Raw genomic sequence first — 121896 nt, forward strand, 5'->3', positions numbered from 1 at the left:
TGCATGTAGAACTGTGTATTTTCCCTCCTACCAAACATGTAGGTTGAAGTGAAAAAAATAAAAAAAAATAAGGACAAAACAAAGGTAGATGGTGTTGAATTAAATTAAATATTTTAAAATTTGAAAACCACATGCTAAACAAAGCAAACCATGGTCAACCAAATATTTGACTTGGTCAACGGTCAGGTGGCAAACATCCGCGCACAAGCAAGGGAGCAAATATGGAAAAATTTTCAAAGAAAGCAGGCCAATACAAGTGTCATGCATTTACGCGCAAGAGCAAGCATAGTAAGACCCTCCGAAGAAGGAAGGAAACATGGACGGCCAAGATGCAACAAGCCGCAGGATCAAAAGAGCACAAAAAGATACGTCATCAATCTATGGAGAGTCTGCTTTTTTTGACGCGCCTTAGCCTATATAAAGGGCTCTAGGGATCATTTCAAACACACAAAAAAAAATTTCTTCTCCATATTCCAAGAGCCTATATAAAACGAGCTCAAGGAATCATGGGGAGAAAAAAAAATCTCTTCTCCTCAAAATTTCAATTATTTTTCTGAATTTCTTTTGAGCTATCTGCAAGCGTAAACGTACTCTTCTTTCTTCCCTAGAGGCGCACTGACGGGGAAGACGTGGTTCTGTACTGGATCATCGTATCTCTAGAAGATCTGCACCAGCGGATCCATGCGTGGGGGGCATAAACTTTTCTGGGACAACGCATCAGCGTGCTTCGATCCACAGGCCATCTATTTTCATTTCTTCATTTTATTATTCTATTGTCAAGTTAATTATTTGCTAGTTTATTTTTCTTATTTACTATTTTTGAATATTAGAAACATTTAATTATTGATTTATCAATTATATTTGTGCATTTAGGTTAACAATCTAGAAAAGTTTATGTACTGTTAGCACTAGATTTTAAATTGCAACATTTATTATACATTTTGCCACATATTGCATGCACAATCTTGGTATGATATCACAATTGCCACATATTGCATGCACAATCTTGGTATGATATCACAACTGCCACATATTGCATGCACAATTTCGGTATGATATCACAACTGTCACATATTGCATGCACAATTTCGGTATGATATCACAACTGCCACATATTGCATGCACAATTTCGGTATGATATCACAACTGCCACATATTGCATGCACAATTTCGGTATGATATCACAACTGCCACATATTGCATGCACAATTTCGGTATGATATCACAACTGCCACATATTGCATGCACAATTTCGGTATGATATCACAACTGCCACATATTGCATGCACAATCTTGGTATGATATCACAACTGCCACATATTGCATGCACAATCTTGGTATGATATCACAGCTGCCACATATTTCATGCACAATCTTGGTATGATATCACAGATCAATCTCCAAAAATTATTGAATCTGATTATAATATTCAAAATTAGTATTTGTATCAAATCATATGATTTAGTATATTTTAGCTGTTACATATTTTTGCTAGTTTTACTTTAGTGCTTAATTTTTCAAGCAAAATATTAGATTGCCTAACCTCCAAGAGGTTTATTAATATCTCCATTTAGACTCCTCATGGAGTAATTTTCAGAATCTATTCAAACGAAAATTCAGAAATTGGTTAATTTATAAGAGCTAGCTTAATATTGCACTTAGGATGAAATTAAACGATATCTAGTGAAATTATCTATTGAATAACAGTGTCTAAGAAAAGCTTATCAAAAAGGCCTACATGCCTAAAAAATGCTGGTACTTAAGTGAGCCAAGTGCTGCACCACCAATCTGGAGCTGATCTGGCTGTTATTCTTTAGATTTTTCAACTAGACATCTAAAGTTCAAATTAGATATTAGTACAATAATTTGTCATAAATCTTTTCATTTTCACAGGTGGCAAAATTGTATTAAGCTACAAATCAATCTCTTTCTTCTCTTCTAATCAATGGCTTCGCATATATCTGAAAATCTTAGTGCTAAATCTGAAAAGTTTGATGGTCAAAACTTTAGAAGGTGGTAGAATCAAATGCGGTTCTGACTCGCCATCCTAGGCTTGATTTTAGCCATTAGTGAAAGCACTACTGAAGTCAGTAAGGGGTCTAACCCATCTGCTTCACGACCTGCTACTCACCGCGATCCAAACTCTGCTCCTTCCTCTTTTCAAACTGCTGCTGCTTCCTCCACCTCTTCCACTAGGACTCCAGAAGAAACCAACTACCACCGTCTTCATAGAATCCTAGAAGCCCTTTCTGATAGGTTTCATGATATTTATTATATAGCTAAGAGTGCCAAGGATCTCCGAGATACCCTAGAAAATAAATATGGACTTGATGATGCCAGGGTAAAGAGATTCAAGGTCTCTGACTTTAGCAAGTTTAAATTTGTTGATTCCAAACCAATTAATGATCAAATCCATGAATATGAAACCCTCTACCTGGTCAGACTTTGCCAAGACTTTGAGCCACACCTAAGGAGATCTGTCTCTAACTCAAGTCCTAAATTCTATTAGGATTGAAGAACAACATCGTCTTAGGAAAAAAATCATACTTCTCGTCAATCTAGAAGTAAGGGTCCTGCCACTTCTGGCGCCCAGGCCAACATGGTGACCTATGGAGCTGACTTCTCTGGGATTGCTATCATGTTTGTTTCCTTCATACCTAAAGTTTAGATGACTTTTCTAAATACTGTCACCTTTATCTTATCAAATCTAAAAATGAGGTCTTAAATAAATTCAAATTCTATAAAGCAGAGGCTGAAAACCAACTAGATAAAAATATTAAAATCTTAAAGTCTGATAGAGGAGGTGAATATACCTCATTTGAGCTGACCCAGTTCTGTAAAGAACATGGGATAATTCATGAAGTGACAGCTCTCTATTCACCCCAATCTAATGAAGTAGCTGAAAGAAAGAATCGAACCTCAATGGATATGATTAACTCTATGCTAATTAGTTCAGGTGCACCAGAAAATTCTTGGGGGGAAGCACTAGTAATTGCATCTTATATCTTGAACAAAATTTCATTCAAACATAATGATAAAACTCCATATGAAATCTGGAAATGTAGAAAATCTAACTTAAAATACTTAAAAGTGTGGGGGTGCTTAGCTAAAGTAAAAATTTCAAAAAATAAAAGAAAAAAATTGGACCCAAAACAATAGATGTAATATTTATAAGATATACAATTGAGAGTAATGCTAATAGATTTTTAGTGTTTAACTCTCAAATAAATGAAATTAATAACAACACCATAATGGAAGCAAGAGATGTAATCTACTTTGAAAGTATATTTCCTTTTAAAACAAGGATAAATGATCAAATAAATACCAATAATAATCTAGAGACTAGTTCAAGCAGAACCAGATTTAGAGAAGAAGAAGAAGAAGAAACTGAACCTAAAAGAACTAGAGTTGAACAGAACTTTGAAGAAGACTACTATACATTCTTAATAAAAGACTCTCCTACTTCTTTAAAGAATGCCTTAAAATATTAAAAATATTAAATTATTGATTTATCAATTATATTTGTGCATCTAGGCTAACAGATGGTTCTGTGGGTATTGGAAGAGTTTTTATTTCTGTGGTTGAAGAGAGAGTTCGCAATGTTGTTCTATTCATGAGAGAGAGGGTGGATTGCTTGGAATGGAAGAAGGCTTCAAAGTGGACGGATTTTTTATATTTTCAGCTTGAGATGGAGCATCGTATGCGGGATTGGATACACTTGATCTACCAAGTTTAACTAATATTTTTTTGTGTCTCATTATACGTACCAATGATGATAAAAAAATAGTGCTTTCTTAATAAAACAAATGGAGATAAATTTTATAAATAATAATAATACTAAGTGGGATCCGAGTCTAGTGATAAGAAGAAAGATGAGAAAACATCGTGGTGGGGGCTTTATCTAGAAGTAAAACCAAAATCGGCTAAAAACGGATATTTGATATATTACAAGAACGAATGCACCCAGTAGAATCAGCAAACAATAAGTCATATAGTGCCCTAGGCAATTCCCCCTCTTCTGCCCATAGGGTGTCTCCTGAGTGGCTCGTCATATACGCTGCCACCTAGTTCGCTGCCTCGTTGGTCTTTCGATATACATGTTTAGCCTGAAAGGCTACTGTGTCACGCACCATGTTCCAAATATCTCGAAGTAAGGTGTGTACCCCTCTCCCTCCATTCGGATCCTTTTGGACCTAACTAATGACGGTGGCGGAGGCACCCTCTAAGATGATCGAGGTAGCCCGGAGCGCTCGCCTAGCGTGGTATAATTCGGTTCAGACTGTTCGCAGCTCTACTTTCGATATGAAGGTATCAAATATCTGACAGCCTCCAGCGGCTATCATTCTGGAACTTAAGGCCTCTCGTGACGAGGCCCGACCCTGGGCTTTGCCGACAGCTGCATGTCACCAGCTGGAAACCAAAATGGGCCAAAACATTAGTGTGCCCACCGCATCGGCGTGGAAACGGGACTTGATATGGAAACAAAAATAAAAGGACAGAGCTCTGGCCAAACCTTTTGACTTTTGTGGGTACATATGCAGCTGTCCCTGGAATTACCACCGGCTCTGGCCAGCTAATCGGAAGGGAGGAGATGGAGGAGGACGGGAGGAGGCAGAAGCACATCATCCTAGTGCATGGCGCCTGTCATGGAGCCTGGAGTTGGTACAAGGTGGCGACGCTGCTGAGGTGCGCCGGGCACCAGGTGACGGTGCCCGATCTTGCGGCTTCCGGCATCGACGAGAGGAGGCTGCACGAGGTGCCCACCTTTGCCGACTACTCGCAACCGCTTCTGGACATCATGGCCGCGCTCCCACCTGGGGAGAGGGTGATCCTAGTGGGCCACAGCTTGGGGGGATTGAGCGTGGCCCTGGCCATGGAGAGTTTCCCCGAGAGAATAGCTGCGGCCGTCTTCCTTGCAGCATTCATGCCGGCTCCCGCTTCCCGGCCTTCCCACATCCTAGACGAGGGAACGTACTTTCTTCCCGGGCCTGTTAGAATATTCCTAGGAGAACCGGACCTGTTAACCCACCCAGCGCGGTAATTTTTTAAAGCTTGTTGGTCTATAGAAAGAGAAAAGATCCCATGAGCTGGACAGTGTTAATTAGTTTAATATTGTCGATGCTCAAACAAGTTTCCCAGTCCAGGAATCCAGGAAAATTTTCAATCTAAATCTTAGTGAATCACCCAAACAGATTCTTAATTATATTTCAATATCACACACCCAGCAAGCTTTAATGCACGGGGGCTTTCTACATAAAAATTGGCATAGAGTGGGATCAGCAATGTAGAGACCACACCTAATTAACATTCTGACTTATCTAGGCCTGCCTCCAGAGCAGCTCCGAAGATTAGCGACAGAGGAAAACAGAGGTACGGAACGCATATAAATGTATACTAGACATGTAAGAATATCTAAACTACTTGTAAGTGAATGAAAAATAATAATAAAAAAAAAATGAAAGAAGCGTATGAAGAAAAAGATGAGTATTTTAAAATTTTTAAGTCATCTAAAATTTAAAAAATAAGGCTAGTTTATTTTTTTTATTTTTTTTATTTTTTTTTAAGTTAAAACTCCAACAGCTCTTCCACTAGGCAAACTAGATAGGAAAATCACGTTCTAAGGTTTGAACGTAGAATGTCCTCCCAAGCGACCAAGATAAAAGGAGCATAACCACTGGCCTGTGAAGGTTTGTTGTTTCTTAGCTCTCTATTTCGGACTCTAGCTTTCATGATCTTCAATATATATATATATATATATATATATATATATATATATATATATATATATATATATATATATATATATATATATATATATATATATATATATATATATAATTCAAAGATGGATAAAATATATCATATTTCATTTCTGCCCAACCAAAACAAAGATTGACCTAAGTGCTATCTATCCCTAATAATATTGGAATCTTCTCACTATATAACTGAAGAAAAGTTGCGGAGACTGAAAAAATAATATATGATCATGACGCTAAATTTGATAGCTCGTGTCAATATCACACATTCTCCTCCTCATATTTATCATAACCAAAAGAAAAGGAGTCTATATTGCATGCGTATAAACAAAAAAAGGAAAAAAAGAAATCTTGTTCACAAACTGATATACTTTAGCTGTCTGTTGGTGAAGTTTATCCAGCAGGCCCCGATGTCATATTGGATGGACACTCAGTTCAGTTCAAGCAGGAGCCAAGAGAAAAGCCCCACCTCCATGTTGTTTGGTCCCCAGTTCATGTCACTCAAGCTCTACCAACTCTGCTCCACCGAGGTATCTATGCATTCAAATATGTGTGTTTATAAATATATAAATATACATACATGCATGCATACCTACATGTGCATATATATATATATATATATATATATCTGTGTGTACGTATGTATATTTGTGTATATCTATATATGTATTTATGTATGTGTATGGACATATATATACATAAATATATCTATGTATAATATGTGTATACTTATCTATGTATTTATGTATGTACACACACACACACACACACACACACACACACACACACACACATATATATATATATATGCATACACACACACACACACACACATATATATATATATATATGCACACACGCGTGCGCGCGCACACACACGCACACACACATATATATATATATATATGCATATATACGTGTATATATATAAACTTGGCTACACTCAAGTAGAGATCAGGTCAGGTTTGTACCGGATAATCTAGATTCCACATCGATGATTCATGTTGTTGGATGTAATTTTTTATCATTAAACTACTTAAACACCAAAAATTATATAATTTAAAAATTTCTATTTATGCATCAAGTGATCAAAATATATATACATACATATATATACATATATACATATATATATAATTTAATATTATTTAGATTGTCTAATTTTTTGACCACTTAACGCATAAACTAAAAATTTCTAATCATATAATTTTTGATATATAATTAGTTTAGATATAGTAGATCGCATCCAATGGCTCACATTATTGATATGAAATCATTAATCCGATCTAGATGTAATGGGATCTAAGTGGGGATCCATTTGAGTGCAGCTAAGTTTGTCTCTTTATATATATGCATACACACAAATATGTATGTATGTATTTATGTATGTATGTATGTATGTATATCTATATATGTATGTGTGTATCTATGCATATATATATATATGTGTGTGTGTGTGTGTGTGTGTGTATGCGTATTTGTGTGTGTGTGTGTATGCATATATATGTATATATTTATATTTATATATGTATGTTTTTGTGTGTGTGTGACATGCAATTTGTTCATGGCCAAGTTGTGCATGCATGACTAATGAATATGTATCCATTTTAGGATCTCACGCTGGGCATGACGTTAGTCAGGGTTGGATCATTGTTTCATGAAGATCTATCATCTGCACCACCCTTCTCTAAGGGCCGTTATGGATCGGTTGATGTGGTCTACATCATATGTTGTCAGGATTTAGGAATTACAAAGGATTTTCAGCATTGGATGATCAAGAACAACCCAGTTAAAGAGGTGAAGGTGATTGAGGAAGCAGATCATATGGCAATGCTATCAAGGCCAAAGGAGCTGTGCAAATATCTCTCAGAGGTTATTGATACCTATGCCTGATTTGCCTCGTGTTATCCTGTATCCTACTGTAGTTATAGTTAATATTACCGGATTTCTTCTTGTCGTTGCTACTATAATTCCTTGTAACTCATAGTTTTACCTAATTGTCCAAATATGGCTTCATAACTATCAATTAGCTTATATAGTTTAGTGCTAGAAAATAGTGTACAACAATAATGGCGAAGGGAGAGGATTGGGGTTTCAGGTGGGTGAGGGTGGGTGGGGTAGAATTGTTGGAAGGAAAGAAGTTGAGATGAACTGGGTATCTAGCATATTCGGAAAATTGTCCATGAGATATTTCTTCTTCTCTTTCTTGAAAATAATGAGGTTAACCCAGCCTATTTCATCGAGATGAAAGGCTAATCACAATAGGATGCAATACTAGAAACACTTCTTTGCTTACATGTCCCACCCAAAAAAGGGTTTATGTGAGAAAGGAAATAGCTTCAGTACAAGGTATTATTTTACGAGGAACTCCATAATGTAGTCTTAATATCATCACTACAGAAGGCTTGAAAGTCTAGTAGTGATCTAGCTCCTCCCACATATCACAACGAGCAGTGTACTCTTCTCCTTTTTTTGGTAATATTATACTAAGAGTATGTCTAGATGGTTTGTTCCCTAGATCTTTTTTGACGAAATGAAAAAAAAACCAGTAGCTTTGACCGACCTTCTATTATGTCAGATGGAAGCTATGTCATAAAGTGAAAAAAATAACAAATTCTCCATTTTTCTGGTTCTCACAAGAAGGATCCATTTGAGGAAGGCACCAGCATCTTTTGTTTTTGTTTTTTGATTGGTTGAATAGATCATACACTTTTAGTACGAGTACATTCAACAAAGTTAGAAAATAAGAGATGGCAAAGGGGAGAAGGAATAGTCTTGTAAATGTTCTATAGAGTACTACTAGAATACTGAGCAACATAGGAGGCGACCAGCCAACTACCCTATTTGCCTTCCTATAGACATGAGTTGCTTAGAAGGCAATACAGTCCCTCGTCAATTGTGAATGTTTTGTAGCAATGGATGCCATAAGTCGTCTTGTAATGGCCCTGGATGCACCCGATTACCACAACAAAGTCTCCTTCGAAGTGAATGTAATCTGCTTCCAAGGTGAGTCTCGCAAAGGTAATGCTCTTCCATGCAAACTTAAGTTAATATAATCCGCTTCTAAAATGAGTCTCACAAAGGTAATGCTCTTCCAAGCAGCCTTTAGTTCCACTCTGGAGATAGAGGTATCATAGATACGACTACCTTCTACCTCCATAAGTCTAGAGTTGGGGATCTTGGTCACAAATCCGGCTCTCCTCCTACTTTCATCATTAAATATACTACTATTGAAGTTTATCTTGAGGTAATTGAAGAACGTAGACTTCTGGCATATAAAAATTATCTCGGCTCCATCCCTACTTCCACAGGTATCCTTTGAGAATATTTTTGATATCGACTTGGATTTTTAGTATTAGAAAAAAAAAATGTATAACAAATGGAAGAAAAGGGAAGGGGGAGAATGTTGGAACGTACTCCAGTCTCTTGCGCAAGATACAGATGAAGCGCCAAAGTGGCAGATGCTTAAATGCATGGTAGGGAACCTATGGTGGGACAGTCATTTTCATCTGAAAGATACAATAAAATCTAGAATGGTTTCCTCACAAATCTGTGAGCTTTTGGATCTCATTATATAAACAGATATTGGTTACATGATAAGTATGCAGATCCCGTAACAACCTCTATTAGATAATATTTGTTACCGTAACAACTTCTATCAGATCCCATAGCCTAGCAACAATATCTTCTGGTTTAACTGATTAACAGGTTGGAGTCTTCTGGTTCTGCTGGATGAGCTTTATCCTTTACACGCCCCTGCAAGTTCAACAGTGAAGGAACAACGTTGAGCTTGGATCTTAAGCAGGAAAATCTGGTGGAAACAATCGGCTTGGTAAGAACATCGGCCAGCTGATCTTTGCTTGAAAGGAACCGAACTTCGAGATCACGTCGAGCGACTTTCTCCCGTACAAAGTGAAAATCAATTTCCACATGCTTCATTCGGCCATGAAAGATGGGGTTAGCAGTAACATAAGTTGCTCCAATGTTGTCACACCATAAAACTGGTGAGGAGGGGAGAAAAACACCAAGTTTCTTGAGAAGTGTTTGAAGCCAGGTAATCTTCGCCGTGGTGTGGGCAAGGGCCCTATACTCGGCTTCAGTGCTAGAACGAGCAACAGTGGTCTGCTTCTTAGAGCTCCAAGAGATAAGATTGGGCCCTAAGAAGATAGAGTATCCACTTGTAGATTTTCTATCATCTGAACAACCGGCCTAATCTACATCAGAATAAGCATACAAGGTAAAAATTTTGCTGGGCCAAATGTAAATGCCATAATCAACTGTGTGCTTCAGATATCGGAGAATGCGCTTGACGGCAGTCCAGTGGGCCTCAGTAGGATTATGCATGAACTAACAAGCCTTATTGACAGCGTAGAAAATATCAGGCCTTGTGAGTGATAAATATTGAAGAGCACCGACAGTACTGCGGTAGATGCTAGGATCCGCACAAGAGGGTCCAGTGAATTGAGATAGTGGCTGGCCAGACGCCATGGGAGATGAGATAGGCTTAGCATGAAGCATGTTGGTCTTCTTTAAGAGATTAATAATGTACCTGTGCTGAGTGAGGTGGAGGCCCTAAGAAGTCTGATGGGCCTCAACCCCAAGAAAATAGTGCAGGTCACCAAGATCTTTGACTGCCATATCTGATCCAAGGGACTGGATTAACTGATTAACAGCTTGAAGATTAGAACCCGTGATGATGATGTCGTCAACATAAATGAGGACATATAGTGTAATATCTGAACCTTTGAAAATAAATAGTGACAGATCAGACTTAGAGTTATAAAAGCCCAATTCGACTAAGTTGGAGCTAAATCGTGAGAACCAAGCCCGAGGGGCTTGTTTAACCCCATAGATAGCCTTGTTCAGCTTGCACACATGATTAGAATATTGGGGATGAACAAAGCCAGGGGGTTGCTGCATATAGACCTCTTCTGAAAGAACACCATGGAGAAAAGTGTTTTGAATATCAATTTGTTTAATGTGACAGGCCTAAGAAACAGCAAGTGATAAAACTGTGCGTATTGTAGTATGCTTATCACTGGGCTAAAGGTGTCATCATAGTCCACACCAAGTTGTTGGGTGAAGCCTTTTGCCACAAGACAGGCCTTACTTCGCTGAAATGATCCATCAGAGTTGGTTTTGGATTTATAAACCCATTTAGAGCCCACAATATTCATTGAAGAGTCCAAGTGTTATTACGCAAAAGAGCATCAAACTCGCTGTTCATAGCAGCCTGCCATTCTTCGAATTTAGAAGTCTTCGTAAAACACGTAGGTTCAGGAGGAATAACTGCATTTTCAGCCAAGAGAGCATTGGACAGAGGATATCGCATGGAACCATCAGGATGTAGCCGAGGTTTGGTGATATTGTTTTGGAGTCTTGTGGTCATGGGATGGCTACGGGGAGGTGGGCCTAAGATACTTGGTGGATCTGAAGGTGGTGATGAGGACAAAATAGTATCCAAAGAAGGAGAAGAGAACATAGGGAAGGGCTCTTGTGAAGGGGATGACTGAGGTATTTGACTTGGAGGAACAACTAGGGGAGAGGAGTCACGAGACGGTGAGGAGACATTGATATTAGATGAAGATGACATAGGAAGAGATGGAAGAGGAATAATAGATGATGTTATGAGTGGTGGTGGTGTCTCAGGTGGTTTTGGAATGGTGCTGGGCGAGTGGTATTTGAAAGGAAAATCATGTTCATCAAAGATGACATGTCGAGAGAGGAATTCTCGGCCAGAAGACAAATCAAGGCAACAATAGCCACGGTGATTCACTCCATAAGCAAGAAAGACGCATTGCTTGGAACGGGGTGCTAATTTGTGAGAATTATATGGCCTCAAATATGGCCAGCAGGCACAACCAAAATTCCAAAGCAGATTATAGTTAGGAGATTGGCCAAACAGTTTCTCATAAGGGAAAATATTGCCTAAGACAGGAGTGGGCAATCGGTTTATCAAGTGGCACACTGTAGAAAAAGCTGCATCCCAATAAGAATAAGGGACAGAAGCATGATGCAAGAGAGTCAAGCTGGTCTCAACAAGGTGCCTATGTTTTCTTTCAACAGAACCTTGTTGCTCATGCATGTAAGGACAAGAAATGCAATGTTGAATTCCTTGGGCTGAAAAATAAGAGTGAAGCGAGCGATATTCTCTACCCCATTCAGTTTGAATGGCCTTAATTTTGTTGTTAAACAAACGTTCAACAAACACTTGAAAGTGTTAAAAATAGAAAACACATCAGACTTTCTTGCTATAGAGAAAAATCAAGTGTACCGACTAAAATGATCGACAAAACAAACATAATATCTATGACCAGAAACTGAAAGAGAGGGCGAAGGCCCCCAAACATCGGAAAACAAAAGTTCAAGAGGAGTACGCGACCTATGCTGAGATAATTCAAATGGAAGCTGATGGCTTTTGGCGCATTGACAAGCATCGCAAACAGATGCTAACTCTTTAATATTGGCAACAGGAAGAGCAAATTGATACAGAATTCGTTGAACAACATGAGGAGCTGGATGACCAAGGTGACAATGCCATAAAGAAGGAGATACGCGTTCACCAACGAACACTTGAGGACTGGTAGGGGAGTGCTTGTGCAGGTAGAAAGGGTAGAGACCATCCTTACACAGGCCTTGATGAAGAACTCCTCCCGTGACCTTGTCCTTAACAAGAAAATGAGTGGCATGAAATTCGATAAAGACATTATTTTGGGCAGTAAACTGACTAATAAACAATAGATTTTTCCGAATATCAGGTACATGTAAAAGATTGTTTAGAGTAAAAGAAGAGATAGGAGTGGAAAGAGTAGAAGAACCTATATGTTTAATGGCCAAACCTGAACCATTTCCGACTTGTATCTGATCAGTTCCGCAATATTCCTCTGAATGCAGATTAAGATTGCTGAGGTCAGAGGTCAAGTGATTTGTAGAGCCCGTGTCACAGTACCAGTTGCTATCGGAAGGGCCATCTGGTGCAGCAAGAAAGGCAGAAAATTGATTTTGTTGCTCAGCTTGATAGGTATGGTCAAACCTGTGATAACAGGTCAATGCCGTATAGCCTTATTTATGACAGACTTGGCAAGTTGGACGAAATAGAGATTGTTGAGAGTTTCCACAGCCACGACCTCTTCCCCTTCCATGATTAAATTGCTGAAAAGAGTTTGATGATTGACCACCACGAGCACAAGTGCTAGAACCACCACGACCACGATTGGTAGAACCACCACATACTGCAGCATTAGCCGAAGCACCAGGAATAACAATGTCTCCCGACATTTGTTCAAGCCTCAATTCATGACTCATGAGATGCCCATATAGATCAGAGAAAGACATGGGCTCGACTGGAGTTGTAACAGATGTAACGAAGGAATCATAACTCGAGTCTAGAACTGCAAGCAAGTAGGAGACCATTTTATAGTCTTGGAGTGGCTGTCCAACAGCAGCCAGGGTATCTGCAATAATTTTGACTTTTTGATAAAAATCTGCAACTGAAAGAGTCCCTTTCTTCATGGTAGAGAGTTGATAGCGGAGTTGCATAATCCGCGCCCTTGAGTGAGATGAGAATGCCCCTTCAAGGGCCAACCAGACGTCTCTGGTGGTTCAAAGACCAACAATCTGAGGCATAACACTCTCAGATAAGAAGGAAACCAAGGTACTCAATAGAATTTGATCCTGCGAGTACCAAGCATCATATTCTGGATTAGGGACAGGAGCAGCTGATGTGGAGGAAGAAGGAAGAAAAGGTGGTGGATAGGGTTTGGTCCCATCAACATAGCCAATGAGTTTCTGGCCATTCAGGTACGGGACCACCTGGGCCTGCTAGAGAAGAAAGTTGTCTCTAGTTAATTTGAGGGGAAAAGTATGCTGTCGATTGGTAAGAGTTTGTGTTTGGGAAGGAGGATTATTTGTTGTTGAAGTGGAGGAAGAATTTACTGAGGTTGAAGATGAATCGTGAGAAGCCATGAACGACGTTGGTCTTTTGGCTCTGATACCATGAAAGATACAATAAAATCTAGAATGGTTCTGTCACCAATCTGTAAAGTTTTGGATCTCATTATATAAACAGATATTAGTTGCATGATAAGTATGCAGATCCCGTAACAACTTCTATTAGATAATGTTTGTTACCATAACAACTTCTATCAGATCCCATAGTCTAGCAACAATATTTTTTGGTTTTTTGGTTTAACTGATTAACAGGTTGGAGTCTTTTGGTTATGCTGGATGAGCTTTATCCTTTACATCATCAAAGCCCCGTCATGTCCAAATCGTATTTCAAATGCATGAACGGAGCAAAAGCAATACGACAGTGTGTGCCTGTTTTTGTGATTTGGATGGAGAACACCCGGACCCGAAAACGATAGAAATAAAGGAAATTACGGGGAATGAATGGAAAGAAAGCAAATGAGAACGGAAAAAAAAGCAAAAGAAAAAAAAAAATACCAGGACAGGAACGGCTCTCAACGCCACCTCGTCTTTCTTGCCCATTCCTCGCTGTCCTCCCCCCCCCCCGGGACGCCGTACACACACTTTCAGAAAAGATAAAAAAAACAAATGAAACAGAATGACCATGCTGTCCTCGCCTAGAAAGCAAAATCGAGCAATCAGCAGTGGATTGCGAATGGGCTTTCTTGTTATTATCGTTAAATATATTTCCGGGTCTCGGGTGCAGTGCAGAGGGCGACGGAATCTCCTCAACGTTGAAGGTGTGATTGGCAACGTCAAATCTCTTCGATCATCTAATATTTTGGAGGATGTTATGCCCCTGGCTCTACACAAATTTACGTCACGGACCATAATGGTGGGAGATAAGTCGGGCTTGCCCTTTGGATAAACACAAGCTTAACCGTTGTCCTGGGGAGTAGATATCCTACCCTTTATGTACCAGCTCAGCAATGGACCCAAGCAATAATATGCTACCATCTAAGAGGAGAGAGATCGTCCCCTTTCTTCTCTCTCTTGAGTCTCCAACTTTCATTGAAGTTGGCAACTCTGGTCTCCACCGCCACCACCAAGCCTCTTTCCCATCTGCTTCCATCAAGAGATGCTATCGATAGCCACTAACCATCCAATTAACTCATGACGAGTCTTTTCCTATCCGTCCCTCCCTCCTTCCACTCCCGAATTCCTACCTTGCATTGAAATTAGAAATCTTGGCATCCGCCTCCACCACCGGGCCCCTCCCCCATTCGGTGACACAAGGAGCTGCCACCAATCACCCAATTAACTGGTAAGCCTTTTGCTTCCCTTTCCCTTCTCTTCTCTCTCTCTCTCTCTCTCTGATGCGGGGAGAGGCGAGGTGAAGAAGATGATGTCCCTGTTCCACTGTTGGCTTGAATCACCCAAACAAAGAAGAACAGGGGTTTGGGCTCTTAACAGAGCTTTGCAAAGTTTCTGTTTTTTTTTTTTTTAATTCATGGGAAAACAATGAAGAAGAAGCCGGCGGCCTCTGCTTCTTTACATCCTTTATACTTCACCAATAACCCTAAATCCCTAATCAAACAGACTCTTAATTTGGCTTAACTCAGACCCTAAGTAACAGACCCTAGCTAATCAACCTAACAAGGACCCAATTAGACTCAACTAAACCAGAATTTTTAAAACAATCTTGATTCCGGTTCCGCATCAGTCCCCTCCACTTGAACTCAACTCGTCCTCGAGTTCGCATCTGGATATAAATGCTCTTCGGAATTATGGTATTCATAGATATCGGCGACATTAAAAGTCTTTGAAATTCCCATATCATCTGGTAGGTCCACAACGTAAGCATTGTTATTGATCTTTTTCAAAATTCTGTATGGGCCATACTTTCTTGGCTTCCATTTGCTGTAAGTTCCCACGGGAAATCTTTCTTTGCGCAGGAAAACCATCACCATGTTGCCTTCTTGAAATTCTTTGTGCCTTCGATGCTTATCTGTCGTTGATTTGTATCTAGCATTTGTGTCCTCGAGGCGCTTCTTCACCTCCAACTGTATAGCTTGAACCTCCTCTGCCAAATGTTCTGCAGCCACGCTCTTTCCCAAAATTTTCGGTAGGCGCGCCAGATCCAATGCGTGCTTTGGTGCCTTTGAATAGACAATGGAGAAAGGCGACCTTCCGGTTCCACTATGGACAGCATTGTTGTAGGCAAACTCTGCTTGGGCCAAGGCATAATCCCAATGTTTCGGGGTGCTCCCACAGATACAACGAATCAAATTACCCAGTGTCCTGTTAACCACTTCCGTCTGTCCATCAGTCTGAGGATGCGCAGTGCTGCTGAAATTTAATGAAGTGTCAAACATCCTCCATAGAGTAAGCCAGAAGTGACTCAAAAATTTGGAATCCCGATCTGACGTTATAGATTGTGGTACCCCATGCAAACGAACAATCTCCCGAAAGAACAACCTTGCAATGTGGGATGCATCTGATGTCTTCTTGCAAGGGATGAAATGCGCCATCTTGGAGAACCTGTCCACCACCACGAAGACTGAATCTACACCCCTTTGTGTTCGGGGAAGTCCCAACACAAAATCCATCGACAGATCCTCCCAAATAGCATTTGGCACAGGTAGAGGCATATATAATCCAGTGTTTTGCGACTGTCCCTTCGCTGTTTGGCAAGTATAGCACCTTTGAATAAATTTTCCAACATCTCTTCTCAACTGCGGCCAATGATACCTTTCCGTGAGACTGGCAATGGTCTTGTCCCGACCCATATGCCCACTAAGACCGCCACCATGAAGGTCTCTAATCAGCTTCTCTCGCAATGAGGATCTGGGAATACATAAGGAATTGCCGCGAAATAGATAGCCATCCTGAATGTTGAAGTCTCCAGTTGCTTGATGACTTGTACACTTTGCCCATACATCTTTGAAATCCTCATCTTCTGCATACAACTCTTTCAAATATTCAAACCCCACGACCTCTGCCTGCATGGTAGTCAATAAAGCATTGCGTCGACTCAAAGCATCTGCCACCCGATTCTGCTGCCCGGACCGATGCTTCAACACAAAGGAAAATTTCTGCAAGAAGCTTACCCAACGAACATGCATTCGGTTCAAATTGTTCTGATTATTGATGTACTTCAAGGCTTGATGGTCGCTGTACAGAACAAATTCTTTTTGAATAAGGTAATGCTCCCAATGCTTCAACGCCCGGATGATGGCATAGAACTCTAGCTCGTAGGTTGTCCATTTTTGCCGTGCTTCACTAAGTTTTTCACTGAAGTACTCCACGGGCCGTCCTTCTTGGGTCAAAACAGCCCCTATGCCGACCACAGAAGCATCACACTCCACTTCAAATAGCTTCTCAAAACTCGGTAATGCTAGTACTGGTGCAGAGGTTAGCTTTTCTTTTATCAGTTCAAAACTTGCTTGTTGCTGCTCCTTCCATTGAAATTGGCCCTTCTTCATGCATTCGGTGATGGGAGCGACGATGGTACTGAAGTTCCGAATGAAACGCCGATAGAATGTCGCTAACCCATGAAAGCTGCGGACTTGGCTAACATTTGTAGGAATCGGCCACTCCCGTATTGCCTTTACCTTCTCTTCATCAACCTGTATGCCATCAGCCCCAACAACAAATCCCAGGAACACCAAGCGTTTTGTAACAAAATGACACTTCTTAAGATTAACAAACAACTGATTCTCCCGTAAAGCAAGCAAAACTGCTCTCAAGTGCTCCTTATGCTCAATTTCATTGCGACTATAGATCAAAATATCATCAAAGTAGACGACGACGAACTTTCCAATAAATGATTTTAGTACCTGATTCATTATTCTCATGAAGGTGCTCGGTGCGTTGGATAGGCCAAAAGACATGACCATCCACTCATATAACCCATCCTTCGTCTTGAACGCCGTCTTCCACTCATCACCAGGGCGAATCCGGATTTGATGGTAGCCGCTTCGTAAGTCAATTTTGGAGAAGACCTTGGCTCCTTCTAACATGTCGAGCATATCATTCAAACGGGGTATGGGAAACCGGTATTTTACTGTTATCCTGTTGATCGCACGGCTATCCACACACATACGCCAACTCCCATCCTTCTTCGGCGTCAAAAGTGCAGGCACCGCGCACGGACTCATGCTCTCCCGGATCAGCCCCTTCTTGATCAAATCTTCAACTTGTTGCTGCAGAATTTTGCTCTCCTTGGGACTCATGCGGTAATGAGGCAGATTGGGAAGACTTGCACCAGGCACCAAATCAATATGGTGCTGAATATCTTGCATGGGAGGCAGTCCATTTGGTAACTCTGCAGGAGTGATGTCTTTGAACTCTGTCAACAATTCTTTGAACTCCTCGGGCACCTGCTGCAGGATAGGCATCTCCGTCCCCTTAACAATCAACACCATAACCTCTTCAGCCCCCTTGAGTTCCGCCATGAACTGCGCACCAGAAACTGCAAGGAAAGACTTCCCCTCCACTTGAGAAGTTTTGGGGGTAGGCTTCTCTTTCATGGGCACCAACAGAATTTTCCTACCCTGCCATCGGAACAAGTATGTGTTGTCTCGGCCCCTGAATGTAACATCTGTGTCATGCTGCCATGGACGCCCGAGTAGAACATGACATGCATCCATATCCACCACATCGCATACCACTTCATCCTTGTAGTACCTCCCGATGGACAAGGGCACCCTGCATACATTTTCTACCCTCGTTTCAGCTCCTTTCTTAATCCATCCAATCTTATAAGGAGACGGGTGCTTTTCTGTCTTCAATCCCATCGCACGGACCAACGCGGAGGAAACAATGTTTTCGCTACTGCCGCTGTCAATAATCACGTTGCACACAGTTTTGTTGATAGTGCAGCAAGTTTTGAAGATGCTGTGGCGTTGCGATTCTTCTTCATTCTTCGGGGCAAATAAAATTCGCTGAACTACAAAGGAAGCCAGAACTCCCTGATCTGGCGCCGTCACCTCGACGTCTTCATCGTCGGTCTGCCCCTCTTCATGATCCTCCTCCTCCTGCGGCACTTCTTCTTCATCCTCAGCTTCGACTACGTGGACTGGCCGTCGCTTCGGACACTCGTTAGACCGATGCCCAACCTCCCGACATCTGTAACATTTTATAGGCATGGGTTTCTCGTAGGGGTTGCCACTACCTTTTGGGGCCGCCTGCTGCCTGCTGAAATTTCCGGCTCCTCTCGATGTGGATATCGGTGGTGGTTGACTCGAGGTGGCCGCCCCTTCAACAGTCTTCTGCTTTGCCATGGTGGAGCGCGAGGATGATGCTCTAGTCATGGGCTGAAATTGGTGTGCCTTTCGTGTCGCCTGCGCCTCTAGTTTTAAGGCCAAACTTGTAGCTTCCGTCAGACTCCACACCGGATATAAATCCACCTGATCTCGGATGGCTGGCTTCAACCCACCAATGTACCTTGCCACTTGCTGATTTTCTGTTTCTGACAAGTTGTTGCGGGCATTGAGGCGGTTGAATTCATCAGTGTATTCGGTCACCGTCCGGGGGCCCTGTCGGCAGTTCTGGTACTAATGGTAGAGCGACTGCTCGTAGTCAGGCGGGAGAAAACGGCCACGCAAATGTTGCTTCATCTTGCGCCAGGTGGTGATCTGCATCTTCCCTTGCCGTAGGCGGTTATGTTGCAGTTGATCCCACCATGCAGATGCTCCACCCTTTAATTTATACGCGACCAACTTCACTTTCTTCTGATCTGGGATCTCCATATAATCAAAAAAATTTTCTACTTCGGCCAACCAGTCCAAAAATCCCTCAATGTGGAGATTGCCGTTGAATGCAGGGAGGTCTACTTTCAATCTGAAATCAGGGGAGCCCCTGTCACGAGCGCCACAAGGGAACCTATTTCTCATGGGTTCCATATGTCTTCCTCCTGCATAGGCCCTGTTCATCCGTGGATATGGCTCCTGCACTTCGTCAGCGATTGCATCTTCATCAGGGGGCCAAGCGTCAAAAGCCAAATCTCCACGGTTAAGTCCTCGGTCGAATCCATCACGCCTGCGGCCCATATGACCTTGATTTCCCCAGGGTCGTTGTCCACGGAACTCATTGGCTTCGCTGAAGACGCCGTCCCCAACCTGGATTCGCCGGTGGTCGAACGCCTCCGGCCGATTCCTCCTTGGACGCTGCCCCCCACCGCCGTCGTTAGCCGCTCCTCCGTCGGGAAAGCATCGCTCGAAGGGTCCTCCGGCCCGTTCGCCCCCAACAGAGCCGAAGTCACCTGGATGCAGTCGCGGTCCACCAAACGCCCCGTGGACCGCTTCCTCTTCTTCCTCGTCGGACGTCTCCGGAAGAACCCGTTGCCGACGTCGGTGGGGTGGATCCCGTGCCGGCATCGGTGGACCGTGAGGGAGATCCTCACGGGCTTGCAGTCGCTCCCGGTTGATGTCGACGCGCATGCTTTGAAGGGCTTGTTGGATGTCACGGACGGCTCCTTCCAAGCCGCGGACGGCCGCCCACAACGCCGGCATCCCACGATCATCATCACCGGGAGGAGCACTCGCCGCACCGCCATCTGCCATCGAACCAGGAAAATCCTCGCTCTGCTACCAAATGATGCGGGGAGAGGCGAGGTGAAGAAGATGATGTCCCTGTTCCACTGTTGGCTTGAATCACCCAAACAAAGAAGAACAGGGGTTTGGGCTCTTAACAGAGCTTTGCAAAGTTTCTGTTTTTTTTTTTTTTAATTCATGGGAAAACAATGAAGAAGAAGCCGGCGGCCTCTGCTTCTTTACATCCTTTATACTTCACCAATAACCCTAAATCCCTAATCAAACAGACTCTTAATTTGGCTTAACTCAGACCCTAAGTAACAGACCCTAGCTAATCAACCTAACAAGGACCCAATTAGACTCAACTAAGCCAGAATTTTTAAAACAATCTTGATTCCGGTTCTGCATCACTCTCTATGCTTGCTTTGCCTCCTCCCTCACCCCCTCCTCCAGTGGCGTCGCCATCAACACAACTCCAGTTTAAGGACTAAAAAGAGGAAGGGAATGCTCCCCACTCCTCTTCGTTCTCTTTTGAAATCCTAGCCCACATTCTTTACCTCTTTAGTGTCGCTCCACTCTTAGCTCAATCATAAGCACCACCAATCTACTCCTCTATGCGGAACCCATCAGCATGGATTTGATGGGGGAGACTGGGCATGGTGTATTATAGTTTCTCTTTGGCCTTCGGTAAGAAGTTTGCCATGAAATTCATTGACAAGGCCCTCCTTCCCGACCCCATCGACCACAATCTCGCAGGAGCCCAAGATCCATGAGCTCACCTCCACCATGAACCGCCACATTGTCCAAAATCCATGCCGCCTACAAGGATGCTAACTCCCTTCACCTCATTCTCGATCACTGCCTGGGCCCCAACCTGTTTGCCCGCATCTTCGACCGAGCCCCGCTCCTCCAGTGCGAGGCCTCTGTGGTGATACTCTCGTTGATTATGCCTATCTCCATATGCCATTTGGGGGCGGGGGGGTGTGTGGATTGGTCTTTATCGAATAAGCCAACCTTTGTTCATTTCATGCGCGTGCCTTCATTTCGGAAGTGGGCAGTGAGGAACGGGGTAGTGATCGTTTCTTTTGACCTAGTAATTGCTAAGGTAGCGCATCAAGTGTAGGATATAATTTCTCCTCAATTCCAGCCGGCCACACTCCTCTGCAGAAAGAGAGAAGGATCTCTTTTTCTTCTCATATGGCAGCATATTATTGGTCTGGCATACAACTGAGCTGCTGTACCGACCGTAGAATGGAATTCTTTTTGCTAATCTCTGCTTCATAATAAAATTTTTAGATAAACCAGATTTATAGCTGAGCTGAGGATCAGTCTAATCAGGAACCAGCATGCGTAAATATGCATAGTTGCTTTTTCTTAATAATATGTTTTATGCATGCTAGTTCTCGGTTGGATCGATCCACTTAAACGCCCAGCGTCGGTTTATATTTGGGAGAAATTATTGGTCGGGTCTTCCAAATATAAAGCGACGCTGGGCATTTTAGTAATTTAAAAAGCAGACTATCGCTCACTCATAGCACGCACTCACTCTCTGGTCCCACTTCTCTCGGTAGTGGTAGTAGTACTACTCCTGTCTCCTCTGCTTGCGCGCTCTGTTTCTCTCGCCCTTCTCCAACGCTGCTTCTCTCAATTTTTATTTGGTGTACAAACCCATCTGTCCGTTCATCGACCCTGATCCCTGACAGACTGACACTCACGCACGCGCGAGTGGGCAGAGACGCCTGCTATCCACATAAATCACCGGCCAGAAGAAGAAAAAGAAGGGAAGACAGAAATCGAGGAAGAAAGACCGAGCTTCAGAGAGAGAGAGATGGAGGAGGGCGCCAGGGGGGGAATGGGGATGGAGGCGGAGCTGGTGTCGATACCGGCGACGCCACGGGGGGTGTCGACGCCGGAGACGGTGACGCCGTCGGGGCAGAGGTCGCCGCTGCCGCGGGGTCCGGGGGGAGGCGGCGGGGGCTCCCACTCCCTGTCCAACAAGTCATGGACGCCGACGCCGGCGATGATCTCCCCGCGGTTCCTGAGCCCGTCTGTGGGGACGCCGGTGAAGCGGGTGCTGGTGAACCTGCGGGCGTACCTGGAGGAGGTGGGCCACCTGACGCGGCTCAACCCGCAGGACGCGTGGCTCCCCATCACGGAGTCCCGCAACGGCAACGCCCACTACGCCGCATTCCACAACCTCAACGCCGGTATCGGGTTTCAGGCCCTCGTCCTCCCCGTCGCCTTCGCCTTCCTCGGATGGTATGATCCGCACACCGACGACTCTTCTCTCTCTCTCTCTCTCTCCTCTCCCATCTTTTTACTCTTTCCGTTCGCGCCTGCTGTTGCTTGTCCTTTCTTGTTACTTTGCTTCATGAATAAGTTTAGTGGTCACACATGACCATCCCCGCCTACCGCCGGCGTTTAGTACGATCGGCCGGGTACTCTGATCCGTACGACGGATCGAGTTTTGGTGGTAGATTTTGAGGGGGTAATTTGCAGCAGCGCGGCTGCTGGGAAGTGGCGGACAGGGAGAAGGCGAGTGCGCCCTTGCAATAGGCTTCCCTAAGCATGTTCATGCCAGTGATCGATGGTGATGTTGCGGGGAGGGAACTAAGTTACCGTTCCCGACCGGCCTCTCTGATTTCATTTGATGCGATACAAACAAGGAGCAGCAGGCCTCTTTACCGGAGGATTAGCGGCCGTCGCCTCGTTTATGTTATCTTATTAAACAGGGATAGCGGGATTGGAGGGGATGACTTATTCTTAGCACGCGCTGCTGCCTTTTGTTAGACCTCCCCTTCCCTCCCCTGGCCGCGATCGAGTGGCCGAAGCAGGCGCTTTTGGTGATGGATGTGATGATTGCACCCGGCTTGCTAATGACCGGACCGTGCATTCGGGCTGTTCCGACTGTCAACATCACTGGACAACGTAATAAATAAAGGATAGCAATTCGCTTCGTCCATTTTCTTGAGAGATCGAAAAATAAATAAATAAAGGACGGGTTGGATTTAAAGGGGAGGCGTGAGCTTCCGTCTGCGTGTCAAGTTGACGCATCCTTCCCTCCGTATGCGTAGCTATCCGAAGGGCCAGAGAGATGGGATGGAACAGGGCACATATTCTTAAAAAATAAAATAAAATAATTAAAGTTGTTATTTAAAACGTAATAATGAATGAGAATGCCACCCCCATGGCATGGCACGGCACCATCCCGTTCCAAGAGGGGTTACCAACGTAGAGCGATATTCCTGTTCCTCCAATCTCGTGATATGTCTGCATCATAGGCTTTGCAGACTTTCTGCCTCACTTACGCGGGCACCTCTCTGCCTCTCCGTGGAGGGGACTAGTACTAGTGACCAGTGAATTGCTCGCTTCACCCTCGATTGTCTAACTGCAATTGATTTCTTTTCTCGTCTTCCATTTGCTTCTGCTATTTCAATAATTTTTTAGCTTCTCTTTAACTATAAATTGAGGGTGAGTCGTGGCGCAAGCCAACGTTGCTTTATTGTGGTCTGGAGGTCACAGATTTGAAACATGCAAACCGCAAGACTGTATACATCTGATGCTCTCCAGATCCCTGAATGAATGACGGGGATGCAAACAGCAAGACTGTATACATCTGATGCTCTCCAGATCCCTGAATGAATGACGGAAACTTCATTCATTGGGCTGCCTTGGTTTTATGCTACATGACAGATTCCTGATGGCAGTTATGACCATAAATACTTTGGGAAGGATTTATGCATAAGGTCTTGTAATAATGGTTATCGCGATAACCGCACCTCTTGACCTGTTGTTTCATCTGTCCTTGGATTTCGTCTCCGCATTACTCGTTCCTTTTGATCAAAAGACAAGCCACTGTATATCATAAATACTTGTATGAAGAACAGTAACTCTGATGTACCTGCGTCGCAACATGCTGGTTGCTGATCCGATGAAGAAGCCAATGAAATTTAGTCCATTTGAAGAATGAAATGCCTTCCAACACAAGCGCAGCCTGGATGCCACATTTAAAGCATGACTAGCCTTGCTACATTTGCAGATAAACACATTTTCCACTGGACATTATAAAGAAAAGAAAGGTAGCGCAATATAAATTGTCGTCTAGAATACCATTTCTCTAAAACTTTTTTCCTTGAACTGCAGGAGTTGGGGTATAATATCATTGATTATTGCTTACTTTTGGCAACTTTATACCCTCTGGATACTAGTGAAGCTTCATGAAGCTGTACCTGGCAGGAGGTACAATAGATATGTGGAGCTCGCACAGGCTGCATTTGGTGAGACCACATGTGCCCTTCTTTCGTTTAGTAGGAACTATTTGAATTTGCATTGCTTAATCATGCAAATCTTGAGATTTCAAGGCTTAAGTTGCTTGTACTAGTTAAAGATTGAACATTTGAACTTGCTGTTATCCTACTATAAAGAGACAAACATGGCAAAACTTGAATTCTATGATATCTCTAAACTTAATCTTTGTTATCCTGGTTACACACTCTTTAGTTCTTTATCTCCAGAAATGCATCAATTTAAAGCCAAAATAACCTTCTGAGACGGAAATTCTTCTAACATGCTAGTGCATTTATATTGAGACTATGCGTGTTTTGTATATAGTAGCAGCATAGTCAACATGGATATCATGCATGTGATGGTGAAATTTGTGAAGGATTGGTAGAGAAGATGATCGAGGACATGCAACAACAAGCAAGAGATTATCAGCATGATAATGCACTCAAGTTCTTGAGAAGTTGAAGCAGTGAAGGTGAAGTTGTGGAACAAGTAAACAAGCAAGTTGAAATGGGAATAAAAGAAGCGACATCATGCTACATGGGTGATAATGGAAGAGAAAAAAATGCTGCTTAAGTATTATCAAAGAGTCTTAGTTTATATTCCTAATACGATACATGGTGCACCTACTTACACATCCTTCCACCTAAAATAAACTCGTGCATGACTCAATTCTCAGCTCTGAGGGAGAGTCAGGCCTCCCTTTTTGTTTCACAATTTTATCTTTTGGAAGTAGATAAAAACAATTTTTTGGGAGATGCTGTCTTCAGAAACCTATTTGGAGAGAATGTTATTAGTGTTCTGAAGTTTATTTTCAAGATAATCAAGGATTTTGCATATCTAAATTGTTTATACGCCAACCAAAGCTTTAAGTTCATTTGTACAAGCTAGATGCTATAAACAAATAATGGGACCATTTGGTAGCAAACATACTTTTGTTTCTCTGCCCTAAGAAAGGGAGGATTGTTTCAAATTGACACAATGAAGTGAGGGAGAATTCCATTTTGTGCTCTCTCTCAATTTGCACAATCAAAAAGCAAAATGAATTGGATTAGAGTACTTGAGCTAGAACTCTATTGATAATTCAAACTTGGATTATGCATTTCAAAGCAGCGATGGACCATCTAAAATGGAAACTGCAATCCCCCTCCCTCCACCCCCACACACACATAGAGGCTTCTCTCTAGATAGTAAGAGAGGTAGGGTAGATTTATATTAATGTGATTGGACCAAGTCTGTGATCACCTATTCCTATCAAACAATGACAACTTTAACCCGCTCCTTTTTCATATGTTGCATTTGTTAGCTTTACTTGCAGAGAGGTCCTACCAACAAGTGAAGCAATCTTTGCAAGGAAAAGCTGCATTAATGGTATGTCAACTTAGAAGAATACCTCCATAAAAGTTCCAATAATGAGTGTAGTACATGGTTGTAAAATTGTTGTTTCTCTGTAGAATCAAATTGGACACTCTGTTTAGTTGGAGAAATATGACTCTTTTGCATATGCACGGGGTCTAGAATTGGACTGTACACTAATTGTTAAATTTTTGATAGAAAGATCTAATGATTCAATCAATGATGGACTTTCCAAATTGGTGATCTATATCTTTTATCATGATCCACACTACTAGAAATATTTAGAAGCTATAAATCATATGTTTTGATGGTCTCTATCATTTGCATCAAATGAGTAGCAAAATCGACAGCTTTAATAACATGCTAAGATGTTTTTCTATGATGTAAGCATTAAAAAACTTACTAATTTCCAATTTATACATGCTTTTTTTAAAGTGTATAGATCATAATCAAGAAAGTAAACTTTTTATTAAACGCCATATCATGTATTTTAAGACACTACTACAATTGATATTGTCGACCTTTGCACCCTCTTGATGCATAATTTAGAGATGACCAGAGGGTATAATTTTTGTTTTAAGCTTTCTAGGCACTTTCAGTGGTCTATATCTCTAGGTATTTTTTGGCAATTTTGGGATGCTTTAATCTTTTACCAAATATTTACTATTTAGTGCATTGAGTAGAGAGAGAGAGAGAGAGAGAGAGAGACTGCATTCCATGTAAGTCCAGTTTTGTATTTTTACCTTTGCATTTAAGGTTATTTCCCCATATCAGCAAGGTATTCTGTATTCACTACCCCCTGTATTTTGTGAGTTGTTTCTTCTGTTGTTCGCTTTTTTTATTTTTCTCCCTCTTTTTCCCCTTATTGTTGATTTATAGGTGTCATTGAGTCAGATCAGCTCAAATCAACATCCACTATCATAGCAAAGGGTTACCTAGAATCCAGTCTTATGTACTACTAGGTTAGACATGTTTGACTTGAACACATTGACATATTAGTGGACCAATACCTTACTCATTCAAGACACGGAGAAGTGAAACAGAGAGGAGGAATGGAGAAAGGGATGAGGGAAGGAGATAGGTCTACGACCAAGCAAGGTAATGGTGGCAACTCAAGGTAATAGTCCAAAATTGTGGGGCAATGGTAGGGGCAAGGTCCACCGGCGATTGTATTGTACTATACTTGTAAGGTACTTGTAGCACCATGGAATGGTTCTGTATATGAGTTGAATTGGTCCATACCGGTCTAAACCAAGTGAAATTACTGATACTGTCTGAAATTAGGGTACGTACCATACCATACTGTAACAACTTAGGATCTTATCCAAAATGGCTAGCAAAAAGATATTTTTTGAATTCCTTAGTCCTATATAAGTATCCAAAATTTTTTTGACGAATAACCGATGTGGAATTAAATACATGCTCGCACGGGTCCTCACAGACTCCCTCCATTTAAGCTCTGATATTTTCGTCAGGTTAAGAGTTCAAATTCATTTAAATCTAATCACAAGAACCATGATTAGTCTTTGGTTAGCCTTCATAAACCCGTGTTGTAGTGTCTCCTAGTCCACATAGGCTATGGGCCGAGTTCGCTCTAATACCATTTGTCACAACCTAGGATCTCATCCAAAAAGTCTAGGTGGAAGGTATTATATAGGTTTCTTGATCCTATATAAATATTTAAGATCTACCCAGTGAAGAACCGATGTGGGACTGAACACACGCCCATACGGGTCCTCACATATTTTTCTTGTTTAAACTCTGACATTCTTGTCAAGCTAAAAGTTCAAATCTAATCACAAGCACCACGATCAGCCCGATATATCCGTATTGCAGTGTCTCCTAGTCCACATAGGTTATGAGCTGGGGTCCGCTCTGATACTATTTATGACAACTCAAAACATTATCCAAAAAGACTAACTGGAAGGTATTTTTTGAGTTTATTAGTCCTATATAAGTACCTAAGATCTCTTCGGCGAATAACTGATATAGAACTAAACACACGCCCACACTGGTCCTCATACATACTAACTCATACTATTTCAGACAGTACCATGATAGAAAGTGAGAAAAAAAAATGGTCAGAAACTATCTTGGTACGAGGTGCATACCATACTGTATAGGCCGTATTACACCGAACAGGTAACATATTGGTATGGTACCGATACCTAGATTGCGAACTTTGAGCAGGGGTGTTGGCAGGGTCAAAGATGAAGAACTTAATTATATAACAACCCCCCGGCTTGTCATGCTTGCCTATCCCATACATAATTTGTGAAAATGATTGGTGAATTAAGGGATTCTAGAGCAGGCTGGGTTGATAGGCTAGGTGCATAATTGCTAGCTCTAACTTGAATACAATTAAGTGAATTATGTCCTTGTGTGTATTCTCCAATAATACATCCCGGTTTTGTTTCCATACTAGGGGCAAGGTACTAAACTCTTGTTAGACTTCTATATATATTTTCATATCTTCTTAGTTTAGTGCACCAGTTGATAGTGTTCTAAAAGCATGAAGCGGAGACCAGCAACCTTTCATGCTTCATTGAACATGTTTATGCAGGAAATAAAATCAATATTGATGCATCATGTCTTACATCACATTATGGCAGGATCAGTCACCTGGGCAAACCAACCTTCCTCCAATTTTAAACATGTTTCTGAGGACGTATTTAGGGTCATTTAAACTTTGTTATATTCTAATTCAACATTATTTGTCAGGAAAAGTCATTGTGGTTATAAATTGATTGGCAAGTAGGTCCAATATTGGCAATCTAAATTATTGATTAAACTCATGATGCTGTTACTAATATAATTTAATTCTTGGTTGTCATGTATGGGTGCTAGTTATTAGACTTAACCATGTGTTGGAATTGATATGCAGCAGGCAATGATCTCTGCTTTTGTTCTGAGTGTCATACATCAATTTAGATTGGTTATTCGGCGCAAAGTGCGCTAACTGAAATTTTAATTGGTTACTGTCCTCTCCAAACCAGCATGTGGATCATTTATAGTTACAGCCTGATTCAGTTTTTAAGAAATCACATTTTAAAAAAAAAAATTGAAGAAGTGGGTTAGCATGATGCAGTAATACGTACACCACCTCCAGCATTAATCAATATGTGGATCTCTATGATTATGATGAGCATAAGCAGTTGAGCTATACAGTCGCTGCTTACTCCGCATGCTCATCAAGATCCATAGGTGAGGGAGAGATAGGACCAGCTGCAGGTCAGATATTTTAAAATTTTGTTACCTCCTACCCGATCTCATTGCTGTTACATTGTGAATTATGTCGCCTACGATGTCATAGAGCACATCCAGCTAAACATGACAGTATGCTCATGGAAGATCTGTTTTGGCTCTAATGAACAACATGGTGCATCCATTTATTCTTGTGAAAACAATGAAATTAGTCTAATGATACAAAGTGACAAATAGAGATCCTAAAACATCAAAAATGGATGTTACATGCTATACTAAGTTTTTGTACATCGTTGTCATGGTAAAACACCAAAAATTTATAGATGGAGGCTAATGTTTATGCTTTATACAGCATTTTTTTTTTCGCCTTGTTAACTTGCTGCCATTTACAAAATTATGTTTTTTCTTTTAATTCAGGAGAAAGGTTAGGTGTTTGGCTAGCTTTGTTCCCAACAGTTTATTTATCAGCAGGAACTGCAACAGCATTGATTCTTATCGGAGGGGAAACCATGAAGCTCTTTTTTCAGATAGTTTGCGGGCCCCTTTGTTCATCAAACCCACTTTCAACTGTTGAGTGGTATCTGGTATTTACCTCTTTATGCATTGTTCTTTCTCAGCTCCCAAACCTAAACTCCATTGCTGGACTCTCGCTTATTGGAGCTGTAACGGCAATCACCTATACTAGCATGGCCTGGGTACTCTCAGTCAGCCAAGAAAGGCCCCCTTCTATCTCTTATCAGCCACTCAGATCCCAGTCTTTCACCGCATCAGTTTTCTCAATCTTGAATGCTCTTGGCATAATAGCATTTGCATTCAGAGGACACAATCTGGCATTAGAGATTCAGGTATAAACTCCTGGCTCCAAAAGAATTATCCTACCGAACTTTAGGTTTGGCTGCTGCAATGATATTATGGCCGGATTGGATGAGAATGTCTTCAGTGTTCTTTTATTATTGTTACCATCATCTCTTTTCTTTGGGTCATGTAGTTATTGCTGACCTTGAATTGCAGGCAACAATGCCATCAACTTTTAAACATCCTGCGCATGTTCCCATGTGGAGAGGAGCCAAGGTTGCATATCTTCTAATTGCAATGTGTTTATTTCCTATTGCCATTGGAGGTTTTTGGGCTTATGGGAACCTGGTAAATATTTTAAATCCCATCGCCATGCTTAGAAATTCTGATGGTAACCAGAATCTATTCTCGTATTGTGCTAGTCGTTAGCTATATCATATGTTCAACCGTATGCATGTATATTGATGCTAATGTTTATTCACCTTGCAGATGCCTGCAGGAGGGATGCTGAATGCCCTATACGCTTTTCACAGCCATGATATCGCAAGGGGGCTGTTAGCAACAACATTTCTTTTGGTTGTGTTTAATTGCCTGAGTAGTTTCCAGATATATTCAATGCCAGTGTTTGACAGTTTCGAGGCAGGCTACACCAGCCGAACGAATCGTCCATGCTCAATTTGGGTCCGGTCTGGCTTTCGGGTCTTCTATGGCTTTATCTCATTCTTCATTGGAGTAGCACTTCCTTTCCTTTCTAGCATAGCTGGCCTGTTGGGTGGCCTCACACTTCCTGTCACCTTTGCATACCCTTGCTTCATGTGGGTTCTTATAAAGAAGCCCCAAAGATTCAGCTTCAACTGGTATCTGAATTGGTGCCTAGGCACGATGGGAATAGCTTTCAGCTTAGCCTTCTCTATTGGAGGTGTCTGGAGCATGGTGAACAGTGGGCTCAAACTCAAATTTTTTAAGCCTAACTAGATTCCTTTTGATAGGGATAAGGTTGGGCACTGTTCCATACTCTTGCAGCATTAAATTCCTCAAGTATTACATAGAAATGATTTGCTCCATCATCCCTTTATGTCTCCAAGAATACTGTGTTGTATATGTATTTCTTATGTGATTTGTTGTAATAGATTGTAATTTATGATATCATAACCTGATTGCTTCAGCTATCAAAACTTTTTTTTTTCTTCTTTACATATATTATATGCTGACGGGACATGCGATGTTCAAACTTGAGGCCTTAACTACGAAGGGTGACAGCTTACGTTACCAGTTTGGAGGTTATTCGGATAACTAGATAAAAATCTAGGCAAGTATAATGATGGGGACATCAGAACCCTTCATCCAGATGATCCTGAGCCCCCGAATTAAGTCATACTCGGATTGGGTCCATTTTTTCCCACCTGGGAGGAGTTATTTTTATTTCTGAGCTTGTTTGCATTTAGGGCTTATTTGTGTTATTTGTGAGCTTATTAGGATTTATTTCTGTGTAAGGGGATTTATGCAAATTGTGTATTTAGGCCCTATATATAGGGAACTATTTTCATGATTAGGATTTAATGAATGATTAAGAATTTCTTTTCCCCCACATCTTATTCTTCTTCTTCCTCCTCCTCCCCTTCTCTTCTTCCTGCATCCTTAGAACCTCTTCTTCCTTCTCTCTCTCTTGTTCTTCCTTCTTCTCCTCTTTCCCCCGCACTTGTGCAGCATCATATAAGAGTCTACATTGTTCCAATTTTCATGTTAAAGGATCAAAGTGACGAAGAATGCCTCAAAACTTGAATTGGCCTACGAACAAAATTTATGAAACATGGTACACGGATCTGCATGCTGAGAACTCATTACACCACGGCCACTTCCCAAGCGTTAGTAATAGAATGCGTAGAAATCACAGCACATGAGAATCTATGTTATTCGCTGCATCATTCACCCTTCTTTCTATTCATTTTTTTTTACTCCCAGTTATACCAACTAGTATAATTGGTAAGCTGGTCAAGTAGTTGAAAATCGTTACCAAATGACCTAGACACGCTTATCCGACACTCTAGTCTAATTCTGAAAGAAAAAACCACCAATTCCTGCAAGCCAAAAGCCGTTCTGGATGCCCACAAACAAATAAATAATATAATCAAGCAGACGGTAAGCTCCCCCCATTCACTCCATTTAGTTATACAAAATGGGCCACACAGCAGCCACAATCATCATGACAAGCACCATTATATTATTGGCGGAGAAAGGAGAAAATAAAAAGCTGCAGTTGTCCGGTTCAAGCTTACCATTAGTCTAGGGCATCTTTCCACGAACTCTCAGCCCCCAGCCTCTTAGGGGGGTAAAGGGGCATAAACTTTTAGTCCCATACTGCTTGAGTAATGAAAAGAATTATGCTTATAAGGCGTCTCCATCCTTTTTCCCTCACAAAACGCTTTTTGGACAAAGTCATGAGGGGTAACTCCCGTCCTGAAAAGGCGGAGGAGCCTTTCTAAAGCGGATAATACCTCATGACGGTACGTAACCCCTTTTTATGCTCTAACAGATAGAACGCCCCGGGTACATGGACCTCCCCCCCCCCCGCATAATCCTTCCCACTCGGGGGTAGTGTTAGGGGTGTAAAGGAGGACCACAAACTTTTAGTCCCATACTACTTAAGTAGTGGAAAGGATTGTGCTAATAAGGGGTCTCCATCCTCTTTCCCTCGCGAGGCACCTTTTGGACAAAGTCGTAAGGGGTATCTCCCGTCCTGGAAAGGCGGAGGGGCCTTCCTAAAGCGGACAATACCTTGTGATGGTATGCAACCTCTTTTCCTGCTCTAACATAGCGAAGCCTTGGACTAGGTGTTCTCCATCAGGGGATCATGGGTTCATGGACTCTTCCATTCCTTCCGTCTCCTGCACACCCCAAAATCAGTGTTGTATGGAATTAGTCAACCCTCTTTGAGGATCATTTTCAAGATCAACCAAAAAATCTGGAAGCTCAACTAGAAGATTTGAATGCTGTCAATCAAACAGGTAAGCCTATTCTCCAAGTGATGAATATGTAAGTTTCAGAAGTTTTTTTACATCGGAACAGAAATTTGATACCCAGCCCAATTAGAGAGCTGGCCTAGTCCACTTGACCGCCTAGCTCTCTGCTGTGCATGGCATGAGGAGGGAAGAGGACTCCCAATGAAAATCTTCTTCTTTCCAAATTTATCAGACAAAATCCGACTCTAGACGGGATTCCGGTCGCGACTGATCTCTATTTAGAACTCCTCTAGATCCCTCTTTCACCCCACTAGAGAATCAGCTCCGATCAGAGCTCATCGCCAAAGTTTTTTTTTCGATTTCTTCTCTGAACATTGGCCGCTATTTGCACCCTCATAGTGGTCAATCGTTGTCGAAAACTAGGTATGAACATGACCTCCTTCGACCCCCCTTCTCCATCTTCTGAGGCCTTTAGAGCCTCGATTCCGACTGGTGATCGCTAGATTTTTTGTGAAAAAGGGGATGCTTTGTTTTCCTCTATTTTGGTAGACTAAACCTTTATTTTCCTTTTTCTGGCTGTTGTTTGCTGCCAGTGCTCATCACAGGGGTCTTCCACCGGTCCCTCGCATTGGCTAGAAGCCATGGCCAGAGCTTCGGCCATCGGATGCCTTGATTTCCACCGTTAAGAGGTTGAAACTCCTATTTTTAGGCTAGTTTAATGTCGTCGGCCACTCGTTGCCCCCGGTCATAGGTCCCCAGATTCCTAGGCACCACCCGCAACCACCCTCTCTCTTCCCCTTCCTTAGAGGGAGAAGCTTGTTCTCTCTCTTTTTTGCTCCTTTTTTTTTTGGTAAAAGCAACAATTTATATAGCTCTAACGTGAGTACATCCTGCCAAGTCACAAAAAAGTAAAAGAGTACAAAGGAGAGGGAATGTCTCCTATATATCTCCTTTCTCTCTCAGCTCCTTTCTCTCTTCTCCATTCTTTCTCTATCTTATTTTTTTCTATTTGGACTTTCTCTCTCAGCTCTCTCTAAGATAGTTGGATCCGATAAAGACTCTTCTTGGTGATTTTGGATCGACCTTGGTGAAGGGTCTTAATCTATGGCCGCTAGATAACGTATTAGTCCCCATCTTGGTCCTTGCCGGACATTATTAGATTTGGTTACCCTAGATTCCTGCCCAACTATCTGTACCCTAGTTAAAACATGATCAAACTAAATCACTTTGATCGAGATGACCGATATGTTGGATGCACCTGCTTTGCCAACCTTTTGAGGGTGCTGGAATTTAGAGTTAAATTTTTATAAAAATAATCATGATGAAATTTTGATGAAAATATATTTTTTTGAATATTAGGCTCTAAGACAAATTTTTGGAGTTAATTGAACTTGTCAGTTGATTTCACTCGTAAGGTAAATAATGAAACTGTTTTTTCTAGAGCTAACTGCAAATTATATAATATTTCTGTCGTTGAATTTTAAGTTGTATTATTTGTAACTTATGATTGAAAGCATGGTATTTATTTGTTGAATATATCTTATTATGGAATATTAATTGATGCATGATCCAAGATATTAATTTTATTGATTGATTTTGATATCAGATGTTTTGCATATTTTTTTCGATTTAGAATATGAACTAATTTTATGGAAAGAGAGAGTTGATTCATGATGGTTTTCCAGCCTGACTATGTATTGATACCCTGTCAGTGGGGTTGTGTATTAGTACATCGACAACATGCTAATAGAGATTATGCGCTGCTATATCAATACTCCGACAGTGGATGTTATGCGATGTTATGCGCTAATATATCGATACCCTACTAATAAGGGTTATACGTTGGCACCCTACTAGTGTAAGTTATATATTGGCATATCAATATCATGCTGGTGAGAGTTACATTGGTATATCGATATCTTACTAGTAGAAATTATACGTTGGCACTTTAATTATTACTGAGTTCATATTTTAGCCCAACCACAAAGTATAAATATGGTCATAGTTCATGAATATTGAGATGAACTTAAAATTTTTGAAAAAAATAATAATTTATGAATGAAATTTGAAATGATTGGATAGTGTTTAGATTTAATTTTAAATTGATATACTTTACATGCTTATTTACAATATATTATTAATTATTTTATTGCTTGATTTATCTAGCAAAAATGTTCATTACTTACTGAGCTGTGTAGCTCATTATTTTATATTCTACTATATTTATAGATCCATGAAAATTCATTATAAGAGAGCAACTAAAAACAAAATTTTGACACCTTTATTTAAAAAATATTTTTATTTAAGTGAATGCAAAACTTTAGAATATTGTTTGATTTTGTGAAATATTAAATTTTAATTTAATTTTTTCGATAAAAATTTAAACATTAATTATTTAAATTATTAATTTAAATTTATTCTACTGCTCATTTATAATATCATGTTGAGATTCCTTACATACTTTTGGAAAAAAAAAATTTATAAGTATGTAGCAGTTGTCATGACCCCCGACTCGCGACTTTGGGTTGGGGGCACGACAAGAAATCACTCCACATGTTAGAAACCATGTGTCACAAGCTAGAGATATGATACTTTGCAGAAAAATCACAAAACAACAACAAAATTTAGAGTTGACAGCTCAAACAAGGCTAAGTGGAATTATGCTTGATTCAACAACCGGTATCACAAAATACCAAATCAATTAAATCATGTACAGACCAATATACCATCCAAGCTGGTCCTATTTAAGGATTTGGATAAATTTTCATACAGTTGGCATGGATGTTGAAAGAACTACATATGCCAGGTACTGCAGTGCATCCTGGATCTTGTCTAGTGCACTCATTCGATCAGCATGGAGATGCTCAGAAATTGCATTTGCTTTCTCCTGTATTTTGTTCTGCTGTGGGAGGCTACCATGTGTGTCAGAAGAAACACTCTGAATGGCTGCTAGATACGCTTCAACTATGTCCGAAATACCTAACAAAATGCATATCCTTCAAATTGATGAAGCAATCCCAGATAAATGGAAAGAGGAACAATACAATACCGCATAACTCATTTCTTAGAAGTAGGCAAAGCAACATATTCCTTCCTGAGAACAAGTGGAAAAAAGGGGGAAAGCCTACAGTACCACTTCTTTCAAGGTATAATATGTCTGTTTGAATCATATCTTGAATGAAGTGAGGTTGAAGGTTATGGCCTCATGCAAACATATAAAAGTCCTTGCCGCACATCAAGCAAACGAAATCAAATACTGGAATGCAGTCTGTAAAAATCAAATCCTACATTCAAAAAAGCAGCTATTGTAGGTGTACCAACCATGCAAGATTCCATAAGAGAAGAAGTAACATTTGCCTTCATGCACTAATGCTACCTGCAACCCATTAGGTTCTATTTTATTCCATTATGTTCATATATATCTATTGCAGTCACTTAAATTGGAATCCACAATCTAATGTTAGGCAGTTAGCACCCGGTAATACAACCAGAAACCAGCAGTAGCATACCAGATTGTCTTGTGCTGCTCCTATCTTCCTTTGTAGATTTTCTACAATTACTACACCAGGAAGATACCTTCACCTCTCATTTATTAGAGAAACCAAGAATACACCACCCTCGCGTGAGTGATCTTTTGCCCAGAAAAAAAAGGAGAGAAAGATGAAAGAATAAATTAGTGCTCCTTCATATTAGCCAACATATTCTCAATTTTTATTTGTATATTTTCAGTTCTATGATATTTTAATAGGTTATTTCTTTTATTTAATATTTTTTATTTTCTAATTTGAATTTGAATTTTTCTTTTTCCTGCTTCAATTTTGTATTGTTTTATATTCATAATCATAATCTTGAAGCCCCCAACTATTTGGGATCACATTAATGAATCCTCGTTCCCCAAGTATTCCTCTCAATTTACACTTTTCAGTTTCCATTTTCTATATTTGTATTTAAATCAAATTATTTTTTGTATTTACAATCTCATGTTAGACAGATAGCACCCCATAATACAACCAAGAAGCAGCGGTGGCATACCAGATTGTGTTGCACTGCTCCTATTTTCCTTCCTCTGTAGATTTTCCACAGATACTACACCAGGAAGATACCTTCACCTCTCATTTAATAGAGAAACCGAGAATACACCACCCTTGTGCAAGTGATCTTTTGCCCGAAAAAAAGGAGAGGAAGATGAAAGAATAAATTAGTGCTCCTTCTTTAAATTTGCTAACACATTCTCAATTTTTATTTTATATTTTCGGTTCTATGATATTTTAATAGGTTATTTCTTTTATTTATATTTTTTATTCTCTATCTGAATTTTAAATTTTCCTTTTTCTGCTTCAATTTTGTATTGTTTTATATTCCTAATCATAATCTTCAAGCCCCCAACTATTTGGGATCGCCTTAATAAATCCTCATTCGCCAAGTATTCTTATTTATATTCTCAATTTATACTTTTCAGTTTCCATTTCTTATATTTGTATTTAAATCAAAGTTTTTTTTGTATCTCTAATTTATATATTTGGCATGTTAGTCTAGTATGTTACTCTCCTCCTCATATTTTTAATCACTATATTCAGTATGTTGATCTAGTATGTTACTTTCCTCCTCCTCCTCCTCCTACTTCTATTTTTAATTTATAATATTTGGTATGCTAATCTAATGTGTTACTCTTCTCCTTGTCCTCCTCCTCCTCCTCCTCCTGCTGCTTGTATTTCTAATTTATGCATTCGGTGTGTTAATCTAATATGTTACTCTCCTCCTCCTCCTCCTCCTCCGCCCCTGATGCTGGTACAGCTGCTCCTCCTCTTCTTCAGCCTCTGCATCTTGGACAATTAACATATGTTTGCTTTCATGTTTGGGCTTTTGGTCTTTGAACACTTTATACTTTCTTGCAGTTTAATAATTTTATGTAATTCAGTGGTTCATACTTGTTTGTAGTGCCAAAGTAGTTATTTTCTTGTGGCTGCTTATTGTCCTATTATCTTTGAATTTTTGATATTTGACAGGCCATATACTTTGTATGAGTATAAATCTGAATTCTTATGCTTCTTTTATTTGCATTTGTATTCATAAATTGATAACTCATTGTTAAATGTGTTTAGAATCATTAATTCACTATTATTTATATGTACATTAATATTTTTTTTGCCTCACTTCATCAGGGCATATGCCTTGCATTGCGCCTTGTGCCTAGCCACTAAGAGACCTCGGCACCTTTGTGCAACTTGAGCCTTTGATGACTTTCATTAAACAGCTATTTGATACCCATATCTGGCTCAAGATCCAACTCAAATCTGAGAAGAAAACTTTAAATCCAAATACAAATCAATTAATTTTACTAGGTTTAGACTCTACTCTGGCTTGAAACCAGCTTGCATCTGTTTAGACTCCTAGCTTGCATTAAGCCAAAGTTGGCCCAAAAGCACACCAAAATCAATTTGAGCCTAACCCGACCTGTAGCTTGCTTCCTTCCAGGCCAAGCTCAGCTTGAAGACACCCCAGACCAATTCCATTATTATCCCTATATATTATATGCTCCTTCTGTACTCTACCATTCATGTCCAGAACTACCCTTAAAAGAGAAGATCCCATCAATCTATGCCCTGTGCATTTCTGTATGTTTCTTAATGATGATTTGATTTCCTCCCCTTTTCTTCCTATTTTATGTGTTCCAAATGTGTTGGCTTATTCCAAAACCAATATCTTTTCAACCACAATTTATATCATCCCCTTTACCATTGTCTTATCATATAATAAGCCTACCCCTTCTTCCAGCAATCAAGATAGATTGAATAGGACTACTGTTGTTGTAATGGTAGTAGTAGTTGTTGTTGTTCTTTACATCACACAGTACTATTTTCTTTCTTACTAATTTGAGTTAGAGACCAGATACCTACTTGCTGTTACAACATAATCCCCATTACTTTCTCTCTTCTAATGTTTCTGGTTTTCCTCAAGAACGCTGCTCTTGAAAACCAATAGTCCCAAACCCTGGGCTATTTTATAGCAGTGCTTTGTAAAGCTTATCTTTTTTTAGGTTCAATGGTTTGTGTAAATTCACCACTAAGTAAGTTTCCAAGCAAAAGATCAGTCCCTGAAAGAAAGGTATATTATGAAGAACGTCCATAACTGGAGTACTAGCAGGAGAAAAATATTGCCGATGCCCATAAAGACAAACCCAACCAAGATGTACTAAATAATGTGGTTGAATTCAAAGAAAATGGATGTATGACGCACCTGTAGAAAAACTGTTATAAACTGTTTCCACATCTCCAGACATGGACTGGGCCTTGAATCTGATGATCTTAGCTTTAGAAACAGAATCTTCGGGCCACTCAATTTTCACAGTATCTTCAAATGTTTCTTCACTCTTCAATTTGCTTGCACTAAAGATGACTGACTTTCCAAGGATCAAAAGTTGAGACACAGCAAAGCAACACAGTTCTGAGAGTCTCTGCATTAAAAAGCAATGACTCAGCACATCATACAATAGGAATACAAGACTAAAGAGCTTCCTATCATTACCCACATACATGAACACCCTCTGAGTGAACTGTCTCAAGTCTATCAGAAGTTCGTTGAATTATTTCATTTGCAGCAAGCCCCCCAAGGGCAGATGTGAACCTGCAAAAGTAGTTCCCAGAGGAGAATAATAATAGGAAAAGGAAATTTTTTAACTTTGTTGCAATACAATATAGAAAATTAACCTAATTACAACCACAAAATTTCTTTGCCAGTGAAGCTTGACCAACTTTTAATTTTCACACAAGAAAAAAAATGTTATGCTCATTAAAATCAAAATAAAAACTAAAGTAGATGCCAACAATTTGGTTCACCAAGCATTTCCAAATGTGCTACACCTGAACAAATACAATTATACAAAAGCAGTGGCACTTCAAACAAGACAATTTGCTACCATGTAAACACAAAAGACAATGTCGTAACTAAAATAAAATTATGTAAACTAGGAAACAAATTCTACCACATGTATATGAGACTGCTAATAGGATGACCCCATTGGCCCTTTACATCTTGCCCTTTGGCCTCCAAACATCATATGCCACAATAGGGATCAATTTTTAAAAGCAACCGTCTTAGCCACATAGAAACATGGCTTATTGTTTCCTCTCATGTTTGGGTCTGGAGGACGAAATTGATTTATGAATTAATATTGATAATAGCCAAGTTTGCACTTCCGATAAACTTGCTAAATCTTATTTGATATGTTCTCTCATTGTTTAAAACCTTGTAACTTGTATTCTGTTTCCTATGGGTGCTTGTGGTGTGTGTGCATTGAGTTTTTTTTTTTTGGGTGTGTGTGTGTGTGTGTTTTGATGGGGGGTGTGGTTGGTTAGTTTCTTGGGTACTTGATTAAGCATCTGCCCAGCTCTTAATAGCTAGGCAGCCTTTGATCAAATTTTAAAGCTAGTACGCAAGTCAGGAATGGATGTCCTAGAACTCCTTGACTGTATATAAAACATACGTTCGTAAATATTCAGCTGATAAACTGGGTTGTGAATGTCTCTTCTGGTGCATCAATTTACAATCTTTATATTCCTCAGCCTGGCCTAAATACATCAATTCATTTGGCATGATGGGATGGACTTTCAGACTTAAGATAAACAAATAAATCACTACACCTAATGCATAATTTTTGTGACATCCAATCTTGACAAGCATCTCTAATTGGACAGAACTATATCCAGTCTAGAGAGTTTTTTTTTTTTTTTTTTTGAGAGAGAGAGGAGAGACCAACCTGCACTATGATTACCCAGGTCCTTATTTTTGAAAATGCACCACCCAAGAAGTGAACCCAGAACCTCTGGTCCCCGAACAAAGGGCTGTGACTACTGGGAGAAGTTCTCCAATCTAGAGATTGTTGGCTGACACATAGTATCTGTTTTTGAAATGGTTCCCAATTTCCCATCTTTACTACAATGTCAAATCTGACCTGTTCCAACACTACAACTAGGTAAGATTCACCACAGAAACTATTAGTTGTATGTGTTATGGGGCTTCAAACTATGGATTGTGATTAGTTCATTAACAAATACTTCTTCCTGACAGCAAAGTACCTTCTCTAAAAACAATATAATATGATTTGAATTAGAACTGTAATGAAAAAAATATGCTGCATTGATTCACAACCACTATTTCCACAACTGCAACTATGCACCACTGGCCGCTTATAGAAGAAAACTACCCAAACAGAGAAAAGAATGCCAGACCTTGATGTCAAAAAGAAGTGAAGCAATTAATTCATAGATTCCACTAAGCAAGAAAAAGGGTACAACTTGTTTCTTGCTTACACCTATAAAGCTTCAATTAGCCACCTTAATTATGGTTACTAACTACAAAATGCTTCAAGCATCTCCTTGACAAACTCAAGTTAACTTCTTAAAGTAAAATTGTCAATTTGACAAGCAGTGTATTTTGTACCAAGTTACTCCTTATAAAGCATAAAATATATCAAACTAGGCAGTTTTACGTGCATAGAGGATGAACTGATATGGTTCACCGATTGATTGTTGTGACTGTACCTGATTAGCCATTCTCCACATATAATGGCATCTACATGTCCTGTCAAAATGCATGGGTCATTGATGTAAAGAGTCACCAATAGCACGGACAGGCAAAATTGTAAAACCAGCAATGCACATAAACATAATTGGCCTGGTGCCACTTTGCAGTTTGTATAAGTAGTTCTCCTTGAGGGTTCCCATACAATTATTTATATTTTTAGTGAGGTGAGCAAATGGAAAGCAGATTTGGATGTTTATGCTATTTCCTTTCTACAAGTCTTGATTGATTGACTGGTTAGGCAGGGTGTCACAAGCATTTGGGAGAGAGACACAGTAATAAAAGAATCAGTTTCGCTGTGCTGTTAGTTTTATTAAAACCATGAAAGAGTATCATATGGAGAACTTGTGCTAATAATGAATCGTAGATGATAAATTTTGAGTGTTATGATACTATTACCCTGCAGCCATATCGGCAGCCTTGCTAACACTTGAGTCCCGTAATTTTTTCATCTCAACATCAGTGTCAATATTTACCATCTCAATATTTTTTCCTTTATCTGAATCTACTCCATTTTCTTCAAATTCAGTTCCGAGACTAAAAATTTGCTGGATCTGTCTAAGCTTTCCATCACAAGAGGACTTCTGTTCAGACGACAGTTTTGTCTTTCTCCTGTTAAATAATAATGCATGATGATTTGACAATGCCTCCAGTTCCTGCATCCAAAATGGTTTGACAAAACTCACAACTGCAGATAGTGAAGCATATATCAAAGTTTTTAGAAGAAAGAATAACACCTCAAGCTGATCGGGGCCTCCATATATATAAAAGCATCTGTCAAATGTGACTTCCTCAAATTGTTCATCATCAACTTGTTGACCAGCTGCATCAGAATCCTTCTCAACTTCTAAACCAGTCTCTGAAATGAGCAAATCCATGGTCTCTTTACCAACCTGCTCAAGCACTTTGATTCCCTTCAATGTGAAAGACTTCCCAGTCTGTAATGCAAAAACGTAATCCAAGGCATTAGGCCAAGGGAAAGAAACAAAGCTGGTTTTAGGGGTTCATCAACCAGAAATATACCTCCATTATTGATGGGGCAAGAGTAGTGGCTTTGCCAGGCAGGCCACCTTGCTGAATGGATTCTGCAAGATTTGAAGCAGAATGCTCCAGCCTGGAAAGAATTGGTACCATGCCATGTGAATAGACTGATATAAAGCCAAGAAGTTTGTCTATTCCAGAATAAAGAGACAGTTAAGACCCAAGATAATGAGATAACAAGGAGTAGTAAACTGATCCACTTGATAAAAAGTTATATCTAAAATGGCACATGCACACACACAACCATGAACATGTAAACGATTTAATGACTCAAAATCAATAATGACTATTCAAAATGAACATCCAAACTGTGCTCGAAATCTCAACTAAAATGATGCCTGGAAACCAAAAATCATAGGTTTTGGTAATTTTCAATTTAAGCATTACTTGGGAGTAAAAGTGGATTCAATTGATTGTACTAGCATGCTAAAGTACATGATAGGCTATGTAAGTTGAAAATTGATGAGAGTACAAAAGTACGATCTACATACTACTTAAATTGGTATTATTGCCAACGGATGACAATATTATCACTAATTTAATATTATATTTTTGATTGGGTGCAGGTGATCATAAATCAAAGTTACAATGCGCATTTAGTATAAATTGGGCCTAGACAAATGCATCACTCAGACCACATACGCCCAACCTCGTCATGGTCTGATCGAACCCACCATTCATCAAGCACACTTGCACTCGAGGGATATATGGCAGCCATCCTAAGGCAACGCGCAATGGGACATCCGAGGGCTTAGGTTTATCAAGCCGAGAAGATCCAAAAGGAAGAAAGTGGCCACATCAGCGATCATTTCGTGATCAACGTGTCTCCTCCACGGCGTCCGAGCTTCTTCTCCCACGTGCATCTCCAGCATCCCGCAATCACCTCCGAGCTCAGGATCCCGCGCTTCTCACGCAATCCATCCCGCGGCCAGCTCTTCAGCCATTCCTTTTCCGCGTGTGAGCCAGCGTCCATTCCCATTCTCGCGATCATCCCGGCAGCCGCATCCCATGCTTCCGAACTCATATCAGATCCCGCAGCATCCGTTTCTCCCGTGCCTCCCAGCCGTCCGCGATCAGCTGCCGCGTCTGCGTCCCAGAGCTCCCAATCTTCCTCGCATCCCACGCGTCTCAGCTTCCTTCGGCAACCATCCAGCACATCATCAGCGTTTCAAAGCTTCCGTGATCACCTCCCAAGCATCTGCCTCCTCCACAGCCGTCCGCGAAGCATCCATGATCAACGCCCTCTTCTTCCGCCAGCGTTCACGCGCCTCCCAGCTTCCACCATCTCCGTTCCCGAGCGTGTGACCCCGTATCAGCAGCCCGTGACCAGCTCCCGTGCACAATCACAGCGTCCGCCCGAGCCAGCGATCAGCGCCTCCTCCCAGCAGTCCTCCACCTCTTCCGTGATTTCAGCCCGCGATCAGCCTCCTGCGAGTGATCCATGGCGTCCGGTCCTCCTCTCCCTGCAATTCTGTCTTCACCGCGTACATCTTCTCTCGTAATCCGGCCGCGATCACCGCCCAACCATCTCACCCGTCTCCCAGCGTGCTTCCCAGCATCCCAATCACCTCCCAACTCCAGCCGCCTCTTCCGCCCGTCCAACTTCCGTTTCAACATTTTTCCAGCATCACAGCCGGAACTCGCGTCCGAGCATCCCGCGTCCATTGCTCCCGGATCCACATCCCAGCTCTTCCCGGCAGTCCGCTCCTCCAGCGCATTCCATAGAGGGGGAGAGTTGAGTATAAGAGGAGTCGGCTGAGAAGGGAAAAAGGGGGGGCTGATTCGTGGGAAGAAGAAGAAAACAGGGGAGCTCTTATTCGGGGAAGAAGAAGATAGCCGTTCAGTCGGAGAGGAGAAATGGGGAGGTGACTCTGTTTTCACAAGAGAGAAGGGAAGAAAGAAAGGGAAACAGGGTATGCCCTGTTTCCGAAAAAAAAAAAAAGAGATATAAAAGAGGAGGCTGTTTTTGTAATGGCTTGCTAAATCCCTTGGCAAAGGGTGATGGATGAACCCTTGTCATGTTGCTTTCATCAAGTACACTCTAAACTTTAATTCTAATTGTTTTATATCCATTGGTATGTTTTGGGTTCTTGCATATTTATTTATTAGATAGATCTTGCATGGTTTATATATATTGATGCATGGATTATTTCGATGCTTGATTTGTCGTAGACGTAACCGGCACGATAAATACTTGGAAGTTTAATTCATGTTTTCAGATTGTATACTCCATGATTAGAACTACCCTATCATATTAATCCTTAATCAAGAATCGCCGAGTTTATTTGTTGAAAGTAACATTGTCAAGGAGGATTCCGGATCCCTAGCCTTCTCTATATTCTTGAACGTTGTTTAATCACATATTATTCTCTGCTTTTAATTTCTAAAGATCAACTAAAAATTACATCTAAAAATTATGCTAATAATCCATAGATCGTTCCCTGAGGAATCGACCTCGGACTTCCGAGTTATACTACTTGTGCGATTCTCCTGCACTTGGGAGAACAATTTTATTTTTGCACCAAGTTTTTGGCGCCGTTGCCGGGGAATGGCTGAGTTATTAGTATAATTTTAGATTTAATTTTTACCTTAGTAGTTAGTATTTTTCTTTTGAAAAAAAAAAAATTGCATCTTTACTACTATTTTTAATTCCCTGCACAGTTTGCATCAAACTCTGATATCATAGAAATTAGCCGTCTGATTTGACTCAAATTTGGTCAGCTAGTGCAAGACACATTGTCAGATAATCTGAACGGTCTGATTGACATTCTGACATTTTTAAGACCATCAGATTAATACGAAACCTTGCTGCTTTCTACTTTAAATTTTCTGCATTTATTTTTTTTAGAATCAGAATTTTATCGTTATCATATCTCATTAACCCTTGTTGCTAATTGAAAATTTAAGAAAAAAAAATTTAAGAAAAGATCAAGGGTGATTATTCAAAACTAAAAAAAAAAGAAAAGAAAAAAAACCTAAAATTTCAAATTTCAAATTTCAAATTTCAGAATTCAAATTTCAAACGTCAACTCGTAAAATTTTAAAAAAAATAATGAATTTGCTTGATCACCTATTCAATGAAATTTAATGTCATGCATAAAACATTAAAAAAAAAAATCTCTTGATTGTTGCATATAGTATAAGGCATCAGCATAAAATATTCTAAGGGCTGAACCCATTTAAAAAGATAAGGTCGGGATTTCATCACTCGTCCTTAGCCCAAAAATCACCCCAGTGCATAAATATCCTAAGCTTAACTAAAATCAACTAGACGTTGGCCCCTAAGGACATTCGAGCTCAATAGGACGAAGACCACCGAAAGTTGCACCAATTTCGTTCTGTGGCTTAGTTGATGTCTAGGCAAGCTTTGTCCCTATAAGAGAGACAGTTCATCTGTTCGAGGCAAGTGGGTTTTAAGTGGGACCTTTGCGAACGCATCGTGACCCCTCCACTTACCTGGGAGCTTACCTGGTCAACTCGGTTCATTAGACCGGATTGGAGGCTTAGGCGTCCTCTTCAAACCAGTTAGGAGCTGTCTAGAAATTTAAGAAAAACATTAGAAATTGAGGTGTAATGTTTTGTTGCATGTTTGATTGTGAATAAAATTTTTGTTTTAGGATATCGTTTTAGGGTAACTTTAGTTGGTACTTATATTTATTTTTTATTTTCTTTTATTTTTTTAAAAAAAAGAAAAAGAAAAAAAAAAGAGGGAAATATTTTGCATGCTAAAGTGGAATAGGGACGATACCGGTCGATTAAGTCGTACAACTTTAGATCATCCCTTAGGACATACCCCTGAAATTCCTTCGCAGTATCTCACACCTTGTGAGATGGCTGATTTAAATGAAGATGCGGGGAGTCACCACAATCGAGAACGAGAACCCCATGTTATGACTCTAAGACAATACCTACAACCGGCTAGGACTAGTCAGCCTTCATGCATAATTTTTCCTGATAATGTAGGACATATTGACATCAAACCCGGGGTGATTCAATTGCTGCCTAAGTTCCACGGGTTAGAGTCCGAGAGTCCGTATCTTCATTTAAAGGATTTTGAAGAATTGAGCATTACATTTAGAGGGCCAAACGTCACCGAGGATGTCCTCAAGCTGACATTGTTTCCTTTCTCTCTAAAGGATAAGGCCAAAACATGGCTAAACTCTTTGCGACCTAGATCAATAAGAAATTGGCAAGATATGCAGAGAGAATTTTTAAAGAAGTTCTTCCCCACACAAAGGACTAACTTTTTGAAAAGACATATCAGCAATTTCCAACAAAAAGATAATGAAACATTTTATGAATGTTGGGAAAGATTTAAAGACCTTCTCTCATGCCCTCATCACGGATTCGAAACTTAGAGAACCATTAGCTTCTTTTATGAAGGTTTATCTCCACGGTTGAAACAATTTGTAGAGACCATGTGCAATGGTAGATTTTTAGAAAAACAACCTGATGAGGCATGGGAGTATTTGGATTCCCTTGCTGAGACTGCCCAACTTTGGGATAACGGGGATAGAAGCAACAAGTCTTTGCCTAAGCCTACTAGCTCTGTACATGGAGGCCTTTACAACCTCAGAACTGAGGATGATCTTCACGCTAAAATGGCAGCCCTCACTAGGAAGGTAGAAGAAATTGAGCTTAGGAAGGTTGAGCCTGTCAAGACTATAGAGCTTAGAAACGAGTGTTGTGGTATCTGCGATATGTCGGGTCATACTACTACTGATTGTCCCACCATACCGGCATTCAAAGAAGTCTTGCACGATCAAGCAAATGCTATGAACTCCTACCAAAAGCCTTATAACGATCCATACTCGAATACCTATAACCCTGGTTGGAAGAATCATCCAAATTTTAGGTGGAGAAACGATCATCCTCAACAGTCACACCATTCAGCTCCTCCACCTGCACATCCTACTTATGCACCATCACCTTCTCAAAAGCCAAATATCGAGGATACCTTGCAATCCATACAAACTTTTCTACAAGGTCAAGCTAATATCAATGCTCAAAATACTCGAAATTTTGAAGACATAAGGAACCAATTGTCAATGTTGACTACCGTCCTAAGTACCCAAGAGAAGGGTAAGCTTCCAGCTCAACCCCAACCTAACCCACAAGTGCACGGTAGTAATAATACGGCTCCCTCTAGTTCGCATACAGAACATGCAAAAAACATCATGACTTTGCGTAATGGGAAAGTCATTGATCAAACCGTCCCATTGAGACCGCAAGTCACTTCTAATTCTGATGCCCCCAAAGTTGATGAAAGGGACAAAGAAGAAGTTGAGGTCCCAACTTCTACTAAGAAAGTTGAATGTCCTTTCCCTCCACCTTTTCCACAACGGTTAAAGCCGTGGCAAAAGCTCGAACCTAATTCTGAAATTCTTGAACTTTTTAAACAAGTAAAGATCAACATACCTCTTCTTGATGCAATCAAACAAGTACCCTCATATGCCAAATTTTTGAAGGACTTGTGTACTGTCAAACGCCGATTAAATGTTAAGAAGAAGGCATTTTTAACTGAAAATGTGAGTGCTATTTTGCAGCACAACATTCTCCCTAAATATAAAGATCCAGGTTGCCCAACCATCTCATGCATCATAGGTGACTTTAGGATAGAGCGAGCATTGTTAGATTTAGGGGCGAGTGTGAATTTATTGCCATATTCTGTATATGAGCAACTTGGTTTAGGTGAGTTGAAGCCAACCTCCGTTACTTTGCAATTAGCTGACAGGTCAGTTAAAATTCCAAGGGGGATTATCGAGGATGTATTAGTCCAAGTAGACAAGTTCTACTTTCCTGTCGATTTTATTGTATTGGACACACATCCGGCTTCGAACTCACAGTCTCAGATTCCGGTCATTTTAGGACGTCCATTTCTTGCAACTTCTAATGCATTGATTAATTGTAGGAATGGCGTCATGAAGCTTTCTTTCGGTAATATGACCTTAGAACTGAACATTTTTAATGTGTGCAAACAACCCAATGATTCCGAAGAGACTAAGGAGGTTGATTGGGTTGAAACCATCGCAGAAGATTATTTGTTAGCTAAAGCAATTAACGACCCATTCAATGATAGCTTAATTGATTGGTGTCATAATGGAACCAATGGTAATAATTTGTCAGTCACACCTATTGTGGATAATCTAGATATCAAGATGGTCAATGGGTGGAGACCAAAAGAAGGAGAATTTGAGAGATTGTCGCCTCGAGAGGTGAAAATAGAACCATCCCATGAGCAAGCACCCAAGCTCGAATTGAAACCCTTACCAAAGGAACTTAAGTATGCTTTTCTTGGACCCGAAGATACTTTCCTGTAATCATCTCGTCTGGACTTGATCATAACCAAGAAGGAAAATTAATTGATGTTTTAAAGAATCATAAAGGAGCCTTAGGGTGGTCTATTGCCGATTTGAAGGGAATTAGCCCCTTAATTTGCACGCACCGGATATATTTGGAGGACAATGCCAAAACCACAAGGCAAATGCAACGAAGGTTAAATCCTACAATGAGAGATGTGGTTAAGGCAGAAGTTCTCAAGTTGCTTGACATGGGTATTATTTACCCAATTTCCGACAGCAAGTGGGTAAGCCCTACTCAAGTCGTTCCTAAGAAATCGGGTTTGACGGTAGTAGAAAATGAACAAGGTGAACTAGTTCCAACTCGTGTCCCGACGAGTTGGCGCATGTGTTGACTACCGAAAGCTGAATTTGGTCACACGAAAGGATCACTTTCCTCTACCCTTCTTAGACCAAGTATTGGAGAGGGTTGCAGGGCATGATTTCTATTATTTTCTCGATGGCTATTCGGGATATTATCAAATTGAAATTTCACCGAAAGATCAAGAGAAGACTACCTTCACTTGTCCTTTTGGCACATTTGCTTTCCGACGAATGCCATTCGGGTTGTGTAATGCACCTGCAACATTCCAAAGATGCATGCTCAGCATCTTTGAAGACATGAACGAGAAATTTTTGGAAGTGTTCATGGACGACTTCTCCGTTTTTGGCGACACATTTGATGATTGCCTGTCACATTTACAAGCTGTCTTAGCTCGATGTATGGAAAAGAATTTGATACTGAATTGGAAGAAATGCCACTTCATGGTGCCAAAGGGAATTGTCTTAGGACATATTGTTTCATCGAAGGGCATGGAAGTAGATAGAGCTAAGACTGATTTAATTGCTAAGCTACCTGCACCCAAGACGGTTAGAGATGTTAGATCATTTTTGGGTCACACCGGATTTTATAGGAGATTCATCAAGGACTTTAGTGTTATATCTCGACCATTATGTAATCTCCTATCCCTTGATACACCGTTCAATTGGACTGAAACTTGCCAAGATGCATTCGAGAAGTTAAAGTCTATGCTTAGCACTACACCCATCGTTCGACCACCCGATTGGTCATTACCTTTTGAGATTATGTGCGACGCTAGCGACTATGCAATAGAAGCTGTCTTAGGACAACTCAAGGATAATAAGCCATATGTCATTTACTATGCAAGCAAAATCTTAAACGATGCTCAAATGAATTACACTACCACCAAGAAGGAATTGCTTGCAGTAGTATTTGCCTTAGATAAATTTCGCTCTTATATCCTTGGTGCTCCTATTGTTATCTTCACGGACCATGCGGCACTAAAATATTTGTTGGATAAGAAAGAGGCCAAACCACGCTTAATACGATGGATACTTCTACTCCAAGAATTTGACATCACTATCAAAGATAAAAAAGGAGTAGAGAATGTGGTTGCTGACCATTTATCACGATTAGTTTTTCATGATTCAGTGCCACAGTTTTCCATCAAGGACTCATTCCCTGAAGAGCAGTTGTTTGCACTTTCTAGTATACCATGGTATGCAGATATTATAAATTTTCTTGTTACAAGCCGGATGCCGGAGCATTGGGGGTCGACAGATAGAAAAATTTTCTTGCGCGAAGTAAAGAATTATTACTATGACGAACCCTATTTATTTAAATATTGCAATGATCAAATCTTTAGACGATGCATACCGGATCATGATATACAAAGCGTACTCTTTCTGCCATACTGATGCTTGTGGTGGACACTTTGTCTCTAAGAAAACTGTTGCAAAGGTCTTGCAATGTGGTTTCTATTGGCCTACTATGTTCAAAGATGCCCACGAGTTCTGCAGAACATGTGATCCATGTCAACGTATTGGAAGTCTAACTCGTAGGCAAATGATGCCTCTTCAACCCATTACTATTATCGAAATTTTCGATTGTTGGGGCATCGATTTTATGGGCCCATTCCCACCATCTTTTGGATATGAGTACATTTTAGTCGGTGTCGAATATGTGTCCAAATGGGTAAGAAGCTGTTGCTTGTAAGACCAATGATCACAAACCCGTCCTGAAGTTTTTAAAAGAAAATATTTTTTCACGATTTGGGATGCCTAAGGTCATAATTAGTGATGGTGGAAAACACTTTTGTAATAAGCCTTTTGAGACATTATTAAAAAAGTATGGTGTCACCCACAAAGTTGCTACCCCATATCACCCGCAAACTAGTGGCCAAGTAGAATTAGCCAATAGGGAGATCAAGCGTATTGTAGAGAAAACGGTGAACCCATCACGAAAAGATTGGTCCTTGAAACTATCGGATGCATTATGGGCCTATCGTACTGCATACAAAACCATTCTTGGCATGTCTCCCTACCGGCTAGTCTACGGAAAAGCGTGTCATTTGCCCGTAGAAATAAAACATAAATCGTATTGGGCAATTAGAAAATTGAATTTTGATTTACAAGATGCCGGTCTAGCTAGAAAATTGCAATTGAACGAGCTTAATGAGATTCGCAGAGATGCTTATGACAAAGCTAAAATTTGCAAAGAACGAATGAAAATCTTACATGATAAATCAATTTTAAAAAAATCTTTTGAACCTTTGCAAAAAGTTCTTTTATATGATTCCCGCTTACATCTGTTTCCTGGTAAGTTGCGATCGAGATGGACAGGTCCTTACATTATAAAAACTGTTTTTCCACATGGGGCGGTTGAGATTGAGAATCCACGGGATGGTAGAATTTTTAAGGTAAATGGACACAGACTTAAACCTTTTCTTGAGAATTTTGCAGATGAAGAAGACTCCTTTTTCTTGGGAGAGCCTTCTTATGACTGAACATGAAGGCAAAGGTATGTGTATATTAGTTAGGATTATTTTTCTAGTTTTGTAGATTTTATTTTCTGGATATCAACAGCTTAAGGTATTCCTCTTCTCTCCAATATTATTTTCTCTACTGTCTTTCATTATAATTTTCTTGTATCTATTACATTGAGGACAATGCAATGTTTAAGTTGGGGGGAGGAAAGTATTTTGCAAAAAAAAAAAAAAAAATATTTTTGCATTCTTTTCTAAGCAAATGCACATGTATTTTCATATTGAGTTTGTGCAACTATTAAGGCAAGGAATACATGCGTACTATGACTAATTAGAGACCTATTATTAGATCCCCGCACGTGTATTTAATGATTATAGGAAGGCCTCAGGAGTTCACATTTGTTTAATGCATTTTTATTAAGCCATATCTGTAAAAGAAGTACGAGTATCCTTGTCCGTACTATAAGGTTCTTGATTTGGTTTTCACATAAAGATAGAGGTTGAATACCCCGGCTAGATCATCTAAGTGCCTTATGTTCCGATCTTGGTTGACCTATAGTCACGTTGCAGTCACATTATATGGTTCAGTTTACCTTCTCTATTTTGAAAAAAAAAAATTTAAAATAAATAAATAAATGAGGAGATGACAAGTCTAACCTCGTGGCGTAGTTTGGTTCGAGTAATTAAGCCCGAGGGGTGTTTTCACCTAATGCCTTGAGCCAACTGGATCAAGAGTCATTGGCCGAAAACTCGCTACATGGACCTTGCTAGAGCCTAAGGGGGTTGGACTATTGTAATTACCATATGTCTTTAAAAAAAAAAAAAAAAAAGCATGAATAGGGTTGGTCGGGCTGAACCCAGTGACATGTGGTAATGGCTAGTTTGACTCCATTGTATTGGACCTTTGTGTACTTTGGATATTTAGTTGGGATTGATAGCTCTTTCTTTACATACGAACCATTCTTGACGAATGTAGACAACATGTGATATTCTGAAAATTTGATAGATCAGGTTCTAATAAACTGTAGTAAACACTTGCGAACTTGAGTAGTACACCTAAAATTCAAGCGGTACCATGTTGTGGTGGAGGTATTAGTGCTCTAAGAAAGTCATTCTATTTATGCATACTACACTTTAGTATTCCCCTTGCTTTGATAGTTGCCAAGCTTGAGAAAAATATATATATCACATGTGTATTGACTTAGATTTCATTGTATATCATTTTATGAATGATGTTTGTGGGTAACATCCCTGAAAACCCTCACGAGACAACACTCGTCCATTAGGATAACCTAGGGGTTTAACGGCTTGTTGCACATGCTAAGTGCAATCGTGATTCTCTACGAAATTGGGTACATATTTTAGTTTTATGTCTTTAGCTTTAATAAAAAGGCATAGGTTAAACCACCCCTTTTGCACTCTTATTTTATCATTTGCTCGTTGATTGCTAGAGACTAGCAATAAGCTAGTTGGGGGGTGTGATGAGAGTACAAAAGTACGATCTACATACTACTTAAATTGGTATTATTGCCAACGGATGACAATATTATCACTAATTTAATATTATATTTTTGATTGGGTGCAGGTGATCATAAATCAAAGTTACAATGCGCATTTAGTATAAATTGGGCCTAGACAAATGCATCACTCAGACCACATACGCCCAACCTCGTCATGGTCTGATCGAACCCACCATTCATCAAGCACACTTGCACTCGAGGGATATATGGCAGCCATCCTAAGGCAACGCGCAATGGGACATCCGAGGGCTTAGGTTTATCAAGCCGAGAAGATCCAAAAGGAAGAAAGTGGCCACATCAGCGATCATTCCGTGATCAACGTGTCTCCACGGCGTCCGAGCTTCTTCTCCCACGTGCATCTCCAGCATCCCGCGATCACCTCCGAGCTCAGGATCCCGCGCTTCTCACGCAATCCATCCCGCGGCCAGCTCTTCAGCCATTCCTTTTCCGCATGTGAGCCAGCGTCCATTCCCATTCTCGCGATCATCCCGGCAGCCGCATCCCATGCTTCCGAACTCATATCAGATCCCGCAGCATCCGTTTCTCCCGTGCCTCCCAGCCGTCCGCGATCAGCTGCCGCGTCTGCGTCCCAGAGCTCCCAATCTTCCTCGCATCCCACGCGTCTCAGCTTCCTTCGGCAACCATCCAGCACATCATCAGCGTTTCAAAGCTTCCGTGATCACCTCCCAAGCATCTGCCTCCTCCACAGCCGTCCGCGAAGCATCCATGATCAACGCCCTCTTCTTCCGCCAGCGTTCACGCGCCTCCCAGCTTCCACCATCTCCGTTCCCGAGCGTGTGACCCCGTATCAGCAGCCCGTGACCAGCTCCCGTGCACAATCACAGCGTCCGCCCGAGCCAGCGATCAGCGCCTCCTCCCAGCAGTCCTCCACCTCTTCCGTGATTTCAGCCCGCGATCAGCCTCCTGCGAGTGATCCATGGCGTCCGGTCCTCCTCTCCCTGCAATTCTGTCTTCACCGCATACATCTTCTCTCGTAATCCGGCCGCGATCACCGCCCAACCATCTCACCCGTCTCCCAGCGTGCTTCCCAGCATCCCAATCACCTCCCAACTCCAGCCGCCTCTTCCGCCCGTCCAACTTCCGTTTCAACATTTTTCCAGCATCACAGCCGGAACTCGCGTCCGAGCATCCCGCGTCCATTGCTCCCGGATCCACATCCCAGCTCTTCCCGGCAGCCCGCTCCTCCAGCGCATTCCATAGAGGGGGAGAGTTGAGTATAAGAGGAGTCGGCTGAGAAGGGAAAAAGGGGGGCTGATTCGTGGGAAGAAGAAGAAAACAGGGGAGCTCTTATTCGGGGAAGAAGAAGATAGCCGTTCAGTCGGAGAGGAGAAATGGGGAGGTGACTCTGTTTTCACAAGAGAGAAGGGAAGAAAGAAAGGGAAACAGGGTATGCCCTGTTTCCGAAAAAAAAAAAAAAGAGATATAAAAGAGGAGGCTGTTTTTGTAATGGCTTGCTAAATCCCTTGGCAAAGGGTGATGGATGAACCCTTGTCATGTTGCTTTCATCAAGTACACTCTAAACTTTAATTCTAATTGTTTTATATCCATTGGTATGTTTTGGGTTCTTGCATATTTATTTATTAGATAGATCTTGCATGGTTTATATATATTGATGCATGGATTATTTCGATGCTTGATTTGTCGTAGACGTAACCGGCACGATAAATACTTGGAAGTTTAATTCATGTTTTCAGATTGTATACTCCATGATTAGAACTACCCTATCATATTAATCCTTAATCAATAATCGCCGAGTTTATTTGTTGAAAGTAACATTGTCAAGGAGGATTCCGGATCCCTAGCCTTCTCTATATTCTTGAACGTTGTTTAATCACATATTATTCTCTGCTTTTAATTTCTAAAGATCAACTAAAAATTACATCTAAAAATTATGCTAATAATCCATAGATCGTTCCCTGAGGAATCGACCTCGGACTTCCGAGTTATACTACTTGTGCGATTCTCCTGCACTTGGGAGAACAGTTTTATTTTTGCACCAAGTTTTTGAAGGGAAGTATTTTGCAAAAAAAAAAAAAAATGTTTTTGCATTCTTTTCTAAGCAAATGCACATGTATTTTCATATTGAGTTTGTGCAACTATTAAGGCAAGGAATACATGCGTACTATGACTGATTAGAGACCTATTATTAGATCCCCGCACGTGTATTTAATGATTATAGGAAGGCCTCAGGAGTTCACATTTGTTTAATGCATTTTTATTAAGCCATATCTGTAAAAGAAGTACGAGTATCCTTGTCCGTACTATAAGGTTCTTGATTTGGTTTTCACATAAAGATAGAGGTTGAATACCCCGGCTAGATCATCTAAGTGCCTTATGTTCCGATCTTGGTTGACCTATAGTCACGTTGCAGTCACATTATATGGTTCAGTTTACCTTCTCTATTTTGAAAAAAAAAATTAAAATAAATAAATAAATGAGGAGATGACAAGTCTAACCTCGTGGCGTAGTTTGGTTCGAGTAATTAAGCCCGAGGGGTGTTTTCACCTAATGCCTTGAGCCAACTGGATCAAGAGTCATAGGCCGAAAACTCGCTACATGGACCTTGCTAGAGCCTAAGGGGGTTGGTCGGGCTGAACCCAGTGACATGTGATAATGGCTAGTTTGACTCCATTGTATTGGACCTTTGTGTACTTTGGATATTTAGTTGGGATTGATAGCTCTTTCTTTACATACGAACCATTCTTGACGAATGTAGACAACATGTGATATTCTGAAAATTTGATAGATCAGGTTCTAATAAACTGTAGTAAACACTTGCGAACTTGAGTAGTGCACCTAAAATTCAAGCGGTACCATGTTGTGGTGGAGGTATTAGTGCTCTAAGAAAGTCATTCTATTTATGCATACTACACTTTAGTATTCCCCTTGCTTTGATAGTTGCCAAGCTTGAGAAAAATATATATATCACATGTGTATTGACTTAGATTTCATTGTATATCATTTTATGAATGATGTTTGTGGGTAACATCCCTGAAAACCCTCACGAGACAACACTCGTCCACTAGGATAACCTAGGGGTTTAACGGCTTGTTGCACATGCTAAGTGCAATCGTGATTCTCTACGAAATTGGGTACATATTTTAGTTTTATGTCTTTAGCTTTAATAAAAAGGCATAGGTTAAACCACCCCTTTTGCACTCTTATTTTATTATTTGCTCGTTGATTGCTAGAGACTAGCAATAAGCTAGTTGGGGGGTGTGATGAGAGTACAAAAGTACGATCTACATACTACTTAAATTGGTATTATTGCCAAAAATCAACACTGTCGGTTATTATATGAACATCTCAAAGCAAGCACAGCTCAAAATTCAATAAGCTTCGGTGCTTAGAAAATAGTTAATAGATTTAAAATTAGCACAAATGCCATAATACTGTCCAAAGGACCCCCGTAAAAAATTTCGCAAAGATATTGACATGCATGTCTTTATGATCATGACCTAGATGGTAAGATATAAACCTTCCAGTGACTAAAAACATAGTTAAATAAAGATGTGTAGACAACAAATTACACCAAAATAATTAAATGACACCATAAATTTGGTAAACTTTGGTGGCCGGTGCATGGGCTTTTGCATAACCAAATAAACAAATTCTTAAAAAACGTCATAAGAATTGATGAAAATCAAGGGAAGAAAGCAAGGATGGCGGAACCGGTACCGGTTGCCCGGCAGGATGAGTCGGTATGGGCCCGCACCGTGCCGTGCCGAGCCCGTACCAACACCATAGAAGAGACAAGCGAGAGGGAGAACGAAAGAAGAAAAGAGAGAGAGAGAGCGAGGGAGAAAAGGAGAGGGAGAGGAAGGAAGAGAGAGGTCAGCCGGGGCTAGCCGACGGAGGCCGGGGAGACGCGGAGGCGGGGCTCCGCCTCCGATCCCTTGTTTCATTCGAAATAGGGGCCCAAAGAGGGCTCTTTTTATTTTTGCCTTTCATTTTTGCCTTGTTTCGAACGAAACAGAAGACCGAAGGCGGAGCCCTACCTCCATGTCTCCCCGGCCTCCACCTCCTCTGCACGGAGGCTCCCCGACCTCTGCCGGCCGGCCCCGACCGGCCTCTTCCTTTCTCTCCCTCTCCCTCCCTTCCCCTCTCTCTATCTCTCTCTCTTCCTCTTTTGTCTTCTCCTTCTCCCCCTCCGGCAACGGCGAGAGGCGTCTCGGTTTCAATGGCAGAACCGTCCCAATCTGCCGCCGGTACGGCCAATGATGTTCCGAAAGGGACGGTTCGGACAGTTCCGCAGACCTTGGAAGAAAGTTTCTACATCAAATCATATAGGATAACTAAAAGCAAAAGAATTTGGTAACTGAGAGCAACTAAAAAGATTTCTATATATTCAAACATGTGATACTTTCAAGCAAAGTTATTAAAGGGTCAAGATGCACCACCAAAGAAAAGAGGTGCAAAGTGAGGGCACACACCTTAATGAAGTAAGGTACAACATATCTGACATCATGAATTCATTATATGTATTTGTACTAACTTGTATACGCATAAGCATATTTACATACATACATATTCATATGTTTGAGCATACTAGCAACCAAACACGTTCGATACATATTTAAGGAAACATCATATAAACTTTTAAATTATAGTATGTAAATTATAAAAATGATATTACAATAATTAGATTTTGCTTTACTTGTTTAGTCTCAGAAATTTTTGTTATGATATTCTTCTTATTTGTGGCAGCTGTATACTAATTTTTCTATTTTTCCTTATTGATTTATTCTCAAAAAAATGTAGCAAGAAAATATTAGAGACAAGTTCTAAAGTGTGACCTTTCTACATAATGTAGGGGCCATTGCTTGGTCAATGGTAAAAAGCTTGGGTTGAGAAGTGTAATGGTACAGGTTTGAGTCCTAGGGAAGCCATCTTGTTCAAAAATGCCAAATATTAGGTCTATCCCCAGTTTGCCCCTCCTAGGACTCCGAATTTTTGGGAGCATAACTAGAAATGGCCCTTTTACTCTATACAGAAGTATCCAAAATTTCCATCATGAAGAAATCATAGTTATTGATTGTTATTGACGAAATTTTGGCTATTTAAGCCACCATAAAAGAAAACTACTTAAAATCATCTACTTAAATTTACATCAAGAATCTTCATTATCAAAAAAAAAAAATGTCAAGAAGCTTAAATAAATTTCTGTTCAGAAGCCATTATGATCTTCAGATTTTTAAATTGGATCAGTTATAATGCCCGTGCAATGCACATGGCTGCAAAACATTTTAGACAAGATATTTTTTTAAAAAAAATGCTTAAACTTGGATTAGGTGCTAATATGCATCCTTAAGAAAATTATTTATGATGTATTTTGGTGCGGGCACCAGAATCCAGAAAAGACTCCAATCAATTAACTCAAGATCACTGTGGCTTTGATCGAGTCCTGTAAATAAATTCAATAAGTCAGAAAGCAAGCCTCAATAAGTCAGAAAGCAAGCCAAGTCAGGACATGTTGCATGTTTCTACCACCACCTTTGCACACCCTTGGAGCACCACCTCGGCATCCACATCAACATCAGCTGGCCACCTCACCACCACTCCAACCAATGGAAGCACGCCAACCAGGATGAAGTCAAGCATAAGGAGCCGACCACATCATCTCATCAAAGAAACCAATGCAACCTCATGCCACCTCATCAGAAGAACCAATCACCATGCCACCTCATACAAGTTGACACGTCACCCAAATTCAAAGTCCAAGAGGTCGGCCACAATTTAAATGCAAGAAAATTTCAAATGGGAGCCAACAACTTTTCAAATCCTCCCCCTTAAAGTCGGCCAACTTTCTTTCCTTTTCTCTAGCAACCAAGCCTTCAAATGTGGAGCGCCATTCATTATGTGTTTAAATTTCAAATCATGAGGAAAGTCTATAAATACCTCCTCATGATATCTTGTAATTTCAATTGATGAATGAATAAAAAGTGCTTCTTTCTTCCTTAGCAATCTTGCTTTGTCACCTTGAGAGAAGGTTGGGCGTGAGGCCCTTGTTCCAAGTTGGGCGTGAGGCCCTAAAGCCACTACCACATCCACCGCTGCCCTACCTCCTCTCGCCTCCTTTTTCTTTTGTGATTTCCATTCCCCTCTCACGCCAAAGTTCTAATCCCTATTTCTTTGCAGGTCCTTAAAGTACTCCATGTCATTGGGTCAATTATCCTTCCAAACCAATAGCAAAAGGGCCCTGTTGCAACGGAAGATAAAGCTTGGTCATCCAATCATCAACCTTCGAGAGTGAGATCAAGGATCCTCCTCCAAAAAAATTTCAGAAGTTCAATGTTTGGTAAACCTCAACTCTAGGTCTGATTTATTGAAGGAAGTGTCCTAATCAAGTGGTTTCTCAACCACAACGGTCCATTCTTCTAAGTCCTAAATGAATTAGTACATGCGGGTAACTAGTCTTGAAATTACTATGCTCATGTTAATGTTTTCTTATCCCATATGTGACTGAATTTCCTGCTGCTATTAGGCTAGTTAATCAACATAACTTACTGATAATCCTTATGTTTAAATCCCTCGCATTCATCCCGCATCATTTTTGGTATCAGAGCCAGGTTAATTAGGACACGCACATTGATTATGCTGAAATTCTGCACTTGCTGAAATTTCTGCACTTTCCTGAAATCCATTGATGCCAAAATCCTAGTTTGCATGCCTTATTAAGTTTATGAATTAAATCTGAATATTTCGAATTTTAATTCCGAATTTTAGTTATTAAAGTTGAGATCTGATCTCCACAAATTTAGGATTTGAAGTTAACAATTTCAAAGTTAAATTTGAAATTCTAGGTTTGGGCTCCAAATCTGAAATTTCCAAATCTAAAATTTCCAAATCTGAAATTTCCAATATGACTTTTGCATTCGAATTTCAAAACTTGAAATTTTGAAACATTAGATCTGAAATCCAAATTTGAAATTCAAAATTCGAAATTAAAAGTGGGAACTTAAATTGAAACCAAAAAAAATTTGAGATTCAAAATTTAAATTTGAAATTTAAACTTGAAATTTGAAATTTGAAATTTGAAATTCAAAAGCTGAAAACTAAAATTCAAATCTGAAATTCAAAATTCAAAAGTTTAAATTTGAAATTTGAAATTTGAAATTTTAAATCTCAACTTGTGTGGACATTTAAAATAGTTGCATCCATCATAAATCATATTAAGGGCACTCTAATTGCAACATAAGGGAAGGATTTCATCACCTTTCCTTAGCCCAAAACAACCACCCTCATAAATCTAGAACCTAAGCCTAATTTAAAACTCAACTAGCCAACTTAACTTAGAAACCACAACGAGTCTTTAGGCTAATTGAATTTGGCTAATTCCTTGCTGTCTAGAAAAGTTCCGATCAGGGTCGTGGCTACCATCTTATCTGCCCAGCCCCGTTAAGCGGTTGGTGTCAGCTAAGTATGGTTAATGGCGGTTACACGAACTCTTGGTCCAACTGGCCTGGGCAAGTGGTGAACCAATTTTGATTAGATAAGTCTTTGATTTAGATTTAGCAAACCCTAGCATAGGCTAGTCATTTTGTTTTGTCTTGAGCCTTGTATGACAACTAGATCAGGATCACCCTACAACCCATCACATACACAATCCATTGAAGCCATGGACCCCAATCTTGAGACCATCCTAAGGACTATGACTGAGCAGTTCAAACAATTGAACAATAGGTTTGATCAAGTTGAGGAGAGGCTAGGAACCCTAGAGGAAAATCAACAGACCCACGTGGAACCTGAATTGACACCCCAACCCCATCGCCACCTTTTCACTCCTGAACATAATCAGCGACGACCACATCAGGATCATGTAGACCAGGATGAACGAGCCCTTAGGAGTATCAGACTTGATGCACCCTCCTTCGAAGGAAGTCTAGACCCTAAGGTACACATTGATTGGGAAAATGACATGGATCAATATTTTGAGTGGTATGAAATGTCGGAGGAAAGAAAATTCAAATTTGCCAAGCTTAGGTTGACACGACATGCAAGGTTATACTGGGAAAATATTGAGAGGATCACTAGGCAAAGAGAAGAACTACCTATCAATACATGGAGACAGATGAAAATTAAGCTAAGAGAGAAATACGTCCCATTATCCTACGAACAGAGGTTACTAGATCAATGGCAAAGATTAAATCAAGGAGGGAAAACTGTATCTGAGTACATTGCCAAATTTGATGAGTTCGCTATGAGGTGCAACATAGTCGAGTCAGAAGCCGTAACCCTATCTAGGTTTAGAGCTGGTCTTAAGGAGGACATTCAAAGGGAATTGTTCTTAAGGGAAATTCATGATTTAGACCAAGCCTACCAGATTGCCAGAGACTGCGAACGATTCCAGAGGGGACCCATTTTTCGACGACCTGAACCCAATAGGATTAGCAACCCTGGAAGCAGGCCAAACCCAAGTTCAAACCCATCACACAGACCCAATCCTATCACTCCACAGGCTCGTAGGGACGACAAAGGAAAAGCCCCTGAAGGTAGAAAGGAAAACAATGTCCCTTGTTTTAGGTGTCATAAAATAGGACATTATGCAAGCCAATGCCCCACTAGAGCGTTACACATAGGAGAAGTAGAAGAAGAAGATCCTGAGACCCTAGAGAATTATGGAGAAGAAGTCTACGAAGCAGAGACCAATTTGGTAGATGAATATGAAGAAGAGGAAGAAATCATTGAGACGTCTGAATTTCTAGGAGTTGTGAGATGTATATTGACCCAGGCTAAAGAACAAGAAGATTGGCGTAGGACCAACATCCTACAAACCTTTATCAAAATAGGAGAAAAAGCCTGCAAAATCATCTTAGATAGTGGAAGCTGTGTCAATGCCATATCAACCAACACCATCAAGAGTTTAGGGTTGCCTACCGTACCCCATCCCAATCCCTATAAGGTATCTTGGATAAATTCGACCTCAATACCCATTAAACTTAGATGCCAAGTCCAGATACAATTCCAATCCTATCAGGAGAAGGTATGGTGTGATGTCCTTCCTATGGAAGTAAGTAGCATTATCCTAGGCAGACCATGGCTATACGATCATGATGCTACCCTGTTTGGACGATCAAATTCATGTTCCTTCAATCATAATGGAAAGAAAATTGTAGTTCACCCTACCCCACCTAAGGACAATGTTAAGAGGGGAGCTAGTAGTAGTCTGAAGGAAAAGAAACCTGGATTGAACCTAATCAATGCTAAGGAATTAGAGCAAGAGATCAATGAAGGTTCACCCATTTGGATGTTGGCTGTTAAGGAGACCCTGGACCAAACTCCAGTAGCACACCCTCAAGAAGTGGTTGAAATCTTAGAGGAGTTCAAAGATGTATTTCCTAAAGATCTTCCTGACAACTTACCACCTTTAAGGGACATTCAGCATGCCATAGACCTAGTTCCAGGAGCCACCTTGCCCAATCTACCCCATTATAGGATGAATCCTTCAGAGCACCAAGAATTGCAAAAGCAAGTTGGCGAGTTACTTAGGAAAGGGTTCATTAGGGAGAGTTTAAGTCCTTGTGCAGCACCTGCCCTTCTGACCCCTAAGAAAGATGGCACTTGGAGAATGTGTGTAGATAGTCGTGCCATCAATAAGATTACCGTCAAATACCGTTTTCCTATTCCCCGTCTAGACGACATGTTAGATATGATGGCCGGAGCCACGGTATTTTCCAAAATCGATCTTAAGAGTGGCTATCATCAAGTAAGAATTAGGCCGGGGGATGAATGAAAAACCGCCTTTAAGACTAAGGACGGCTTATTTGAATGGGTAGTGATGCCTTTCGGTTTATCCAACGCACCTAGTACCTCTATGAGGATCATGACCCAAGTTTTAAGGACATTCATTGGAAAGTTTGTAGTGGTCTATTTCGATGACATTCTCATATATAGCAAAACAAAAGATGACCACTTGAATCACCTTAGACAAGTTTGTCAATCACTTAGACAAGATAGCCTCTATGCTAATCGAAAGAAATGTGAATTCATGACACATAGGACTATCTTTTTAGGATTTGTCGTGACCACTGAAGGAGAATCTGCCGATCCCAAAAAAGTCAAATCCATAATTGAGTGGCCAATACCCAAAAACATTCATGACGTTCGTAGCTTTCATGGTCTAGCCACATTCTATAGGAGATTCATTAGAGGATTCAGCACAATTGTCGCCCCCATTACTGATTGCCTTAAGAGAGGAAATTTTGAGTGGACCAAGGCAGCTGAAAAGGCCTTTAGAGAGATTAAGGACAAGATGACACAAGCACCTATATTGAGATTACCCGACTTTTCCAAAGTTTTCGAGGTTGCCTGTGACGCATCAGGAGTCGGGATTGGAGGCGTTCTAAGTCAGGAAAACCACCCAGTAGCATTCTTTAGTGAGAAATTAAACGACGCCAAGCTAAGGTATTCTACCTACGATAGAGAGTTGTATGCAGTGGTCCAAGCCCTAAGGTACTGGAGACACTACCTTCTGCCACTAGAGTTTGTCCTATACTCCGATCATGAAGCCCTACGTTTTCTCAACTCTCAGAAAAAGTTGAACCCTAGACATGCGAAATGGGTAGAGTACATCCAGGCCTATACCTTCGTCCTGAAACATAAGGCTGGAAAAGAAAATCGTGTTGCCGACGCCCTTAGTAGACGATCTATGCTCCTCACTTCTGTTAGTACCGAAGTCATAGGTTTTGAAAGGCTCAAGGAGGAGTATGAACATTGCCCCGACTTTAAGGAAACCTACCAATCAATCCGTCAAGGACCCTCGAGCCAATTTCCCGATTTTACCATTCACGACGGATTCCTCTTCAAAGGAAATAAGTTGTGTATTCCCCGTACCTCCACCCGAGACTTTCTAGTTTGGGAAATCCACGCAGGAGGCCTAGCTGGTCATTTTGGTAGGAACAAAACCATCTTAGAAGTTGAAGACCAATTCTTTTGGCCAGGTCTAAAGAAAAACGTTGCCCAAATAGTAGCCCAATGTCGAACCTGCACCACAGCAAAGCAACAACGACAAAACACCGGTCTATACACTCCCCTACCAGTCCCCGAATGCCCTTGGCAAGATATTAGCATGGACTTTGTGTTAGGATTACCCAAAACCCTGAGAAAACATGATTCAGTATATGTCGTGGTAGACCGATTCTCCAAAATGGCACATTTCATACCTTGTTCCCAGACTTATGATGCCTCAAAAATAGCTTAACCTTTTCTAAATGAAGTGGTTAGGCTACATGGTTTACCCAAGACCATCGTATCAGATAGAGACGTTAAGTTCACTAGCTATTTCTGGAAGACCCTTTGGCATATGCTAGGAACCAAACTCAAATTCTCCACTGCCTACCACCCTCAAACTGATGGTCAGACCGAAGTCGTTAATCAGAGTCTAGGAAACTTATTGAGATGCCTTGTCGGTGACAACCTAGGAAACTGGGATCTCCTATTATCACGCGCTGAATTCGCTTATAACAGCTCAGTCAATAGATCCACAGGAAAGAGTCCCTTTGAGATTGTCCATGGATATAAACCTAGAAAACCTGTAGATCTTATTCCATTACCCTCACATGCACGAGTCTCAGAGACAGCAGAATCATATGCACAACATGTCAGGGATTTACATAAGGAAATCAGTAAGAAAATTAACATGAGTAACAAAGCTTATGCGCAAGCAGCTAATCGTCACAAACGGGCTAAGGAATTCATTGAAGGAGACTATGTAATGATTAGACTAAAACCTGAAAGGTTTCCCCCAGGAACTATGAAAAAATTGCATGCCCGCAGTGCAGGTCCATTTAGGATATTAAAGAAAATTGAACCTAACGCTTATGTGGTTGACTTACCCCTTGATTTTGGTATTAGCTCGACCTTCAACATCTCAGACCTTATAGAGTATAAGGGACCAACATTGATACCTAGTGAGCCTTTTGATCATGTTCCCATTGAGAGTGAACCCACACCTGAGTGCCCTCCAGCCACATTTCCAGAACCGAGAGATAGGGTTGAACATGTCTTGGATGATCAAGCTATCACCACCCGGAACAAAGGGTACCAACGCTATTTGGTTCACTGGGAGGGTCGACCAGAATCTGATGATTCATGGATTACTCGAGAGGACCTACAGAGACTCAACCCAGATCTACTAGAAAAGTACCACAGCCAAACCAACCCCTGTTCGACAGAGTCGAATTCTTCCCACTCCGGGAGAATTGGTGCGGGCACCAGAATCCAGAAAAGACTCCAATCAATTAACTCAAGGTCACTGTGGCTTTGATCGAGTCCTGTAAATAAATTCAATAAGTCAGAAAGCAAGCCTCAATAAGTCAGAAAGCAAGCCAAGTCAGGACATGTTGCATGTTTCTACCACCACCTTTGCACACCCTTGGAGCACCACCTCGGCATCCACATCAACATCAGCTGGCCACCTCACCACCACTCCAACCAATGGAAGCACGCCAACCAGAATGAAGTCAAGCATAAGGAGCCGACCACATCATCTCATCAAAGAAACCAATGCAACCTCATGCCACCTCATCAGAAGAACCAATCACCATGCCACCTCATACAAGTTGACACGTCACCCAAATTCAAAGTCCAAGAGGTCGGCCACAATTTAAATGCAAGAAAATTTCAAATGGGAGCCAACAACTTTTCAAATCCTCCCCCTTAAAGTCGGCCAACTTTCTTTCCTTTTCTCTAGCAACCAAGCCTTCAAATGTGGAGCGCCATTCATTATGTGTTTAAATTTCAAATCATGAGGAAAGTCTATAAATACCTCCTCATGATATCTTGTAATTTCAATTGATGAATGAATAAAAAGTGCTTCTTTCTTCCTTAGCAATCTTCCTTGTCACCTTGAGAGAAGGTTGGGCGTGAGGCCCTTGTTCCAAGTTGGACGTGAGGCCCTAAAGCCACTACCACATCCACCGCTGCCCTACCTCCTCTCGCCTCCTTTTTCTTTTGTGATTTCCATTCCCCTCTCACGCCAAAGTTCTAATCCCTATTTCTTTGCAGGTCCTTAAAGTACTCCATGTCATTAGGTCAATTATCCTTCCAAACCAATAGCAAAAGGGCCCTGTTGCAACGGAAGATGAAGCTTGGTCATCCAATCATCAACCTTCGAGAGTGAGATCAAGGATCCTCCTCCAAAAAAATTTTAGAAGTTCAATGTTTGGTAAACCTCAACTCTAGGTCTGATTTATTGAAGGAAGTGTCCTAATCAAGTGGTTTCTCAACCACAACGGTCCATTCTTCTAAGTTCTAAATGAATTAGTACATGCGGGTAACTAGTCTTGAAATTACTATGCTCATGTTAATGTTTTCTTATCCCATATGTGACTGAATTTCCTGCTGCTATTAGGCTAGTTAATCAACATAACTTACTGATAATTCTTATGTTTAAATCCCTCGCATTCATCCCGCATCATATTTTGCTGTATCACATTCTTAATCTACATAAGTTTTTTAGTTCTTTTATGACCAATAAATTACTATGAATTTGGACTTCGGAAAACATGGGACTCTTGTTTTGCACAGAATTACATAAATCCCAATTTGAGGATAGTTTTCATCTTTAGACCCCTTTTCAGAGTCCTACAACAATAGAATTTCTTTTCATAGAAGTTTAGCATGATTTAAGTCTTTAAGGAAGAAATCTAATTACGGTCATCATGGGAACTAAAAAGTTGGGACAGTAACAACTTTTATAGAGTGTTCAGAAAATCTTACATGCTCAAATCAAATATAAGTCAACCTGCTGACTTGGAATTTTCCACTCCCCCACTTGAACTACCATAGTTCTACTGAAATTCCTCCACTCAATTTTGTTCAATCCCTCCAATCATCTCCTCTCTGTACCTTATGAGTCATCTAGTGTCCCTTCCCATCCAAGGTTCCAGTTTCATCCATATTAAATGAGGGAGACTTCCCCAACTATCTCTCTCCCATGCAGCAATTGACTTTCATCATATATCTAAAAGTTTTGTGGATTTTCTTTGTCTAACAACTGTGTTATTTTTTGTTTCACTGTCCAGAAAATTTCTCATGGTTTATATCTTCTTTGTATTATTTTGTCTGTTTTAATTTTCTGGATTCAAAAAAAAAAAAAAAAATCGAGGTACAATGGGACTGCTCAATGTGTCATGCAATGTTCTTTTATTGGGTATTTCTTTTTGGTTCTGCGAGTTTTGATAGATTTATCTGTGAGATTTTTGCAATCTTTGTCAAAACATACTTTTTCTAGAGAGAAGGATGCTGCTACAATCCATGTAAATGCATTGCAGGGTGGAATTGATTATTAGGTTACTTAATCTTTGTTTTCAAATGAAGAAAAAAACAATTAAAGAATATTTAAATCCCAAGAGTATGATTTGTATTAATATTGTGTTGAGGCCAAACATGAACTCTCTCTCTCTGTGTGTGCGCGCGCGCGCACCATCAGGGCAAATGTAAATAGTTTTACTAATCTAGAAATAAAAGGGTAACACTACAATCAATCAAGCAATAAGAGGTCTTGGTGATAATTTGAGCAGTAAATAGCATATAGGGAGTGTAAGGCATATTGCTGAGAGCCAATTAGCACCTAGGTGGAATTATTCTTACAATGTAATACACTCATAATTGTAGAGTTGACTAGATCTGCAAACTAGTCTTGTGCTACTCAGCAAAATTCTTCTTTAAATTGAATATCAATAACTTGTTTAACTTTGGCTGATATATATTTGTCAGTAAAGTTAGTTTTAGAATATAACATTTGGGTTGTTTTCATCCTCCCTCTTAAACATGCATTTGCATATATATATTTTTACTAGTACCAAAAACGGAGTATAATCTTTTCTTTGTTTTTTGTAGATGATATTTTTTATTTTTCCTTATTTGTTTACACTCACAGCCTTTATGTTATGATCTTTTCCTTATCTCTTTGCAGCCCTTTCAAATATTTAATTTCTTTGTTTATTTTTTCTCACAAAATGATGATGAGAGAAAAACAAAGAGAGCAAATTTTGGTATGATCTCACTAAAAAGTACAGATGTCTGTGATGGTCATGGGCTAGCACAGTATGCATTGTGCATACCATGTTGGTCAAGTTTCCAGCCAATGCCAGGGCTAACAGCTAAAAGAATATTTCCATGCCAGCCATATAGGTTCTGCCATGGGCCCATCGCACGTTGAAATGTCATGCACTGGCCTAGACCAACATGGAGCAATATACACGATATATAGGCATGTGCCCCTTTATCATGCCTTAACTTCAAATGCGACACATGCTTTTTTGGCACTAACTAGCACTACAAGATATTTGAACCCATGGTCTAATAGTGTACACTTTTGAGTACATTCATAAATTGATATTATTTGAACATTTATGGAAGCCATTTTATTACACTTAGGCACTTAGAAGCCATGGCAAGTGTAGGTGGTACTGCTTTCTCTCTGACTATCACTCATCTTTAATTCTAATTCATTTAATTAAATATGTCGAAGAACATAGACGACACAACCTATATTATAATGACTGTGTTTTCCAGATTTGTCTAATATATCAATCAAACAAAGGAGAAAAGGTCGCATACTTGTGAACGAGGTTTGAGCTCCCCTTCCAAGCACTGCCTAGTGCTTGCCAAGCTCCTGAAGCAAAGTTTTCCATTGAACTGTCAAGAACCTTAAGACCCTGCACACCATGAAGACACGGATGTCAAGAATATTTTCCAATACATCAAGGAGAGACAGTCATCAGAAATAGCAGAATGCTGAGAATAACATATACCAAGAAATTCATCAACAGATGCAGAAACTCATGAGCAACATCAATACATTCAGTAACAAGAAAGCACATATCAATCAGGTGAATGAAGGAGATGGATCTCCCCTACATACGACTTGCCTGACCGAAGAAAGAGTCCTCACTGGCTTGCTCCAATTTGTCCAACGCAGAGTTGCGGAGTTCATTGTTCTCGTGCTCCCCAATATCTCCTTCAGCTGGAGAGATCTGCCCACCGTCAGCTGATTCTGAATCAGAGCCAGCAGCAGCTTCCATGTCCGTGATGCCTTTCGCAGCATTCTTTGCAGCTGCAACTGCCTGAATCGGAAGAGGCAACAGCCAACAAAAAGAAAGAGACCCAGGAGATCGGACAATGATCGCAACGAATAAAATTCAAACGGTAAAACCAGAAATCCAATGCAAACTGCTAGCAATTAACATTTAACCACGAAGGGGGATAAAAAGGAGCAGCAAATACGTACATGTCCAGAGATCTCTTCAGCGGCCTTCTGGAGATCCGAGAAGACGGAGAGAGAAGAGATGCCCCACCCTCCCCATCCACCTCTACCTCCACCTCCCTGCGGTTTCTCTTCCTTGCTCGAAGGGCTCTGATTACCCTCCTTCTCCTCCATCAGATCCGGAGGTGTCATCTCTCCTAGATGCTGTTGCTGCTAGGGTTCCGGCCTTCTCTCCCTTTTCCCGAAAGGATTCCCTCGAGACCTTGATCCAGTCTCCCGAGGAGACGATGAAGCTTGCTCCCTGAGTTCGCTACAGATGGAGCTGTCTCCGTGTCCTCCTCCAGCTAGCTGCTACAGCAAGTCGATATCCGTCGTCTCCACCTTGCGGACTCCCATCTTTTCTTTTTCTCCGGCACGACACAGCCCAATCCCGATCACGCTTCGAGACTATTGTTTCTCCTGATACGATAGGATGACAGAATATGGGAGACAAAGAAGAGAAACATGGGGGTACATCCGTACATACAACCAAAGCAGGGGTGTATTTATCAGTTCTGAAAGGGAACGCCCCGAATGGCATGGGATTGAGAAGCCTCGAAACTCATCGATGCGTGGCTCCAGCCACATCCATCCATCAGACGGTCCAAATAATCGTCGGCTGCAGCTCCTTGGCTATCTTTTCGAAATTCCCATTCCCCAAGCGCTCCCCGCCCCCTCCACCTTCTGGCGGCAGCATCTCGCCGTATCCGCTGATCGAGCGGAGGATCAATTTCGCCGTCTTCTCGAATCTCTAATAAATCGAGAAGCTTGTTTCGGACCCTTCCCTTTTGGAGGAGTGCTCTGATGTCTCCACCGTTCGAGCCCGTGCGAGTAGAAGAGCAGCCCGAACGAGAAGAAGGGGAAATGGCAGCAGGAGAAGAGGAGGAGGAGGAGAAAGAACCGGAGAAATCCGGTAGTTGGGGCACAGAGCTCGCGGAAACCACTTCATGGCCGGTGCTCAGATTCGACGTCCCCCCGCGCAGGGTCTACCACTTCTGGCAGCAGTTCCGCACGGGCGCCAGCCCGAGCGACAACTTCCTCAAAGGGGTGAAGTGGTCTCCAGACGGCTCCTGCTTCCTCACCAGCTCAGACGACAACACCCTCCGCTTGTTCTACCTGTAAGACAAGAAACCCCCTCCCACCACGCCACCAATCCAATCCTTCTTCCATCCGTCGCTCCTCCACCCATCCGTCTATTGTGGTGCTTTTTGTTCCTCCTCCTAATCGTTCCCTTTCCATGTCAGACCCGAGGAGGCCTTCAACGATCGTGTGGCCCGCGAGGCAGCTGTAGATGATCAGGGTGCGATACTGCTGTTTATATTATCACTTCCTGCGCCTCTCCGTATTAGCATTTTCCTTTTTTTTTGTGTGCTAGAAGTTGATGTCTTCATTTTAACGACGATGCTTCGTGTAGCAGATTCCTATGCTTCCAGTCTCATGGTGAGCGAGGCAGAGACGGTGTACGACTTCTGTTGGTATCCCTACATGGATGCATCAGGTGAAGATTCCTCTGCATTTGCTTCATTATTGAAGAAATCAACTGCGGTAACTGAAAATTCCATTCTTGTCATCAGTAGATAGATTTCAGTTGATGATGTATGGACTTGCTTACTGTCTTTCCAGATCCAACTACCTGTGTATTTGCAAGCACTACCCGTGACCATCCAATTCATCTTTGGGATGCTATATCTGGTCAGGTGCTTTCCAGCTTCCTTAATAGGATTTTATCTCTTCCTTCCTTTCCATTGATGAATGAATGCATGAAGTTTGTTTTACACTGATGATGACAGCTCCGCTGCACATACCGGGCATATGATGCCATGGATGAAATAACAGCTGCACTTTCCATCTCCTTCAACTCCTCTGGGACCAAGTACTGAGCGTCACCCTCTTCTTTCTTTCTTTCTTACCCTCTCTTGATTATGTCACTCTACTCTTTCAATAAGACTTGGAGACTTTATCTGGTCAACACTCACAAATGCCAAGTATTGCTAATATGTCACAAGAACAACCTTATAACATGAAAGAGTCAACATTCACAAATTTTTCAGATGATTCTTGGAGAAATTTCAGCCACTCTCCATCGGGTAGCAGTTACGAGTGTGTAGACTAAGGGCAAGAAAAGAAGAGATAAAATTACAGAATCTTGAGAGAGAAAGATGTGATTAATGATGACTTTGTATTTGTTGAGTTTAGATGACAATGATAAGAAAATCTTAAAGTTTTATTTAGAAGAGCAAGAGGATCATTGGAAATATAGATCGAGTTAGATGCACTGAAGTTACAACAAAACTATGGTGAGTGATGGTGAGATTAAGAAACATGGAAAGCTTGTTATGGAAATTGTGGATAGTGGACTTTATCGGGAGGAGTTTAATTATAAGAATTATATTTAGTGAGTTGGTGTATGCATCATCGATTAATTCAGTATGATGCAGTTAGGGTAAAGTTTTAGGACCAGATGAAATATCAACTGAGGCATGAATATCATGAGAGACTTAGATAATATGGTTGATTGGCGTTTTTGATGAGATCATGAGATAAGAAGAATACCAAGCGATTGGAGAAGAACTTTGTGAGTGAACAAAAGATATAAAGTTGATGGACATATTGACACCAACTAATATGGAATCAAATTTACTTCAAAGATAGACCTTGTTTTTTTTGGGGGGGAGCACAAGGGTCAAATACATAATCAGCCTTGCAGGGTGGCATCATGCACCTTTTTGTAAGGCGGTTACTTAAGTTACTCCTGATGTTGAGTCTGTGATGGCAACAGCTTGGAACTTGAAGTTGTATTATGTTCATCAGCTGCACCTGGTCCAATTGAACTGTATGTCTTGCCTCACATATGTTAGAGGCAACTATTTGGTGATGTTGTCATAGTTTTTATGAAGTTAGCAAAAAAAATGTTTAGTTTTTTAGTTTCCTCTCTCAACATTTATGTCTCCAAGCAGCATTACATGAATGATATTTATATGAAGTTATGAACCAAACATACAGCATCTTTTTACCTTGCTTTGTTTCAATTTTAGAAACCAAGACCATGTTTAAATCCATCCATAAGTCCTTTTAAATGTTTCCTATGTTGTTCTGTAGGCTCTTTGCTGGATATAATAAAGCTTTAAGAGTGTTTGATGTACATCGCCCTGGTCGAGATTTTGACCAATATTCTTTGCAAAAAGGCAATGATGGCCCCTCAGGTAGTTATTTGCATTTAGATGATATAGTATTGGGTTTTGTGGTTTAGTATAAGTCTGCTTACAGTGTATTGGCATCCTGAACTTTTTAGTATGAATCACCGGATGTCTATTAAATGCAACCTTAATGATCAGACTTCTTGCTGGAATTTGCAAATAAACTGATCAGATATGACTTTCCATACTGTTATTGCATATAATTGATAACATAGATATTTAAGGGCAATGAATTCATGCTATATCTATCTTTTTTATGCAGATGTGCTCATTTGCATAGGACACCACATGCTTATTGTTTTACATTTGATAACACCTGTAGTTGGATACCCATCTGTTATGGATTGTGTACGTATATAAATTTGGTTCATTTAAAAAGTGGACCTTCAAATTTGCTTTTCATCTGATTTATTAGACTCTGCTAGCTTAGTAGTTTCATCGATTAACAATGAACAGACTTTTTTGTCCATTGCATTCCTGTTTTTCTAAACAGGAGTTTCAGCATGATGATTACTGCAATCCTTAAGGTGTTAACTTCTTATCTTCTTTCTCAAGTAATTTTTGCTGAAACAACAACTTTTTTCAAATGTGTTTTCCATAGGTATTGTATCTTCAATTGCCTTTTCTCCCACACATAGTGGGATGTTTGCTATTGGCTCTTACAGCCAGACAACTGCGGTATATGCAGAGGATAATATGGAAGCTTTGTATGTTTTACATGGCCAAGAAGGTGGTGTTACCCAGGTTGGTAAGACTTTCTGCATATTTTATATCTGACAACATGTTGGGTCAAGAATTGGCTGATTAATTTTCACATTTCCAGGTTCTGTTCTCAAAAGATGGAAATTATTTATATACTGGAGGACGAAAGGTAATTTGAAGTGTCGAGCTTTCTCAAGGACCTGTTTACAAAAGAATAATTCTATCATGACTGTTAACCACACTCCATTTATTTAACAGCCACTTTGTGAATCCTTAGTCATTCTAAGCTTGTTTGAATACTTCCACACAACTTACATCTTGCTTTTCTAAAATCTGCTGCTCTACTAATTCATATCATTATCCAATAGTTCAAACCATTCTCCATGGTCCATACCCTATTCTCATGATTTATGTTGCAAATTTACATTCTACATCAATTGGTCTCACTTCCTTCCCTTGTCCTTTGAACGTGCAATCCCAAGGTTCCTACGGTATACATTTTTCAGAGTTTACCTTTCTGATTTGGCATACATCCACATTAACATTTGTATCTTTGCGGTGCTCATTTTAGATATATATCTTCTCTATCTTCCCCAGCGTTTGAGTCCTTTTCATCCATGATTTTGAGGATTGTTCTACTCTTACCTTCGTATTTGCAATATACTACCTATGCTAACGCAAAGCCTTAATGAAACATTTGGTGGACTAAAGCTCCTTAGACAATTTATTTAAGAGCCACATTATTATGCATGGGTACTCCACTCAACTTGTTGGAAGAATGCACATGGAATACAGAAGATTGTTGGGCCTCCTTAAATTTCAAGTTGTTATCTTCGGGCATTGCACTTATCATGGGAAAAGGTAATATAAGCAGTTGTTTGGTCTATCATATGATACCTAACCTTGCTGGTGGGGAGAATGCATTGACTTTTTCTTTTCTGCACCTTTTTTTTTTTGGTTACATTGGCAGTTCACACTAGTCTTGCATGAGCAGTGCCATTTGAGTCACTGGATAAAATGCTACACAAAGGTAGCGGAACAAGTGCAGAGCGGGTCCATAAAATATCACCAGAATGATGGGCAGCATAGGAGGCGACCCAATCAGCTTTCTGCACCCTTCAGGATATAAACAAGTTTTCTGGAGAAGCCAAATCATTGGTAGATTTGTAGCACACGGATTGATGTTAACACCCAATTGTTACCATTATAAGCAAGAAAAGATGTTTCTTGGTCTTATTAATTAAAAAAGATAAATTGTGGACCATGTAATTGAAGTTGAAACCTATTCTCAACTTATTCTTTGACCAGTTTCAAACTATGCCAATTCACTATGATATCACAATATATTGTTTGGGAATTAAACTTGAAAAACTGACAATCAATGCAACTGAAGTGTGGTCATATTGTTTAGCAATGCAATTTTTTTGACTAGATTTAAATTGGTTGATTAATTTTTTATTGTTCTTTTTTTAAAGGAGAAGTTGGGCATATTTTTTTCAGTATTTTTCATGCTCAATCTGAAAGCTATTCATTGTTCTGGGTTTTGAAGCCTTATTTTAGGAAAAGTTATGTGCGTAAGTCCTACATAAGGATTAGGTTTGGCGAAGAAGGGTTTTAAGTCATTACATTTGCGTTTTGAGTTGATGTTGATGGCCTTGTATGTTGGGTTATCTAGGCACATAAGCTTTGCAATTTTAGATAGCCTAAAGTCCTTTTTTTAGAGAGAGAGAGAGAGAGAGAGAGAGAGAGAATGAACGTCTGAAAGTGTTATCTTTGCCTTTCTTTTTTTTCTTTTTTCCTTTAAAGAGAAAGTCCAGAGTTGGGTAGATTTTATTAATTTTGTGTTATTCTCTTTTTTGGGAGCAGGTGGGCAGATTTTTTTCCAGTAATTTTCATGCTCAATCTAAAAGCTATTCGTTGTTCTGGGTTTTGAAGCCTTATTTAGGAAAAGTTAGTGTACATAAGTCCTACTTAAGGAATAGGTTTGGTGAAGAAGGGTTTTAAGTCAATACATTTGTGTTTTGAGTTGATGTTGATGGCCTTCTATGTTGGATTCTCTAGGCAGATAAGTTTTGCAATTTTAGATAGCCTAAAAGTTTTTTTTTCAGAGAGAATGAGAGAGATAGACCAGAGAGAGAGAATGAAAGACTTGAAGTGTTATATTTGCCTCTTTTTTCTTTTCTTTTTTCATCTAAAGAGAAAGTCTAGGGTTGTCTTGGTTAAGTAACGAGTCTTGTCTAGTGAGGCTTGTTATCTCTCTACCTATAAAAGGAAGAGAAAAGGGCTTCATCGATTTGAGGATGACAGAAAGGAATTAATTTCTCTTCTATCTTTTCTTTCTACCTTATTCCATTTCTTCTTCATGCTGAATTTTGTCTTACCCACCTTTATTCTCTAGTCTCTTTATTCGTATTTCTCTTTAAATTTGCAATCAATCCCTGCACATGAATGTCTGCCTATTAGCTTAAACCCACATATTACATACACTGACATATTATTTGCTATAATCTTCGATCAATGGTGCTGCTTCATTTAGACTCTATGCACATCAATATGCTTTAGAATATATTAATTCAATTTTTTCTTCATCATTGCTTCTTTATTGAGCTGAATCCTTAATAAAAAAAGCCTATAAAGCTTTTTTTCATTGTCACCTAATTTTTCTTAGATCTCCTCTTCCTCTGTCTTAGCCACATGTATCTTAGCATTTCTATGAACCCCTGCATTTTAGATGAATTTGATCTTATAAAATATGAAAAACATAGATTTACATCTTCACTTGTGGCACAAAATGTTATGATTGACAATTTTGTGTTGCTTTAGGATCCATATATTTTGTGCTGGGATATTCGTAATACCATTGGGGTTGTTTACAAGTAAGTTTATTATGATCCACCTTTTAATGTTTATTCCTTCTCTCTTATCAGTATTCGTAATACTGTTACTAGTGTGAGTTGAATTTATGTTTTCTATGTTATGCTATGAGCTTGCTAATTTATCAGATAGAGTAGTTGAAGTCATGGCAATCATGCTTCTGCATTTACTTAGTGTAGGAACTACTGTTTTGCTTACTAAATGAAGAAAATAGTTATTGACAAAGAACATCAAAATTTTGTATTAGATACACAGTTAATTGGTCATGTAAAAAATAGAACATCAAAATTTGTAATTTTCTCCCCCTGATTTTTCATTGAAATATTTTGATGCCAATTATAATAAGTGCAATGACATTTAGGCAGGTTTACAAAGAGCATCAACAATTGAACTTCAATTTCAAAGAAAAGATTAGATTCTAGGTTTTAGTTTCTGCTCAATCAAAGAAATTCCAGTTTCAGTTTTGGTAAAGTTATCGGTTTCTGTTCCAGTTTCAGTTGAAAATTGTCAGAGAAATTGCTAACTAAAATTAGAGAAAAGCATAAAATAAAAATAACAAACTATCAAAGAATGCATCAGTCAACATTTTAAATTATCTAATATTTTTTAAGATTTCTTGGGACAATTAATTAAAAAAATATTGAAAAGCATGTTTACATTGTAACATATCATTTTTTTATTATGAGTCTTACATATGGCAATCTATGTGCCCATGAGATTTGAGATTTAGAATAGTGTAACCTATATTTAAAAATTTTAGGTTCCTCTAGTCTATTTAAGAAAGTGCAATTGTTCCAAGCAAGGTTCGTCGTACCGGTACCGGTAAGCGTTCCGGTCGCCTACCGGACTGGCATGGTTCCAGTTCGGACCGGTTTAAACCGGTACCGAACCGGAACACTCTTCCCCGCCGGAGTTGGGGAAGAAGAGAACGAGAGAGCGAGCGGGGGAGGGAGAGAGGAGAGGAGAGGCCGCCCGCGGGGGGGCGGCAGAGGCCGTGGCCACAGCTGCGTCTTCTGTTTTTTTCGAAACAGGGGACGCAGCCGCAGTTTTTTAATTTGAGAATTTTTAAGTGAAGTTGGCAAATCGGTTACCGATTCCACTTAAAAATCTCCAAATTAAAAAAATTAAAAAATTTTAAGTGAAGTCGGCAACCGATTTGCTAACTTCACTTACAAATTTCTAATTTTTTTTCCGCGGCCCCATCCCCTGTTTCGAAAGAAACAGGGGATGCAGCCACGGCCTCGGCCTCCGCCGCGCCCCCGCCCGCCCCCCCACAGGCTCCGCTGCCCCCTCCCCCCTCCCCCGGCCTCTACTGCCCCCCATGGCCCTCCGCAGGTGGCGGAGGCCTCTCCTCCCTCCCTCTCTTCCCCGCTCTCTCTCTCATTCTCTTCGTCTTCCCCGGCTCCGGCTGGGTTCGGCCCGTACCGATTTTCACTACTTCGGCATACCGGTTATAGGCCGGACCAATCCGAACCGGTCGGTTCGGACCGGTTCGTCAAACCATGGTTCCAAGTATTTTCAAAATCCACAAAACTCAAGTATAATATGGATAAAATGCTTCCTACATTCTAAGAAATGAAAAAATGATAAAAAAATTGGGAGGTTTCTTGTGAGGAGCTGTGCGGGCATGTACTTAATTCTACATTGGTATGCATTGGATAGATCTTAGGTACTTATATAGGACCAAAAAACCAAAATAACACCTTTTGGCTAGCCTTTTTGGGCGAGGTCCGGGTTTGTTATAAATGGTATCAGAGCATGCCAGATTATGGTCCATGTAGATAGGGGACACTACATCACAGACCTGTTTAGGCTGACCATGGAATTGTGGTGTTTGTAATTGAATTTGTAATACTTGTAATTTGATTTGAATAGATTTGGACAATTGGACCCTTAGCTTGATGAGGATTCTAGGGCTTAAACAAAAGGAGTATATGAGGATCTGTATAGGCGTGTGTTTAGTCCCACATTAGCTATACACTAGGTAGATCTTGGGTACTTATGCAAGACCAAGGAATCCAAATAACATTGTCTAGCTAGCCATTTTGGGTGAGGCCCTGTGTTGTTTTATTTCGTTAATACATACAATGAATTTTGCCACTTAAATTGGTCATGTATGCTTTCTAATGAGGATTTATAGAGTCCTTAGAAGCAGGTAAATTATTAGGAGAGATTTGTTCAAACAAAGCCTTAAAAATATGTTGCTAAAGTTTTTTTTTTGAGGGTAAGGGTGGCAGATGCCCACTAGATTTTTTAGAAAAAATAAAGAATACAACTATAGATCTCCCTCAACAAGGTTGGGGCAATACGTAGGGAATAGCAAGGATAGTTTCATTCAAAAAATGTTGTACCGCCCTGAACCATCAGGTTTGGAGCGTACTGAGCTGTACCAAGGGTGTATTGGCATGGTTTCGCCACTCGGTTCAAATAATCGGATGAAACAAAAGAGAGGGAGAAGGAGAGAGATGAAAAGGGAGAGGGAGGGAAGGAGAGAGAAAGAGGGAGGGGGGAGAGAGAGGCCGAGAGAGAGAGAGAGAGAGGGGGGCTTTGAAGCCCCTTTCCTCCAGCCGAGTGATAATAGGGGCAAAGCCCTTGTTTCAAAATGAAGCAAGGACTCCGACCCTATCTCTCTTTTTTTGAATTTTTTTGAAGTGAAGTTGGGCTTGTCTTCACTTTTAAAAAAAATCAGAAAAAAGGTTGTGGCTCTGTTTTATTTTGAGATAGGGGCTTCACCCCTATTATCACGCGGTTGGAGGAAATGAGGCTTGAAAGCCCTCTCTCTTCCTCTCTTGTTCTCTCTCTCTCTCCCCCCCCCCCCCTCCCTTCCTCGTTCTCCCTCTCCTTCTCTCTCTCTCTCTCTTTTCAACAAAATAAGGGCTCCACCTCTATTTTTGTGTGGCTGGAGGAGAGGGGGTTCAAAAGCCCTCTGTCTCCCTCTCGGCCTCTCTTCCCCCTCTCTCCCTCTCATCCTCCATCCCCCCTCTCTCTTTTTCTCTCTTTCCTTCTCCTTCTTCCCCTCCCTCACCAGCTATGGCTATATCATCACGGGTCCGAAACGAAACAATACTATATTGTACGGCTGGGCAATTGGTATAGGTCTTGGTACCAGCACAACATACCGTAGTTACATGACTCCATTGATTTAGGATTCTCGCAAACCTTCTCATAGCATCTGAAGTTTTTCTTACTAGAGTATTCTTCATTCAAAAACAAAAAAGTAGGATATGGTACGAGACCATCAACTAGGAGGACTTTCTTGTTTAAAGATACTAGATCATTTCTTTCCCTCTACAAACACCAACAACTAGCGAGCACGAGTTGATTCCAGAGACCTCTGATATCCATAGGAACATGTCTTATTTGCCAATCGGTCCACAAGGATCATAGAGAGGCTGCCATGCCAGTTATGCACCAGCTAACTTTTAGCTCCTTCTAGATGATTTTAGCAAACAGACAGCTGAGAAAGATATGAGTAGCTGTGTCTTCTGGATAACTGCAGAGAGCACACCTTGAACTAACCAACCTTGCTTGGCCATTAACATCCTCAATGTGCAAGTGGTTATTAAAGACTTAACCACATAGAAATCTTTACTTTTCCTGTTGTTGGGACTTTCCATAGACAGGATTACAAGGCACATAAGAACCCACCTTCATTAAGGAACTTGTACAAGGAGTTAACTGAAAAATTCCATCTTCCAAATTGGCTTATCACCCTCACAAACTGGTGCTAGCAAATTAAGAATTTCCGTAAGATCATTCCCACTCCTATTCTTGATCCCAAGTGAAAGGTCTTTGAACCAATATTTTCTAGCATCTCTCCCTTTCCCGCGGCATTCTGCCACAGAAAGTTTCTCCCTCAGACGGAGCTCCCCAAGACCAGGAAGCAAGGATCTCAATGAGACTTCTCAAATTCAGGTGTCTTCCTGGAAGTGGACCAATTCCCCACTGCCTCCTGTGAGTGCCAACCTGCTCAAAACGGAGGCAATGATCTGATAATGTTCCTCCAAATGGGTGATAAGACAGAGATGGATCTTTTGAATCTAGGCCCAGTTTTTTTCTTTCTATAGTGTAACTTCTTAACCAATGGTATCCAGGGAAGCCTTTTCATCAGTGAAGAATTTCCAACACCACTTTCCTAGAGTAGCATATTCAAGTCTTTCAAATTCTTGACTCCAAGACCTCCTTCAATTTGTGCACAGACTCTACTAATCACGGAAGCCTTGAGGTCAAGGTAGTTCCTTTCCAAAGGGAAGCTCTACGAATCTTATCAATCCTTTGTATCACCCAAGCTGGAATTTGTAAGGCAGGCACAAAGCGGATGGGTAGTGCTGAGAGAACAGCATTGAGGAGGGTTGGCGTCCTCCAACGGACAGACAATTTTATCAATTTTATTCTTTCCATCCTGACAGTCTTTGATCAGTTTTATGGATTTTGGCTATTTTGACAAAAATTTTAGGTATAAAATCTTGTTTCTGGGAACTCATGTCCCTTTTATATATGTTTCTTCTGTCCAGATTATGTGTATAAGCATGAAGTTTGTCTGTTAACTGCTGCCAAAGTGTTCAAGCCCCAAATGGCTGAAAGCATTCATCTACATATTGAACTACTTGACATATTAAAGGATAGGTTTGATATCGACGGCTTCCTTTGATAATATCAGAACTATTCCCTCTCTCTTGCAAACAGCAAGAGCAATCATGATTAGGATTTAAAAGGCAATATTAGTTGTCTCTATATCATCCTTGTTATTATTGAAGTTGATGAAAAATGCCTTTTATTGTATCTTTTCGAAAGAGTTGATACCTTTCACATAATACCTGTTCTTCATTTCCTTCTTACTTTATCCTTGAAAAGCTTTTCTCCTTTTCTGGAGAAGTCATACTTTTTCTAGAACAGCATGGTCTTTCATGAAAATGAGCAGGGTTGATTCTGTTGAAACAGCTTTAATTTATGAATCTTCTTTTGGATCCTATTATTAGATTGTACCGATCAGCGGAATATACAAATCAGCGAATATCATTTGATATAGAGCCTTGTGGTAGGCACCTTGGTACAGGAGGGCAGGTATTGTTCTAACTTCATTTGTTAGGAATTTTAACTTGAATAAACAAATCTAGTCAGCTTATGATGTTCCACACTGACAGGATGGCCTAGTTCACATTTATGACCTTCAAACTGGGCAATGGATCGCAGGATTTCAAGCTGCATCTGGTACACTCTGTTTATTAATTCAAGAAATGGCAGAGTATTTCTTCGACCAGTCATTGTTCTTTTTCCTTGTCTTTGCTAACTGATACATGGCTCTTCTCAGATACTGTAAATTGTTTCTCTTTCCATCCATCTCTGCCATTGGCTGCATCATCATCTGGGAACCGGAGATTTGGCATGCCAGACAAATTGGAGGAGAATTTGAGTTTGCATGGTATCAATTGTTTACAACATTTCATGCCACATATATTGAAAATTTATTGTTGAATCTTCATGCTTACAATTCTCATTTCAATTATGTCAGCTTGTTATATTGTGTAGAACCTCAATCATCTGCACAATTATTTTGAAACAATGTATGGTTTATTCTTGAGATGATTTGCTCTATTTGAATACAAGAATAGATATGCTAGGTCTTTCTAGTACATGATATTATTTCTAATCGTGTTTTATACTAATGCCCATTTTTCCATTCTTAAGAGCTGCCAGCTACATTCTTAAGACAAGCAAGGTAACTAAACTTCATTTTATGGATATATGACCTTTTGGGATGTACAAAATGAAAACCTCCAAGACTTCACCATGACAGGTATTTGGTTGGGTTGAGGTATGATTTGGGGTTAGGGCAGGTCTATGGCTCTCAAAGGGGAAAATAAGAGCTATGAGCTTTTGAAAACTGTTAAGAACTTGACAAGTTGTGCTAGGGAGATGTGGGAAGGTTGTTCATGACATGGTATTGGGTGCTTCACTGGCTCCAGTAATTTTTTTCAGAACTTCAGAGTCTGGTGCAGTGTGCAAGTATACATTTTCTTTTATTAACATTTTGGCTAGAAATAATTGGGTTTCAGTTGTCAGAGTGGAAGGCCTTAGATGTGGCATGACATTCTCTGGCCCAGGCTACTATGGGATTATATATGGTTGGTGGATATTTGTTGTAAGTTTGGTTTCAACTTTTGTGTGAAAGTGGCATCTATGGTGATTAATGCATGTCGGTCATTGAACCCAAAGAGAAGGGAGTTGTTGTTGGATGACCATATGGTATCAGAAATTAGTTGGTTAATTTTGCTGCTGGTGGATGATCCAAAGTTTCATGACTTCTTATGAACAAGTGGTGGATTCTAAATGTGTTGAATTATTTTTTGTTTAGATGAAATAGTGGAAAACAAAAGCTTAATGATGTCTCATTGGTGGGCATTTGCTTGGAGCAATAATTTAAGAGATCCAATTAATCTTGATAGTTTTCTTATTTTTGCTGCGCCGGGGGATAAGTTTCATTGACCATTCTTCGGTTATAAATAGGTTTGGTGTTGGGCCACTATAATACTCGTATATTCATATGCCACTCAAAACAGAATCGTGGTTTTGTCTAACTTGATCCTGTTTGAATTTTATGAGTCAAACTCTAATTTTTCAAACAGTGTTACATCATGTCTGGTCATATTTTGTCCAATCCATTTTCCTTGCACTTCACTATTTGGTTTCTATATAAAGTTTAGGCTTTAGATGAATTGGTGTTCATGTTCCATTTTGTGAATTTGGATCAGGATCAACTCTGGGCAACTTTTGGCCTCAGTACTTATCTTTCATCATTAAAGCATACTTCTGAAAATAATTGCCAAGGAATAAGGGTAATGGTCAAAACATTTGATTGCCGACGATAAAAGTTCTCAATGAAGCTAAGAAATTTTTGTATAAAATTTGAAATGTCTTCTTTGAGCTGAGTGCATCCAAGAACTTAGGCCTGACGGTAATGCCATTCTTGTATGGTGAGATGTATTTGAAAGATGGCATCATGCAAATATTTGGCAAACTCTGATAGAGATTGATTAAATCCTTAATGCCCCGTTCCTTGATCATTTGTTCTTGTTAATAGTGAAGTTTTTTGACACCTTTTGCTCCAGAACTGTTAATATTATCAAGCAGGGATTAGTGAGATGCGCTTGGGATGTTGGGATTTTGTCAACTGCATAAGGAGGATGGTGTTTAAACAAGCACAGTTTTTTGCTTTTTCCCTGTTGTTTGTGTTGTTGTTGTGATCAAGATACACAAGCACAGATTCATGAATGGTTGTTGTAATGTGTCGTTTTTCTTCTTGATAAAAGGTTGAGCCTTAAGGGTGTTAGACATGGAGATCCTTTAGTATCATGTTTTTGCGATTTGTGTATCAGAATTTCTGGAGGGAGATACTAAACATGGATAAGCTTTGTACCAAGTCTGTTTATAATGGTTATATCGAGAACCACAAGGGGCATGCTTGCACAGATCTCTAAGGATGCGCATAAAGCTATGTTATGTAAAGAACTACATTTTATAAAATTATTAGTTGAAGCAATATTAAAGAATGCATTGTGGTTAATCAATTTACTATATTATTCTTTTTATTACTCCACAATCTCTTAATTAAATCAATGGCAAGGATTTCTTGTTTTTCTTTCCAACTTCTTCAGTGATACAATTCAACCATGTTCTCTCTATGTTCTGTAGGCAATGAGAACTGTTTCTCTGTGTGGTCCTTCTCTTGTCCTGAGGAGGTGAACAATGCAGCTGCCAATGATGAAGCATTTGATCGCAGAAACATATTGGAACATGCAAACAGAAATGGAGAAAACTTCTGAGCTTCTGGAGTAGCTTCTATTTTGTACATCATGAACGGAAGCCTCCTCTCTTCCAGATGTTGAGTTGGTGCCATATGCATTGTAAACAGTAGCAATCAAGCATTTTGCAGCTACTCCTGGTGATCGCACCTAAGTTGGATTGGAAGATTCTGCATGAGTATATTTTGTATCATCTGCGTGTCATTTTTTTGCATGCAAAGGTGGCTTTGGGGAAGTTTTATAGATTCAGCTCTGGTTTGTGACACAGTAAACCTAATATTGTTAAATCCTCAGGATTGTTGGCTTAGAACTTGTTTAATTCTCCCCTCGTTCAACCTCAGGATTTGTGCTGTCATCTTTTCTGTCTCAGAGAACTCTGTATGTTGTATGAAGTGCTTAAAATCACTTCCAATAAGTATATTGCAATATGCTGAATGCCCCTTCCATGACGTTTTAGCATCTTTTCTTTTCTGTTTGGGGGAACCAGTGTGATGTTGATCAATATTGTTTGATGGTATCTTTTCTTTGGAACATTGGAAGATCAAATTCGTCAATGAGTTATTCAGGAAGTTCTCTGTTCCATTTACTCCAGCACTTGCAACAGCTACTGCCTATTACGACGGGATGTCTTGGCTATCATATTTTCTTGTGTCAGTCAAACTTTACGATCAAATTGTGTACGAATTGATTAGGGATTCGTGTAGCTTATTAAGCCTTCTTTCATCAAGAAAGGAAAGAAAGGAGATATTGGATCGCTCAGAAAATTGGATTTTGTATTTGTTATTTTATGTTTTTTTGAAATTCAAAGAAAAATATTTTAGATTATTTTGCAATAATCTGAGAGGTAAGGATTTTTCTGCCATATTAGAGAATAATCTTGCGGAAAACTCTTGGTGGCATCAATGTAAGGGGTTACCTCCAATGCAACCTTCCCTGTTTTCTTTTCTTCTTTCCTCGCCAATCTTTGAATAAATAAAAATTTTAATTTTTTTTCTTTTAAGAAAATCAATCTTAAGATAATGATTTCTGTTGAAAACAAAATTGCTAAGTAGTAGAAAAATGGAGAATCATAGTCAAATCTCTGCTACCATACTCATCATAAAACATTGGCGCGGATGATGGGACGATTTTTATGTATCATACTTTTTGGACTTATTTGGTTCGTGGAAAAAAATTTTCCTCACTACAATATTTTTTTTGAAAAGATCATTTCTAAAAATAAAATGTCTGGAAATATAGTTTTAGCATGTTTGGTTGATTATGGAAAAGTAGTATATCTAATAGTGACTTATGTTTGGTTGAGCATCTACTTTTTCTAAAATATCTCATACTTTCCTATGAAATATATTTTTTATCTTTAACACAAAAAAGACTTGATGAGGTAAGAGTACTTTTAGAAAAAAAAAAATGACTCTAATTTCTAATCGATAGAAAAGTGGCTTTTCCATGTCTTCTATATATTTTTTTATAAAATATAAAAATTTTATTTTTATAAAAATACTATTTTTTATTTTTTTAAAAAAAACTCCCATCAATAAAAAAATATTTTTTATTTTTTTACCGCATTATTTTTTTTCGGGCGAAGCAAATGAGTAAAGGAACAAAATTATATTATTATGCTCATTTTTTATCGCATCGGACCGACGCGCGGTTACCTCAGTGGGTGGCTGGGGTGTACCGTGTAGTTGCTTTGTTCCCTGGGGAAACGTTTTGAAAGATCGGCAGCAAAGGCGCTTCCCTCTTTCCCTGCTTCCTCTCCTTCCTTGCGTCTTCTTCTCCTTGGGGTAAGGCAAGAGCAATGGTGACCACCAGAAAGAGAGCCGTGACCGCGGAGGTCCCGGCGAGCCCCGCGAAGAGGAGCGGGAGGGAGCCCCGGCGACGGAGCCCCTCCCTTCCTCTTTCTCCTCCACCCCTGGCGGCGGAGGGAGGCTCTGGATACGAGAAGTTCCGGGAGGAAAGGATAAAGGAGAACCTGGAGAGGATGCAGAGGCTGGGAATCCTCCAACTTAAGTCCCAGCTCGACCCGATCGTCCCCAGCGAACCCTCGAAGCGCCCCTACCATCAACGGAAGGTGGCCCAACCCTCCTCCGGCCTCGACAAGCCCCTCGCTCCGACCAGGCGCTCCTCTCGGTACATGAATACCATACCATTCTCTGCTCATGCCCTTCCCATCTCGACCACCCTAAATATGTACGTATTCCGTCTGCCTGCCACTGGTTAGGGGCATGGCAAGAGCTTCTCTCTCGCCGGCGCGGTGGGAAAGCCCTTGTAATTAGGACCACTGGACGGGTTTTGCTTCCAGTATTGTTGTCCCCTCCCTTGTTGCTTCTGATTTCTTCTTTCCTTCCTTTTCCTTTATTTCCTTTTTTTTATATTCCATATTGTCTTCGTCCTTCATTTCTTGGTCTGGGCATCATTCTTTCCAACCCGTACCGTTTCCAGTTGATATGAACGTTTTCTACAGTCTGGTCTCGAATTTTTCACATTCCCTTTTTTTTCTTTTTAAGGACATTCATGAATAACTTCTTCTGGTCTCGGCAACTAGATTAGGAACAGTCATGGCTTCTGGTGATATAGATGATGGTTTAGCTAGTCGCTTGTTCCAGTCTTCTGTTGTACAGAAGTTAGCTCCGATTAGCTTCTTAGCAGGAGATGACGATTTGCTGACGACTTTTCTTTGTAGCTTGCAGCCCCTAATTCTGGTGCCCGCGAAGCTGTTTTGAAAACAGTAGTTGCCTGGTATAAAAATAAAAGTACAATGGTCATTGCTGGTTCCGTGATGATATCTGTACTACTTACTTTTAGCTTACCACGTGCTTTCCTTCTCCCTCGTTTTAATTATTTTTATTCATCTTTGCATTTTTTGTATTTTCTGGCTATGTGGAGGTTGACCAGGATTAGATTTTTTTTTTTTATAGAAAAAAGGGATAAGTTATGAGAAACTGAAGGGCTCTAAATTCATGTACTTCATCGAGGTTGATGATCTTCTGCTTGTCTCTATGCTTTTTGTGTAGTAATGCTGGAGTAGGCTGTCTGCCTTACCTTTGGCTGGATATTATCTTTTGGAACACTGTCTGTGGTTCTTTTCTTGAACATTAATGGAAAACTTTTCTTCCTTCCTTGTTCCTGAAACATTTTAGGTTGCAAAATATAGCTCCAGTTAGCTATGCTGAGATCCACACAAAGAAGGACGAGAATCTAGTGAAAAATATGTCAGTTTTTCTTGAAAGAGGTGCAAATGAAGAGGTTTATGCAGATGAGCATGAGAAACTGTTAGGTACATGTGAGACAACTTGGACTCTCTTTGTAGATGGATATGGCAAGGATGGAAGGCGTATATATGATCAGATTAAGGGGAAGACATGTCATCAGTGCAGGTGAGCTTTTTGCATATGTTAATTATGATTAAATTCCTTTATAGCACTGGAGAGAATCGTCGCAAGTTTAACTTTTACCATTCTTTCCATGATGCGGAATTTATGAGCTAATCGTTGTTAAACATATTTACATTTTAGAATAATTTGTTGTTTTTTCCTTGTTAATTTGTATTTTACTGCTAGCTAACAGAGATATTAGATAATTGAGCTTGCAAAATGATTGTTTAAGTGATAAATTCTAACTGGAAATGCTGATTGAGATTTGCTCAGAATTCACTGTCATTAGTGAGAAGCCACATTAAGAGTAGGACCTCGCACCAAATAAGAAATGTGCCTAGTCTGGTGCATAATCATCTCAGTTGTTGACACCAGAGAATGGAGACGAGAGGAGGTAGTCAACTGAGTTTCCAGATAAGCACTCTCACCCATGTGGAATCCACCATGAAAGGAGGATCTCAAGAGAGAGAATTTTCTCTTTGAATTTAAAATAGCAGTTATCATCATTCATCATAACATGATGCAGCAATTATATAGCTTGGAGTTTCATAGCTAATGGTATTTGTGCTGGCTCTAAAACCAGAGTCTAATCAGCTTATTTTGCCCCCAATATATTTTAGAAATATTCACATTTGGAATGTAAGGAACCACATCTTCATTATCCACCATTAACTAGGAAACAGTGAACAAGATAAATGGCTCCAGGAGATGCTTGGATATTTTATTTTTTTTTACCCAGCCAGACACTTGGGAAACACCTCCTGTGGTATAAATCTTCCCAGCTGGATGACAACTGCAAACTATGGGCTAGGACCGGTTTGTTATGCTTGGCTATATATAAGATGGAGGCAGGTGAGGCAGTCGAGTCTAGTATTGTTTTTGTAGGCGAGTGAGAAGCAAGCGAGAGTGCATAAGTTTATGCACTTATTCCTACTTCGAGCAACAAATTAATATTTAATTTATTAAAAATGGATGTTATTATATTTCATGACTTAATAATATCTGTATGTTTCTATTTTATGACTAGATACATAGTTTGACACTCTGTATCTGTCATTTCTTTCACTTTCTCCTGTGTACCAAAGTACTAAATGTTGCTTTTCTTCATTTGTGTATCACTTTTATGCAGACAAAAAACTCTTGGTTATCGTACACACTGCAGCAAGTGCAAGCTGGTCCAGGGACAGTTTTGTGGAGATTGTCTTTACATGAGGTGCATATTTTTAGTGTTCTAACCATAAGAAGATAGAACTAGTTTTCTACTGGGTACATATGGAAGTGGTTATTTTGTAAAAGCAAGTGACAACCTCCACCAATATTTGTATTATCGCAAATTTCTCTAAGTTGATACAAAAACTCTTTTGCTAACATTATAGTTGATTTCCATCTAAATTTCATTAAAATCTCTGACAGTTCTTGGTTTATTTGAGGTTTGCATCTTATCAAATATATAGATGTTTCTTTGTATCTTGCTTTCTTTTTCTATTTTCTAACAGTATATTTTTGTATTTACTCAAGTAAGACATGATGTTGAACTTTGCTCTGCTTTTTATCAGAATGCTGGTCTTACCCAGAACTTTTCAATTATTGAAACTTGAAGAAGTATTTATTGCAGAATTGCAAATTGGTCCATTGCAGTGACAAGTAATAATGTGCCAAGTGAAAAATCCCCTTTTTGCAAATTGTCACTCTTTTCTTGTCTCATCAAATTACACCTACATAAGCAATATGCATTTTTAATTTTTAAAGGGTTGATTATACAAAATCTACTCAACCATATGTACATTGTCCTAGTCCTTAAAACGGAAAAAGTCTTCACATTTTATTACATTATCTTACCATCAAAGTCTTCTTGAACTCTAACTTTGACCTTCAACAACTACTCAAGAAGACCCTCCTTGTTGGGTTTATCTTTGGTACCATACATAATTTAACTATCTCATAAAATTTTCCTTCATGTTATTGGAAACAATCAAATGCAAGCAAGAAAACAAGTACAAGTGTTATAATTTTTGTAATGATCACAAGACCTTCCAAAAGGTGGATCTCCAATTAACGGATCCTATTTTAATTACATTGACAACACATTTATCGCCCTTTCCTTTCTGGACAATAATTCAAGACAGCATCATATTGTGGTTTCTCTGTGAAATATTTTATCCCTTAAACCCAACTGTATGAGTAAATCCTTCCTTGTTCTCACTAAAATTGCACACATTCTCTTTTTAACTTTCAGCAGTTAGACTGACCAGCAGTTGAAATCAAAAGGAGCTTGCATGTAACCTACAACCAGAGATAATTGTTCCCACAAAGTCTTTTTTCGTAATGAGCAATTTAGATGCTTCCTCAACCAAAACTTTTAGATTTTTTATGTGCCCATTTGTGTTGTACATCTCTCATCATCCAATAAGCTCTTTTTTGAGTTTCCAACATCGATATAAACCATGGGTAGGATCTCAATTTTCACTATTTTTTATAAATGATTGAGCAAGGAAAAGTTCTCATTAGTTCACTTACTTGATATTAAGCCAAAATGGTTTCTAAAATATTTATTTCTCTCATATTTTGTTCTTCTACCATTTTCCATAGCTCTATAATACAATTCGTTACTTTTATTATACAGTAATATATGCAACTTTGTTCTTTTTTACGGTTCTATATATCCGTACTTATAGCTTTCCGTACCGTACGTACCGTACCATACTTGTATGGAACCAGTATGGAGTCTTGTATTATATCGACACTCGATGCGCCTCGCCGCCCCGTACCGTACCACATACCGATATTATAATAGGATGATACTGATATGGGATCTGGTATCGAGACGGCAAACCTTGTCCATACGATTATGTTGAATTGTTGATCTTCGTATCATCTGGCATTCGGCTGCTCTTCAAAATTTAAATTATATACACCAGTTAAGCAAGTGAAAATATTAATTATATTTCATATTTCGACTGTAATATCATCGTTCCAAGGAGTGCTTGTACGTTCCTCTCTTATTTGGTCAATTCTATGAATGGTCCTTTCTTTAATTCCATGGTTCATACTATTTCTTCATTTAACAACATTTTGAAATGTAAAGTTCTCTTCATCTTTTCACCATCTAAACTATTTTTTAATAATATTCAATCTTTTCCATTTCTTGTGCATCCAATGCGACATGTGTACTACATTTTCTCGTTTTAGAGCAGTCTTAAACAATAAATAGCCTCCTCACCCTCTTTGGAGCATAGCATGTAAAGTTCTATGAAGCACATCTTATCATAGTAACTAGCTTTCACACCTCCCTATGGATATTTTTGTTTTTAGGAGCACAAATTTTCAAGCTTTCAATTTCTAGTCTGCACCATTTTCAATTGATTGTCCGATCAACTTCTGCCTTCAATTGCCAACTCTTTTTAGACATGGATGTACCTTGACATGCCAAGCACATTCTTAGTGGTAATCTCAGTGCTATCGGTGCCACTTTCCTTATGATGATCCAAGCTCATATTTAGCTCCATTTTTGATAATTCAAAGTATCCACTCCTCATTTACTTGATCCACTTTCAGGTTCCATTCTTTCTCTCCTACAATTTGTTAAGAATGTAGTCTTTGTTTACCTTTTGGGGTTATCAAGTGATGCTGGGAGCAAGTTGTGAGTACTCAATTTGCTCTTACTACTTCACAACAACATGCTGATTTTAGCTAGTGAAACTCCCTCATTTGCTAATTATAGTTTCTCCATATTGTTCATAATTTCAAGAAGTTTGCAACTTAATGCATCTGATGAAACCTATCGCTCTTAAAATTACTAGATGTTAGCATCAAGGTTTGTTGTACCAGTAGCAGGGATGGTACAGATGTCCAACAATGTGGTGTGCTTCTAGTATGATTCCGTACCAAGCTAGAGCATACCAGAACCAGGTGGAGGGAGAGGGAGAGGGAAGGGAGAGAAAAGGAGAAAGAAAGAAGGAGAGAGGGGGGGCAGAGAGAGAGAGAGAGGACTACCGATAGATAACTGGCATCATCCATCATCGATGTCGGTTTCGTTGTTGGCATCAACAACAGTGGCGGTGAAAAGCTTTAAAAAAAATAACAACAAAGGATCATGAGCAATGGAGAGCTTATGCAAGGTGAGTGGGAATTCTAGAGTGGAATCAGACGGGTGGGGCAAGTTTTAAAGGTTATTAGGCTAGTTCAGCCCTCAAACTGCTTGGAACCAAGCAGTTCCGGACGGTTCAGCCCTATATTAGAAGGTTTGCGCTAGCTTAGTGCATTTACTGAACCGAGAGACCGAATTGCCCCGGTTCAGGCCTGATACTGTTAAGTACCATCTGAACTAGATGGTACAGTATGGTTTGGCATTCCATGGGTAACATGATTGTTTAATTAATGAGATGTCTAATCTATAAGAGCACGTGGGCACTTTTTCTTTTAGGCCCACCAATTGTAGATCTCACTGAACTTCACTAGTTCTTGTCTCCCAGACCCATCTCTGATGGTGTATGTTGAAGCCTTTTTTTTCTGTGCCCACCATATACTTCGAATGGTACTCCATGTGGATGTCCATGTCAATTCGTACATTCTCTCTTCTCAAGAAATCTGTCATCTGTCTAAGCAAGAAAATGAGCTCATTATGCACCATATTGACATGAAGAGATCTGGTTCTTGAAGACCCTGCCAACATATAAGTTGTGTCACAATCTAAGTAGATCCAAATTCAAATTTGTAATACTGAGCTTGCAGTCACTTTCAGAAGTATGAGGTAGGCCTAATTTAGGCTTCAAGTGAGATACTTTCTATGTCAGTGACAGTAAGCCACCATAGTGTTCCACTGTGATTTTATCTCACTTAGTAAAAATAAACCTATTCATATCATCAACCATCATTGCTTATGTTCATAAAAATGCAGATATGGTGAGCATGTCCTGGAAGTTAACAAGAATCCCAAATGGCTATGTCCAGTCTGTCGTGGAATTTGCAACTGCAGCCTCTGCCGAATCAAGAAGGGATGGGCTCCCACTGGCCCTCTCTACAAGAAAGTAAAAGTTGATGTTTCTCTTTCAATATTTCCTAAGGCTTCTAGGGTTCAAAATGAAGGCACTAGCAATTGTCATTCCAATTTTCTATACTGTGTCATGTGATCCAGTTCTATAATCTGATATTTCCAAATATGTTCAAATGCTTTAGCGTGTGAGTTGTCGGCATTACCTTAATTATCATTCCTGATATTTTTTATGCAGGTCTCAGAACTGGGGTTCAAGTCAGTAGCACATTATCTTATTCAAACTCGAAGGTCACAAACAGACTCGTGGGACTCAGAATCTGCCCAGCTAGTGCCTTTGAGAAATTCACCACAATTTGCTGATGCAGAAGACTCACCCCATCTGGAAAAGCCCCTGGATTTACAGGATGGCATGAAGTTGGTGTCCTATGGAAAGAACGGCAATGACTGCAGTGAGAATGGGGGACTGGATAGTTCAGAAATGCATATTGTTAGCAATATTGAAGAGGAAAATGTCATAAAGCTTAGAAGCAAGAGTAAGGAGGCAGAGGACTCAGAATATGCCCAGGAAGAATCTCCAGAAAAGTTAATGCTCCTTACCAATGCAAAAGACTCATCCCATCCCAAAAGGTCCTTGGAGGATGGTGTAAAGTTGGAACCTCATGAACAGAACAGTAATGACTTCAGGGAGAATAGTCAATTGAATGCTTCAGATCTGCGTACTGTAGGCAATATTGCTGTGGAAAGTGTTACGAAGCTTAGAAGCAAGAATAACAAGGCAAAGGAGCCAGCTGCATTTGTGAAAGCAAGCCCTGACTGTATTGCTGGCAGACTAAGGAAGCGCCCTGACAAGCCATGAAGATGTTTTCTTTTCTCATACTTCTTTGACAGGAAAAGGAATGCTTAACTAAATAGCTCATGTTTAAAGTCATTTAATGATGTCTGAAAGCCAGCTCATTTTGTAAAGGGTGTTTGTTTCTCGTAGTTGAAAGAATTTTAGGTTTTGGGGCTTGACTGATGGCCTCATTTTTGGCCATTTTGTTGGTTGAATGCATTTGGATGCAGGGAAAATCACCATTTTGTCGGTTGACTGCATTTTGTGAACTAAGCATGGTTGGTGAAATTACAAAGTTTGGTTTCTATGATCTGATTACTGATTATTTCATTCTTTTGTTGTGCCATCATGGTACTGCAGTTATAGATCTGAACCCTTGGGTTTGCCTCAGCTAATGCTAAGTGGATTCTAGGATGATATTGGTATTTGCAGGTTTTCAACTTTACCCAAGCATCATGAGTGCTTTGTACTCCTCACGCAGGTATAAATCGTAGTTCTTTTTTTGTTTGTTCATTCGTTTTACTGCATTTATAGATCTGCACCCTTGGGTTGCCTCAGTCAATGCTAAGTGGATTCTAGGATGACATCGGTATTTGCAGGTTTTTATCAGCTTTACCCAAGCAACATGAGTGCTTTGTACTCCTTATGCAGGTATTAATCCAAGTTTTGGTTTTTTTTTTTTGTCAGTTCAGTTCAATGTGCTTCATTAAATAGACTGAAACAGCAAGGCTTGTTGATTGTAATCAGGTATATGGTTGTGATATTTTTGGTAACGGAGCAGGTGCTTCTGCCCACCTATTTTTCCATATGTAGTCAGCCAGCAATCCTACCATACTCATAATCTCTGGGAGGCACTACTGATGCATGAAATTGTGCAGGTATGTTTTTTGTCTTCAAGTAACCAGGAAGTGAAGGGTCTTCAAGAGTTCATACTAGGAACAATGGCAGCTCCTGTTTAAATAGGCATTGCATAGCATCTTTAATTGTGTATAAAATCTATAGGTCAAAGAACTTGCTCCAATAAGATATGTTGGAAATGAGATTATACTGGTTAATGATGAAGTTTTAGATGAGATTTACATGAGGAGCTCGATAGTTACTATCGAGCAATCTTATGCTGGGCTTAATACCAATGGAGATGGGCTAGAGCAGTTTATTTGGTGCTCAAGCTTGCTTGACTTAACTTTCCCAGAATCAGATGGCTTGGTTAAATGTTCAATCTGGGCTTGAGCATGATACTAATCATAACTACCATGCTGGGTCCCAAACCACCTTGGCTCAGCTGTATGGCATCCCTCTCCACGTGAACGAGGTGCAGATTTCAAAGCTGCTGGTGGCGTCCCCGCCATATTTCTCAAAAACTAGCAAGCTGGGTTAGAGTCCAAAGTTCAATCAAGTCAAGCTTTCCACGTGAGCAAAAACTAGCCTCATACATACTTTAATTATTTCTATTTTATTTGTTAGGTTGAAAAACACAGCATGTTAATACATTGCCACTATGAAATTTTAAGAGGGTTAGATTTACGAAGCCTTAGAAGTTTTTGTGTTTGGAGCCAAAAACATCAGATCACCTTATCGTGTGCCAGGGCTAGATTTACGAAGCCTTAGAAGTTTTTGTGTTTGGAGCCAAAAACATCAGATCACCTTATCGTGTGCCAGGGCCTTCTGTCCTGATAATTTAACATGAGAATCCAAGTGGCATAATATCACTACCAACTACCAACATTTTAGCTTATCTATATTATTTGCCCACTCGTAAAGCTATAAAATTACCAATTGTCTACAATCGAACCACAAATAGTTCTACACCACTCCCGCATTGGCTGAAATAATTCTGCGAGTTGTATTTAGAATGCTTACCAACTACCAACATTTTAGCTTACCTATATTATTTGTCCACTCTTAAAGCTATAAAATTACCAATTATCTACAAACGAACCACAAATAGTTCTACCCCATTTCCGCATTGGCTGAAATAATTTCTGTGAGTTGTATTTAGAATGCTGATCAGTCCTCCCATCTGTTCATTACTTGTACGCATGCTGAATATAGTCAATTTACAAAGGATAAACCAAGTTAGATTTGCTTACCAATATATATATATATATATATATATATATATATATATATATATGTGTGTGTGTGTGTGTGTGCGGGCGCGCGGGCGCGCGTGCATGTATGTTTATAATTTAATTTGGGATTTATATAAATTAGATCATTTGAAGGGTCACTTTTTTCATTCTCATGGCAAAACTCAGATGGGAAAGTTTACCTGCTTGATCGACCTCACATGTCAAACAAGCTTCATCGTTAGTAATGCAAGATGATTCTATTAAGTATGACAATTTGTAACTAAGCTATACAAAAATACCAAAATTAATGGTTATTATTGGTGTGAATAATTATCAACATGAAAATTTTTGTACCATGCATAAACTTGAACCCAATGAAGACTATTACAATCTTTTATATACTTTTAAAACTTCATAAAAGTATAATATGAAATATTTTAACTTAAATGAGAATGTCAATCAGTATCGTAAAGTTATTAGGGGTTAGATACTTGGTGACTTGTGTTTGAATTCTCCCTTCATCCCAACTTTTGCTGGACTTTCTCATGTCATAACAAGATTCTTCATATTACTTTGGTGATAGGCTTAATGTTTATTACTAAATTATATTTGTTGATTTTACATAATTCTGCTAATGTTATATTGCCAACACCATTCTACATTATTCTCATGGGTGCAAATGTTACCAAATCCAAGAGCTTGTTTAGTACTATTGTTGTTTTTGTGTTTTTATTTCTCTACAAATTAGTGAAATACCGCATGGAGATTGATGGTGAATATAGCATTTACACAAAGTTTTGCCATTCCTTGAAAGTAATAAATTTTTATTGCCAAAAGTTCCAAAGGTTTTATAGACGATTTAAAAGTAGAAGGGTATAATTATACATATTTGTTCAACCTAGTTTGATTTTGTTCTTGGATTCTTCTAAACAAAAATAGAAAAAAGCTATTTCCAAAGGGACACAAGCATTTGTGGAAATTCATTCAGAAGACATGAATTATGTATATTCTGGGCAGAAACCATCTATTGGTAATCTATTCTGGGGATAAGGTACAACGAATAAAACTTCTATGAGGGTGAAGAGGAGGAGAGGAAGGAGGTGGGGTCTCACTAGAACACGAAGAGTGTGAGGATTCGGGAAAAAAACTAGGAGGGAAGTGATGCTGGGGATTGGCTCGCGGCCAGCGACCGGAGGTAATGGGGAGGCATAGCTGGAGCCCTCTTGAGCGCATGGGAGAGAGAGAGATGGATTGGATAGGAAGGAGTGTATTTATCAAATAGATGATCTCCCGGCCGAGCCGCCCCACGGCGCGCCACGTCCCACTAGGACTCCAAAAAAAAAAAAAAAAAAAAAACCATGCATTTAAAACACATCTCGCCCTTCCTCAGCCGTGTTGGAGAGTGAAATAGGTATAATAAGGAGTGTATTTATCAAATGGATGATCTCCCGGCCCGCTCCGCTGCTGCCTTCTAGAATCAAGCTTCGAGGGTTGTCGTTCCGCCTGAAAACGGAAGGTTGCAGATAAACTCAAAAGCACCGGCGGCGGCCGCGGAGCAAACGAATAGATAGTGTATATGCTAGAGCCGAAAGAGATGCGACGATAATGCAAGGCCACCTTCACCACCACCACCTCCAGCAGCAGCTAGCCGCGCTCCTCTCCGCCGCCTCGGACGGCGCCGACTCCTCCGCTGCCCCCGCGCCGGAGGGGCGGCGAGAGAGGGAAGACGATGCCGCCCGAGTCGCGGCCCTCGACTCGCTCCAGCGCGCCATCCTCTACCCGCCCAACGCCCTCCTCCTCTCCCACTCCGCGCCTTTCCTCTCCCAGGGCCTCTCCCAGCTCCTCTCCGACAAGTAAGAAACCCTAAAATTCGCTCTCTTCTTCTCATACCTCTACTACTTGGTGGTATAGATAGATAGATCGATCGATCAATAGATAGATAGATACGAACTGTCATGTATGCATGCGCTATACATATATGTTAATAACCCCTCAAAAATCGAAATCGAATCGAATCGAAATTGAATTCATGACCTCAAAAATCCTCTTGTACTACGGTCCGTTAACGTGACCAGGGAAGAAATATATTTATTTGTGTTCCAGCGTCGACGATTTTCTTGTTGCAGGTCATATGCCGTGAGGCGGGCGGCGGCGGTTGCCTATGGATCCCTGTGCGCCGTCGTGAGCTCCACCCCTCTTCCATCGAATGTGCTCCAGAGCCACGTCCTGACTGGTGGGTTGGCTGATCGGTTTGTCGGTTGGGCTCTGCCCCTTCTGGGGGATATTGGCGTCGCAAGTGGATCTGCACAATTGGCGCTGGAGGGTCTCAGGGAGTTCCTTCACACTGGGGATGCATCCAGCATCGATCGATTCGTCCCGCAGATTCTTAAAGCATGTCAAGAGCTCCTGGAAGATGAGAGGACCTCCCTGAGTTTGCTCCATCAGCTGCTTGGCCTTCTTTCTTTGATCTCTTTGAAATTTGGGCACTGCTTCCAGCCCCATTTTGCAGACATCGTGGACCTGCTTCTTGGATGGGCCTTTGTGCCCGACCTCTCCGAGTCGGATAGGCACATCATCATGGACAGCTTCTTGCAGTTCCAGAAGCACTGGCTGAGCAATTTACAGTTCTCGTTAGGTTTGCTGTCCAAGTTTTTGGGCGACATGGAAGTGCTGATTCAGGACATGAGCCTTGAGACCGTGCAGCAGTTTGCCAGGCTGCTTGCTCTATTCTCCTGCTTCTCGACAGTTTTGCAGGTCATGGCTTCTGGCCTGCTGGAAATGAATCTGCTTGAAATGATCATGGAACACCTTGAGAGTATGGCTCCTAGGCTGTTGAGGTGCATATCAACGTTTGGTGGTAAATCTGGGTGGTCGAAATGGATTGGAGAGTCCTGGAGATGCTTGATTCTTTTGGCAGAAATACTGCAGGACAAGTTCTCCAGCTTCTATGCAATGGCCATTGATATTTTGTTCCAAAGCTTGAGGGGGATTCCATCCTTTCAGATCCAAGTGGTGCTCAAAACTAATCTGCAATTGCTGTCTCTGCAAAAGCTGGGGCTCCTCCCTTCGTCTGTCCAGACTATACTGCAGTTTGAGTCCCCCTTATCCCAGCTGCGTCTGCATCCAAATCACCTTGTGGTTGCAAATTCAGCTGCCACTTACCTCTTCTTTCTTGAGCATGGTTCCGATGGTGTTGTTTCTCAGGCCATTACATGTTTGACTGAAGAGCTGGAGCTGTTGAAAAGGTTGCTTGGAAAAATCCATGGACAATTTGCTGATCTTGGTGGTCTTCAGGAGGAATTCAAGTCAGATTTAGGTTCTGGGAAGGGTTATTCAGAACATGAGTTGCTTTCCTTGATGAAATTTGATTTGAAAGTTCTACGAAGTTCTGTTTCTTTTGGTTCTGCAGAAAGTTTGCCAGAGCAGATTGTCATTGATACAGTTAGATATGAGAGATTGATGAGACTGACGTCTTTTATCTTACAAAAGCTTGACCCCTTCAAGCCCCCTATTCAGGGCTGCCTTGAGTTGCAAACGCATGTTGTTAGGGCATTGCAAAAGTTCAGTGAATTTGAATTCTTAAGTAAGCTCGCAATTTTCAGGACTTCATGGAAGAGGGTGTCTGGTGATTTATCTACTGAAAGTCAAGGATGTATTGAAGCTAAGAATGTCCATCCTGATCTCATTAATGAGTATTTAAGAAAGTACAGTGCATGTATAGCTAGAGCTCTTGATGTTTCTTCACCTTTGGCTGTTAAACTAGAAGCGCTTGTCTGGATCCGTACCTTTGGACAGGTAATGGTAGATGTGGATAAGGATGCAGATCTGGTCAGATCTTTCTGTGAACCCTATGGAAGTGCCAGTCTTGGCAGTGATTTACTCTTTTCAATATTGGATGCAGCATATGACAGGGAGTCAAAAGTGAGGTCTCATGTTGCAACCGTGCTGGAGGCACTTATGCAGGCACATCTTATTGATCCTGGGAACTTCTATTGTGTTTCAAAGGTTATCCTTGACAAGCTAGGTGATCCAGATATATCTATAAAGAATGCATTTCTAAGGGTACTTTCTGTTGTCCTGCCTGTTACAATTTATTCATGTGGTTTGATCGAGGATGAAATTATCTCCTCTAAGCTTGCGCCATCTAGTACAGGCAACCGATATTACTTGAATTGGAAGCACACACTTGCCTTGAAACAGCTACCTAGAAAACTTCAGTCACAGCAACTTGTTTCCATTTTAAGTTATATCTCGCAAAGATGGAAGGTGCCCTTATCTTCTTGGATCCAGCGATTAGCCTTTACTTGCTGTGGCAAAAAGGATGTCTTTTCTGGTCAACAAGAAGTAGTTGGAGATGCTGGTACCAGTGCTGTATGGAAGGATGCCAGAGTAGACGGAGCTGTGCTTGAAAAAATATGTCCAGTGAACATTCTAGCTGCTGTTTGGTGGTCCATACATGAAGCTGCAAGGCATTGCATTGCTCTTCGTCTTCGAACTAACCTTGGTGGTCCCACCCAGACTTTTGCAGCCTTAGAGCGCATGCTTCTGGACATACCAAATGTGTTGTTGCTAGATGCTGAACAAAGCGACAGCAAGTACATAGGCTCATCTAATCTCCACCTGTTACCAATGTGGTTACTGCTTGATTTTGTTGAGGCGCTGAAAAAAAATGTGTATAATGCATATGAAGGTTCTTCTGTGTTACCTGCTTCTCCTCGATCGAGCTCCCTGTTTTTCCGCGCAAACAAGAAAGTCTGTGAGGAGTGGTTTTCTCGAATATGTGAGCCTATGATGAATGCTGGGCTTGCATTGCATTGTCACCATGCTACCCTTCATTATGGTGCATTGCGATTGCAGGAGCTCAGAAACTTGGCAGCATCAGCTTTCAAAGATAAAACTCGTGGGCCAGCAGTTTCTGAAAATCTTCATAATGTTAGAATTAGATTAGCTGAAGATGTCTTGAGGGTCCTGCGATATGCATCCTTGGCCTTGTGCAGGTGTCATGATTCAGAGGCTTTGATTGGCCTTCAGAAGTGGGTCACTATGACATTTTCCTCTTTGTTCCAGGAAGACATCCAGCCGAGCCAAGGTGTAACTGGAAGCTTTGGGCATCTTTCATGGATGACAGGACTTGTCTATCAAGCTCAAGGACAGTATGAGAGGGCTGCTGCACACTTTTCTCATCTACTTCAGTCTGAGGATGCACTTAGTTCCTTGGGTTCCGATGGCATCCAATTTGTTATTGCACGTGTTATTGAGTGTCATACATCCATTTGCAATTGGAAGTCTTTAGAAAATTGGTTCACAGAATTACAGGCACTTCGTGCTATGCATGCAGGGAAAGCTTATTCTGGTGCTTTGACTACAGCTGGTAATGAGCTGAATGCAATTCATGCCTTAGCACGCTTCGATGAAGGAGATTTCCATGCAGCATGGGGCTATCTTGATTTGACACCTAAGAGCAGCTGTGAACTTACTCTTGATCCTAGGGTGGCACTAGATAGGAGTGAACAGATGCTTTTACGGTCAATGCTTCAAAGGGATGGGAGGGCTGATAAGGTGCTGGAGGAGCTCGATAAGGCCAAGTTGATGTTGGATGAACCATTATCTATTCTTCCACTTGAAGGATTGACTGAGGCAGGTGTTTTTGCCACACAGCTTCATTGCATCTTTGCTTTTGAAGATGGCATCAGGTTAAATGGCCAACATGAAACCAAACATTTTTTATCACTGTTAGATTCATTGCATCATGTTCTGCAATCCCCAATCAATAGAGTTCATCAAGATTGTAGTTTGTGGATCAAGGTTTTCAGAGTTTATCGCACCATGCTGCCAACTTCTCCAGTAACTCTGCTTCTCTGTCAGAAATTATTTAGTTTAGCTCGGAAGCAGAGAAATTTCAAGTTGGCTGACCGCATGAACCAATACATTATGGACCACCCTTTGACAAGTTCTGTATTGATGAATATGGAGTTGCTTGATTTGAATTTGCAGTATGAGGGAATCCTACTGAAGTATGCAGAAGGGAAGCATGAAGAGGCCCTCGTTGATCTTTGGTCATTGGTGCGTGATGATATGTTGTCTACAACTGCTAATGCTTCTGCCATTGGTTCTGTTCTGAAGGCCAAGGCATGCTTGAAACTCTCTGCTTGGTTGAGACAAGAGAATACAGATATAAATTTGCACAATATTCTTTTCAAGATATGTGAAGATTTCAATGCATGTAATGCAACTGATAATTTTTCATTTACCAGAGGCAGGCTCTCATTTAGTGATGGTCATGTAACTTCTGATGCAAACTATCGTGCAGTTCTGGAAGAAATAGTTGGTACAGCCACAAAATTATCCTGCCATCTTTGCCCCACTATGGGTAAGACATGGCTTTCTTATGCTTCTTGGTGTTTTAGTCAAGCCAAAGACTCTCATTCTGTACATGGTGCAGTTCTTCAGTCATGCTTGTCTCCTATTCTTAATCCAGAACTCACAACAGACAGATACCAGTTGACGGAAGATGAGAAGTCCAAGGTGGAAGTCATTATCAAAAAGTTTTTTCACATTGATGGAAATGCAAGCAGTGTAGAGGAAGAGCAATTAGTATCCACTTCCCTTCCTGAAAATGAAGCCCTTGTAAATTCATTGGTCCAGCAAGCAGCATATCTAATGCAAGCCACATCTGGAGGACCTGGGTTTGAATCCTGTGATGGTGATTGCCCCTCTGTTGCTCTATCTTCTCAGTTACAGGCGCTTTTTCTCCATACAAATGCTGGACTAAGGAAAAACGACATCTTGTCCTTAGTCAAAGAGCTGATTGACATTTGGTGGTCACTGCGGCAGAGGAGAGTATCACTATTTGGCCATGCTGCACGTGGATATTTTCAATATCTAACACATGCATCTTCCACAGTTTTTGCTGGCTCTCATGATAATGTTATGAAAGAAAAAACCAGAAGCTGCACACTCAGGGCAATGCTGTATGTCCTACATATTATTGTCAATTATGGATTTGAGTTAAAAGAAATGCTTGAACATGGTCTTAGAACAGTTCCGCTATTGCCATGGCAGGTGAGAGATGCTTTAATTTTCATGCAGGGCAGCCTGATTAATGATGATACTGGTTTAAGGTTTTACATCTTGTCATTTTTATTATAGGAAATAACACCCCAACTGTTTGCTCGGTTAAGTTCTCATCCTAAACAAGCAGTCAGAAAGCAATTGGAGGGACTGTTGATGATGCTAGCCAAGCTATCCCCATGCTCTATAGTGTATCCTACACTAGTTGACTTTAATGCTTGTGAAGGAGACCCCTCAGAGGAGCTTCAGCGCTTGTTGGACTGTTTGGTAATGAATCTGTCTTATTCAATTGTAATGTTTTGTGATCTCAAATATGATTTTCACGACTAATGTTAGTTTACTTCAGCATCTTTAGTTAGGTGAGAGTTGTGATCTGACATTCTATTGCCTGATGCAGAGTAAGCTTTACCCTAAATTAATTCAAGATGTTCAGCTTGTCATAAATGAGCTGGGAAGCATAACTGTTCTATGGGAGGAACAATGGCTGAGCACACTTCAGGATCTTCATACAGGTAAATGAGGTCCATTAGCAGTAAGGTTTTTATATTACTAACAACATTTACCACTGGACCTATAGGAGGTCTTCTAAACTGCTTGTATAATTAGTTCATTTGTCATATTTATGTGTTTCTGTTCTGGCATAGATGTTACAACTGGCAAAGATAATGTAGTGTTTTTTTCCTTCTTTTTTTTTTTGGTTATAACAGATTCTGTTTGATGAGATCTTTCTGAATAACTTTTGTTATGTTGGAACTTGGAACTTTTTTTAATAAAGAAAGTCTAGGAACCAAAATAAAATAAAGAAAATGGTCAGACCATAAGTGATATTGGACATATCCATACAATATTTGCATGAAATACAAGCCAAACTGTGATCTAGCTGATTGTTCTTTCCCACCAGAAGCTCATCCTTCTTTCTAAGTTACACATAGGAACAGAAAAATGCCCATAAGATTAGTTGGGGAACGTGTCAATAGTTACGAGTCTTCCTGGATAAGGGTATAGCAAGGATACATTGGCAGGTATGTCATAACTTGGATTTCGGTAACACAAGATGAAGCTTTAAATTATACTAAAAGAATTTTAGAATCTAAAGGAGAAGGTATGACAAATAGAATAGTTGCTTAAAAAGATTTAAGGGTTTATATGAAGTAAGCATCTCTTGTAAAATATGTGCAACACTAAATCCCTCTAGAGCTCAAACTTCCATTTCTCCTACTCGTTGTCCCCATTGCTTGGCCCTTCCTCTAAGGGGTTGTTGTGTAACAAGTGCGTAATGCCCACTAGAACATCCATGGATTTTATCGTCAACTTGATGAATTAATTTTAGGATATAGATGATGTACAACATATCTTTTGTTTTAAATATCAGTTTATTCCGTTTTACAAAAGATCACTTTATTCCTGTAGTTATGGCTTTAATGGTTCTCGCTAGTGCTTAATTCACAAATTTCTATCCAAATATCTTACTTTCTGGAATTCACAAATGGTTACTAAATGCTTCTGAAATTTAGACGTCATAAGACGCATAAATTTGCTGAAAGAGGAAGCTGCACGAATTGCTGCAAATTCCACCCTCAGTAATGCTGAAAAGAACAAGATAAATGGAGCAAAATACTCTGCTATGATGGCTCCAATTATTGTGGCATTAGAGCGTCGTCTCGCCTCAACATCTCGTGAACCAAAAACAGCTCATGAGCTCTGGTTCCATAAGGAGTATGGTGAACAGCTGAAGTCCGCCATCTTAAGTTTTAAAACCCCCCCTGGATCTGCAATGGCGTTGGGAGATGTGTGGCGGCCATTTCATACTATAGCAGCATCTTTGGCAACTCGTCATCGAAAGTCAGTCATATCTTTGAGTGAAGTGGCTCCACAACTGGCATTACTTTCATCTTCTGATGTTCCAATGCCTGGTCTTGAGAAGCAAAACTCGATGCTTGATGCCCCAGGAAATTCTACAGATGACATCCAGGGCCTTGTTACGATCTCTTCCTTCTGCGAACAGTTAACAATTCTATCAACAAAGACAAGACCTAAGAAGCTAGTTTTACGAGGATCGGATGGTCAAAATTATACTTATCTTCTTAAAGGTCGAGAGGATCTACGTCTTGATGCTCGAATCATGCAGATGTTGCAAGCAGTTAATAGTTTCTGTTATTCATGTGCTGATACTCGTAGTCGATCCATTTCAGTTCGTTATTACTCTGTGACTCCAATCAGTGGGCGAGCTGGATTGATCCAGTGGGTAGACAATGTCACTAGTATATATAGTGTCTACAAGTCATGGCAAACCCGTACCCAGATAGCACAGCTTTCTGCAGCTGGAGCTGGCAGTGCGAACAACCCAGTGCCACTTGTTCCTCGTCCAAGTGATATGTTTTATGGAAAAATCATTCCAGCGCTCAAAGAGAAAGGCATAAGAAGAGTGATCTCACGAAGGGATTGGCCTCTTGAGGTTAAAAGAAAGGTCCTTTTGGAGCTTATGAAAGAGACTCCAAGGCAGCTTCTTTGGCAGGAGATGTGGTGTGCTAGTGAAGGATTTAGAGCTTTTACTTCGAAGGCGAAGAGGTATTGAATTTTGTTTTTTGTAATTTCTTTTTAGAAGCAGCTGACTCATGTGGCAAAAAAAATACAATTTTTTCTATGAAGATTGAAAGAACTCGATTTGTTTAATACAAATTATGCTTTGTCATTTGATTCTCATCTTGAGGCAACAGTGAACTAGAATATTCGAAGCTGAACCTGAAATAGACAGGACCATGCTTGTTTCCCTGCTTAATTTGCGAACAATCCTGGGAAGCTATTGACACACATTCAGGCTGAAGTCCCTTATAATAGGGCTGATATGTACACCCACTTTGTTGACTGACTTGTTTTTGGGTAGTGATAACTGTCAGAAGACTATACTTGATGGCATCTGCTGATGTTTTATTCTCTCCTGGCATCAGATTGAATTTGTAGAACTGATACAAACTTGTGCAGTTATAATTCCATAATGTTTTTTCTTAAGTTTTTTGCCTTTTTCCTTCCATTCACAGATATTGTCCTTGTTGCACCAGCTTAACTACTTTTGCATTAACCTCATGCATTGTGTTGAGATTCATCTACCTTCTAAGAGATATCTGTCATTTGCTAACTTAAAGAACACCTTTATTTTCAAGTTCATAATTGTTGTCATTTTGTGGGTTTAGTTCACCCTTGGCATAGTTATTGCACTTCCGTTTACAGCCCTTGTCCTTGTTTTCTTCGTCTGCATGTTGTTTAAGACCAGCTTTACTACTTGTATGTTAGCCTCTTGCATTATATCAAGATTCATTCTAAGCCATGTCTGTCATTTGCTGATTGTTCATTTCTAGTGCATTTCTTCTTGAGATCTCACTCCCTTATCAGATTGTTCGGCAACATTTTGGTAGCTCATATCCTATCAGTTGTGCCTCCATGTGGATGCTCACATGCACTCTTATCTGCTTCTATGTTACCTTCATAAAACTCTCCTCTTTCTTCGATTTACTATATGCTGCATTCTTCATTATTCATTCTTATGGAAGAGCATCAATGGGGATCCACATTGAGTTTGAGAGAGGTATTAAGTATATGTAGTTTGACAGCCTTACTTGTATATATATATAGTACAACATGTAGGCTGTCTTGCATGCTACCAGTGGTTTATTTTTCCTACTATACCAAACAGATATATGTATACGGGGTGTGGTGATCTGTTCAGTTTTCACTTCGGCAAGTATTGGCTACATTTCATACTGCGATATCAGCTTTAGTGTAACCTCTGCTGCTTAAATTTCAATTATATGAGACACATGTAATTTGGTCGGATATGGCCTATTGGTTATTATCGTAGTTACTACAACATTCGTGGGCATTTACAATCAGCTTCTTGATACACAATTTAATTAAATACTGCTGGTTGCACATTTACCATTGTTATTTCTGATTGATGACATGAAAGACCTACAGGCATGTTCCCATTAGTTAGTTCTTTTCACTAGATGATGTTTTTGCCTTGCACAAAAGTAAATACAATGTGGATGGAATCAGGCATTTGCTTTCAAGTATGGGTATGCTATTTTGAGTTAGTAGAAGAATATCTTGTTGATTCCACAACCTAACTTTCATGTTTTCATTCTTCTGGATTTCGGGAATGATTCATCTTTTACAAACTTGGCATTAACCTAAATGATCCATACTTGATTTGCAGGTTCTCTGGTAGTGTAGCAGCCATGAGCATGGTGGGCCATATACTGGGCTTAGGGGATAGACACTTGGATAACATCCTTATGGATTTCTGTAGTGGTGATGTTGTCCATATAGATTACAATGTATGTTTTGACAAAGGGAGGAGGCTAAAGATTCCTGAAATAGTTCCCTTCCGCCTTACTCGGATAATTGAAACTGCTTTAGGTTTGACTGGAACAGAAGGTACCTTCAGGGCTAACTGTGAAGCAGTTATGAGTGTTCTCCAGAAGAATAAAGATATTATCTTAATGTTACTGGAGGTATTTGTCTGGGACCCTTTAGTGGAGTGGACACGTGGAGATAGCCATGATGAAGCAGCAATTGGTGGTGAAGAAAAGAAAGGAATGGAGCTGGCTGTTAGTTTAAGCTTATTTGCCTCAAGAGTTCAGGAAATCCGTGTTCCTTTACAGGTAATTTTTGTCCAAGTATTTAGCTTATTGTGCACATGATCTTCCAGAAACTTTCAGAAAGGAGTTTACACATGCTTAAAGGCTAGTAAACATGTTTTGACAGACCCTATTGTGTGACGAACTCTGAAATTATTTAAAAACCAGCATAGCATCGTATAGGTGTGTTTGTATTCAAGTGTCAATTTGGTGAAAGGAGAAAACAAAATACAGGTACATGTAGGGGGGGAAAATTACTAAATTAGATGCACAATATCTGTTAAACAGAAAGTATCAAAGGACATAAAAATTACAAAGTGTTTATTTGTGGCTAAGCATTGAGTTTCTAGATATCAGTCTTGATTTCAAATATTGCAATGATCTTGACCTGTTTAATGTATTCGTTGAAAGGTATAGGTCATTAAATTCATGATGCTTTCTTTGATTTTGAATAGTGGTCACAAATATAAACCATTTTTTATTTGCTAACTTAATTACACCTAAAGGTACTAGTGTCACCAATAAAAAAAAGGCACTAACAGTAACAGTCTTACCAATAGTGCTGCTGTCAAATTTTTTATTTCTCAGAGAAACTCATAGTATGAGCTCAAATACAAAGGATATTTGCCCCTAGAAAAGGCTTGTATTAATGCCTCCATTCTTAGCTAGCTCCAAAAACTATAAAAGTCCATGTCTAGTGTCGTTGTGGTGGGTTAGACTCATTGTTGGAAGAGTTCACATTTTTACCAATTTTCAAACTTTGTCATTAAAGAGTTCAGCGAGTATCCAAAGTGTCTGAGGCATGGTCTGCCGTACCGGTCCGTACCGGCCGGTACAGGCCGGTACGTACCGGTCCGGCCTAAGATCGGTACAGGCCGGTACGTACCGGTCCGGCCTGAGACCGGTACCGAATCAGCGTGGAATCTGGTACCGGTAGTTTCTTGTTGAAGAACCGGTACGGGACCGGTTCGTGCCGGTCCGGGCCGCCACCAGTACGCCGACCGGTACCGGTACGGCGGACCTTGGTCTGAGGCATATTTGACTCACTAATATATGTTTAACAAGGGTTTTTTCAGCTGGATGTGAGTCCATGTAACACTGGTTTACCATGTATCAAGGACGAAATTTAGGCCGATAGTAGTCTGGATATTGAACAGCAAAAATAGCCTAATAGTTCCAGGCTAACTTTGATTATAAAGTTTTCCGTCTTTTGCAGATAGTAGCATTGTTGTTAATCCGCACTGAACTGCTTCAGTGGTTGGGTCATGGATTTCCGGTTCAACCACACTCCGTTGTGCTTGAACTAGCAAGCATTTTGTATTTCTCGTCCTTCCCTGACCATTCTCCTCTAGAGTTCCTATTCTTGGTGGTGGTCCTCTCACTGGTGGCATCCTCTTCTTCTCTGACAAGACCACCACCCTCCACCTTGATGGCGGTGTCCTCCCAATGTGGTGCCCTTATCAACTTTGGCAGTGTCTTCCTCCAGAAACCTTATAGCAAGATACCTGTATTTGCCCTTCAGCAGCAACTTTGCTTTCTCCTATCAGCCACCGTGTGAGAGGAAGGTGCGGGCCTCTAGTGGTTGGGATTGTTGGTAGGTAAGGTTTCAGTTTTTTTCAATCATTTTTTTTAATGACGGAGTCTCATGGTCCGTGAACGCATCAACCTGGTTGGTTTGAATGGTTTGACTGCTTGGTCTGGTGGACCAGAGGTGGACTGAATGATTTTTCAGAATTAGTGGGTTTTGATGCAACCCAACCCACAAAGGTTTGCAAGTGACTGGTCGAATGGGTAGACCTAGTTAATTATCGGGGTTTTAAAACATTACTTTTTAATGCATTTCTTAGAGCACCCTTAACTGCCCAACTAATGTTCTGATCTTACTTTCATAGTGCCAAATGCAACCAAATCAGTCATTCCGAGTTCAAAGATTAGTATGTTTTTCTTCAGAGCTTCGCAATCTTCTTTGATTTGGTTAGGAATACTAAAATTGGTGTATCAGTTTTGAGAAAGTAATTGCATGTTACTCTTAGCATTCTCTTCTTGTAAAGTCATTCATATGCTTCTCTAATGATTTTAGTCAGCACTGGTTTATATCTGTCCATGATAAAGAACAAGAAAAAAAAAGGACATCAATTTTTCTGGAAGCTGTTAATCTTTACCGCCTTGGGGAGAGGGGGGCAAAGATCGAACATAACAATGACTTTCATGTTTCAGGAGCATCATGATCTTTTAGTTGCTACCTTACCTGCTGCCGAATCTGCCCTCAAGGTACTACAAAAAATGTTTCCATATTCTCTTATGTGATGCATCTAGAAGTTAGGAAGATAAACCAACTAACTTCATGTTTATTGCAAAACTGTGACAGAGGTTCCTGGATGTGCTAAACCAATACGAGGTGATATCTGCCATATTCTATCATGCTGACAAAGAGAGATCAAGCCTTCTACAGCATGAGACATCAGCAAAATCAGTTGTAGCTGAAGCTAAATCTATATTGGAAAAAGCTCGGGCATCATTTGAAGTTCAGGCTCATGAGTTTGCACAAGCAAAAGCTGTGGCAGCTGATAAATCCCAAGATCTTGCTAAGTGGGTGGATCAACATAGAAGGGTGCTTGATGCATTACGGAGTGGTTCAGTTATGGATATGCAGGCATGCATAAAGTTAAGTAGCATGGAAGAGGCCTTATCTCTTACTTCTGCTGTTCTAGTGTCAGGAGTTCCACTAACAATTGTTCCAGAGCCCACGCGAGCACAATGCTATGATTTGGATAGGGAAGTTTCTCATATAGTTGCTGAGTTGGAAAATGGGCTTTCCTTTGCAATGGAAGCACTCCATGATTATGCCTTAGCATTGCAAAAAATTCTCCCATTAAACTACATTACAACCAGCCCAGTGAGTGGTTGGGCACATGTTCTGCAACTTTCTGTAAATAATATTTCATCTGATATTCTCTCCCTTGCAAGAAAGCAGGCTGCTGACGTTATTGCTAAGACCCAGGGGGAATGTGTTGATTTGGTTCAACAGAGGCATCGAGATCTCTTTCATAAAATGGAAAGATATATAATGGAGATAGAGAAAGTTGATGATGAATGTTCAGAATTGATGAACTCTATTGGATCAGATACTGAAGCAAAATCTAAAGAGCGCCTGCTATCTGTTTTCACGAAATATATGCAGTCTGCAGGTTATTCAAGAAATGAAGATGATACTTCTGGTACTCATTCAGTTCAAAAGTATGAAGGAATAAAGGATTTTAAAATGCAGGGAGATCTTGAAGAGAAGAAAGTAAAGATGTTATCTGTTTTAAGCATGGCTGTAAATGAACTATATATGGGGATTAAAGCGAAAGTTATAGATATCTCCAATAAATCGACTGGCAGACTTGGCTGGAGAGCAGGAGATGATGGTTTACAACCTGATTCTACCACCTTCCGTGAGTTTGAAGAGCAGATTGAGAAATGTGTACTAGTTGCAGGGTTTGTCAATGAAGTTCAGGAACTGGTTGACATTGATTTACCTAGGATCAGTACAACTACTGATGATGTGAAGCTTACATCTGAAAGAAATTGGGTTTCTGTATTTCAGACTAGTTTGCATTCCAGTAAATACTTGATTGAACAAATGACTGAAGTTGTTCTCCCAGAGATAATTAAATCAGCTATCTCTTACAACTCAGAAGTAATGGAAGCTTTTGGATCCCTTTCTCAAATCCGTGGTTCCATTGATACGGCACTAGAAAAACTCGCTGAAGTGGAGCTAGAGAGAGCATCCTTAGTAGAGCTAGAAAAGAACTACTTTGTGAAAGTTGGGCTCATTACTGAGCAACAATTAGCTCTTGAAGAAGCTGCAGCGAAAGGCCGGGATCATCTATCCTGGGAAGAGGCTGAAGAGCTGGCGTCCCAAGAAGAAGCTTGTAGAGCACAGTTAGACCAACTCCATCAAACTTGGAACCAGAAAGATATGCGGAGCTCTTCTTTAACAAAGATAGAAACTAATATTAAAAATTCACTAGTTTCTTCTGAACGTTTCTTTGCATCTTTAATAAGCATGGAAAAGGAGGGTGATCTATACAATAGAAGAAGCAAAGCTCTTCTCGCTGCATTAGTAGAGCCCTTCTCCCAGCTGGAATCAATTGATCAATGGCTGCTATCATATGGTACTCTTCCTTTTAACTCAAATGGCTCTTCTTCTGAGCTAGCAGATATTGGGACATCCAGTTCTTCACTATCTGAATCAATGTGGGGATTTGCCAGCTCATTGAAGAATCATGCTTTCTTTGTTTGGAAAGTTAGTATTCTGGACTCTATTCTTGATATATGCATTCATGGCATATCATCTTCAGTTGATCATAATTTTGGTTTTGATCAGCTTCATAATGTTCTTAAGAACAAGCTTGGAATTCATCTGCAAGAACAAGTTAATCGGTACTTGAAAGAAAGAGTTGCTCCTGCTCTCTTGGCCCAGATAGATAAGGAAAATGAGAATTTGCAGCACATGGTAGAAGCAACAAGGCAGTTTTCCTCTGATCAAGTAAAAAAAGATTCTGGAGCAGTGAGAAGAGTTCAGCTTATGCTTGAGGAATACTGTAATGCACATGAGACAGTTAGGGCTGCCAGGTCAGCAATTTCTCTTATGAAAAGGCAGGTAAATGAGCTTACTGAGGCTCTGGGCAAGACCATTTTGGAGATTGTGCAGATTGGATGGCTGCATGACCTTTCCTTGCCATATTTGCTAAAAACCAAGGTTTTGTCTCAAAACAATCTTGGTGATGATGAATTTCTGTCCTTGGTTTTGAACCTTAGCAGGCCGAAACTATTGGAAGAAATACAGTCTTCCATGTCGACAATAGCGAGATCACTGGAATGCCTGCAAGCTTGTGAAAAGGCTTCTTTGTCGACAGAAGGACAGCTTGAAAGAGCCATGGGATGGGCTTGTGCTGGCCCAAATGTTGGAGCAGGAAGTTCTTCAGCCAAAAGCTCAGGAATTCCTTCTGAATTCCATGATCATCTATTGAGAAGGAGACAATTGCTTTGGGCTGCTCAAGAACAGGCATCTGATGTTATGAAGATCTGCACCTCTGTCATGGAGTTTGAAGCATCTAGAGATGGTCTTTTTTGGGTACCTGGAGACAAATCTTCAGGACAAACTACTGGTGATGGTAGAACATGGCAGCAAGCTTACCTGAATGCCTTGACAAGATTAGATGTTGCTTATCATTCTTTTACACGTAAGTTTCCATCCTGGCTAGATAACCTAGTCTCAAAATTGTGATATTTTTCATGTAAATCGTTCTTCCATTTATATGCTAGCTGCAGTTTTTTCCCCTTTTGCTATACCTTATTTACCATTTCTTCGAAGTAGGTGCTGAAGAAGAATGGAAGCTGGCACAAAATAACATGGAAGCTGCTGCTAGCGGCTTGTTTTCTGCTACTAATGAACTCTGTATTGCCTCTGTAAAGGCAAAGTCAGCTTCAGGTCTACTCTAGGCTCTCTTATTTTTGCAGCACACAAGATTCTGGTTAATATTCATGCAAGCATGCAGATGTAAAGATGAATGATGGTGCATTACATCTGTTTGCAGGTGATCTACAAGATGCCCTTGCAGCTATGTGGGAGCGTTCTAATGAAGCCATTGTGGCATTATCTGCTTTTAGTCATGTTTCAAAAGGACACACTGCCTTGACTACTGAATGTGGTTCGATGCTTGAGGAGGTATTAGAGTTTATTGGATATAAAGGATATAATGAATCTGGAAATTTATTTTTCTCCAAGAAAAATTGATTATTTCCTTATATGAGCATGCCTCGAGTTCGTAACTGTACCATTGTTTCTGTTATCATTACTGGTATCTGTACATAAATGAGTTAACAGATACTATAGGATAAACATAGAAAATTTGATACACATGGCGATGGCCATTCTTGGAGTTTATTTTGACATTGAAATTCCCATATTCTGCGTACATGTTAGTAGTGTGCAAGAATGTGCCCCTTATAGAGTTCCCAGACATAATATAGTATTTTGTCATCAAGGAGATCATGCTTAGCAATCAGCTAGAGATGGCTTTGCAGATTGTAAAAGTTGATGAGTTCAGTTTTCTACCATATTTTTCAAGATAATCTGAAAGCTACAGTTACATGAGAGAATCAACATAACTCACCTAACCTATTTTAGTAGTCATATACCTGCATTTTTCCTTCATCATATATGGTACTGACATTGGGCCTGAATTACTTTTTTTGGCTTTTCTTCATGTTATGCACTGTTTGTGTGCAGGTATTGGCAATAACAGAGGGTTTACATGACATCTACAGTTTGGGAAAGGAAGCTTCCGTAGCACATAGCGCGCTTATGGCAGATCTTTCTAAGGTTTTCTGCTAGCTCGCACTGATTGCACTTTGTTCGTGATTTGTGTGAAATTGGAATTTATTGCTCAGTTCACAACTACATTGTGCTGGCTTCTTCTAAGGTTTTGATTAAGTAATTTTACATATTTTAATGTAGATTGTTTCCATCTACTGGCAGGCAAACGTGATCCTCCTTCCAATTGAAGCTTCCCTATCAACTGATTTAGCTGCTATGGCTGATGTAATGTCAAAGGAAGGAGAAAGCAATACAGATGTTTCTCTCGTTCGTGGACAGGCTCTGTACCAGTCTTATGTCTTCAGGCTTAGTGAGGCTTGTCGATCTTTGGTGCCTTTGGTGCCATCGCTTACCTACTTTGTAAAAGAATTGCACTCCACATTAACCAAGCTTGCACGGGCTTCAAGCCTACATGCAGGAAACCTCCATAAAGTAATTCTCTTTAAGTGTAACTTTTTTGGTTAGTAACTGAAACTTTTAATTGCTTGCTAGGTGAACTATTCAGCCTACATATCCCCCCCCCCCCCCAGCTTATTGGTTCAGGAAAAGAAATTCTAAGCATAATCTATAAGATTACTTGATTATCTTTTGGATAATTATACAAGTTTCTACGTGTCTCTGTGAAAAAGTGTTTGTGCAATTGTTTCTCCTTTCGCTTACACAAAGGTTCATGTTCCTGCAGGCTCTCGAAGGTCTGGGGGAAAGTCAGGTGGTAAGGTCTCAGGACCTTGCTCTATCAAGGTCGGAACTTTCAAATGGTGGAGTTCTACTTGACAAAGAAAAGGTGTCTCTCGGAAGCAGTGGAGACAATATTGAGGATTTAACTACAGCTGGCGAATTTTCTTTGCCAGATGAAGGGTGGATCTCTCCTCCAGAACACTCATACACCAGCAGCACAGAGTCCAACATCACTTTAACTGAAGCAAGTTTTTCTGAGAACTTGGACAAAGTAGAACTGTTCTTGCATGGTGTCAATGCTGGAGAGGATGGTAGCACTGGAGTTTCCTCCAAACATACTGATGGACCACAAAGTGCTTATGTTGGGAAACCAGAATCTGAATGTCCAAGAGAAGTGGACGGTGCTAATAGTCGATCTACTGTTGTACAACCAGATCCAAGTGTGCAAGCTTTGTCACTATCAAATGACGCTACAGTGACCCATCTTGATAGTGTGGAGGAGATAATTGAGAAAACAAAGCCTCTACGTAATTATAATGAACAGCACTCTTTAAAGCAGGTCAAGGGATATGGTGGAAGCCATGATGATCCTTCTTCCTGTTCAGATTCTGCAAGTCGGATAATAAGGGGTAAGAAATCATAGACATTGGATGAGCATTCAATGCTGTTATTTCGTCATTAACATTTTTTTCCCATTATATCAAGTACCATGGTGCCCCATAATCAAGAGAACTCAGAGTCCCAACTATAAGTAACAAAAAACCCTTTTGTGGGTCGCAAATCCATTTTACTCGAATTTTTTATAAAACATGTACACGACTAGTTTCTAGACATCAAAAAAGTTGCTTTAAGGATGAAATGCATCACTCTAGACAATGCATTGCACTTTTGCAATTTTAGCACCAAAAAGAATATATACTTTGCTTTAAATTTATAGAATATATTTCATGGATATAATTTCATAACCTTTTTGAAAGGAGAAAGGCTTGATTGACAAAATAGGATTTGTAGAGTCGATCCCAAATGGTTGGGAAAAATCTTGATAATTGTATCTATGACTTAACAAGAAATGTTTTGCCTTGAAAGCACAAAATGTGTTCTGCTCTAATTATTAAAGAATATTGTCAGTTCATTTGATAACAATAATGGCAGTAGTGCAGGTGCAAATTTGTCGAGTGATTGTATTCACTTGTCTTGATATAGTAAGAAGTGTTTCCTCTACTTACCTTCACATGAATGAGGCTGAGGGGAAGAAGGAAAGTGATTCTTATAACATCAGTGATGCTAATGCTGCATATTAGAATCACCAGTGATTGCACAAGCTTTCGAAGTGCAGCTAGGGACATATCTCTATATGATACATTAATTTGTATGTTCTATTTCTTGAAGTATGACTAGTCTATATGGCTATGGACGTGGCAACTGGGTGCTAGAACATGTTAAACTGAAGCAAGATTTTTGCATTATAATGTTTCTAAAGAGGGAATTGAGAAACAAACACATGAAATTCATTGGAAACCTTAAGGAACCACAAATAAGTAGGTTGCCCAAATTTCCTATGTTTTGGAGAAGCCAAATAGATATCATTTGCCAATTGGGTTTTCTGGGAGATCCGCTGTGGCATTAGAAAAAAAGCCTCTTGGTATCTATGATTCGATGAGTCCTATGGTCACTGCAGAAATTAAGGATGGATTAATCTATAGGTTGTAGGTTTTCTTTCCCCCTTTTTTCCCCTTGTTCTTTTGAAGGAGATGGAGATTCAGCTGTAGTTCTATGTCAGATCAGAAGAATTCTCTGTGGCACCTAAAAAAGAGTGCTTTATAGTTTGATTTTCTAATTTGTCATTTATACCTTTTAAATGTGATAATGAAGTCCCATCAAATTCTCATCACATGATTTACAACATGAGGTTATCTTGTCTATGTAATTCTTGACAATTATGAGAAGACACTGGGTTGCATTTTTTAAAGGTTCTTTAATTCATCGTGATGAAGTTTGAACTGTATCAATTGTCAATAAATCACGAGATCCATGATTGTTACAGCAAAAGGTTCTGTTGAATCATCATTCTATATTGGCACTATCAGCAGATACCGTTCCAATAATCAATTCAGTGAGAAAGGAACAAATAGCTGAAAGAGTTTTTGCCAGTGACCTTTTTTCCGGAGAGGAGCTTATTGATGTTGATATATATGAGTTGATTTGACTTTATTTCTTGACATGAATGAGAATGGTTCAAACATAAGTTTTGAATTTTAGGTGAAAGGTGATGGTTATCTGTTAGTAGTTTTTAGCACATGCAATTGCACGTGATAAAGAATTTTAAGGAAGGTGTTTTTTTGTTACTTGATTTTATTTTTTAGCACATATGATGCACATGATGAACTACGCATGCCCCAAGTACTTGTATTAAGACAAAGCAAAATGCACCTTAATTTTTTCTCGATAAAGTATAGGATTGTCACCAGATGTGAAATAACGGTTGGCCTAATATTGGATGGTACTGTAGTATAGAAGAGTAGTAAAGATTGTTTCAATCAAGATGGAAATATATATATATATATATATATATATATATATATATATATATATATATATATATATATATTCCATCTCTAGATCTGATCCAAAAGGTAGAGGGCTCTCATTAGCAATTGCAGATTATGGTGGTTGATGGTAATTCTCTGAAATGAAGCATCAACTTTATATGATCTTTATGTCTGCAATTAGTTTATGATTTGACTGATGCAAGGGCAGGACATCTTTTCTGGAGTATATGACTGAGACAACTAATTACAAAGTTTTTTTCTTGATTTTGTTTTTAAACTTCAACTTTGTTGGGATGCCATTGTTCAAGGTTTTGACTACTCCTGAAAAGGTTCGAGGATCAAATGCAGGAACTTCCCCCATGCTACCCATTTAAGAATTATGTTCTGATCTTTGCAAGGAATTAGACAATAGGTTCCACATAATCTTTACACGTCATGGATAAGATTAAGGTTGCAACGTTATGATGTTGTTAGGCAGTTAGACCTTTGTTTGTCTGGAAATCTTCGAGCAAGGCATATGTTAACTGTCTTTCCACTTCCCTCAGCATTACTTGCATGTATAGAAGATTTAGAGACCTATATATTATGTATCATTAACATTATATAGAATTTGCAATCATTGTTGCAAATCTAGACCATCTGCTACTTTTTGTTTTTCCTTGCCATCAAGATGGAGTATATCAGTTCTGCTGCCACCAGGCAGTTGTGTGGTTCAGATGCTTGAATGGCTTTATTATCATTTATAATTCTTCAGTGATGATGCATTAAGGTATCTAATTCATTTGACTTTCCATTGATTTGCGGAACCAATTCAGCTGAACTAAGTTCAGTTATGAGTTCTATTTCCTCCAGACTGTTCTGTAGATCAGATGTTTCAATGGCTGTATTATCAGATGGTTATTTTAGGTCTGATGCATTAAGGTATCTATGTCGTTTGACCTACATTAATTTGAGTGTACTGATTAAGCTGAACTAGCTGTTTAGTTGGGTCCTTTGTTTCAAAAAGAAGGGATATGACGCTGGGTTGTGGATTGAACTTCCATTCAAAGGGGAACATTTTTTGAGTTGCAGTTTGTTGATCATGTACGTTTACGTTCTGTTGACAGGTAAGAATGCTTATGCTTTATCAGTCCTGAGACAAGTTGAGCTGAAGATAGATGGGAGGGATGTTGAAGATATCAGGTACCTTTATTGTGACAGGAGTTGCTTTCTGTTATGTAATTAGTGAGCTTGAATTTACTCTGCACTGTGTTGAACCTTCGCAATTTCTTTTGCAGGTCCTCGGAAATTTCAGAGCAAGTAGACTTTCTCCTTAAGCAAGCTACAAGCATAGACAACTTATGTAACATGTATGAAGGGTGGACCCCATGGATATGACCCCTTGGTTGGTTTTTTTCACTTTCTTGTTCAAGCTCATCAAGTGAGATATATCTTCTCAGGTAATCATTGTCATCTTCTGCTTTTTATTGACTATTTAAGTCCAAGTTTAATTTGTTACATCAAGAGGCATCTTTTTGCTTGCAATTTAATTACATGAAATTAAATTACATGCTGCAATTCAATTATCATAGGATTAGTACAATAATAATTTTTATAGAATTATATAAATATAAATAATTTAATTTTATAATAACCTATTATTTTTCATATGCATTGTAATAGCTAACATTTTTTATATATAATTAATGTTAGTATCGCCATAATATTATTATTATAATATGATAATAATGTTAAATACAATATATTTCAGAATAGCAGTAGAATTTTATTATAATAGCATTATAATATAATGATATAATATTGGTATAACATTATAATATAATAATAATATGCTACAATATTACAATATAATACTAAATATTATGATAATAGATTTATAATATAATAATATAATATAGTGTTACTACTATAATAAATATGAAACTAGTAATATGATATGATAATGATAGTATAATATCATAATATTGTCATCAATAATAATATTGTAACGTTCATCTAGTAACATTATTATCGTAGTATTCTTATTTTAGTTACAAGGACATTTGGCTGTAATTTTAATTACAAGTTTTGGGTTGAACTGCGGCCTTGCAGCCAATTGCAACTCAAGTTTGCCAATTGCAAGAAACCAAATACCCTTTAAGAGAGAATTAATTACGTTGTTCCCAGCTCAAAGCCATTTAGGACCAATATAGTCAAAAAAAGTGTCATAACATTGTCAATTTTAATATGCTGCATGCGGTACAGAACTCTCCAATATGGGGCACAAACAGGCACAGAAACTGCCCGTCTATTTGCTACCGTCCACTCACACAGGTGGCAGCGTGGCAGGAGGACAGAGTGGATGGTGGATGACACAATCCTGCGTTCACCTGTCTAGGAAATAGCAATATCAGCCATGTCAGTGGATGACTGATGCCAAGATCAACCAAAATCTCGGTGTGTCTTGGCCAGAATGGAAGGTGGGGAAATTGGGAAGTGTTGAATTTTTTTTCTTCCTCAACTGAGGTGAAAACCATATTACATGCCATACTTTTTAACAATTGGTTGGAGTTGATTTTTTTTTTTTTTTTGTTTAAGAAAATGCTATGATAACTAATTTTGTGGGAGAAAAGTCTTAGTGCCACCCGAATACTCTAAATTTAGAATTTTTTACTTGTCAGAAACTTGCACGCCCGGGACACTCCGGAAACTCCGCATAATTATGCGTCTGCACACACATCTATATATGGAAGTTTATTTAACTATAATAATAATAATTAGCAATAATTTGATAAGAAGAGTATGAAGTCTAACTTATTGTTTATTAAATATGTAGAGTGATACATAATATGTCCAATTTTTAGGGGATTTTCATGTCGGATTCTTTTCTGGTTTTAATGTCTAAATGGTGGTATTGTCTAGAAGATAATGTCATACTCTGGCAGATGGAGATAACCATGCCCATGGCATCCATTGCCAGAAGACTTTTTGAGCTTTGTTCTTCTCGTCATCGTCGTCGTCATCATGTAATCCTTCACCAACTTATTGTCGATACTCAATACACTCTAATCCCGTGGGACACGATTTTTTTTTTTTTTTTTGTAATGAGAAAAACTATTTTGCTGCTCTTTTTTTATTTATTCATTTGGGCCGTTTCCCGTTGCAGGAAAAAGATGTGACTTTTATTTTCTTGATTCACCGAGTGGTGAATGCTAAATACCATGGGCATTGAAATGGCTGGTAGCAAAGTGGGGCTCAGTTTCTACGCATCAAGGACTGAGACGGGGTCTATCGTGCCAGCTGGGGAGTGACGACAACGCCCATTGCCGTTTTGTTGCAATATATAATAAGATTGGGGTGATGTCTATCCATTTTGCCGACACGATCACGAGGCAAGGGCACACCGAAGGCCCCACAGAGATGGAGATACCTCTCTTCTGGTGGCTTCTCTTTTAACGCCGAGAGCACCCTGGTTTCCGAAGCCGGTAAAGACGTTGCTCCCTCTACTAATTATATACCATCACCCAGCCCTTGTCCCTCCATCTATCCAATTCCTTCCTCCTCTCCTGCTGCTGGTTTTCTCTCTTGCTGTGGCCTCTGCTTCCAATGTCTAGCATAGTGGATAAGTGGACCGCTCAATATGCCAAGCTTCGTGAGAAGAGCCGGGCCGCCTTCTCCGGTGGCGGTTCCAGCCCGGTAGCGGAACCAGAGCAGACCTCCTCCGCTCCTCGTGGGTTCCCGGTGCTGAGCCAGGCCCCGCGGATCGAGTCCCAACCGTCGCCTTCGCTTTTCTCAGAAGCTGCACTCGCCATGCTTGTCGACTGTTTCAGCCCGTAGACGATATATATGTATATATATGTGTGTATATATGTATCCTGTCCCGCATGCTCTCTTAGGTGAGCTTATGATCGATTTCATGTGCATGTTATCGAACCATCTTTGCTGTAATCACCCCTTGTAATGGTTGAGCGCGATACCGAATACCAATGATACAATGGATGTTTCGTCTGCTACTACATCGTTATGGCAACCTGAAACCAGCATAGCATCGTTTGGGGTTGTGGTGCAAAATAATTAGGACTATTACCGATCATGGGAACCGCTCGGCAAATCTATTGCTTGAATATTAGTTTTTCATAAACAAAAATTAGAAGAATAAAAATAAGAGATTAAAAATAAGAGCAACAACAACAGCAATAAATGGCAAGAGAAAGATACTGCATATAGATGGACGAAAATATATGAGCTGAATTCATCCCAAATATCGAGGAAGGAAATGGAGGCCCAGATCTAAAGAATTGATTCGTGATTATGGAAACTGACATCAACAATTTCTTATGTGAGAAAAATTCTAGAAACCCTAAAGTATCCCTTAGCCAGAACCAGATCCTTGCCTCCACATCCACACTTCTCATGAAGGAGATGGGAACGAATGAGCAGAGGACAAAGCAAAAGGTGCGAAAGGTCAGGGAGTAGTTCGCTTTGTGTCCACCTTCTGTTAGGAGCTCTGAAACCATAATCTTCTTATACATTGCTCTTTTGCTAAAACTATATAGATGCAAGTTAGATCACGCATGAAATTCCGAGAATTTTCCCCTTATGGACGGGTGAAGAATGGGAAAAACCAAGCGCAGGTCAGGCTGGTATATCGGTATTTATATCGAGAGCTTACAACATAAATATCTTTAGGTAAACAATAGTTATATAGACTAGCATTTGGAAGAAGTGTCAAGAAACGCTATTGGCTTGTCCATACTGTATCGTGGTCTCAACTTTTTGTAATCCATTCTTCTCTTCTAAATATTTCCTTCAATAACAAGGGTGGGCTTTCGCCCTCCCCTTCCAATTATCCACAGTCACACACATACACTCACGCAAGTGCAGCGACCGAGAGACAGAGAGAGTAGTGAACATGACAAGGAGGTGTGAGAGAGATGGTGATGAACATGATCAGTAGGTGTGAAAAAAATGGAAGGTAAAGAGATAGGAAGATATAAAGAAGACTTGAGGGTTTGATCATCACCTTTATCCTAAAGGTCTGTTTTGTTGGATATAATATGGTATGGAAAAATAAATTATATATTAAATTCTTATATTTGGTACAAAAAGTAGATGAGAGATATGGTAAAATAAATTATAGATTTCATACCTATTTTTCTAACAAAAGGTAAAACAAATATCATCAATAGATGATATGTATTTTTCTATATTAGATTACCCTATAGAGGTAATCTAAAATTATTATTTCTTCATGAAAATATGCTCACTTATATTTTATTAATATTACATTAATTATACTACATAATTAATATTTATTATATTAATATATATTATATTAATATTAATATATTATAAATATATTAATATTTTGATTAATAATATTTGTAAATAATAATATATTTAAAATATTAACATATGTAATAAAATACTAATTA

At 39.9% G+C, this 121896-nt stretch overlaps 6 protein-coding genes, 1 non-coding gene and 1 pseudogene across 18 annotated transcripts in view; 6 read left to right on the forward strand and 2 right to left on the reverse strand.

Moving 5' to 3' along the window:
* The window catches only part of LOC120110974 (uncharacterized), a 64429-nt pseudogene extending 60882 nt beyond the window's left edge, over positions 1-3547 (forward strand). Inside the window, exon 3 of the transcript XR_016395844.1 lies at positions 609-3547. The product of XR_016395844.1 is annotated as an uncharacterized LOC120110974 (transcript). The remainder of the gene's footprint in view (positions 1-608) is intronic.
* A 151-nt stretch (positions 3548-3698) lies between these two features.
* Positions 3699-7778, forward strand: LOC103699258 (salicylic acid-binding protein 2-like). Its single transcript, XM_089924126.1, has 3 exons — positions 3699-4964; positions 6147-6286; positions 7368-7778. Exons 1-3 carry the CDS (start codon positions 4592-4594, stop codon positions 7647-7649), a joined length of 795 nt encoding a protein of 264 aa, XP_089780252.1. The 5' UTR covers positions 3699-4591; the 3' UTR covers positions 7650-7778.
* A 14027-nt stretch (positions 7779-21805) lies between these two features.
* On the forward strand, positions 21806-31014 carry LOC103697557 (Transmembrane amino acid transporter family protein). The gene is made up of 5 exons (XM_008779441.5): positions 21806-22459; positions 24344-24477; positions 29462-29889; positions 30056-30187; positions 30329-31014. Exons 1-5 carry the CDS (start codon positions 22029-22031, stop codon positions 30812-30814), a joined length of 1611 nt encoding a protein of 536 aa, XP_008777663.1. The 5' UTR covers positions 21806-22028; the 3' UTR covers positions 30815-31014.
* Positions 31015-35422: 4408 nt separating this feature from the next.
* LOC103697559 (BAT2 domain protein) lies at positions 35423-69877 on the reverse strand. Its single transcript, XM_088700831.2, has 9 exons — positions 69320-69877; positions 68961-69155; positions 68650-68747; positions 42403-42493; positions 42117-42317; positions 41779-42035; positions 39333-39423; positions 39037-39253; positions 35423-35778 (listed from the first exon to the last, which is right to left on the reverse strand). The coding sequence occupies exons 1-9, from the start codon at positions 69485-69487 to the stop codon at positions 35564-35566; spliced, it is 1533 nt and encodes a 510-aa protein (XP_088556957.1). The 5' UTR covers positions 69488-69877; the 3' UTR covers positions 35423-35563.
* LOC120111244 (small nucleolar RNA R71) lies at positions 46663-46768 on the reverse strand. Its single transcript, XR_005512322.3, has one exon. It is a non-coding gene; the product is annotated as a small nucleolar RNA R71 (small nucleolar RNA).
* A 261-nt stretch (positions 69878-70138) lies between the features above and the next one.
* On the forward strand, positions 70139-84358 carry LOC103707473 (Transducin/WD40 repeat-like superfamily protein). Of its 2 annotated transcripts, none has more exons than XM_088700832.2 (13): positions 70139-70452; positions 70579-70634; positions 70752-70832; positions 70958-71031; positions 71125-71207; positions 72434-72537; positions 73133-73275; positions 73355-73402; positions 76057-76109; positions 81087-81171; positions 81252-81318; positions 81419-81529; positions 83800-84358. In XM_088700832.2, the coding sequence occupies exons 1-13, from the start codon at positions 70139-70141 to the stop codon at positions 83928-83930; spliced, it is 1350 nt and encodes a 449-aa protein (XP_088556958.1). In that variant the 3' UTR covers positions 83931-84358. The 2 variants fall into 2 exon arrangements, with proteins under 2 accessions (XP_088556958.1, XP_088556959.1); XM_088700833.2 differs by having other exon boundaries at positions 73220-73275.
* A 1193-nt stretch (positions 84359-85551) lies between these two features.
* On the forward strand, positions 85552-93431 carry LOC103707543 (uncharacterized). Its single transcript, XM_008792074.4, has 5 exons — positions 85552-86039; positions 87050-87286; positions 88413-88496; positions 92181-92310; positions 92512-93431. Exons 1-5 carry the CDS (start codon positions 85708-85710, stop codon positions 93130-93132), a joined length of 1404 nt encoding a protein of 467 aa, XP_008790296.1. The 5' UTR covers positions 85552-85707; the 3' UTR covers positions 93133-93431.
* A 3143-nt stretch (positions 93432-96574) lies between these two features.
* On the forward strand, positions 96575-120477 carry LOC103707474 (uncharacterized). Of its 10 annotated transcripts, none has more exons than XM_088700834.2 (17): positions 96575-97033; positions 97307-102242; positions 102330-102518; positions 102649-102763; positions 103766-104819; positions 106465-106912; positions 109106-109159; positions 109257-112119; positions 112251-112367; positions 112474-112604; positions 113169-113261; positions 113418-113687; positions 113938-114562; positions 117589-117664; positions 117760-117921; positions 119326-119487; positions 119628-120477. In XM_088700834.2, exons 1-15 carry the CDS (start codon positions 96786-96788, stop codon positions 117857-117859), a joined length of 11319 nt encoding a protein of 3772 aa, XP_088556960.2. In that variant the 5' UTR covers positions 96575-96785; the 3' UTR covers positions 117860-117921; positions 119326-119487; positions 119628-120477. The 10 variants fall into 10 exon arrangements, with proteins under 10 accessions (XP_088556960.2, XP_017698411.4, XP_088556963.2 ...); XM_017842922.5 differs by having other exon boundaries at positions 119407-119487; XM_088700837.2 differs by having other exon boundaries at positions 112254-112367.
* The last annotated feature ends 1419 nt before the right edge of the window (positions 120478-121896 follow it).

Source organism: Phoenix dactylifera, chromosome 7, assembly GCF_051530095.1.
Source record: "Phoenix dactylifera cultivar Ajwa chromosome 7, Ajwa_hap1_PhDact_Kaust_v1.1, whole genome shotgun sequence".
Classification (NCBI taxonomy): domain Eukaryota; kingdom Viridiplantae; phylum Streptophyta; class Magnoliopsida; order Arecales; family Arecaceae; genus Phoenix; species Phoenix dactylifera.

Bases quoted from the DNA above. Each gene is read 5' to 3' on its own strand.
- LOC103707474 (XM_088700834.2), top strand. From the start codon at position 96,786: ATGCAAGGCCACCTTCACCACCACCACCTCCAGCAGCAGCTAGCCGCG. The intron at 104,820-106,464 runs GTATTGAATTTT...CTTGATTTGCAG, and splicing joins TTTACTTCGAAGGCGAAGAG to GTTCTCTGGTAGTGTAGCAG. The intron at 112,605-113,168 runs GTATTAGAGTTT...GTTTGTGTGCAG, and splicing joins GTGGTTCGATGCTTGAGGAG to GTATTGGCAATAACAGAGGG.
- LOC103697559 (XM_088700831.2), bottom strand. From the start codon at position 69,487: ATGACACCTCCGGATCTGATGGAGGAGAAGGAGGGTAATCAGAGCCCT. The intron at 68,748-68,960 runs GCAAGTCGTATG...CATGGTGTGCAG, and splicing joins AGGACTCTTTCTTCGGTCAG to GGTCTTAAGGTTCTTGACAG. The intron at 42,036-42,116 runs GTGTTATTCTTT...TTTTGGATGCAG, and splicing joins GAGGCCCCGATCAGCTTGAG to GAACTGGAGGCATTGTCAAA.
- LOC103707543 (XM_008792074.4), top strand. From the start codon at position 85,708: ATGGTGACCACCAGAAAGAGAGCCGTGACCGCGGAGGTCCCGGCGAGC. The intron at 87,287-88,412 runs GTGAGCTTTTTG...ACTTTTATGCAG, and splicing joins AAGACATGTCATCAGTGCAG to ACAAAAAACTCTTGGTTATC. The intron at 88,497-92,180 runs GTGCATATTTTT...ATAAAAATGCAG, and splicing joins GGAGATTGTCTTTACATGAG to ATATGGTGAGCATGTCCTGG.
- LOC103699258 (XM_089924126.1), top strand. From the start codon at position 4,592: ATGGAGGAGGACGGGAGGAGGCAGAAGCACATCATCCTAGTGCATGGC. The intron at 4,965-6,146 runs AGGGAACGTACT...GTCTGTTGGTGA, and splicing joins GCCTTCCCACATCCTAGACG to AGTTTATCCAGCAGGCCCCG. The intron at 6,287-7,367 runs GTATCTATGCAT...TATCCATTTTAG, and splicing joins ACCAACTCTGCTCCACCGAG to GATCTCACGCTGGGCATGAC.
- LOC103697557 (XM_008779441.5), top strand. From the start codon at position 22,029: ATGGAGGAGGGCGCCAGGGGGGGAATGGGGATGGAGGCGGAGCTGGTG. The intron at 29,890-30,055 runs GTATAAACTCCT...CTTGAATTGCAG, and splicing joins ATCTGGCATTAGAGATTCAG to GCAACAATGCCATCAACTTT. The intron at 30,188-30,328 runs GTAAATATTTTA...TTCACCTTGCAG, and splicing joins TTTGGGCTTATGGGAACCTG to ATGCCTGCAGGAGGGATGCT.
- LOC103707473 (XM_088700832.2), top strand. From the start codon at position 70,139: ATGTCTCCACCGTTCGAGCCCGTGCGAGTAGAAGAGCAGCCCGAACGA. The intron at 70,833-70,957 runs GTGAAGATTCCT...CTGTCTTTCCAG, and splicing joins TCCCTACATGGATGCATCAG to ATCCAACTACCTGTGTATTT. The intron at 71,032-71,124 runs GTGCTTTCCAGC...TGATGATGACAG, and splicing joins GGGATGCTATATCTGGTCAG to CTCCGCTGCACATACCGGGC.